At 41.5% G+C, this 105,807-nt stretch overlaps 2 protein-coding genes, 1 long non-coding RNA gene and 5 other non-coding genes across 8 annotated transcripts; 2 read left to right on the top strand and 6 right to left on the bottom strand.

Annotated features, from left to right (window-relative positions):
• Positions 1–3,402: 3,402 nt before the first annotated feature.
• On the bottom strand, positions 3,403–51,260 carry znf608 (zinc finger protein 608). Its single transcript, XM_041937866.1, has 9 exons — positions 50,298–51,260; positions 27,992–28,262; positions 16,556–16,643; positions 10,751–13,220; positions 9,230–9,707; positions 7,205–7,374; positions 5,708–5,855; positions 5,254–5,310; positions 3,403–3,422 (listed from the first exon to the last, which is right to left on the bottom strand). Exons 1-9 carry the CDS (start codon positions 51,258–51,260, stop codon positions 3,403–3,405), a joined length of 4,665 nt encoding a protein of 1,554 aa, XP_041793800.1.
• Positions 51,261–54,539: 3,279 nt separating this feature from the next.
• Positions 54,540–73,255, top strand: LOC121606171 (GRAM domain-containing protein 2B). Its single transcript, XM_041936361.1, has 15 exons — positions 54,540–54,643; positions 60,575–60,730; positions 61,731–61,850; positions 62,508–62,595; positions 64,073–64,142; positions 64,537–64,640; positions 66,089–66,184; positions 66,464–66,532; positions 67,197–67,286; positions 68,055–68,166; positions 69,182–69,325; positions 69,673–69,748; positions 70,172–70,276; positions 70,448–70,529; positions 73,132–73,255. Exons 1-15 carry the CDS (start codon positions 54,540–54,542, stop codon positions 73,171–73,173), a joined length of 1,458 nt encoding a protein of 485 aa, XP_041792295.1. The 3' UTR covers positions 73,174–73,255.
• Positions 73,256–81,953: 8,698 nt separating this feature from the next.
• On the bottom strand, positions 81,954–82,329 carry LOC121606090. The gene is made up of 3 exons (XR_006006835.1): positions 82,271–82,329; positions 82,133–82,198; positions 81,954–82,008 (listed from the first exon to the last, which is right to left on the bottom strand). It is a non-coding gene; the product is annotated as an uncharacterized LOC121606090 (long non-coding RNA).
• A 1,174-nt stretch (positions 82,330–83,503) lies between these two features.
• trnaq-cug lies at positions 83,504–83,575 on the bottom strand. Its single transcript has one exon. It is a non-coding gene; the product is annotated as a tRNA-Gln (tRNA).
• A 1,060-nt stretch (positions 83,576–84,635) lies between these two features.
• trnal-cag lies at positions 84,636–84,718 on the bottom strand. Its single transcript has one exon. It is a non-coding gene; the product is annotated as a tRNA-Leu (tRNA).
• Positions 84,719–86,563: 1,845 nt separating this feature from the next.
• trnar-ucu lies at positions 86,564–86,633 on the bottom strand. Its single transcript has one exon. It is a non-coding gene; the product is annotated as a tRNA-Arg (tRNA).
• An 8,742-nt stretch (positions 86,634–95,375) lies between these two features.
• trnaq-uug lies at positions 95,376–95,447 on the top strand. Its single transcript has one exon. It is a non-coding gene; the product is annotated as a tRNA-Gln (tRNA).
• Positions 95,448–96,655: 1,208 nt separating this feature from the next.
• On the bottom strand, positions 96,656–96,738 carry trnal-cag. The gene has a single exon. It is a non-coding gene; the product is annotated as a tRNA-Leu (tRNA).
• Between the last annotated feature and the right edge of the window lie 9,069 nt (positions 96,739–105,807).

Here is a 105,807-nt window from a genome sequence, read left to right as displayed (position 1 = left end):
CAAATGTCAGCTGTACACCACAAGTAACAGTGTCAGCGCCAGCTGGAGGGGGCTCAGATTTACAGTGGGAGAGAAGGACAGAATCAGAAAGATATCAACCACAAGCCAGTCACAGGCAGCCAGAAGCACTTGACCCCACTTGTTGCTGGATCCACAATGAATGATGCACCAGAATCAGCCTAATTCTTGTTGCTAACACTGGGTACTTTTTGTTTTTTTCAAGAGATGTGGCAGTTGCTTGGCACCAATGGTGAAACCTGACAATACGGTCTATCAGAGGCTCTGCAGTGAGCTAGTTAGCTTGTAGGAGGCATGGGAGCAGGGGCAGGGCAAAGGATTGTAGGACTCCTGACAAGGGTGCTTCCACACCGACACCACTAACAGTAAAAATGTATTTTACTTAATGGACAATTCCAGTGTGATTTACTGAATTCCTGCACCACCGTGTTGTTTTCTATTGCTGTACTGTAGGTCTTCCAGCTACTGCTGAGTTATATTTTCTATTTCTCTTGCCCTGGTTATTGTTCAAAATAAATATTTGGAAAGAAACACTGTCTTACATATGCTATTACTTGATACCAGTGAAGAAGAAAGCATCAATTTGGAGTTGTTATATACTCAAGGCTATACTCAAAACTAAACTGAATTAAGCATGTTCTCAAACTGCTGTTGAATATGGCGCTGCAAGCAAATGCTTTCATACACAAATTGTAAGTTCCTAAAAATAAGACACAAATTTACGAAAGCTGGTGTAATTCTCTCAACTGAAATCTTATGGCCAGTATGAAAAGTTTGACAAGTTTGACTGACAAACGATGAAGCTTCTTTTTGGTCACAAACTCACTACTGTACCTGAGCAAAACACCAAATTCCATTTAGTTTGAGTATAGTGCTGACTGCAGAGGTAATAATAAAGAAAGAAATGTTGGAAATGAGCAAAAACTCATGTAAACACTGGAATTGTCCTTCAGACAAGCTGTGACTAAAAGTATAACTGGCCCATGTGTCTTTCATGTTCAAACAAATGCCTTCAGCTGGCATCCATCATTCACCTAGCCCCAGGTTGCACCTCTCATTTAAGCATTTTTCCATTAGAAATCTCTGCAGATGTGATTCAAAAGATAAAAAAAATAAGTCACAGTTATAGTGACAACCTGGTGGGTCATTTATCAACCCTTAGCACTTTTTGAAGTTATATCCAAAATCCTTGCACACGCTTTCATTCTACATTTTCTCTGGTGTGCACTGAGGTTGCACTTAACAAAGATGACAACTGGAAGTGATAGCTGGTTCCAGTTCCGGTCCAGCTGTCAAGTTTGTGGGCCGGCTGTGGCTCGGGAGGTAGAGGGGTCAGAAGGTCAGAAGATCGTGAGTTAGATCCCTGGGGTAAGATAATGAGCCAAAAATTTCTCTGGATGCTGTGCCATTGATGTGTGAGTGTGTGTGAGCGGTTAATGCTCATAATGAGGCCTAGCCATCACTGTACGAATGTGTGTGTGAATGGGTGAGTGCAGACTTGTGTTGTAAACTTTGACCCTTTCATACTGTATGCTAAAGACCCTGCCTGTCATGTTGTTTTGGGTTGAGCACAATCGTCTGACTTACTATCCTGCTCCTTGTAATTCTGTACTTGTCTTTTGTTTTGGATGTATGTATGTTCAGTTTATGAATAATGAGTTTTGTTGACTATTTGCAAATTGAGCTTTGTGGTCATGTGAAAAATCAATAAACAAAGTTACTCTTACTTTGTTAGTGTTGGGAAAGATCGAGGGTTGGGTGAATATGAACTACTTGGTTAGTGTTAAGGAACTTAGTTTTCATTTGGCATAACAATCTCACCATGAGGCTGATTTAGCAACTGTCCTGGAGCTTTCAATCATATCACACAACTGTTATAGCTCAAACATAACCCAAATGCAGGAAACCAGGCAGAAACAGAAGAGGGCAGGAACAAAAACTGAGGAACAGGCTGAGGAGTTACCCAAAAAACACAGGAGACATACGGATTACTACAATAATAACTGAGCGGGGTGACACAAGGAAACCAGACAGGAAAACTGACAAAACACAGACTCTGCAAAATCCCAAAACCATAACACGATCACCCACCCGGACGAAACAGTCCATTCAAAAAATCAACTTTCAAACTTCCAAACTATAATGCAAACATGGACAAGGAGTCCTTGAAGTGCTCAGAGGAATGGAAATGTGAATATCCACAATTATGGCAACCGGGCTGCTGAGGAAGATGGTGCGATACAACTGAAAGCTCCAGATTAGCTACTGAATGGACCTTATGATGAGAGTGTTTTGCCAACTGCTGTCATTAGCTGTTGGTAGCACACAGGAAAGAAACAGCAGCCTCCCGGGTCACAGCAGCATGCTACATTGAACTGGACTGTTGTTATTTTTTGTATTATTGGAAGCTGGGTTTCCAAAAGCTCGAGAGGCACAAACTGGGACTAAACATTCAAAAAATGACATACATAACCTAAGCTCTACTGAAATGGGATATGAGCAACATCATATGTGCAACACACTGTGAATTACATCACAGGAACATGTGCCTTAAGTACAAACTGCTACAGATTAACTGGAGTCAGTTAAAGAAACAGTGTCACATGAACGGTTCTGTTCCCGCGGGTGGTCCCGCTCTGCCCGCTGCTCCCCTGCATGGCTGATGGAGATCAACATAGACTACAATAAAGCATGTTAGTGCTCTGCCATGAATCTGTACAGAATATATACACCACTGGGTTCCTACATGGCACTGGGCAGGTCGATGTGAAGGTTTACTCTCACATAAAGACAATACAATCAACATGGTTACGCTCAAGTACAGGTTAGTAATACAAATGTAGCGTCAGCACTATGGAGGGAGGAGGACCACTTCAATAATCATAATGAGAATAATAAGGATAATAATAGACTTTTTAGCTTCCTAATGCTGTATCCCAATAGGAGTTTAAAAAAACCATCAACACTATTGGGATAATGTAAGTCGTCATCAGTACATTCAGTCATATCATCATCATAATACACTAGAATAAATGTGCATTTTATAAAGCCGCGGCTGGGCTGAGTGCACTGGGTTGTTTCATTTTATACATGCCGCCTGCTTCTGTCAAAATCCTGCAAAACTGAAAGCTTCAAAAGTCAGTGATCTGGAATCGTACAGATAGTTCCTCCTTCAAAAAGGTCCCGATCCCGCTTTCTGTCCCTCTATCGGCCCGTCCGCTCAATGATGACGTGTTATAAAACAGGTGGCTGTCGTTAGTAAGAAATGAAAGAGGTTTTTAAACGTTTGTTCTCTGCCTCTCAGCGAGGCGAAGCTTATTCAACACCATGGAATTGATGTCTGATAAATCTGCCGTTCTTCATGTGAGACGTGGTCACATGGTCCTACTTCTTCCCATCGCTCTCTGCGGAGGCAAGAGGACAAAACACAGGCGCTCAGTCACATATTTGCCCTGCAGCTCAGGAGTAGAGTCAATACTTTAGGTGTATTCAGACTGGAAGTGGTGTGATTGCTTACAAAATCTAACAAAAGAGAGACAGTTTTGCTTTAAGCAGGGCACACTGGAGGAGAAAAGCATCCATACAAGCTGAAAATGGCTGAACTTGGGCAGTCTGAACACACCTTTATGCATCATTCCTGACAGATTATACAGCTGAGTTTCACTACTGACAACTGAGTCACAGTTCCAACATGTAGGAAGAGCTTCAAGATTAACGTAGATAATAAATAAATAAAAAATAAATGTAGGAAAAATGAATTGCTTTGTGTGATGAAAGGTTGAACACCAGACATGACAAGATGCCATTCATTGGGAATTGATACTCGCACAGCGTGGCGACCATAAGTCAAAGACTCAACAGGCAAGTAAATTTTCTCTGAGAAGCAGGGACGGCAACAAATCAGCTTGTTAACAACACACCAAACTGTTTCCTTTTGATCACAAAAAATGTCCCTTAAGCCTTCAGATAAACTGATATGTCCAGAGGACAGCACCCCGGAATGCCAGATGATAACAAACACAAGTCTATACACGCCACTATAACCATTATGTTATTTTGAGATAATGACATAATTAAGCTGTGATTGTAAGAGAACGGTTTGTTCACAAGATAAGAAGATAATTAATTAGAGATCTTCAGATATCAGGCCTACACATCGGAAAGCACCGCTGCTTTTAGCTTCTGCAGAAAACTCCTGGTATCCTTCTTCATTTCTCGGCCGTTGTGTGAATCCACTGTTAGCATCACTGCTGTTAATCTCCTCTATTTCACAGCAATTACCATTTATAGATAACTGCAGTCTTTGCAACAGCAAGGCAATCTTCACATTATGCTGTTTAACTGCCTGGCAGGTTCCCTCTGCATTATTTCACACTTTCAAACAAAGGCAGTGATTTATGGCTCCTGAAACTATATGGAAAACACTGCAAAGCGGATAATGATCTACTGGATGGCAATTTAGGCAACAAGACGCGAGCTTCAGCTGTGAGCTGCTCTACCCAGAAGAGAGGGCTTAGATATTTGATTTATTGACCCACCAGAGAGGACGAGACAATTCTCCAGCTTATTCTGTTCCCAGTTTGTATTTTATGGGTTTTTTTAAGCAACTCACTGCATAAGATCCAAACTCAGCGGTTCATTTATGAGTCTGTGATCCACACTTGATCCACACCTGAGCTGAAGAAGAAGATACTGTGCTGAAAGCACAGAAACTCACAGATCATGGTTTGAGCATGATGCTATGCATGTTAGGGAATCACAGCATGCTGCATTTGCATGCAAGCTAACTATTTAATCATAACTTGACTGAGTGAGTATGATTAAAACCCACATTTTAGAAAATGCATTTATTTTGTAATCATATGTAAATTGACAAAAGCTGCATTTATTCTGAATTTTTCCAATCAGCGCATGACAGTTATACAGATAATAACATAAACCCAGATTCTAAATTTACCAAGATCCAAACATGCAGGAGCATGGAATAAATGAATTAATGTAAACCAGTACTATTTAACAGGTTGAACACATAAATCCCATCACTAAAGCTATCTAAACATAATTACAATCTTGCCTAGAGGCACAGACACTCCCTGGCGTCCTAAAATATCTTTCAGGAGCAACAGGAAATCGGAGGAGTTGATGAATGTGCTTGAATGCAGCCGGGTGGTTGGCCGGGTCCTGACTGTCACAGTCTGGTATTAACAGCAGAAGGCTTCTGCGTTTCAAACTTACCAGTAGAGGAGTGTCCTGACACCTGCTGACTGGAGACCAGCGACCTGGAGCTCAACCCTTCAACACAGTGAGAAAAGCAGCTGTGAAACATCACATTTCAATGGGAAAAATGTCCTGTAATGTTACAAATGCACAGACAGTGAGACAGTCCAGCTGCTATTCACCCATCTCCGAGTAAAACGCTGACAGTAGCAGATGAGCTGTTGCTGCTGGGTTAAAGAGAGCTTAAACAAACAATCTGTTGAAAATGTAAGCTGACTGATGTGGTGGTTGTCCATAGTAACTACATTGGAATTATAAAATGCATTTAAAAAAATAATTTTATTAGCATTCAACAACAGCAAAAACACCCTCAAAGCCTCATAGGAGGAAAATGAAAGAACAACAGCTGGGCAAAAAAGAGCCGCTGCCAGTCACTTCCAGTTTGACCCACTCTGGGCTCAGCTCGTCGTACCTTGGTAGATGTCGTACTGTCCTGACATCAGGTTGTAGCTCATACCCAGGTGTGTGTGATGGTGTGTGTGGAGGTGGCGGGCGAATGACACGTGGTTCCTCTCTCGCTCCGTCTCTCTCTCTCCCTCAGGGGAACCCTTCTCGCCGGGCTGTACCAACACACACATCTGGAATTACACTGTTTCTCAACTTTTCCTTTCTCCAACCCCACCAACAGAGACTGTAACTACCACATCATCTTACAGTAAAAAAAAAACAAAAAAACAGAGCATCTCATACTGGGGAAGAATGGGATTTTTTGAGCTGCACTTCCTCTGATGTCCATTAGATACCGCTCAAAGAAAGTCTGACTGTATTGAAGTGATGATGAAACCCCAAATTTGCTCTACAGGTTCAAAGTCAAGACATTTCTTTTGAGATGAAGTTGGCAACATTTATGTCAGTTTGAGTGTTGGTTTTTAGTGCGCTTTTTTTCCCCTAAATTTGTGTTTTCTGGCTCCAGTTGCTAGACAGAAAAAAACAGCTCTGTATGATACAATTTGAAGCCACAGGAGTAATATGACTTAAGTTGTAGCATCATATCATTATCAAGTGGTAGTATAGTACAGCACAACATGTACACAAGTAACCAGTTACTTAAAAACAGGTATTTTCATCACCTGTTGAAAACACACAATCAGTGAGCTGCAGTGTGTCAGATCTTTTAAAATGTCTTTCCTTCCAGGCAGCAATCAGTTTTGATCTGTTTCGCTACACTTTGAAATTCAACTTGAAGACATCTGAAGCATACTTGATATGGTCTGCTGTCTCAACAAATGCCACGCCTGCCATATCAGCATTGCATGGTGCTGCAGAGAGCGCACTGTCTGCACTGCACTACGGCACAAGGAGCACGTACATTTACTTTGAAAGGACAGAAGAAGAGTAAGAGTTTCATTATTTATCTCAAGCAGTTCTCAGCTTTCTGCAAGTTGAATTTTATTCTGTCGTTAAACTAACTGAATGCAACAGCTGCCTGTAAAGCAGAACGCTAAAGGGCTTGGCACACTGCAGTGTGTCTTGTAAAACGGTCAACAGTGATGTTAAGCATTTTTAATTGGTCTTAAATGGGCTAATATGGACCAAAACTCTGGCCGGTCCTGTAAATATTAATTTATAGGAAACACATACAATTTCTATATATTCTGCTAATAACTCTGCAGTTTTTTACAAGTATGTGAGTCTCACACTGGTGTATGTGATATATGTTCTGAACTAAATCAATCATTTTTTTATAGAAATATACTTGTCATAAGAGTGCAACTATAACAGCTATGTCTCAAGCATTTAGCCCTCAACAGTTTCCCGTGTTTGTCTTTCATCTTCTTTTTACTCTTCACTTTTGTGTGTGTGTTCATCAGGAAACATCAGATCTGTGCCGTGTGAATAAAAAACAAACGTCAGAGGAGTGACGCTGTGCTGCAGTGTGCATGTGGCAGTAAAGTGAGCGGTGTCTCACAGCAGGTGATTTTCCGTGGTACTGATGGCTCTGCTGCTGCAGCAGCTCCATGGCCGAGGACGATGACGAGTCGCTGCTCTGCTTGCTGCTCACCACTCCTCCTCTGCTGGCTGTAGTCACCTCCGACTCCTCCCTGCCCGCCGTCTTGCCGTACAGAGGGTAGTGGAAACCTGATGGACACAAACACAGACACACACAGAGAGCCACAGAAATACACACACACACACTATTACTTTATCTATCCAGCAAAAACGAGTTGTCCATATAGAGGCCTTTATTTGCTATATATGAAGGAACAGTTCCCGAATGAGGCTAGACGTGGCCCCTATAAGACACTATGACACTATGAGTCCTAACCCTCTGGGCTATCAACACCAGGCTGTGTATCTTGGATTATCAGCAACTTGTATTGTTTTTAAATGTACTTTACATGAGTAAACAAACTGATTTGCTGTACTTACTTCTCAGCACCTTCTGTTCTCATTGGCTTTATAATTTATGCATTTCAATTTGTTTTCTTCACTGTGTCTTTAATGTTTTAAAATTGCTGATTAAAAATGCTTATGAAAAACATATGGACTCAGACCACTGACCATGACAATTGAGAATTTGTCTCTTTATAGGTCCCCTTATTTTTCATTAAAGGTGCAATTTCAGCTCAGATATTCACAAAGCTTTTTTAGGTTCATCCCACATTTGGGGTTGACTAATACATACACTCTGCTTTATATGATATTGAGGAATTAACTTTTCTTGTGAATAAATTAGCAGATTAAGGGGTTAAAACCCCTGCATTTTCGGAGTAATTACGTTTTAAGGTAAACTTGAGTGATGGCTTTGATGCAATTTGGTACATTTGAAGCAATTCTTGCCCCTAAAAATCATTTGAACAAAACAGAAAAACCAATAAAATACCATAATACAAATGGTTTCCCTCAAGGTTAATGAGCAAACTATTTTAAGGTCAAATATAGACAGCAGATTGTGTTCGTGGCTGTGTAATACTGTATGAGCACAGGCTCTTTTAAATTGTGACTCCTCCAGCAACACCACCCCTTTGTTTAATAATCACAGCATGTTTGCAGCTAACTTCACTGTCTTGTTAACAAATCTGCTTTGCAAATAGCAAATGTGTGGCTAATAGCTAGCTAGCTAGCTAAAAGTTCAGGCTAACAGATGCCTATTTACACACCCAGCAGACACTGAGTGACACAGTCCCAATCCCACTGGACTGGGCCACCTGATGAATATCAATCCAACATTGTTCTTTTGAGAAACAAATTCGGCTCGTTAGGTGCTAAATGTTCATCGTCAGTCATGTCTCTGTGTCTGTCTGCTGTTTAGTGCAAGGCAGGAAGTGTGCAGTGGGTTTAGCTTGTTTGAAGAAAACAAGGGCCTTACAAGGGGGTTAAAGGGGATGAGCAGCTGCGTAGGGCTTCAGAGCTGATGACAGTTCATCTGCTTTCATCTCCCACTCAAACTTTACACTCAGACTGACGGGACTTTTGACTTGACTGCTTTTGACTGCTTTCTCTATTTAAACATAATTCGACATTTCAATTGCTTAATCTCTCAGTCTTCAAGTGTTAGGTCAGATACTCTAAGCACTTACAAACAAGGTGAAAATTCATCTGTCCACAAGGCTTAACCAAGCAACTCAAAGTGCTTTCAGTATTTATACTTCATACAAATAGAGTAAAATGCACTTCAACTGACATTTCAGACCCTTTCAGTGCTTCTACTTTGACTGACACTTCAGTTCTGTTAATTCAGTCGCTCATAATGTAGCAACAATATTGCAAGATTATGAAATAATATTTTAAGACATTTAAACATTTGTCATTGTTTGTGCAAAGCTACACTAACTGGCTGCTGAATGTGGCTTCATATTTATCATGCAGGCATGGTGTCAGCTACGAGAGTAATCTTCTCATCTAACTCATGGTCAAACAGCGAATAAGCACATTTCCCAAAATGGCGAATTATTCCTTTAAAGCATACAAAAACATTTACTCTGATTCCTACCTGGGTAATTATGGACCAGGGTTGGGGACACCCCTCTATAGGAGCCCCCGCCGCTCTCACACATTGCTAGGTAGGGTGGGTAGGAGGAGTGCTGGTACTGGATGTAAGGCTGCTGGGGGGTCATGGGAGGAGACACTGCGGCCCGGGCACTCTGGGACTCCTCAGACAGCCCTCCCATTGGCTCCTGGCCTTGATCATCTAGCCCCTCCAGCCGGTCTGAATCCTCCATGTCGATGCTGGGCAGGAGATCGTGGGACCCATGGACCCTGGCTTTTTTAGCATCTCCACACACACCTCCTCCCCTCTCTCCTCCACTTCCTCCTCCTGAGGTCATCTTGGCTCCGGCAGGCTCCACGGTAGCTCCCCATTCCTTTCCCCTGTCTGCTTCACCCTCCTCGGCCTCCTCCCCATGTTGACTCTGTAGCTCTGAGTATTTGCTGTGAACCAGGCAGTGAGCCCAGGCCGGGCCGTCTGAGGGCTAGATCGATGGGGACAAGTGTTGGTGCTAGTTGCAGTGTTTCCCCTATAATTCTTTGTTAACAGTGGTGGGTGGGAGTCATTTTGGGGTCATTTCAACTTCGGTCCTCGTCTTTGTCCCAGTTTTTGTTTATATGGCCAGTTGCAGAGCTAAAACTAAATACCTATTTCATACATTAGCACATATGTTAGCCCCTTAGCAATTTGTCTCTTGTGGGGTTTTTGGAGGGAAAGGAAGGCTAATTCACGACTTTCATTTGTGCATTTTCTTTTTAGCAGGGTTGGAGAATTTCTTTCTGCGGTGGCCCACCGCTGCTGAATGACTATAGAGGAAACACTGTGTACTTGAGTGAACAGAACCATAGACAGACCATCTATCACTGGCTCTGGGTGTGATGTTGATGAAGGATGACGACGTTTCAACAGCAGGCGGCCATTCACAGGTGGGATGTAAGGAGAGTGGCGTCCCTCTCAATGACACGAATCAAGACACGTCTCACACACGATCAACTGCAGAATTTAGGCCAAACTGAGGGTAAAAACAAGCTACCCTCCCAAGCACGGCTTTCATTCAATTCATACAACCTTTTTACATGACCCAGCATGGCTAGAATTAGCAGTTAACTGCATCATGAGATGACATGGTTAAAAATCTGTCCAAGCTTTCTGAAAAAGCAGCTCATATCAAAACCAACACTTATGTCTTAGAAATGTTTCTTTTGTTTCTTTATGTGTTTATGTTTTACATTTACAGCTGAAGCGAATTATACATTTCCCCCATTAATTCTATTTTTAAACATAAAAACATTTGCATCCATCAAATCAAACCAAATGATTCTGATTTCAACCAAAATGACTAAAATAGTAAGTCAAATTTGAGCTACAGCACCACAGAAGCCACATGGTCTTTGTTATTAGCACCTATCGGTTTGGCTGTACACAATTTGTGATTAATCTCTTTGTGACACTCAACAACAGTCATTAAAGCACACCAACAACACCATCAGCGGCGGCGGCAGGTTATAGACAGAGGGAGAAACTTACACTGGAAAAGGAAACATTTGAGTCCAGATCTGTCTGACTGTTTGGGTTGTGGAGTGATGAAGAAGAGGAAGAGGACGGTGACTTGATGTCATCACAGTCTTTCATCAAGACCTGGTGCTGGTCCACCATGCCACCATGCACAGCCTTTATGCCCAGACTTTGTCCCCTTTCTCCCCTCTCACTCATCTCCACGTAGGAAAGGACGGGTTTGGGACAGCAACCTTTAGCACCATCCGGACCTTTACCTAGCATGGGTCCACCGGCTGGACCCCCAACCATATGTTTATCGTCCTCACTGTCTCTCACCCCCTGTCCCCGCTCACCCCTCTGCTTGGCACCGTGGGTCTGGTCACAGCATTTGGAGGCCAGTAAAAGTTTCTGGTCCATGTACAGTCCTCTGGAGTACTGGCCATAGTACAGTGACTGAGCCAAGGCGGTCTGGGTCTGACTCATAGCCAGCTGGAGCTGAGACTGAGGTGGCCCGTCACCTTTCTTTGAGTCTAAGAACTCATGGGAGGAGCTTTTGTCATCCTCTTTCACTTCTTCTTTTCTGTCTTTCCCTTTCCCATCAAGGGCAGAGCTTTTGTGGAAAGCAACATTGCTGCTGCCTTGTCTGTCTGACTGCATGTACCCCTGCAGGTAGTACGGCTCGTAGCTGTGGTAGTATGGGGATTGGGGGTCTTTTGATGATGGGGCAGATGCTGTGGGAGGGGTTTTACCAGAGCTACCATGGTTACTGTTAGAGCTCACCTCTGAAGAGGTAGAGGAGCTAGACTTGGATCTGATTCCATCTGAGCGACATTCGGAAGATCCCCCATCGTCTCCGGCATCTGAGATGTCAGAGTAGGCCGGGCTGTTGGTCTTGCTGTTGCTGTCTGCTGCTGCCAGGCAACTTCCACTGGGGTCGAGTCGCGATGAACCACCGATGGAGGGACTCGGGGCGTTGTCGGTGAAGGTGTAGACCTTGTCAGCTTCAGCTCGGATACTAGCCATCCTGCTCTCCTGGCTCTCCGTGAGCCCGTTCATTACATCCTGCTTACTGAGGTGCTCCTTTAGAAGGCTTCCAGAAATTTCTTTGACACCCATTTTACCACTGCCACCATCTTCCATTTTGATTCCACTGCTATCACCATTAGGCGTCCTGGTTGGTGCATCTTTGTTGTGTTTATCCTTCAGCCTCCGTTTCTCTTTCTTCCTGGTCTCTTTGCTGCATGTAACCAGGGTGGCTTTGACCAGGCTCGGTTCCACAACAATGCTCAGCTTTGGTTTGATGGGTTTCAGAGGAAGATTTTTACTGGTGAGGCCTACAGCTGCCATGGGTGAGGGCTGCTGTGAGGTGGCAGTATCTGCCTGACCAGTCGGATATGCTGTATTGGGTATGGCAATGAGCTTGGGGGGAGCAGGGGCCGGAGCGATCGGGCGGTTGGTACGTGACTTGGACAGCTTCTCTACCTTCCCATTGGCCTTCTTGCCCTTGTCACATGCGCCTCCTTTTTTGTCGATCAAACCCTCTGCTTCCAGTTTTGGCATCTCAACTGTGGAGTTCCTGTCTGGTACCATGCAGTTCTCCAAAACCACAGTCATGTTGGAGATGATGGGCAGATTGCTGAGGTCATCAATCAGCCCATCTTTCAGCAATGAGGTTCTTCTGGTCTTGGAGTTAGCTGTGGGCGTGTGGTCAGTACTGAGGAGTAACCTTCTGTTCTTAGGAGATCCAACCGTGGTCACCTTATATAGAGGAGCAGGTTTCTTAGAGGAGCTGTTGGCATTAGTGCTGTTGTTTGTCTCTGAGAGGTCATATGTCATGTTGCTGATGGTGTCCTCACAGTCTGATAGTCGTTCCTCACTCTCCCCATCTTTCATGGGCTCCAGCTCAGGCTTCCTCTGTTCCTCGGCTTCCAGGTGTGCATGCGTCTGGTGGTAGCGCAGGCCGTTGATGTGCTTGTAGCGTTTAGTGCAGTTGGGGTGGGGGCAGTCAATGAGGATGGGTGGTGGAGGTGGTGAGGAGGCACAACCCCCTCCAGGGTCCATGAACGAGGGGTCAGATTTGCCCTGTGGTGTGGAGGGGGCGCTGCGGGATTTGGCTCGGATCCTCTTCCCATTGCCGTTTTTAATATCGTCAGTAGAGACCAGGCTCAGGTCCAGGTCAGCCGGAGGTTTGTTCTTTCGCTTTCCAGAGGAGAGAGAGGAGGTGCTATTGGCAGGTTTCACCTCCTCCACAGTGAAGAAAGAAGGAGGCGTTCGGCAGTTGCTGTTGATGAGGTTCAGGCTTCCTCTCCGTCCCTTGCTGTGGATGGGTGCAGTGGTTCCAGCCACACCACCTCCACGACTCCTGTGCTGTGACAGACCCCTGACTTTGGCAGCAGGGGTTGGCTCAATGCAGGGTCGCTCGGCCATGGCCATTCTCATCCGTTTCCCCCGGCCACGCCCACCTGGTAACTCAGGGTCACTGGAGGGAGACTCACAAAACCTGGACAGAGGAAGAGGAAAAACAAGGGATTTAGAAGAAATTCCACTTAATAATCACATACTTACAGCTTGGAAATGCTTGAAGATGAGACAGAAGTGGCATGTTGTGTTGTAGGGCGAATATTAGAAATTCAAATATGTAATTTAATTATAAGAAAATTCTCTTAATTGTAAAAATATTCAATCATAGAAAACAAAAAAAAGCAGTAAAGCCACAGCAGCTGCACTGAATGCACTGCATGACTGACAGGAGTCACAAAACCAGAGTTGCCGTCCAGTAATTACTGTTTATTTTGGCGGGAAGTCTGTTGAGTTCTGACAAATTTAAAAATAATTCCAGTGTGAAAATATTCTGGCGCTGTTTACTAAATTAGGCTTTATATTCGTGTCATCAGTATGCATATATGAAACATAATATTCATTAAAACATTATTAGCCATTGCTAGCTCCAGCTAAAAAGAAGCTGTCAATAGCAAGATGGTATGATATGGTAACTGTAGACTTATGCACTATTGCATATTTGCTTTTCTGTATCTAAGTGCCACAGAAACAGTAGATGTTTAAATACTAAGTAGAAAAGTAGAAAACGACAACCAAGTCAAGACAATATTTTAGAATGTTAATGAAAATTAGCAATTAATGAGCATTAATGTTGATTTAAATGTTTAAATTTAAATGAAGTCTTTTTTTTCTAAGGCCAAGCTTTTTTTTTTCCAGAAGATCCTTCTGAGACAGATTAAGTTAACATAACATAACATTATTGTATTCCATGTATTGTATTGTAACCAAAGGTAAGGTAACATCACGTAGCATTTTATTATTATGAATACATTGTATTGTATCACATCATGGTGAACCGTATCACATCTTACTGTTTCAAACTGCATTATTTTACATCGTATTGTATCATATCTTCTACTTTCACATCTCATAACATTGATCCATCACATTGCAATGTATTGTATACCGTCATTTCATATTGCCTTGTTTCACATCATTTAACATTATATTGTATAGTGTCCTGTCGTTCACTGCAGCTTTTTAAGTCCTGATACATAAACTGAAAAACACATCAAACCATCAAGCGGAAAAGAAGGCCGTTTTCCTTGTTGATGCTGTTGTTCTTGAAAGGTTTTAACCCAAGAACAACTTGTTCATATCATCACCCAAATTGAATTCTTGTACCATCAGACAGAAACCTTGGAAGATAACAGATTATCATTCAAGGCTCATGTGGACCACTTTACCGAGACATCAAGGATAAAAATTGATTTTTTTCTGCACAAAGCCTGCTTCTCTTTTGATAACATTAAAAAAAACCTGTACAATCCACAGTTATCTCTGTGTTTGATATTAGGGCATTTTGTATTCACATACCGTCCGTTCTGCTTTGAAGTCTTTTGATGCTGTTTACCAGAGTGCCTCACATCTTAACACTGGAGATGCTTTTTCACACTTACAAATTGTTATTTATATCAAAAACCTGTCTGCTGTGATGGGGGATGCATTGCTTTATATTTATCTACAGAGTAAGCCTCTATTTTCAAAGCTGGACCCTGAACCTTGCATCTGTGCTGGCCTTTTAATGCATTAATTATGACACTACATCTCAGGACTGGTTGGTGTTAAATACTCAGTGAATAAATTCTGACCTTTTGAAGACTGTTTTGGGTGTTAATGACCTTATTAATGGAACAGACTGCAAAGCACGTTGAGACTAGACTTTCTTGTCCCCCTCTGTGATTTTAAAATGATGATATCTCACATTTCCTGTGATGTTTGTAATTGCTTTTCTACATCAGTGTGTCCCTGAATGCCACTAAAGCTGCTGCAACGTCCAACTGAAATTTTATGTATTTTCTTCAGCATTTCAAGGGTATTTGTTGGTCTTGTGCCCCTAATTGGTTTTGCTTTTAATCTCAAACTTGTTTCCCATTTGTGTTTGTTATATTTTGTGCAACTGATTCAATCATTGCATCTTTTATCTTTGGGTTACAGGTTCATCCAACGACAGATAATGACTCATCGAAGAGGGAACATATTATTCCACTGCATTACTGTATATAATAAAACATCCGCAGTGACAAGAGCCCGCATGAAAAAAGCAATTTAGTCCCTGGTTTCTGAGATTAAGCTGTAATTGCCATAACAACAATCATTTACATACAGGAGCAATAATTGAGAGGTTTCAGCGCTGCGAGGAGGGACTGTCACATTTCCACTCAGCAATTACAAAAACCACTCTCCATTTGTAAAACAGTTGGGATGCAGAGTGGAGAGTGTTTTTGTTAAAGCTCATCATGGAACAACAGCTGACAGCCCCAGAGCCAATTTAGCCCTTTTTTTTAATAATAATTTTAGCAACATTAAAGCACTTTAAAAAAAATAAGTGCTCCTTTCAGCTAATCAAATAAACAATCAGCAGCAAATAAAAGTCAATAAAAAAAACAATAAAATGTTTAAACATGATGGATCAAACAGGGTAATATGCCGAGCAGAAGTGAGTCAGAATAATTAAATGAGGCCTGTCCTTAAATGTGTTTACAATTCAAATAAAAATTGATTTCAAATATAATTTTAGGTGTCTGACAGTTGTGATGGGCAGAAACACAGCTGCTGTACATACAGACGTTTACGTTGGAAACACACTGCAGAGCATCAACTCGTCATGCAGCTTTATTGCTTGTGGTCAAAAAATAGAACAGTGTTCTCAATGTGTGCTTCTGTGATGACCTGCGGCGATGTGACGAGTCAGTCACAGTCAAATATGAGGACAATTTAGGGCTGAAATCAACAGGCAGTGGCAGCTGCGACGTCTGTCCATGGAAACAAATATCCTACGTGAACAAACGTCATGGAAACTGTGTGACAGTAGCAAGAGTAAGGCAGACTCATCACAGCAGTGAATGGACTCAATAACATAATTTAGACAGCATCTATTTGAAGTTAGTTAACATTAGACACCATTAGCTACCAATCGTACCAGATCAAGGGGCCTACAACTGTAGCAAAACCCCAGAGAGCAATGAGGTGATTAACAGTGCAGTTTTTTGCTTATGAATTCAACTTTTTATTAGCAGGGTGAAGAATATGTTTTTGTCTGGCTGTGATTTTTCACAGCGATCAATGAATCCAACCAAACATCCCAGCTCGCTGTTTCTCATAACTCTTCTCATCTCGAGTCTCAGCAGTGAGCTGAGGGGGAGTTTGTACATTTTTGAGAATGCTATCAAAAATATTATAGTATGTCTTGTTTGGTGTGCCTTTAAAGTTCCCAGCAGAGACGCACAGAGGCAGAGAAAGACAAGAAAAAACACAAACAGAGTGGAGGATTACCGTGGAGGAGCCCAGTCGTGTTTGGTGCAGTCTAACAGAGTTCCCACGTAGGTTCTCTTCCTCCACGTCACATTCACCACCAGCACACCTGTCAATCACACAGGAGAGAGACACCATTACAGGCTTCTATATCAGTGTCAGGTCGAAAAGGTCACAGAGTGCAAAGACTGTTTTGTGGTGTGATTCGTGGTGACACAATTTACAACTGCATAGAAGTACAATTACACACAACAGAAAACAAGGTCTTAAAATGCATTTTTAAATCATATTATTTTAGAATGCATCCAACCCTGTCTGACTGTCTGAAAGGAGCTTTCCACCTTTGCCTTTTTCATACTTTCTGAGCAGCACTTCCTTTCTTGCATATATCACCACCCTCTTTAGTTCTGCAGACGTTCTCATTTCTTTGTTCTCACTTGTGTCTAATGAGGAATCAAATGAAACACTGATGAAAGACAAATGCACAGAAATCAAAGGAGCATGCTGCACCTAAGAAGAAAGGAAAATCTGATGAGCAGCAGTCGGCGGTCAGGAAATGAAAAACTTGAAGGACGGAGTTCACGGTTTTAAGAGGCTCAAATTGTCTTCAAAATGGTTCAGATTTTTAGTTACAGCCTGTAAAATTGCTCAAGCTGATATTAGTCAGCAACATCTGCGGAGGAAAATACAGTCTTCCGTTCCTCTGGGCAGGTTTTGGTTGGAAGGAAAGCTTAGTCTTCATGGTTTAAGCTCTAATCTAAGTGTTGACGACCCTTCAGCTGTCTAAAATAAGTGTCTCTCTCGTCCTCTTTCTCTCTCTCACACTCTCAGGCTGACATTTGAAAACCATTAACCTCCGTTATGTGATGCGCCAGCGGCAACGCCGAACAAATCAAATTTTGGATGCATTACAGCCTCTGAATGAGGTTTGACTGCAACACACGACTTCTTGCTCTTCAATTAAGCCTGATGGTCGCCACCATCACAAAACACTCTCACAGATAAATGAGAGCCGGGAAACACTGCCGAGTGTGTCGATCATTTTAACAAGAGGTGCACGGTGATCGGGAAGGTTTTTGTTTTTCGTCACAAGGAACTAAAATCTCCAAAGAGTAACTGGATTTGAACAGTAAACAGCTTAATAGTCCCAGTGCTCTCTTTAAACACCATTTTAAGCAGACTTTGAAGTCCCCTAAAATCTATTTTCTACATCGTACGACAACCTCACAATTATTTTGTGTATCACTATATTCACTGTAGCCACAATGACGAAAAATTTACGATTTATTTCCTTTTGATGTTTACGCCTGCAACATCAAAAGGAAATATTCTGTCAAGTTAACGCATGTCAACATCATTTCTTGGACAACTATGCTTGTTGGAGTATTCCACAGCAGCATGGATTTTGCCCAATGTCTGCCATCTGCACAAATGGCACTAAACTGAGCTGGCCACTGAGTCTGAATGAATGCAAGTCATAGCAGAAACGTTATATTTTATGATGACACTGACAAAGAAACAATATTTCGGCTCATCCTTCAACCAAACTGGGTTCATTCTCAACCACTGTACTGAAATGACAGAGTGACTGGTTGCTGAGTCATCCAATAGCACATCTGCACTGACTCAAATTCATCAGAAACCATAATTTTAGAATTACACAGAAAGCTATAAAACCAGGTTTCTCATGTCTCAAACATCATACCCTAAATATGATCACAACCAGTAGTGCACATGTAAAAACACTCAGTTTGTTCTTCAGTGTTTTCTAAGAAAGTGCAAGTAGAACCAAACTAAAAAGTTCAAGTCAGTCTTTTAGCATTTGGCCCCGTGTCTTCAGAGTCTGTTCAGCTGGACTGAGCGGATGTCAGGTCGGTTTGGTTTTTACAGCCTCTTGGGTTCTGTTAAGACAGATGAAGGTCTTTTATGGGTCACGCATAGTTAAATTCCTGCAGTGCAGCTGTGCGCAAAGCCTCGAGTGTGGTCTACACTCCACATGATGATCTTATCAGTTACTCCAAAAATATGTAGGTTTGACTAAGTTGCCAAATAAAACACATCATGACCAATAGTGGTGGAGGAAGTATACAGATGCTTTATCTAAGTAAATGTACTAAAATATTCTGTTACAGGTATTGAAGGTATTGTATTGAAAATGCAGGATTTTACTGTTGTATTTGGTTGATTTGGAGCTCATTTTATTATTTTGTGAAGAACTAACTAAGAAATGCTGTAACAGAGCTTTTAGATGAAATATGACTGAAACTATTACCCAAATATTTGCCTCTGAAATGTAGCTGGGTAGAAGTATACAGTGGCAAGTAAAGCAACTCGCATTTGTACTGATTTACATTCCTCCAATGCTGAGCGACAGCAGAACGTTCATCACAGTGCAGTTACTGGAGCTCACAGTGCACATACAGCACACACAGCTTGGCTTTTGTTAACCTGAATTTTGTGGACAGATGTCTTTAAATATTTACGTCCCTCTCGTACATGTCCACGACGCTCAGACAGTGATCCTGCAGCACATCAGAGCTGTTTGCCTTCCAGTGGTAGATGCTTCGGTCAAATGAATGAAGTTCAATTCATGATTTATAGTCATTGAGAGTATAGTCATAGAGCAATGAATGACTGTAAGGTGCAGTCCCGCATATATGGATGTGTACTGGTTTCATTGTGTACAAAACATCCCTAAGTAGGCCAAATCTGTAAGAATACATAGAAAAATGTGTCCTGGTCAGGTTGGTTTATGTTCTGTGTTCACCCACTATCATTCATTATTGAAATCACTCACTTTATTTTTGCCTTTCAAGATCGTTTTAGTTCATTTCAGTGAATGTGCTGCAACTGCTGTCCCAGTTCAGGATCAGCAGCCTACAGAGGAGGTTCTCCTCTCCGCTCTCGTGTCCCCTCAAGCCTTGTTGGGCCTGAAACGTGACAGCATTTCTATTTTTAGTCGGCGTGACTCTGTCTCTTCTTGGGAAGATGCCAAAACACTGAGAGTTCATCAGTTTTTTTTTCTAAATATGCCAATATGCTGTACTTCAGAACTTGTGCGACATTCAAAATCCTTCAAAGCCTGTTTTCATTCTTCATGAAGTGAAGGTCCTGCCTGAGTTTTGCTTCGCAGTGTGTGTAGAAACAAACAGCTCTTTTGCGTGAAGGAGAGCGGCGATCAGAAAGTCCTCGAGCCAGCTGTCCCTGAATCTGAGCATCGCTGACTTCAGGGTTTGTTTGCTATCACTCCGTGAAGAAGAAAATGTTCTCTCTCTGCGTTCTTGCTCCAGCTATCTTGTCTGCCTTTTCTGCCTGCTCACCCACTGCACATATGTTGTAATATCAAACACACTGAATGAAAACATTCAAAATGAATTAATCCCTTTCTGCAAGCCTCTCTTTTGTCTAGTCTGTTGACCTTCAGCTGATTCTGCTGAAAAAGAAAACGCTATCACAAATGGACAAAGCCCTGTGTGAGCCTGTGAGTTCAGGCAGTTGCTGCTAAATTGACACGTGACATGCCGCACTCTCCAGCACACTCTCTATTTAAGCTCAGAGTCCATCTTTCCCTCTGCTCTGTTATGTTACCGCTGCGTCTTTGCTCTACAAGTATTTCCACAGTCGTATTTTCTGCTGCTGCTGCTTTAAGCTCTCAGCGCACTCTCCCCTACTCAACCCCACCATGGCTCCTAGAAATTACATTTCTATAGCACTGAATTGTTTTTCCAATTCTTTTGTGCTGCCAAATACAATCACCCCTGGATTTTGGATCACAGGAGTCTCATGGAGGTGGTGTGAAGGACTGTGAAACCGAGGATCGTATTCTGACCCCCCTCTGTAGTCATGTCAAAGACTGTATAAAAGAAGTGGATGTAGCCTCCGGATCTGAAAAGTACCTTGACCCGGCATTCTTTCTAATGACCAGCATAGGGCAACAATACCGGTTGCAAAAAGACATCTGATTGTATAGAAGTCTATGAGAAAATTACTACTTCTCACTTGATTTATTAGCTCAGCAAAGATTTCCGCTAGTTTCAAGTCTTCTTCAATACAGATATGGTCAAATTTAGAGTAAAATAGATGATAAAGCAGGGCATGCTTTAGGGTGTGGCTGCCTTGTGATTAAAGTCACTACCACTACTAAGCATAATTAATCACCATGTTATCATTATTATTTCTTTTAGTTCAAACTTTTTTCAGTGGCTGTATGTCGCTGTCGTGCAGCATGTCTGCTCTGCTCGTCTTTATGAATCATTTTGTGATCTGTTTGCCGCTGTGTTTGGGAAGGAGGCAGAAAAGGAAGGGATTGGGTTGGTGATACCGCAGATCAATGAGCCAATCATCAAGACAGAGCTGCGAACATGCTCTGCTGGTTGCCTGGCAACTGCTCAGAGCGAAAAAATAAGCCAACGAAAATCTGAGATTTCTCATTATTGCACTTTGGTTTTTGTACATTAATTAGTGAGCTTTAAAGGTGCTGGTTGGTAAATATGGCTACCACTGGAAAGAGTCAGATTAGCTGTTTAGCCCTGTTTCCAGTCGTTATGCGAGGATAAGATAACAGGCTATTGGATGTAGCCTGATACTATGTTCACCACACAGATACGACAGTGATGGTGATCTCTTCATCTAACTCTCTGCAAAAAAGCTAATCAGCAAATTTCCCAAAACAAGGCATTTAATGGCAGCTAACATAAAATAGCAAAGTATGCAACTACTGCTGACACGTGGTCAAGTCGTACCATGGACATTAGTCTGACTGTACACTTCATCTGCGATGAGTGGGAGCACTGTCAAAGCAGTGGGCAGGACTGCAGAGCTTCAGCCACAGACCACCATCCAGGGGTCAAAATAACAGTGAAAGTACCTTTACTGAATACAATTTTGAGGTACCTGTACTTTATTTATTTTCATTTTAGTTACTTTGCAGATTGAAATTATTAATATGAAATATAAATCAGTAAATAAATTGTGATGCATAATTATATATTAAACTCTCCAGCAGTATGCAAAGTAATTAAAATGAGCTCCAACTCTAACAGCTGCAACATTAAAGGGATGTTGAAAAGTACATTAATAACTATTATCCTATCATACCTTTTAATCTGAAATGGACCACTCTGCACAATGAGTACTTTTACTTGTCACATTTTATGTATATTTTGATGGTAACATGAACACTGAGATGCTGCAAGGAGAAGCTGACTATAAAGAAGCTAATTCCCGCCAATTCCTGCAGTTCTGGAACTGAAATAGCTCCTTAGTTTGAGCTTTTTTCCATTGTCTTTGAGTTGGTTGTTGGAAAGAACAAGTTATTATTGCACAATAATATAAAATAATTATTAAAATATTATTGGCACAATAAATGTTCTTAAAATACCTCCGTACTGTGTGAAAAATGTCCTAGTAATACAGTCAAGAGTGCAGTGATAGAAATTGTTATAAACATGAATATACTGCGATATATACCATTACCGTCCACGCTTCAAATTAAACTGTGACAAAAATCTTAGGTCATACCACCCAGACCTGCTTTTGACTAAGCACTCCCAGTCCTTGTAATTAATTCATCTCTGGCAACCAGTCAGACAGACAGTCAGACAGACAGACAGAGCATCTTGAAGTCAGACAGTCAGTGGCGCTCAGCTAAGAGTCGAGCCAATCACCATCTGATTAGCGCTCATCAGACTCTGGCCTCCTGCGGAGAGGAGGAGGGAGGAGAAGAGGGGCGTCTGAAGCTGAAATGGTGGTCTCGTCTTCTTCTTCTCCTCTCTGTCTTTCCAATTAGTATTCTGCTTAATTAACATGCAACCAGCATCCCCCCCTCGTATCCCTCCGCCGTCACGAGGAGGGGGCTCCAGTTATCCCTCTGCCTCCTGAGCGACAGTCCCTGAGCAGCAGGGAGGACTCCTCGGGATGAAAAACACTCTCTCCCGTCTCTTTCTGTCTTTGTTGTTCTTCCTCTCTCTTTGACGCCGACATTGCCCAACGAAATCATCCTTCTTCATCTGTTTCTGTCTGCCTCCATCTTCACATTCCTCTCCATCTCTGGTCGTCCCCCTGGTGGTTTCGAAATATAGACAAAACCTCTGTTGCCACTCTGTCCATCTCCCCGCCTCTGTCTCCCTCTTTCATCTTGTCAGCCTGTTCAGACACAGGCCGAACCCATTTTCTCATGCTTATCTCTCCTTCATCCCTCCATCTTTCTCCTTGCTCTCCAGACTCTCCCTGTTCGTATATTCAACAAAACACAGACTGTGTGTTTGAATGTTAGTGCAGTATCTGGTATTACATTACAGTGCATTTCTCTACATCTGTGTCAGATATATTTGCTAATGGCATTGCATACAGTATGCATACCTGCAGGTTTATCTATCCGATTTCTGTATCCTGTTCCTCTGTTTCACTCCACTAATGTTGCTGCTCTTTGTTTATTCACACAAACCTGGAAACACGATGCTTGGATGTTTTCTCTGTGCATTTATTTTCTCTGCTGAGATGATGTGTTCAGTGCTGCTTGTTGTTTTTTTTTTTGTTTTGTTTTTTTGTCTGTTTGTTTCTCAGCAAGAAATCTCAAAAATATGTGAGCAGGTTTGGGTGAGGTTTGGTGGAAAGTTCTGCCATGAGCTGCAGAATTCGTGTTTCTTCTGAATCCAGGAATTTTTCAAAGGTCTTCTTTCCATTGTGAGATGCATGAGGGTGCTATTCCACTATTTTCTCACAAACTACTGAACCTCTGAAACTTGAACAAGAAGGAATTCAATTAAAATAATTCTGACGTGATGAACAAATGGCAATGCCAGCAGCCTTCCACTCCCTTATGCCCACATCTACAGACAGTAATTCAAAGGATTACAGGCACTGGAAAGGAATGTTGGCTAAAGAAAACTGAATATTCTTCATAGTCTTATTATGAATCAGAATTTACCACTTTCTAAACCTGATAACAGTCCCTGTTTACTAATCTATGTTCAATAAAAACTAAATATTATATTATAACATGATCACAAAAAAACTGATGATCCATCTTGAACTCAGGGGTGTGAACATAAATGTATCAAACCAGGCCTGATAAGGGAGTTTGGATCTCAGTCCTCATAAACAAAGTCATGCAGCTGCGGTCTAATTGATTAATCTCTCCCTCCTGACGGAATAATGCAGGTGAAGGAGGTGTAAACAGTTGTCTAATGCTCTGGATCCTGCTGTATCTGCTAAACAACAACCACTTTTCCAGCATTTCAATCGAATTTGAAGGATCTGATTTAAATCCCTCCCAAACATGAACTTGAAAACATGTCACATTAGATTAAAAAAGTGTCTCATGATTGTCGGTCATGGTGTGTATTTTGGTGGAAATGAAATATTCTAATATTGTCTTAAAAACGTAACTTTTATTTACGACCCATCCTTAGATTATTTCTACAATTAATGAATGAATCCTCTTTTATAAAATGTCATTAGAGAGTAAAGAAAATCGCGAGCTCCCAGAGCCTCAGGTGACGCCATCAGATGTCTTGTGTTGTCAGCACAGAAATTACAGTTTGCCGTGATGGAACACTGAAACTTTATATGGAGGAAATTTCTGAATTTCAGGTGTTTTCGCTGTGGTGACTCTGTGCGGCCTGCCGGGAGAAGTTTTATCCGCCGTCTGCTTACCTCTCACTTCTGAAGTCTGCAGCAGAAAATTCCTCATTGTCTGTCTGTCCTTCTCTCTTCTCTCCATCTCTCTGGCCCGTTTAGGAGCACTCTTCGGTCCACGAATATTCCCCTGTGTTGTGTTTGTTTTTTCTTCTTCTTCTCCTGTTTTATTTTTGCCCGGGCAGAGTGAGTAGCTCCAGTTAATTAATACTGGGCCGGGAAACAAACGCCTCCCCGCCAAACTCGACACTCCACTTCAGAGGCCCTGCGGCTGGCAGAGCGAGATGGGCACTGAGAGATGGGATTTATTCATTAGCAGCCTGCAGTAAGGTATTACACCTCCGCTGAGAGGCCGCAGTGCTGAGCGCTGTCCTCGTTAACGGCCTATCAAAGTGCAGTGGCGTTGAAATCGGCGTATGGATCATCAGGACATCTGATCCATCGCCCAGTACTCCCATGGTATCATTTTGCAGGGTTGGACGGGTTTCTGGTTCTGCTTCTCTTCTTGTGTTGGACTCGTGATTATGTGCTGCTGAGCGCCAAAACTGTTCTTATGAGGATATCCAGTTATGTTTAAAAATAAACTAGATTTTGGTTATTTTTGTTTGGAAAGCACAAAGCGTCTGGAATGATAAATATGAGAACCATACTTTTTCTTGTGGCATATGTTTTTCAAGCCTGCACAAGCTGTAACAACTGCCAATTTTACTTGGCCAAGCGCGGTGAATCTTTTTACAGGCCAAACTGTGTGGAAACACACTTTTTAAATCTGCATTTTCTCTACAAAGAGGTAATAGTGAAAGGTGATATTCTACCTGTGGTGGCTGAATGAAGAAGTAGATGAAACACAATGTCAAAATACATCATAGTACATTTAGTGATCTGAAATAGTTCATGTGACTGTTTCCCATCTGCCACATCAGTGGCTGAGTTAGGTCCAATAGCTCCTTGGTGACGCTCAGGGAAAGATAGTTGGTACATGGGTAAAAGTCACCAACACAAAATGTTGGGGAAGAAGATCTGACTGAGATGACATGCCATGGTAACGACCTGTCAATCACAAGGTAGCCACACCCTAAAGCATATCCTGTGTTATGGTCTATTTTAGTCTAAATGGGACCATAATTTACAAAATGAGCATCACGCTGCATTGAAGAAGATGTGAAGCTCATTAGGAAATGTTTTCTGAGGTAATAAATCAAGTGAGAAGAAGGCTTATTTTCTCATTAGCTTACATATAACTTCTTTTTGGAGCAAGTGGAATCGCCGCCCTGCTGGCCACGAGAGAGAATGCAGGTTAAAGCACTTTTGCATTGGCTTCACTTTTCCGACCTGGAAGCTGCATCCACTGTTTAGACAAGCTATGGTCACAGAGCATTAACTGATGCTCAAACACACACGGCACAGCATGCCAGGCAAAAAAAGTATTAATCAAGACATTTAGTATTAGCACATAGGTATCTATGTATCTATGTATTTTACTATAGAAATGCCTGAAAGGTCTCCGAATCTCACAGCTGAGAAAATACAGCCAACATCATTCACAGGGATAAAAATGAGAAAGCAGCAGCTTAACTTTTCAAACATGTCATCAGTTTGCTTTAAAGTGAGACGAACAGATGACGAAAAGCACAGCACTCTGCATCAGTAACAAACTCTCAGAGGCCCATCTCCAAATCTTCAGCAGTGTTGTCCTATAAACTTGCCACCCACAACACAGCTGGGACTCGGCGGTGTCTCCTCATCTGTCTATGTGTGAGCGGAAAGCAGTTTTACTGCATCTGCTGGCTACCGTTGCATCAGACGCCAGAATGTGCAAATGTGATAGAATCGCTCCGAGCTGATGTGAGACAGGGCAGCAGCGTATTCTTAAGCTTTGACGGGCCTACACAGAAAAGAATGGGTGCAGGGACTTCTGGGGGAACGTCACATACCGCTGGAGTGGTGCAACAGTGCTATAATGTTGTAAACTACTTCCTCAAGAGTCATTATTTGCAACAGATGACTAGAAAACACCAGAGCAAAACCACTCGCAGCACCGACTGGATTCAAAGTAATCAAGCAGCAGTTAGATTCTAACCCAGGTGGTTATTATGTTCCTTTACACCCTGCTGTTTTCAGAAATTCCATATTAAGTTCACGTGATAACAACTGAACCAACTCTGTCCACTGATTCAGAGTTTGAGTGGACAAAAACTCTGGAAATATAGTAGTTAAGGTGTTTTCGTCAAACAACCAACGCTGACAGTCAGTCTGATTTTGGAAAAACAGTTAACCTGAAAAGCCACTTGCAAGGAGGCAGAAATATTTGCTCGGCTTTCAGCCGTCTGAAATTTGGATGGTGTCCCTCTACGGCTTCTAAATAAAGAGTCTCCAATTACAGCCTCTCCTGCAAACAACACTGCCTTTAGCTTTAATGAGAGGGACCCAAACAAAGCATGTGCTAGAAACTTGCAATTGAATGTTCACACCTTGTGGAGCTTTTGGAGAAACGGTGCACGAAAGTGCAGCTTTCAATCAGGCTGCGTTCAGTAAAAATAGTTTCATCTGTTGTGATTTTCAGTCTCTTCGTCTGTTTGGAGTCACAGATCAAATGGGCAGGCCGGCCACGATTCCTCAAATGAGAAACAATAAAAAACAGTGGTGCACCTGACAGAGTGCAGTGAAGGGTGCGTTTTCAGTGCTTTTCAGCGCTTCAAGGCAAAAAAAAAAGTCTTGTCAAAGTCAAGTCGAGCTTGCAGATCAGAAAAGCTGCTGATGCGTTTCCACCATCTTGGCCGTCGCTGAGGCATGACAAAAGTATCTTATTTACCCATGTCTGACACATCACAGGCCGTTTTTTGGAAACACTCCTCTTCTGTTTCAAGACTTTCAATTTGTTGTTGTTCTCCTTATTTCAGCACACATGCACACAAACTGCTTTGACATATTAAAGGAAATGAACAGTGGTTTGGCCACAAGGTACAAATAAATGTCGACTGCTGTCACCAGAACATCTTAAATTTCTAAATCTATTTTTGTACTATCAAGACCGTCATTGGTCCACTGACATCTTTAAATTACAAAGTTACTTCCACAAAAAAGAACAACAGCTGTTAAACTTGAAGATTTTGAGAATGAAAATCCACTTCCCTGAGTGGGGACCATGTCTGCTTTTATTTTTGTCACATTTCTGTCATTAAAGTTTTTTACATGGACATTGAAGGTAGTCACCCAAGCCGAGCTGATTCCAGATTGGGGTTGTGGATTTAGGCTGATTTGAACAGTTTCCCTTAAAAGCAGCAGGCAGTACCTAAGACTGGACTGTATCTGAGCTGGCTTGGCCATCCAGCGTGCCAGATTCACCACACTTTCAAGCTTTTTATTGCCATAGTAAGGGAATGAATGGAAGCCAGTGGCTATCTGGAGGCTTGGCAAACATACTTATGTTTGGAAAATCATAGTTCTCAAAAGTTTTTTTGTCCTTTAAGTCCTTGGCACTTTAAAATGAAAAGGTATGAACCATGAACAGGTCAGTTTGCTTAAAGATGGCTAATTTTGGACAGTTCTGGTGTTATCTTGAAATACTGGTGAACAGCGGAGGAGGAGAGGATTTTGGTTGTGCTATTACAAGCATTAAATATGTGGTAAATAAAGTATGTTAAAAATGTTAGTGTTAAAGGAACACAAAGAATATTCCATTCACCTCCACTGTATCGGCATGGTGGCAGAAATTTCAGTCCGTGTCCATATATTGAGAATTTGGGTGAACTGGCCCCTTAAATGTAGAGTGCACATTATACAATATGATATAATATAATGTAATGTAATACATCTTACCTTCCTCAGTCTCATGCCAGACGATGCCCTCCAGGTTGACGCTGGTCCCGGGCTGGCAGGGCCCCAGACAGGCTGGATCGCCCTCCAGTGGTCCTGAGACGCCGCCATCCTGGGTGTTTGTACCTATAGATCTCGTCCGCACCGCCAGCTGCTTGGGGTTAGAGGTGGGCAGGGCCGGAGGGGAGAAGGAGGGGGCCGAGGGCAGAGAGGATCCAGGGGCCCCAGGGTGGCCTGGAGCAGGGGGAGCTGGCACAGTGAACATGGGGTCCACCTGGAGAGAAAAGGAGGGGATTCATTAAATATCAGAGAAAGACACTGCCATGCATGGTGAGATGTCATTTTGCTACAGTTCTACTTTCGATTTGGTATTTAATCTTTCAGCTCAATTCAGCTGAGTTTCATTAGATTTAATGAAATTTTGCTCAATGTCTGTGCTGAAGACTTGTGCTGAAGAAGTGGAGAGAGCGAGAGAGTGAGAGAGAGGATCCAAAATATGAGTAAAATGCTTATTAATGTCATTTTAATATTACTGATGTGAGTCTCTAACTCTGATTATGTGAATGTTGGATCCCACTGTATAATGGAAGGACATTTTAGAAGAGGAGACATTTTCTCCAAATGTCACATCATTCATTATTCTATCCGCAGTCTGCACTTAGCAACTTCCTAATGCTGAGTGGCAGCTAATCAACTCTCAACTAGAAAAGCCTTTTTTTCACCCCGTCTATTTCGATTCTTCCACACGTCTCTATCACGAGTCCATGAGAGGCAACGATTCCACCCTCGTTCATTCGCTATGAGAGGAGAAACTATGTTTCCTACCCACACAGACATACAGAAGCTGCACATTATAATTAGCTGCCACTTTTGCACAGAGCGGCTTGGCAAAAATCTGCAACAGTATAATCAGGCAACATTACTGGAGCTCATCCAGTGTGACTATAACAACGAGAATGGTTTCTCTGTTGACACGGAAAATGAGATTTGTATGCTGCTTAAGTCTTCTGTGAGGATCAGCTTCTCTAAACTGGGGTTCAGCAATATGCAGATTATTTATTGACTTTTGTGGTCTATGGAGAGCTATTGTCTGATTTTTGTCCTTGGAATCAGTTGTTCATTGGACATTTTATGAACCACCTCTGTTTGGGAAACACAGACTCAAGCAAGACTGATGATTTTGGGAGAGAAGCCTCCTCCGACTTTTCAGAAAACTTCAATCTCATACAAGGATTTCCAGTGTTCACTGAAGGTTTTCAGAAAGCTGCAGGAAGCTTGCGCTTGTGTTCAATAATGTCACTTTTATTGAGCTCTGCCCTCTGCGTCAACAAGTCAAAATTATGCTAACATTAGCCATCATAAGCTACCGGTCATGCAGAACTAGTTAGGCTGAATCAGCAAAAAAAAAAAAAAAAAAAAAAACCCTGAGTGTACCGAACAGTGCATTTTGTTGCTTAAGCACTTCTTGGTTGAGAGGATATGACATTTCTTCCTTCACAATTCTACCATCAAAGCCACATTCTGTGATGTAAATGCAAAAAACATTTGGCTCACTGCAAAAACACCCAAAAAACTGCAGTCGTCCCAGAGGCCATGAAAAGCCTGACTTCAGTTAACATAAATAACTGACTCGGGTCTGGTCCACATGTAGACTTCCTGCCCTGTTGGAAGCTGGAGCATTGAAGCTGATAAATGACGTCTGCTTTCAGTGAAAACTCAAACTCAAAGCAGCTTTCATTTATCAAAGAATATAAAAGAAATAACGGACAAATTAAATGGCTCATTGTCTCGTCACCATCTTAGTATAAACATTTTGCTTTGTCTGTAATCTCTGCCGTGTGTAGTTCAGCATTAGTGCTGACAGCGACTGAAACTATATGCGAACTGCAGTGATCAATAACTGACTTAGTACACTCATGGTGGAGGTCTTCTGAAAGGGAACCAGGGGCAGTCAGGGCTTGTTGGTATACAGCTGAAGAACTGAGACCTGCGTCAACTCATATTTCCACCGTTTCTAGACTATCCTCAACGTTTCATAAGACCAAGAATCATTTTTCAGTTTTCAAAGCATGTCAGTGATCTGAACCACTGTAATCACCATGGTTACATGTAATGAAATACTAAGTCATTGGTGCCTATAAGAGCCTCGCTCTTATCTTCACCACTTATTATGGTCCCAATTACAACAGCTCTGGGAAATAATTCTGCTGAGAGAGCAGCAGCAATCAGCGATGAAGGATTTTTTTCGCCATTATGACTCCATAAAGACTACAGGCTTGACAGATAACTCACTGCACGATATTCTTGAGCGATTTCCTGGTTCGAAAAGAAAAAAAAAACGCTCTCGCCAAGCTGAGTCTGTAAATACTCGAGAAAACAGCGGCGCTTTGTCATGTCCAACACAGAGCTCTTCTGTGGCGTTTGGTGTCCCAGATAAAGGAGCTGCTCTTCTGTTGTGTTATTATGAAGATCAATGAGTTACTCACACAAGTCGCTCTCAAACCTCACCACGAAATACTTCTTTTCTTTCTTCTTTGGAGAGAAAAACAAAAGACTCAGAGGTGCTCTGTTGCTTTTATTTAAAATCCCTCAGCCATTTCTCTTCTACGGCAACTTAAACAGCTGAGGTCACTGCCAAGGTTACACGTGCAGCTGCAGCGCTGTGGACTGGACATCAGCAGAATCGGAGCTAGAAAAACTTCGAAATGTGCGTCAAACCTGTGAGTGTCTCAGTGAAATTAGGGGGACAAATGCTTTGAGTGAAAATATTTGGGGCGTGGTTTCCCTATAAAGGAACTCGCAACTCGCAAAACAATTACTTTTCCTTGCTCTGGTCCCGTGTGGTATGTAGAGGGAGCTCACCAGTACTTCAGTGCTCTGGGTTTAGTTTCTATTGTACGGTGTCCCATGCTAACAGTGTCTGTACGCCAGGTATTATGAGGAGCTTTATTTCAGCTGTTTGTTGCACTGCATTTATGTTAAAACCCTGATAAACAATGCAAATTTATCATGCAAAATAGTAATAAAACAAAAGACAGATGATCCCTTGTGCTTCATGAAACCGTCTGTTAACTCCCACGCAGCTGCTGACAAAGACCACCCAGGACTTCTTCTACAAAATCACAAAGCAAATTAACTATAAAAGAAGAATCATTATCCCCGGTGATTTCTGTTCTGCCGTTAACGCCTTTTCCTCCCTCATACACCCAGAATAACAACGCTCAATCGCAATTCACACAGCAGCTAGGCCATTCAGCCCGGACGCAGAGTCACGCCGCAAAATAACAATAAAAACACAAGCTGGCTCCCTTGTGTGTTAAATGCTTCAAACAAATCATCCTTTCTTGCACTGTTTCTTAATTAAAAAACCCTACAATACACACTGAGAAATCACAGCAACATAGCAGAACTGGAGGAAGGTTTAGCATTAAAGAAGCGGGCCTGAAGACGTGGGAGCACAGTACAACCCGGTCTGACCCTGCCGCTGAGCTAGCCAGTCAAAACAGCCATCAGTGGATATTTTTCTTTGGATTTCTGTCATAGGAACAAACATTTTGATTCTCTGTGTCTGACTGTAGGGCCGCACGACTAACCCTCATTGAAAGAGACATTTCCCAGTGTTAATGTGCACCAACTCTCTACAAAAGCAGCAGTTTTGTCCAATTCCTGCTACCATGCTTTGGCTATGTATGTATGGCGCATCTGTTGTCTGTGACACTGCTGATGTGTGTTGTGCAAGAGTCGACAGGCTGATGCCTGAGTTTGGTAGCTTCACAGTTTCTTGGGAAATACACTTTCCTGGAGAGAGTCAGATGAGGATATCAATATCAGTTTCATGTCCGTACAGTAAATATGAAGCTGGCTAACTTAGCTTAGCATGAAGACTGGACCATGGTACCATGGTCGCTCTCTTTGTTTGACGTGTTAGTGCTGAAATATGTTAATAATAAATCACAAAGTAGTTGTTGTCAGGTGAGGCTGATGGGTTTAGGTAATAATAATAATGACAATGTGTCGGACAAAGTGAGTGCTGAAATATGTTAATAATAAATCACAAAGTAGTTGGGGTCAGGTGAGGCTGATGGGTTTAGGTAATAATAATAATGACAATGTGTCGGACAAAGTGAAATGTTGATCTGTTGGAGATCACCAGGACAGTAATATATATGAGCCAAACCTTATGGCAATCCATCCAGCTGTCGATATATGTCACTCAGATCCGAAAATGTCAACTTATGGTGGCATTAGAGGAAAAGTCAGGGGATCACCAAAGTCAGTAGGATTGATACTCTGGGGGCCGGGAAGGTCTGTACAAAAATGTCATGACGATCCATCCAAGAGGTGTGGAGATATTTCAGTCTGGAGCAAACAGCCGCCAAAATTGCCATCCCATTAACCATGTCGTGGCTAAGATATTACATGATCCAGGTAAGTATCATGTTTATATAGCTACTGTATGTAATATTTACGCCTTCAAATGGTAGTTTCTTTGAACCAGGAAGATGATCTTTTCCAAACAGTAACCAGTATTTGTCTGAACTTCGATAGACCTTAACCATAGATAGAAGATGTCCATGTGAGAAACTCTGAGCAACAACAACTTTTTTTTTTTTTTTGAGCTATTGGTCATGTTTACAGTTTTTCTCTCCTAGTCATTCTCTCCTCCCAGGAACTCACGCTGATTAAAACTCTGCATCACCATTCTCGCCTCAAGCGTCTGCGATCATCGATTTCGACTGTTGTATTTTTTCCCAGAGTCTCCAGCATCTTGTTTTCTGAGCCCTTCAGTTTTTCTGAAAAAGAGAGCAACTCAAGTATTACTGCTTTAACTAAACCACACAGGAGAACGAAACACACAAAGACCCAAATAACACTGAAATATGCATGGACCCTGGAGCTGTGCACAAACACAGAGACTGTCTTCCTCACTTTCTTTCAGACAAAATCCAGCCATCCTTCCTCACAGAGGAAGCTGCAGAATCACAAACAAAGGACCAAATCTTTGTGTTCCACAAAAAAAGAGAAATGTTTTAGTGGGCTTCTTATTTTCAGACATAATGCTCCAAAACAAAATTTAAAAAAGGTGATAATGGCAATTTATCACGATAACAAAAAAACAAATGTTAAACAATACGACCTTTTGTTTTTTGCACCAGATGACCAGTTCATCCTCGTCTTCAAAACTAAAGAATGTCATCATAACTTCATATCCCCGAAATCCACAGATTTTCTCCCCCAGTGTCGCCTTTATCTGCTGCCTAATCTCTAAAAACACCATTCAGTCCTCTCGGTCCTGCTGTTATTACAAACATGTCTGAATTCCCCACAATCTCTTGTCCCATTCACCAACCTCTCTCTTTGGCTGAGCTGTGACATTTAAGCCATGATGAGCTGGTAAATAATGTTCGTTAAAGGTCGTTAAAGCAGAAATATGAAGTAAAAAAAAAACATTTGATGACTTTTGAAAAATGACGCGCGCCACCGTACACGCTGCTGAGTAATGCGGCGTTCAGACCACACGATCTTTCTGTCTGTCAACACGAACAGTGCGTCAGAGTGGGTGCTTCTAGAGGCATGAGCTCTTGCTGTGACGTGCAGTCATAACTTCCTGTCTTTCACGAGCCATGTGATGTCATCCGGATGGACGTGCTGGTGAACGACTTTCGGGAACAATCGGAATGTAAACAACTATGGCGTCTGAAGTGTATCATGGAGTATGATGAGATTTTAGTTATTTAAGTTATTACAAATATAAGTGTGAGTTTGAATAATTTCCTTCCTTCTGAATAGAGAACCGTAGCTTCCAGATTCACTTTGGCCAGCTGATAAAATCTAAATGGTCAACCGTCTCCAGGTAAAAACAAGAAGCTGCCCTTGCATGTGAGGGACAAAAGCACCTTCTATCTGAGGTAATGGACTCATTGCTTCAAAAAGCACCTCGAAGGTGCAGCGCTACATTAGAAAGACTGACAGGTGTAGCAACAGCAATTCAGGTTCACGGTAAGTGCAGTGTAAATTCAATCGCAACCATGGCAACCACTCTCAGGTTCAAGGCTATGTTAGACATAAAACTAAAAAAAAAATGAAAATGGAAAATCTGTTGTCACAATAATTAAGAAGCTGTGTGTTGAATGGATTCCCCGTTAAATCCATTTCTGTGTTTAAAGGCAGAGGATGCAGCGGGTGGAGGCAAACAGATCCACAGCTTTGTGTGGAGGCTGCATCACCAACAGCTGCACTAACCTGCATACAGAGCTGGATTTATCCAAATGAATCAGGAGAGGGAGGGGTGGCGGGGGGGGTGTCAGGGGAGCCAGCTGAGTTTTCCATTAATTCTGCCTCTAAAATCTATAATTAAACAAAGAGACTTTTTTTATCTGTGGTTTTCATGTTTGTTTTTTTTTAAATCTTCAGTCACATTTGTATGCACCTCAGACTACAGAGGGATCATGTTGTATATGTTAGAAAAGAGTTTTAATCAATCTGCTGATCCAGTCATCCATCCATCTTTTCATGTATTCATCCATCCATCCATCCATCCCTCCGCCCCCTCACCCTGCACTGTTAATGGAAGGAGTGTTTAGAGGAGCTGCCTGAACTGTATTAATCCTCTTCTCCAACTCGTCCTGTCCATCATCTCTGATCGACCTCTGACATTCCTTCACTCCTTCACTGCTCTGCTTCTCTTTCGTTCTCATCCCACTTCCTGTCCTCTTCTTCCCATTGCTCTGTCTCTTCTCCTCTACTGCTTTTCTTTTGTTCTTGCTTGCCTCTTTCCTTTCCCTTTTTTCTCCACCTCCTCTCCTGCCCTTATATCCTCTCATCCTTTCATCCCTCTCTTTTTTCATTCCTTTTTTCCACGTTTCTTCTCAATCCACCTGCTTGGACACTTTTCCCTCAGCCTCCATTCCTCATCGTTTTCCTTCACCCTCTCCCTTTCTTGCCTCTTGTCCACCTCCCTTTCTCTGCTTTTCCCTTTTCTTTCCTTTCCTTCCATCCTCTCTTCCTCCCCTTTTCTGTTAACCCCCCCCCCCTTCCTTTCTGCCTTCTCCTCTCATCTTTTTGTCTTTCTCTTCTGCTCTCCTCCTCCTCTCCTCTGCAAAGCCCTCCTTCCCTCATGGTATCCCCCTCTACCCCCTTTTCCTTTCCTTTAATCCTTAATTTTTTCTTCCTTCTCACTGTTTCATCTCCTCTCCTGCATTATTCCCACTAGCATCTTTCTTCTTCCTCCTCTTTCCTCTCTTCTGCTGTCCTTGCCTCACATTCTCCTTTCCTTTCTTCCTTTTTTTCTCCCTATTTCTTGTGTGTTCCTTCTTTGCTCCTCACTTCCTTTTCTTCCTCCCCTTCCTCTTTAATGCCTCTCATTCCCCTTACATCCTTCTTATCATCTCCTTTTAAGCTTCATTTCTTTCTCCTTTTCCTCCCTCTTTTTTCCCTTGTCCTCCCTTTCCCCCTTCTTGTCCTTATGTTCTCCTCCTCTCTCTCCTCTCCCTCCTCCCCTCCTATTATATCCCCCATTGAGCAGCCACACTGGCACTTTTTTCCCAGACAGAAATCATCCCTGTCTTTATTGTCAGGCTGCTGAAAGAGGAGGCATTGTGTGTGTGTTGGTGTGTGAATGTGCAGACAATCTGTGGTTTGTCGAGTGTGTGTTTGTGTCACACGTGTGTTTTTTGTGTGTGTTTTTGCGAATGGTAGCCATCTTTCTTTCCCCATTTTCTCTCTCCAGCCTCTCTAATCTCTCTGCTCTCTCTTTTTCACTCCCTACAGTATCACCATAAGAGCGCGCCTGCACACACACACACACACACACACACACACACACACACCACTTACCTTCCTATTGAATGACAAGCTCTAATGGCATGACATTACTCACTGCCATAATAACTCCTGCTGCTGCTACAAAACATTTGAAAACTAACAACCTCTTTCTTTCCTTCAACAACACCACTGCTGCACAATCAACCATTAACAATAATTATGTTAGCCCAATTCTGCATAAATTAATCTCCCAGAGCTGCAGTGTTTGCAAGCAGCGTTTTCATAATGATATAATTATAAAGCATCCGAACTGAGAGAGACGTCCAGGGCTTTAAATCTGGCATCTGATGTAATGCCAGAGACAGTTTTAATATACAGGAGAAGCAATCAGGTCACTGCAGGGAGATCTGAAACCTTTAAGATGGCAGAGCTGACTGGACAAAAACCTGCCACAGAAATACAAAACACTGCACGATTCGAGTGAACAGCACATGCCTGGGAGCCATTTTCTTCCCAAAATGACATTTTAATGACACGATAACCCAAGATGTGACTGTTAGCTCCCAGATGTGGACTGATAATCCCGACCCCTAGATATTCTGTTTATATACAACTAATTTGCAACTGCAAATATGTTTTAAAGGAAATGTAATAGCTCCCAGATTAAGTTCTCTATTAACATAATGAGGACGTGTTAATTAGCATGTTTGCCAAGTTCCAAAATGCTGATACTGAACAAATCAGTAAGATGTTGAATGACAGTTAATTTTTCTACAATAAAATAACTACAACATGAATAAAATAGTATTAGTATATTATGTTTATTAGTGTATATATAAAAATATATATATTTATATATATACATACAGAGGTTAAGGTTAGCAAAACACTGTCTTGGTTAAATTTGGAAAAATCCAAAAGTAACCTGAAACATGAGAGAGGAAGAGACTATTTTGTTAATCAGTCTTTTCTTCACAATCTCGTCCTCACCTTCATCAAAGTGCTTTTGTTTCCTAAACATAACTACAGGCTGGACGCCAAGTGTAGCACTTCCCACACGAAAAAAAAAATGACCAACATAAACCGGACAGCAATTATGTTTCTCCTACAATAAAACAGGAGCATATATAGACGTCATTTCTCTGAGATTTTGTTGGGACTGCAACATGGTTGAGATATTGACACTGGGCGAGACTGTCCTCACCGGAAAAGTAGCTGCATGATTCATTTGGTCAAACTCATGACCTCATGTCTGCAAATGACTGTCCTCTTTCAAAACATGGTAAAAAGAACATTTAAACCAAGTAGTTCTTCTTTTTACCATGACTGAGATCGTTGCTCTACCAAGTCTTTGTACCTGAACCTGAACATATCTGATGACAGATGAGAAAACAGAGGCATCATGTCAGAAAATACACATAGTCGTTTAGAAGGTAATGACAAATGCCCGGTTTGACCAAAAAACGTTGAGAACAGGGACACCAGGTGAAAAACTTCATCTTGTTTTCTTACAAATTCCACAATCGGATTCAAATGACGTCCAGAAAGGCTCCAGTGGTAGAGCCACTCTGCAGCTTTCATCTTTTAGCCTCTTTTAGCTCACTCGTTTGATTCTCTGGCTGTTTTGACCTCTGCAGTTGGTTCATTGGCTGTTTGGGATGCAGATGGTCCAGTGGTCAAATTTCAGCTAATGATGTAGCTACATTAAAGTTTCCTCATAAATACAGACCTTTGGTTTAACTGCAATTACACAGAAAACTGAAACTGCGCTCAAACCATTTATGGCAACAACTACAATTCTGAGTTGGTGTATAAGAAACATTGTAGAAGCCGGAGAAAATAAAGGTTTTGTGTACAAAATCTCTTCCATGCCGTGAAGAACACTTTAACAGGCCATAAAATGTTCCAAACCAATAGCTTTTAACCACAACTGCAAAACATTTTTGATTTGGATAAAATTTCCCCATTCATTTATGTCCCATTCATTTTCCACCGTACTGATTGATTCAGATGAAAGAATCTTCCACTCAATTTTAGATGAGACACTCGCTCCCTGAGCACAGCTAGAAGCCCCCTGTATATGAGAGGGAACGAGAAGTTGGGAAAAGCTGCAGCTAAATAAAATGTGAAAGGCAAGAACGAGGAAGATATGATTCTTAGAAGATAATGACAGATGCTGGGCAGTGATATTATGATGCATTTTCTTTATTTCAGTGTGCTTCCTTCAGCAATGGAGGCTGTGGTGAATGAATGCAGCCTGCAGAGCAGAGTGCGTGGGCGTACCCTGGTACCATGAAGCCCTTTCACACTGGTTGGCATTGATACTTTGATACCTAATGGACTCGCAGTCCAGCAGCGTCCACGTGAGCTGTTGTGCTGCTCTGAAAACCCTCTTCTGTGCCTGGAGTTGGGAATAATGTGAAAAAAAACAGCTGTCAGCGGCACCATTTATTTTACAAGCACTCATTCTTCTTCTCTTGTAGTTGAGCTTCTGTCTAATCATCAAGTCAAATGAGAATTATTGTTTCTACTTCTACAGTTACGCCAATTAATCAAAATGTCAAGATATTGAGGGAATATTGGCAGCTCTGCTGATGCAGATGATTAATCACATCACATATTCATTATGGAACTAATCCACTTAGCACTGCTTCAACTACACCTTGTTATGAACCTTTTCTAATAACTCAGCTACCATTTCTGACATTCATTTCCAGTATATCTGTGTATTTATTACAACACAGTCTCTCACAGTCTATTTTCCCCCCTGTCCCTATTCCATATTTTTTCCCTGTCTAAAGAGTTTTCTACATCCTCTAGAGAGTCTCTCAGAAAATAGTTCATATTTTGGATTTGTTTTCAGCATCAACCCATCACTTTAGAATAATAATAAAAAAAATTCAAAGATGTGTGAAATCAAAGCGAGGAATTAGATTCATCAAATGATCATTTGTCTCATTTGTGTCGACAGCAATTTCAAAGGAAGACAGAACTGCCATGAGCCACCAAAAATATATACATGGAAGCATTTGTCTCAAGCACAGTTAAAGTTTTAATTAAAAGTGCTTATAGCAGTAAATATTAACACTGCAGTAACAGAAGCTCTTGCGTGCGGTGGTCCACAAAGCCATGCTGGGAGTGGTGATCCTGATGTGGTGCTATGAATGTTCCGCACACAGCGTTCAGGTTTCATTAGTGATTTAGCACCTGTGACAGACAACTGGGGGACAAATCTCTGCTCCATTATCTACAGAGACTCTGGACAAGACACACACTGACAGTCTAAAAGTGTGTTCAGATAGAAGGCAATACAAAGTTTGCTTAAGCTGCACACAAAGTCAATGGAAAGACATAAATTGGCACAAATAGGTGTAAATTTGACCAGGACAGTGCTAGTCACGGGGCTTCATGAATCGATTTTATAAATGTACAGAGATGAGGGGGAAAAGGAGAGAGACACGACTAATGTAACAGAAAGGACTGACGTTTCTGGTGAGTTCTGAGATCAGCCAGAAGCTGAGCTGAACACAGGCACACACGACACTTTTCCATCCAAATGTTGTGCCAATATTATGTGAATTTTCATAAAAACTGCAAAAGACAATTACTACCATAATATGAAAAAAGCATTACTAACTGTCTGCAGCTATAACAGGACATTACTATAGACGGGGTGCACACAACCTTTTATTGTCAGGTACTCAGGTGAGAAGATGATTTTTGGTACTCACCCTGTACATAGTGTGGTCTTACTAGACACAGTCTCCCCCACTGTCCTCCTCTGTGTCCCCCTCCCTGTCCTCCTCTGTGTCTCCCTCACTGTCCTCCTCTATGTCTCCCTGACTGTCCTCCTCTGTATCTCCCCCACTGTCCCCTCTGTGTCTCCCTCACTGTCCTCTTCTGTGTCTCCCTCACTGTCCACCTCCTTGTCTCCCTCACTGCCCCCCTCTGTGTCTCCCCCACTGTCCTCCCCTGTGTCTCCCTCACTGTCTCCTCTGTGTCTCCCTCACTGTGTTCCTCTGTGTCTCCCTCACTGTCCCCTCTGTGTCTCCCTCACTGTCCTCCCCTGTGTCTCCCTCACTGTCCCCTCTGTGTCTCCCTCACTGTCCACCTCTGTGTCTCCCCCACTGCCCCCTCTGTGTCTCCCTCACTGTGTTCCTCTGTGTCTCCCTCACTGTCCCCTCTGTGTCTCCCTCACTGTCCACCTCTGTGTCTCCCTCACTGTGTTCCTCTGTGTCTCCCTCACTGTCCACCTCTGTGTCTCCCTCACTGTCCCCTCTGTGTCTCCCTCACTGTCCTCTTCTGTGTCTCCCTCACTGTCCTCCTCTGGGTCTCCCTCATTGTCCTCTGCTTTAGCTTCCAATATGGTAGATGATGAAGATGCACCTCCCAGTCCCTGGCTGAGCCTCTGATTGGCTGTCTCACCCGCAGGTCAACAGCTGGCTTTGGCTCAAATGTCTCTGTGGTCGTATTTGACAGGTGAATGTGCACCAGGGCTGAGAGACGAGTGTGACAGACGAGATCTGTATTTGGTTTTTATCATGTTGAGATGTGAGAATCCTCTCTGACATGCTGCACAAGGCAGTGCAAGAGACAATTTAACCACCTTGTTGATGTTGGGGTAACAATCTGGACTGCTTATATTCACTATTTGGACCAAGTCATACTCAGAGACACTGCCAAGCGTTTTCCTGCTTGCTTTAAGCTCATCCGTACTCTCACAGAGGAGTCTCTGTTAAGTTACAAGGTGGCCTCACACCTCTGAAGAATGGTGCACACTGTTGTGTTGCTAAAACAGTGGAGCTCTTGCATTTCCTGAGGCCGAAGTTGAAGGATCAAAAACTAAAAAATGATCACATGACTTGTGGGAGTCACATCTGATTTCAAACTCTTCAGTTAAACAACTGAGTAATGTGTCTTGTCCCTGTCAGCATCAGCCATGGAAACAGTATGTGTCCTGTAGCCTCACCATCAGTAGCGAAGTGTGAACTGTCCGGTGGCCAAAATGATCATCATCTTTACATTCTCTAATGGTCAACTTCTTCTTCTGAAACATGCTTCAAAATGTTGCCAGTATCAAGCATGTTGGACAGAAAAGACTGAAAACACTCTGTGCTGATATGCAGCAGGTACTGTTATTGTCACTCCCAGTCTGTTGCATCTGAATTGCTGACAAAAGTCTTGATACTGTCAACAGTGTTTCATGCCTCCGTACAGACCATTTGATATTGTAAAACTTCGAAAAGGTGATTCAATTCTATTCACACAACTTCTTCTGGATGGTAGTATTTTTTTGCTGCACCTTTTTGTAAATTTAACCCAAGTAGCTTAACAACAGAGCAATTAAATTTTTCACAGGCATGAACTTTGCCATCAGCTGATTTCATGCAGTTCTTGACTAACACTGTAGTCCAGGAATTGGAGCTTCACAAGTCCATCCACTATGGCCTAGCTCGGTCAGCACCCAACTCAATCAGTCAAAAGAGTCTGAGGTAAACTCTCTGTTGTTGGACAAAGACACGCTGTAAACAATCTCAGGCAGGCACGGCACGCTTTGAAACAACTGACATTGCACATTTATGATTTCTGTCGTGCATGTGTACCTGCCTATGTCACATGAGACTTAGTAAAACTATAGGCCTTAGCAGTGAAACAGTGAAAGGAAAGGATCCACACTAAAAGTGCATGTGTGAATAAAAGCTGAAAATGGCGTGCATGGATCAGCCTCATATCCCGCCACATCCAACCATAAATGGTCAGTGCAGAGCAACACACAGACATTTATGCATATACATGAGCCTGCTGATGAATGGCACGTTATGGTGAATCATAGCAACAACTGAGAGGAGGACCAAGAAAAGGAATTTTTCCAACACCGAGATCAAGGTGCTTGCGGGTGAGGCGGCAGTCAGACAGCTCATATTGTTTGGTGGCCACAGCGACGAGGAAGACAAGATCCTACAGTCACAGCATGTCTGCCACTGGTGGGAGGGAAAAGGCACACCTGAACTCACACCGCTGGAAACACAAACAGACTCAATATTTGGAGAAGCATGTGTGTGTGGCAGCCAGCGCGGCGTCTGCAGTGACTCTGTGTGTCTGACTGCACAGTCGTGTTCACTGCAGCGATTTTACACCCAAAACTATATAACAACTAAAATCATACTTGGTGATAAGACATAGTATTATCAGACGGTCTGTTCTGCTGTTCTTCAGTGTTACACATTTAATGTAATCTTGAATTTGTACAACTGATAATGATAATTTCATCAGTTAGTTTTAGTCAGATTTTGATTTAAAAACATTTTGTCTCTTATAACTTGTCATATTTAAAAAGTGCTTATGGAGTAGTTGTGGCTCACTGCAAGTGCAAGTAAAGGTAGCACTGCTGGAGGCAACATGATAAAGTCACTTCACCACCTCACCAGCTGCGCTGCCATAATGTCGCTACACATAGGTCACAGTTTACGTACAGGTGGCAAGGCTCACCTGTCAAGTCTGTTTTTACAAATCACCACTTTCATGTGAGAAGTGGCGTCTGCCTCTTTTAGGCCCCATTTTACACATATGCAACAGTTATAAACCCCTGGACACCAAACTTTTCCACTGCCTCTGACATGCCTGCCTGCCTTTGTCTTGTCGAAATGCAGCAGATCAACGTCGCCATGTTTTTGGGACGAAACACGAATTTGTTCGGGACTAGAAGAATTAAAACTCTTTGTTTAACACCTGCAGATCTCATCACAAAGTTTCCCTCAGGATAGCGACATGAACTGAGGCATACTGATGAAGTTAGTTGTTAAAGAAAATAAAAGGAGCTTCAAGGTCACTGATTCATTTGAAAAACTTATTAAGCTTCAGGTTTTTCTCAAATTCACCAGGGGGGATACTTTCGCTTTCTGCCTGTCTGATTTCCATGTTTTCAACCAATAATCTCCTGTCAATCACAGCCCAGTGGAGCCGAGAGACGAGACAAAAGCAAAACTCAGTCTGTACTTTTGCACTTTCGCACAGTTTACACTTGGCGTTTAATTGACGATTGTTCTTCTTTAGCAAGAGGAACAACGAACAAAATGAAGGCAAAAATTAAGATATTTCAACCAAAGTCAAATATCTGAAAATTGTAATCTGGGATGGAAAATGAGGAATAAGGAATGAGCATGACCCTGAACACATCGTGAGGGCCCATTTCTGAGTTGTTGACTGTGAAAGGACGCCTCTCACTGTAGTGCAGGATCTCATGTTGCACCTGCAGATCAGAAGAAATAAAAGAAGGAATAAATCTAGTGGACGCTGGGCAGAGCAGAGGTCTGCACACCAGGATGCAAAAATCACTTTAATAACTGAAAATCTTCAAGTCCGGATGAGAAATACGATGAAGTGATAGGATGCAGCATTTTTCATGCAAATCTGGAAAAAACGGTGTGGTTGCAGCTTCTCAAATTTAAGACTAGCTGCTCTTTTTTTGCCATTGTTAATGAAATATTTTGGCGTTTTGGACCTCTGGCTGGACAAACAGATGTCACCTTATTGTACTTGGACTTTTTGACTTTTTTTCTGACATTTTACAGTCCAAATGATCAATTGATTAATTGAGAAAATAATTAGCAGATTAATCAATAATAAAAATTATTCTTTTTCACTGTCCAAAAAACAGCGAAATGTCCACAGATTGTGTGTGTGTGTGTGTGTTTTTTTTTTTGGGGGGGGGGGGGGGGCTGTGAAGTACAGAAAGGAAGTGGTGAAAGTGGGACATCAAGCAGCTGAGAAGCCAGATTTTTCTCTCAGGAGTTGGTGGAGACCAAACCAGAGCTAGGGAGTGGACACAAATACAACTCCAACTGAACGATTGTGTTGAATGTGTAAAGAGGCACTTGTTTCTCCATGCTATGAAGTGATGTCAGTGTTTTCTTTACAGTTTGTTCCACTGCTTTCGAGTGGTCAGAAAAGGCACTGATACTGCTTTAAAACTGTGCTTTAGTTACACCAATCACACCTTAATCACAGTTTTTTAACCATAGTCTTTATAAAAAAGAATAAATTAATAATTGCTGTTACTGGAAGGCAAATATCAGTTATCTAGTCTGGCACGGTCACATATTCACACTACAAAGTTGGGCCAGGTTGAACTTCTTTCTTGCTCCACTGCTCTGGATGTCGAGATCTGTCATTGTTTTTTCGACGTGCAGACCTTTTAAAATCATTGCTCACTCCTTGTAAAATTGCGGATGTGACTCAGTTCAACAGCTGTAAATGTTTTCAAGTCTTTGCACATGTCAGATCTGACATCTCAGCAGACATGAGTCAAATCCCCGGCGGTTTGTGACTGTTTAGAAATCCACATCAAGAGTTAGGAGTCAGCCATTTCGTGCCTTTAGAAAAACTGTTCAGTGTTTTGGAAAGACATCCGACTGGCTGGCTGTTAGATAACGTCTGACAGAGGTTTGATCCAGCCAATATTCTTTGAAAATGAAAGCCTAAACAACATCAAAGTGCTGATGATTATCAGGCTCAGGTGCGGACTGGACACATGTGACGTGGGTTTGAATCCTGCTGAGGACCGGTGACCTTTCTCTGATGATAACACACTAAATAAAAAAGACGGTCCACTATTAACTCCTGTCAGCAGAAGCAAATGAAGGATATAAAACTGCTAACAGTGACATTATGATTACATTTTATTCTTATTTAAAATTAGCAATTAACTACATTTAAATCATTAAAATGTGTTCAGTGCTACTTTAATTTCTGGCAAAAAAAAAACAACAAAAACACGTCAAACTGATTTTAATTCACAACATCTCTGCCTAAGTCGCTCTGTAATAATCCATGTTGAATTGAGACGCATCATTAACACAGTTGTAAGCATCATGTGGCGAACATCAGCAAGGTGCACTAAACCTGCACTGCTGCTCTGCAGTTTCATCATTTACAGGCTGATGGTTTGAGGCAAAATACTCCAAGTAACAAAATGCAAACTGTGTTGAAAGTATTACCTGAAAGCTCTGGTGAGGCTGGATTTGAATTTCAAATCAACACATAAAAAAACCAACCTAAAGCTAAAAACACTGAAATACAGTAATAACATATTTACTGCATAAAGACTTAATCTGTGTTACAGAGCAATAATTGTCTTTTCTTTAATCTTCATATGTTCACTCATACGAATCTAATATTTCAACTAAAGAGAGATGCAGTGATTAAAGTGTTTTTTTTTTCTCAGCTGTGAAATTGGGAGACGCTTTGGCCCGTTGGCTCTAAATCCTCAAAACGCTTAGTGAAAAAACTGTTACATCACTGCTCAGGAAGCTTCGCTCCAGGCTGTTGTTCGCTGACATGATTGTAAGCTCAGTGATGCAAAGACAAAAAAAAAGATCTTTCTCATAACCTCATATGCATTGTCTTATATTATATTGCATACATTTACAGATAGTGAGGCCACAGTGGACGCACCTGTCTCACCTGACTATGCAATAAATACCAAGCCTGAATGGATACAATCAATATGATAGTATTGCATTTTTAAATACTGATTATAAGCCCTGAATAAACCAAACACTGTCAACGTCGCCATTGGAAACCGGGCCTATGTAAACCTGTTGAAACTCACCAGGTAAATGGGAGGATGGTTTCACAACATCTCAGCCCTGCGGTTCCAGTAAACGGAATATGATGTTTCCGTACGGGAAAATAAAACTGCTCAAGAGTCCCGAGGAATAACCGGATATTGACAGGCATGTTAGCACTCCTGTGGGGTGATCAGAATTCAAGATAAACCAATACAATCCAACGGGAGCAGAGCGTGTTTGTTGTCTCAGCTTCATCCAGCCGCAGGGATCCAGACTGACAGGCAGAAAGTGAGAGCAGAGCAGCCGCTGTCATTCACAGAAAAGCTCAAGTGCATCTTATTGTCATGCAGATGACAGTCTGAGCTTCGGCAGCCGCAGAACTGCTTTTATTTCTGTCAACGCGGCTGAATCAGAATGGTCGCTTGATTAATTCAGCTGTTATTTACCATTTTTTACATGTGACCCTTTCTGTGTGTGGCTTCTTTCATGATAGTGGGATGGCTTCAGAGATGGCCCTGTTGCTCAGTAGGTCTGATTTCGGTCCAGACTGAAATATCTCAGAATGCCGTGTAATTTGGCTGAGAGATGTTCAATTTAGGTGATCATTTGACTTTTCATATTTACCTGCAAAACTATGGTACGTTTAAGTATGAGGAGTGATGACTGGTTAGGGTTAGGGGTAAGAATGTCAGGGTAAGCCAATCAGAGTAGAGGTGGGCAGGTCATGTCTTACCTGCCCTGTTGGTTCACCTCAAATAATAACACAACAAAATATGGCCTTTGGAATATTTCACTAATGAAATGAAAAGGAACAAAGCAAAAATGAATTCACTTTCAGGTATACAATCAACCCCAGAGAGGACGCCGACAGTGACAGAGGTGCTGCCTTTTCAACTTCAATTTCGAATGAAGACATCAACCATGGTGAGCACCTTTTAGTAGCAGGATTTTGTAAATTGTGTTAATAACATATGTCAGGGCTCAACATTACCATTTGCCCATTACTGTATGCCATGGGAGAAACAGTCAGTCGCACATTTAGGGGGACCAGTTTGGCAGCAGGGGGGTTTGGGGTGGGGTGTCTGGCTCTGAAAAAGGCTACAGACAGTGCAGGCACACAGCCACAGATACACAGCCACATGGCGTGTAACTGACTGTTTAGGGGAAAAATTGAGAATCAAATAAAATGGATCAGTGGGGTGACAAATTTCCACTTTTGAGTACTGGGGTAGGATATGCCTCCCCCTCGGTAATTACGCCAAGGCCGCTGGTGTAAAGTATGTTATTGTCACTGTTTGTAAATCAGTTAAACCACTCAGTGACCACTTGTGCCCCATTCTTGGAAGGGGGCATTTTCACGCTGAGAGGTAAAGTCGAACACTTAAAATGTGTTTTGTTATGTGTACCTGGCCCAAATAAACATATCCCACACCAAAAGAGGGCTTGCTTTCAACATAATAAGACAATAAAATTGCTTTCAATTACTGGAATCCTTCCATTGTATTGGCAGCTACCTGTACGCTCCAGTTCTAACTTACGTACGGTAATTTTATAATGATCATTGCTCATCGACGTCAAGCAGCAGAAGTTAAGAGACAGTGTGCAAATGCTACAAGCCATTTCAGGGTGAACTAAATAAGAGTGCATTGGTTATACCTGCTCCTTCAGACACCACTAGACCACTACATATCTGATCCATCATCATGTCTGTGAGACAGCTGAAACACCTGCTGTGTAGACACACTGATCTAAGACCACAGTCCTACAACAGGCTCATAACCTGAGCACACAAGGACCTCTGCCTTCTCTGTGAAGTATATTCAATATATGTATCTGTGTAGTAATCTCCTTTAATTAGACTGTTATTTCTGAGCTTTGTGTACTCTATATATATATCCAGGCTTCATACAACTACTCCAAGGAGCCTATTCAGTGTTTCCACAGTTGTTCCTGTCAGCAGGGGTGTAACGATTTAATCCGATTTTGATTCAATCTACATCAAATGCATCATAAAATCTCGCATTCTGCTCGTGATTCGAGTTAATTCAGTTCAGTCTGCCAACAACACTAAAACTGTAAAATTGAGACAGCAATTGATTCACTAATTAAACACATCCAGCCTCACACCAAGGTGCAAAACGAGGAGTGACATTAACGGCATTCTGAAAGCTGACAGCACCTCCGTCTGTTCATGGCGAAAGGAGGACGAGAGGCAGGAACGTGTCGGAGCAGGTGGACCGCAGCCTGGACCGGATGGAAGATATGGGAAGAAATGTGATGTTTCAGCCGTCACACTTCTTACTGTTTTAAAATCAGAAGCGAAAGACCATGATGACAGCGTGGTGAGTGGTGCGTTCAACCAATCAGGTGCCGGAAGGATTCATGTCTGGGTGAAGGAGCGAACTGTCAATCACTGATCATCCAGTTGACATAAATAGGCTCCTCTCCCAAGCAAGCATCATTTAAGCCTCTCCTGTTCACAACAAGCGTTAGCAGACATTTTAGCTACTTAAACACAGGTGTAACTAATAAGATCACGAATGCCTGCATTACATTTACATCCATCACTACTGTAATTAGTTGAATCTGAGCTGTTCCTGCAGACATTTCCATGACAAGTGGAAATCAGATGAGTCTATAAGAAGAGAAAAATTGTGGCCAGGCTTTATATACACTCTCTTTAACAAAATGACTGCATATTCAAGTAGTCAGTCTTTTATAAAACCTCAAATCCATTTTACAGGTTTGGGTTGGTTTCATTTTTCCAAAAAACAATGCAAATTAACCGGGGAAGAATTTTTTCTTCCTTGCTGCCGGTGTTTATTGCGGGTGTGATATCAGCATTATATTTTGTTCAGCATCTTATTTCGAGGAATATAAACACATACAGAAAAGTGAAAGGTAAGTGCAGCAGTGTTTGGTATCGGCTCAGCACAAGCAGCTGTCAAAGAACTCGTCCCAAATAAAACACAAATTAAATGAGTCCATCTGAGTTTTTCACACATCCTGGTCGAAACAAGTCCTCAAACAAAACAGGATGTTTGTCAGTGCCTACTGCAGGTAGAATTACTGGGTTAAGATTAAAGATGGCGGTCATGGTTAAAAGACACCAATGACTGTCGGTAGACAAGAGAATGCAGACGGTGGTCTCAGGGGTCCAAGTCAGACACTTTGTACAACCAAACCATGCAGCCAGACCTGCTCCTCGAGAGGTTTCACAATACCGCAACAACGTCACACTGACAGACAGGAGTTATTACTCACATGACCACAAGAAGCTCTCGCCACATGTGAGCTTTAGGTCAATGGTAGAACAAATGACTGACACCAGCATTAGTCTGTTGAGGACATAGTCAGCCTACTGTTCAAGATATAAGAATCGGACCAAAAGTATTCAAAGCCAAGTTTGGTTCCTGACGGTGCTTGATACTTTACAAATTTATCCCCAGCTTCGAAACCACCCCTGCAGACACAGGTAAGCATCCCGCTGTCAACACGAGGTTTCACAATGAATGCAAAATGGATTATTATTGATCGTGTCTCCAGATAACCACTGTTTGTGCCAACACTCAGTCGGTTATATTTAAATCTGCACATCTTAATGTCAAAGTGAATCGCAGTTTTTGGTGTTTTAGGGCGTGAAAGCCTCTCGAGCTGCACTACAACCATCGCAGGACTGGAAAACTCTTCAGCGGAGCCCGGATTACTGTTGTCAGGGAATGAATTACAGTCACCACAGAGCTGAGGGTGAGTGTGTGTGTGTGTGTGTGTGTGTTAGTGTGTGTTTCACCGCCGAATGGGAATCCTTCAGATCAACAAATAAACAAAGCAGCCGGGGCAGGCCAGCGTTCCTCCTGTCAGCAGCATCTGCCAGCAGCAGGGAGGACGGTTTTTCCTGCCTCCTCTAATCCTGCATCCTCAAAAAAAAAAACTCCTTCTAGACATCCTCCATCTGTTTCTTTTTTTTCTGTGTCTGTCAGACTCTTTCAGCTTGTGTCCTCTGCTGTCACGTCCAATTTCACCCTCTCTATCAAACATCTCTTTCCCCACTTCACCTCTCCACCCATCCCTCCATTATCCTCCATCTTTGTCTCTCCTGCGGATGACTTATTTAAAGCCCAAAATGATTTCACGAGTGGCAACATCCCTGCTGCACCCTTAAACGACTAGAAAATGGACCTCAGAGTGGCTCGTTAAACCTCAGCGGTCCAGCCTGTCAGGCTGCAGCATTTATGTCTTATTTAAAAGGATTGTGACCCACACTCTCATACCTGATCAATCCTGACATGATGGGTATTTTCCCAAAATGACAAAAACAAAGCCTGTGCAGATGCAACAAAAAGGTGGATTTACAGAAGAGGTTCATTCTTCGTCCCTCTCACCTTCGCTGAGTTGATGCTGCACATGTAAATAGTTGCTTTCTCCTTTTATCTCCAGCAAACACAAGGAGGCCTGGATTAAATGGTTCCGAAAGGAGGAGGAGGATGGAGATGGAGGACACACTGCTGCTGCTGCTGCTGCCTCCCTCCTCCTCCTCCTCCTCCTTCTCTCTTCATCTCCCCTCAAAAAAAAAAATCTCATCTCTGTACATCAGCATGGTAAATATCAACAGACAGACAGTGAGACTGGGAACAATGACTCCAGCTGGGCAACAACAATAGGAAATAAATATCATGTGTCAGGCAGGCGGTCATCCAAGCATCCATTTAAACATCCCTGCTCCGTGTCTGCTGCTGTACAGGCTTCTTTGTGGCCTTCACACCTGCATCTGTCTGACAGTGTGTGCTCTGAATATCAAAAATACCTCATTTCTCTCCTTTTCTTCCAACGTCTCCGTCCTCTACATGAAAGACCTCCGCCTGAAAACATCGCACAGAGGGATGAGGCACGGCTGCAGGTGTGAGGTGATGGCCGCTGTGCCTGTCTCCAGGTTCATGTGTTTTATTATTGGCCTCCAGACAATAAAAGCTGCTTACCTTCTCGGCTCCTCTGTGTTTCTTGGCCGCCGGCGTGTCGTCATGCTGCCGCCTGACAACAATAGCACCGCCGCCGCTTTTAACTCCACAGTCGAGCGCGGCTTTGCTGGCAGCGCCGCCGCCGTTACTCCCGCAATTATTGTTATTGTTTACGTTGTTGGTGTTGCCGTTATCCCCCATGATCCTGGAGTCCGGCGCGGCGCAGTGGCAGTGTCCGGGGCCGTCGCGGCACAGATGATGCTCGGGCAGGGCGGACGGCGGGAGGAAGACGGAGGGAGGAGGAGACGAGCCATCGCCGGGCTTCTCCTTCCTCGTCCGGACTGAAGGAGCTGGAGGAGCGGCGGCGTCCCTGTCCCTCTCCCTGTCCCTCTCCCTCTTCCAGCCCCGGATCACGTTTTTCCCCTTCCTCTCCTCCTTGCCTTTGGCGCAACTCGCAGGAGAGGCCGTGCTCACTTCGGAGACGCCGTTGTTGTTGTTGTTGTTGTTGCCGCCGCCGCAGCCGTCCGCGTCCCTGCTGACCGCTGAAATCATCTCCAGACCGTCTCCACCGCCGCCGCGTCCTTGAGCCTCCCGACGCTGCTGCTGCTGCTGCTGCTGCTGCTTTCCGACCCCGACGCACAACTCGCCGCCGCCGCGCACCGCGACGGCAGCCGCCGATCGATCCGCCGCCTCCGCTTCCTCTCGTCCCTCCCGGCCGGCTCGGCTGCGTTTAAGCGCAGATCTCCTCGGCTCCGACCCGCCGCTGCCGCCGCCGACAGGTCCCCGGGTCTGGAGCGAGGGCAGGGCCGCGTGTCTGTCGGCTGAGCCAGCGGCGCTGGAAGAGGAGGAGGAGGAGGAGGTGATGGAGATGGAGGAGGAGGAGGAGGAGGAGGAGGAAGAGGTGGAGGCGGTGTGAATTGGTGACAGCTCCCTGCAGTCCGTCAGCATCCCTCCATTCTCCCCAGCTCTCAGGAAGCGGTTCATCTCCTCCTTTCCTTGTGTCCTTTGTCGATCTTCACAATAATCAGCATTCAAGTCATTGTCAGCCCGCCGCAGTGTGGCAGGGAGCACCGAGCTATAGGTGGACACATACAGGTCTGTTATAGGCTGCTGGATCAGGCCTGCTCCATCACAAACTACAACAGGCTGAGTGACAGCTGTGAGGCAGAGGTGCTCATTAGGATATTATGTAGTCAAGGTCCCATTTCTAGGAACAACAAAGAAGTAGAAAGGATACAAGCATACCCTTTATTTAAACATGTTGATAAAACACCAAAACAAAATGCACACATTTCTGTTTTCACATGAGATAATATAGTTAAAAAACAGTAAAATAAAATTCTAGTAATCTAGTGTACCTTATTGTTTGTTTTCTGTAATGATGATATTCTACAGAGTGAATGAAGTGCTTTATTATTTTTTTCTCTCCCATCGTGAATAATATATTTGACAAATATCAAAAGCCACAAATTTGATTTAGCAAAGAAAAAAAACCTGACTCCTGTCAGCAGATGACGCTGCTTGGCCGCAGGGGGGCGGTGCAGCGTTTGCTCTATTGTTTAAACGTCTACTCAGGTGTAGCTGATTGGATGTCGGCGGAATTTCATGGGCTGGCGCATCTCATCAGCGGCCCCTCTCTGGATCCTTAAAATCGCACTGATTGGTCACAGGGGGCGCTATAACATCTCCCTGTTTATATTTTTCAGCACCTTATAGTGAGGGCATTTTTAGTTGTCTCCAAATGTGATATAATCATACCATTCTAGTAATAGTAACGACATTTACTGTGGTCAGTAATGACATCTCAGTATTCTTAATGGTATTTTATATCATACTATATCACATCAGCACATTGTCTAACTTCTGCTGCAACACTCTCACAGCTGTCATGAGCTTGATGAAGCACTGAGTAAAACACGTCCCGTCCATGTTGATAAAAGATCCTCAAATTCCCTTTGACAGCTGAGTGTACAGACCCAAACATTTCCATTTCACTTTCTCTGAGGATATTGGGCTGTTATTTTGAAATTCACTGTCAAAAGTATAAAGTAAAAATATAGATGTGTAATGTCGGAGGTAGAAATACATACAACAGCAAAAGTCAAAGTGTGTTCTCCAAAGCAGGTGTGAGACACAATCTTTATTTACACTTTGCACATAAAAATCTAACGGCAGCATTTGGCAGTTAAAACTACATAAAACTGTAGAATACTTATTTATAAGGATAATTAAAGTCATCACAAAAAATTGATTTGTATAACACAACTTCCTACAAAAGCAGTTGAACTTTACTGATAATAAAACTGCTGGGAAGTTGAAGAATGGCAATTAAACACACACACACGCACGCAAACACACACACACACACAGAGATGATGACATTTATTTCCTAAAGGGAAAAGTGACTGAATTTACCTGTTGAGCTGCACCTGCTCCTACTGCTGTCTCATTATTCCAACAATTTGTCCATTTTGTTTCAGTTATTTTATTTTTATTTTCTTTTTCTCTTCAGATTGACAATTTCCTTTTAGTTTCTGTGGTCGTCCTTTTCAGGAGTAAAGTCCCATGTGCATGAATATACACATACACATCTATGCTTGCAGTTTAAGTAATTCACTAGAGAAATTTTCTTTACATTTGAAACACAAATAAGCATCCTTTCAGAATACAGTGTGTAAAATATAATGTGATTAATGTGCTTTGAGCTTCACAATAGCTATAGAAACTAGAAACCTTCTCAGCCAGATAGATTAGAATAAACAGGAATAAACTGACATGAATGAAACTTGTATAAAGCCTTACATTATTGCCACTCATCTTTCTGCTGTCGGTGTGTGACGGAGTAATACTCAGAGAGATCCTGTCTCTCTGTGGTTGTGCGGCTGCAGTGAAGAAATAGCGTTTTGCAAACCTGAACAGTCAACACATAAAGGGATTCATTACCAGAGTCACTAAAGGGACAAGAGGAATAAATGTAGATAAATGACAATTTAGAGTAACACAATAAATACACCAGGAGGCCACAGAGTGCATCAAAGCATTTGATGACAGAATATGAAACTTTTATCATCCTCGAGAAGGCGAGTAAATTAAAAAGACATTAGACTGCTCTTACAGTAAAGCGCTTGGCTGTGTGTCTCTGAGCAGCGATACTGGAGCTGTAGAGGGAAGCAGAGTCAGTCCTCCCGCTCTGTGAAGACATTTGTTCTGAAAGAATTAGATGCAGGAATTTATTGGAAGCTATTGGTTTTACAGAAGCTCTCGACAGAATGGAAATTATGCCCAGTGTGGGTTTGTGAAGACAGAGACTGATACATCAATATTTTTAGTCTGAGAGTCAGTATTTGTGCCAGTAGTCATAACTCTTTTGGCTCGGACCTCATTTATTCTCTCTCCCAAAAGACACATAACTCTGTCGTGTAGTCTCATTAGAATTTATTCTTTATTACACTAAGAAAAGTGTATTTTGAGCCCAAATGGTTACTTTGTCAGGTACAGATAGATCAAACAGACTAAGGTCTGTGTCACTGGAAAAATTGTTTTAGTATCCTTACCCTAACACTGTAACCCTAACACCATAACCCTAATCACTAAAGCTAAGGCTAACACCATAACCACTAACCCAGCCAACTGAATGTGTGTGCATCTTCAAGCAGATAATAAGTATAGCACAACACAAACCAGCATCAAACCTACAGGGAATCATCAGAAGCAGAAACATGTCCTGGATCTGTCTGTATTGTGGAAGCAAAGAGGTCAGTGTCCCTCCCAGAAATTTGGACGGCTCCATTAAAATTTAGAGAAATGTTTTGCAGTGAAAGTACAAAACACAGTCAGCTTGTCTATTATTGACCAGAGTCACTGATAAGAGATTTGGGGCAAGAGGAGGAAGAGGGTTCAGTGAAATGTCTACAGTAAACGGCTGTTGCACACTGTACTGTCATCAAAACCAAACAAACAGAGCCACTGTACAGCCAGTCACGCACAGTGAGATCATGTTTATTTTGCATGGGTCGAGGAGGTGTGTCGTCTATAAAATGCGACATGTCCTGCAACACGTTGAAGGAAAAAAGTGTCGGACTGGCAAATACGAACAAACTAATCTAAAGCAATGTGACCTGGTCTGCTGAACTGCCTAGAAAGGGTAGAAGGTGGGTTTATCCATATCCCAGTGTACCACATGGCACAGAAATTAGGCTGATGCACAGTATATTAGCTCGGTAAATCTGTGTCAAAGTGTCAGCCAGCCATTCAGCCGCTGCAATGGAGAAGTACAGCGCAGACGACTTGTTTTTATTTAAAAGGAAGCCCACAATGTCCAAACCTTGCTGTGCTCCGTCCAACACAACCAGACATCATCACCACCGGTAAGGAAACCTTCTGTTAAACTCTTAATTCGCAGTGTTCAACAAACCTATTTTGAATAGTGCAAGGAGTGCTGAATTTTGCATTGTTTGCAACATTAATCAGTTACTCCACTGTTTTAGCATCTCACTCCTCAAAATTGATCAAAATCAATGCAGCAGAACTGGACATATCATCTTTTTTTATTCCACACCTTCTTCTAGAGAAAAGCTGGTGCCTACATCACCCACAGTGCAACAGTTCTGTACAACTAGCCTAATATGTTAGTCCTGAGTGCGGCTCATGTAGCCTGGAGCCTCTAGGCTGCAGCAGAGATGAGGAGTGGGCTCACTTCTTTCTAACTCCACACGCCCAGATTTTTTTTCATTTTCAAACTTGCAGTCTTGCAGTCACCAATTGATTTAAGTGACACCACTTGAGGACAATTATCAGACTTCGCTCAGCCTCCTCTGGAGCCACAAACTTTTTCACATATGCAATATTTCCCCCAAACACGTGGAGACACACTCTGATCACTGAAGTTCTCTTTTATATTGTGAGTCGGAAAGAATGAAATTTAAAACATTGTCCGCACTCCAGGCATATAGTATTGCATTTCTATCTCCAACTTGGGGGACAGATTTAAAGGAAGTGGTCAAAATAGAGTCTGAGACGAACGTGTTGATATTTGATGTTTGTAGCAGCAGCTCCTGAGCTGCACTTCATACTGGTTGTGTTTGTGTTTCAAAGGGCGTCTTGTCTCTGTTTACTCTGCACAGCACGCAGGAGACTCAGCCTGCAGGAATGATTGTGTCTCACTGTATTTCACTACATCTTAATATGAATCAATCAAGCAAGCAGCTAAAGTGAATTATATTTCACAACTTTATTTCCAGAGCAGGTAGAATTACTGTCCAGCACTGGCTGTTGTAGTATTCAATAGTATTTATTAAAGAAACATTGACACCCATAGAGCCACGAGGGATCCTAACACGACAACAACAGATTGATTTGTATTTCATTAGAATTTGAAATAAGTAACAAATGAGATTTGACAGAGACAAACGAGAGTACATGCAATACATGCAGAATGACAATAAATGATTGTGTAGCAATATAATACTCATCTGATCTATAAACTAAAACTATACATTTTAAGATTATGTAGAGAATGAGAAACAAGACGAGAGTTGAATGTAGAATCAAATGAAAGACCTCTGGAAAAAAAAATGGCAAACAGCTCAACACTGTATTTCAAAGTGCAGCATGTTTAGTGTGTGTGTGTGTGTGTGTGTGTGTGTGTGTGTGTGTGTGTGTGTGTGTGTGTAATCAGTCTGTGAAGAGACTGACGCGTCAGCAGAACGAGTATATATAAAAAATGCAACAGTAAGAAACACTGATACAGTTCAGTCTGGTCCTCTTCTTTCAAGGACTATTCAAGGGTTCAGACTTGGTCTAAAGGTTAAAGTTAGAATTAGGTTTAGGTTAGACGACTCATTCAAAATTGATATCATTGCGATGACAATACTTCAGGAAGTTGAAGCTTCCCAAGTATAGAAGCGTGTGATTTATGTGTGTGTTTGTGTTCATCGGTGTAATCTATTTATATATCTGTATATGTGTGTGTTCGTGTTTATGTGGCTGTTGAATGCTTGAAGCTGAAACAGAACGAGACACTGACATACAAACACTGAGAAACTTCATAACATGTTTGTTGACTGTCATTGTGGTCCAGTGACCTACAGCTGATATCAGTCAGCCCAGATTACACACACACACACACGCGCGCGCCTGTACTTCTATCCTTGTGAGGACACTCACTGACGAAACTGTATACCTTAGCCCCGTACCCTAACCTTAAAGGGCCAGTGTGAAGGTTTAGGAGGATCTATTGCAGGGGTGGGCAAACTTTTTGACTTGTGGGCCACAAAGGGTTCTAAACTTTGATAGGGGGGCCGGACCAGGAGCAGATGGATGGAGTGTTTTGGTAATCTACCTCATAAGAGAAAATAAAGTCTCATGGGATATGTAGAAAACATGTGCTTTAATTTCAATTGAAAATGAACAAAAGCATTACAACAAAATATCTGTCTTTGAAGTTCCACAGAATTTAGCTATTTATTGAAATGACTCTTAAAACACTAAAAAATTAAATGAATAAAATATTTTTTTCATTACTAAAAGTTGTTATTTTAAAGCACTGAAAGTTCTGTTATCCTTCAGGTTATTTTCATCATCACTCTCCTCCTGACTGTCTTTTATTTAAAAAAAACGGTAGGAGATGCAGGTCTACTCGTCCTGCTCCTTCTATTCAATCATCCCTAAAGCCAAAACTCAACAATGACCAGCACAAGGATGGAACAGTGACAACGCGCTTTCCGAGCCCAGGCTTATTGAACAAATTATTTTCAAATGCATTTTTTACATAACACAACAGAGAAACTTCTTTTTAATTTCAGTGGGAACATGGTTGTTGGTCTCCCTCTTTAGCCAGTGCATCAAAGAGTTAGTTTTGTTGTTGCATCATATTCATATCATATTCTCTATTCAAACACCGCCACAGTCTCTTGGCATATCAGACATACAGCAGTTGATCAGTGTTCGGTAAAAAAATATTTAGTTGTCCACCCCTTATTAAAAACTGGACATTCTCTGTCCACTTTTCTTTTCTTAGCTCCGCTCATCTTTACAGAAGGGATGAGGCCCGAAGAGTAAAGCGCAAACGTGGAGTAATACAGTGCACCTCAACAAAGCTCAATGTATCTAGAGTGCGCCATCTATTGGGAAAAAGACAGAATTGCAGGGAAAATAAAACATACAAGGTTTATTAATATAATTTCTTCAAGTTCTGCGGGCCGGATCAAAAAGCTCAACAGGCCGCATATGGCCCCCGGGCCATACTTTGCCCATGCCTGATCTATTGGCAGAAATGTAATCTAATCGCTATTATGTTTTCACGTATAATAACATATATAATCATCTGAAAATAAGAATAGTTGTGTTCTCATTACCTCAGAATGTGCTGTTTTCACAGAGGAAGCACGTCCTTCTTCACAGAGTCTGCCATGTTGCACCACCTCATGTTTCTACAGTAGCCCAGAATGGACAGACTAAACGCTGGCACATGGGAGAACCCTTCACGTTTTAGCAGTAGTGAGTCAAAGGATAGGGAGGGCTAATATTTGACCAGCTATCATATCCTACTTGTTTCACCGACCATGCACAACGTAATAATTTATTTTAATAATAATGTTTGTAATTCGCATTTCTATGCAGAGATCAAAAATGAGAAAAGACAGTCCCGATCGCAAATAACACACAGCACTGACGGCCAAAAAGACACACCAGTCAAAACTACACAACCCATCTGACCGTGTCCAAAGTTACAACAAAAAACACAAGGTTTCCAAAAAGGAATTTAAAAAAGACACAAGGTTTCCAAAATATACAAAACTAAGGATGCAAGAATAATCAAGGAACTTAACGAGATGACAAGGTTTTTAGCAAGGCTAGAACTGGCATGGACGTTTCATAGGGTACACAAGACACTCTGGCACTGGACAACAGGAGACGCAGGCTATATATACATGAGGTTACAATGAACAGGTGGAAACAACCAGGGCGGGGCAGACAATCAGGAAACACACCAGGAAGTCAAGGGTCTGAAGAGAGAAGAGTTAGAGTTTCACAATAAAACAGGAAGTGCATCACAAAGCTAGACACCAGTGAACATACAAATGAACAGATCCGAGACAATAACACACTGCACAAACACAACGACCACACAACACAACACAACACAACGACCTCTTTGCGCACACCAACATGCCACTAATAAGGCGACGCAATAAGTCAGAAGTAGGCAGAGTGCTAAATATGATGCAACCACAATATATGACAGCCTTATAATTTTATTACTACGTTATAATCAATGTAGTATTATGAAATGTTTCACCCTCTCATCATATGCGTCAATGATCTCATCTGCCTGTACTAACGAGCTGACGTTAACATTACCTCTTGTTCCTGGTGGCTCATCTCTCCCTACTGCAGCAGGTGTGCTGGTGCTGCTGGCGGATGCTGCATCACTAAAGTTAGTGGGTTTTTCTTTTGTCTTGAAAAATGCCCGTATGTCCATTTTGTCAGCAAAAGCTAACTAGGCTAGTTATAGGCAGGAAATAATGAAGTAATGCTTTGCAGCCAGAAAGGAGTGTGATAGCCTAGCTACTTGAAGAGCCTGGCCAAGTATTTGAAAGTAAAAATTAAAAACTTATATAGAGGTAAAAATTACAAATGTTAATTTCAGCAATATTTATTATCTACCTACATTTTGTGTTTTAGCATGTCATTTTTATGAGTTTATTGTTTTTCCAAAAGTCTCTGATTGGCTAAGGCATTTCAGCCCCTCCCTGATCTGACCAAAGAAATGCTGCAATAGTCAATAATCTAATAACTTCAGCAAGACAGGGACTACACAGATTTTTTATTAATTAAACCAAACCAGTATGCAGTCTCGGCCGCACAAAAAAATATACAGCAGTGAATTTTAGGGCCAGCTTAGCCTTCTCTAACCTACACTACCCACTGCCCCTGGGTGAGAAGAGGGGCATTCTGTTTTGCAACCCCACCGCAAGATACCACTAAATCCCACACGCTGGACTTTTAACCATCATAACTAAATGCCTAACCGCAACCCTTACCTTAATCCTGACCTAAACCTAAACCTAATTCTAATTTAACCCTTAAAACCAAGTCTGAAGCCTCACACAGCCCTTTGAAGGTCTGTCAGAAAGTGAGGACCGGCCAAAATGTCCTCAGTTTCCAAAAGTATTCTTACTCTTGAGGTATAAAACTCAAAGTGATTCTCACAAAGAAAGCTACACACACACACACACACGCACACACACACGTTAGGTTGCCATCAATTTTGGGGACATTTCATAGACTTACATTAATTTCCTGGAGACACTAATCCATTTTGTCCCCACAAGTAAGGTAAGTCTGTGTAAACAGATTTATGTCTCCAAAACATGAGGCCACACACACGCATAGTTTATTTTCTATTGTGCTCGCGTGACACATTTCTCTAAATGAGGTAGTGTTTTTTGAGATAACTGAAACTTGATGCATTATGAACCTATTAGAAATAATCAATAATTAAGAATTGGTTCTACAGTTTTGACAAAAAATATAACATCTGCCTCGAGCAGGGCAAACTTAAATTGCCAGATTTGTAAAGGAAGGCTGGTGACTTCCTCCCTGTAACACAAACTTCAGACACACTATATTCTGTACTTGCCTGGTGAAAACTCAAACTCACAACTTCCATGTGAAGAAAACATTAGTTCACTGAACTGTTATTGTAGAGGACTGCAGACAGTGTAAAGTGATACAACAGGTGTTTTCTTGTCCCTCCTGTTGTGCATTGATACATATAGTAAAATTGAATTAATTCTATATTTTATATCAGCAAAGCGAAACTGGTCAGATTTCATCCTCTCGTCTGTGCAGCCATGAGAGGTAAAAAAGTGGGAAAAAAAAGGAGAAGAAAGTGTTGTTCCTATGTAAACTGAGCCGGACAGAGCTGCCTGGGAAATCACCGTGTTCCCACTGTCACCACATATCTCCAGTTTCTCTGCCGGCCGAGATTTTATGTGAATGGAACAAAACAGAACAAAATAAGACACAATTTGTGAGCAGTGTGCAGCAACGTAGAAGAGTGCAAAAAAACTTTACTCTCCAAACAAAGCTGGGCAAAATGTCACGGATCAAAGGTTTAAATGCTCACACATACACACACACACACACACATACAAACACACACACACACACCAGCCAGTCCTGCCATCTGATTGGCTGTGACACGTGAGACCAGGAGGCCCAGCAGACACTCCCACAGACAGGTGAAGCAGGGGAGCAGACTGCAGTGTCAGTTTGCGTCTCAGCTCTCACAGCAGCAGAGAGACGGACAGGACAGCACGACAGACGGCCGTTTGGTTGATGAAGCTGTTGAGCGTGATGACAGAACAGTGTGTGAACCAGCAGACGTCGCAGGAAGATGCCAGGAAGTGTAACAGAGGAACCGCAAAGCATGAGGAAAGGGATTATTAGTGAGTTTTGGACTGCAAACAGAAGATGTCTACATTGTAAAGCAATGTCCTGGAGATGTTGGGATTATTTGTTGTAGTAGTGGTCGTGATAGTGGTGTTGTTATGAGTAGCAGTATTGGTGTGCTGGTATTGGATAGAAAATGAATCACACTGCACAGCTGTAGAGTGCCTGTACCTCTATAAGTGCTGAAACAGATAAATCAGCCGACAGGCTATTAGCTTATCAAAGATAATATGAATCCTTATCTGTGTATACACACTGTTGACTGATAAGTAAAGAAATGTAAAAGATATGTTTAAGGTCATTTAGAAACAGCGTCTCCACTGGATAGTTTGTTCAACAGAGAGCACTGACAAGGTATTTTGTGTAAAAAGTCAGACTCAGTGAATATTTTGGTCAGTTTTTTTTAATATTCTAATTTAAAGGATTCTTAGCAGAAATGTTTGTTTTCTTTGTTTAAGTTGTACATTTATGTTAAAAGTGAATATCAGCTGATTCTAATATTGGATTAGATTTTCAAATGTCTATATTGATATCACTCCAAAGTCTAGGGTAGGTCTGACTCTAATAAGGACCCTCTATATTTAGCATTACTGTATGTCTCTATGTTTCTCAACACGTCGGGGTGGCAGGAGATCTCTCACACTAATATTTGTTTGATATGTTTTTAATTAAGGCTAAGACTAGAATTAAGACAAATCAAAAACAAAAAATGTTTTATTTGTTGTTAGGTGATGATGATGTAAAAGCTTTAGTTTGGTTCATAAGGCTTTGATTTTGTCTGATATGTCATTAAGTTTAGAATGGATTTAAACCCAGACTTAAACTCAATTATTCACTATTCTTGCAGTATGTTGAAGGGAACATTTATTCCACTGATAATTCAAATGCTACTAATCCCTACGTTTCCTTCCTTCTTAATCTACTCTCTCCATGTAGCTGCTGTATTTTGTATAATTTTGCTGCGTTGTCTGAATGTTGTTTTCTTGCTGTCTGTAGCTCAGATGCAGAAAATGTGGAGGAGCAACAGAGATATGAGAAGCCAATCAATGAGTCTCTCCAGGCCATTGATCTGGAGCAACAGGAGCTCTCAGGCAGGAGGAAACCAGCATTAGTCAGGTAAACAGCTGTGTCACGACAGGTCCAAACTAAATGCAAAAAAGCAACTTTTGTGGCTTTAAAATCGCTTGAATCAGATATTGTTACTGTAGGCTACTTATTTTTAATTTAAATTTTCATTCATGGCAACTGGGTGAACAAATTAATAAATATCCAGCAAAATTACCTACAGCATGTGAGCTAATACAAACAGATGGTTTGGTCTCTTCTAACGATAAGTGACGTGAAAATGTATCAGTGGATTTACTGCAAGCATCCTTCACACTGGTGACAGTCCTTAGTCTTCTTCCTTGCTGTCACAACAACACAGGCATTGGTGGAGACCAAACCAGAGCAGAGAATAATAGAGAGAGAATATAGTCTGACGTTGGTGAATATTCTGGATGTGTAAATAGTATCTGTCAGCTTGTTTTGATGTTTTTCTGCCCCCTATTGGTCACAAACTGATGTGCTGTGCAGCTTTAAATATCTCTTAATCTCAATTTGTAACTAATTATATACAAATTTGAAATATTATGTAAATATATTTTGAATTAGAGTACTAAGGGTCACAGACAAACAAGATTTAAGGTATAATATAACAGTATATTGGATGTTGTGTCAGTTGTGTAATAAGTTAATTCTTCTCTGTCTGCACTGATTTTTATTTGTATGCAGGTCAAAGACCTTCGACCACTCCCTGCTCACTCAGGTTCAGACAGACTCAGATCCCAAGTTAGAGAGGAAGAAGTCTCACTACAGCCAGGTAAGCATTCATTAAGTAAACCCTGCTGCATCTTTTATTACACCATAAACATTACAGCATGGGTTATAGCAGGCAGTTGTTTTTCCAGCTGAGTGATATCAGATATCATGTTGCTGACTGGCTGTTTGAAATTTGATATAAAAGGTACAATGTGTAAGATATGTCAAAGGGGCAGCCAGATAAACCACTGGCTGCTGATCACTGTACTCTTTGCTGTAGCTATCTTTGGCTGTAGCTACTGGCTGCCATTAGCTGGTTAGCTCAGTTAGCTGTGCAGCTAGTGGCTGACTGAGTCTGCCTGGAAGCTCAGAGCACCAGAGGATTGTTGGTGTTGACACCGCAGACTCTATAGCCTCCCAGCGAACACGGCTGGACCCGGCCGAACACAGCTTCTGAGGCCGAAGGAGGCCAGTGTGACCACAGGGATTACAGTACTGATGTAATTTGACAGCATTTGGCACTAGGACCACCCTTACCATTGTCCACATCCCCCTTACATTCAGACAAGGCTGCACTGTGCATCCTAAAATCACCACTTGACAACCACTTGCTTTAAAATATCAGAGCAAAGAATTGAGTTGACTACTTCCTACGTGAAGTGACGACAGAATCAGACGCCTGGTTGAAAGTGAAATGCTGTCAGCATCCCTGCATTATATCAATGAAAACACATATAAAGTCAGCTCTTAGTTTATCTGTGTAGGACATGTACTCAGAGCTCACACATTATGGTTCAGGTGTGAATTTTGGGGGGCTGCTGTCAAGAGAGATGATTGGTGGACGGGGGTTATTAAAATGGATGTTAGAGATTATATATATAAATACAGTCATTGGTGGAGCATGTTTCTGAGCCTCTTGGGTGCTCCTCATTCAGTTCGGGTCAGCCTCCTCCCATTTGGTGAGATTCTTCCGCAAACTTTTAACTTTTGTGGCAAGTACTCCATCACTCTCACAGACATCTTTCTCCTTCTTCTTCTTCTTGTGGATGTGTGAGTGAACGACTTCTCGTCAATAGATGTTACAGCGAATGTTCAACATACTGCCACCTGCTGTACCGGAGCAGAATGCTGCAGACACATCAAACAGGCGGCTATGCCACCCATCCACATTACTGCGAGCCTTCTTTTCTTTTCTTTTCTTTTTTAGATATGGGTTTGCAGGAAAATGTTTAAACACACATCTTACACCTTGGACCTTTGAGTTGGTGATGCTTAAAACTTTCAACAATATTTTAAGAATGAAAAAAACTCATATCTAAACTATCAACAGCTTCAGTCTAAAAAGGGCAGTCAAAACCTCATATCTGCCAAGTCTGAGTAGTTTTTACAGCTCCTGAAATATAAGTAATAGTCACACTGTGCAGTTTCATTTGTTTCTCAAGCACATTCAAGTATCACTTAGCATCATGCACAAATGTCAGTGTGAGTATGTTAGTAGTGCATTTTATCTGTGTGTGTGTGTGTGTGTTGTGTTTCAGCTTTCGAAGAGCAACTGCCAGTACCATAAAATATTTAAGGAAATCAGCAAAGAGGAACAGCTCAGACAGAGTAAGTCTTTAATGATCACAATGATCACCCTCCACCTTAAATACTGAATGAGGGATTCGATCATAGTTAACATGGTACCTTAAACACTAGATGAATTTCAAGGAGGTTCACATTTTTTAAAATCTGTACATTGTACAATCTGTAAATATGTCTAGATTAAAATAGTTTTTGGTTGCTGTAACTATTCCTACTTTCCATCAAGCACAAGTAAATAATTTAACTTCATGTAACCTGTTAGAAAAAAGAAGTCTTTTTTAAATAAAAAGGTAGATATGGCAGATCCCTTTTTTGTTTTGGAGTCCAGCACTGTATTTGTCTTTTCTATCATTTTTCCACTGAATTTGTATTTTGCAGATTCCCCTCAGTAACCTGATGCTATTTACCTGTTTGTCAGGTTACACCTGTGCTCTGCAGAAAGACATCCTCTACCAGGGACGAATGTTTGTCTCTGATCACTGGATCTGCTTCCACTCCAAGGTGTTTGGCAAAGACACAAAGGTACCGTGAACTGCTGCAGGACTTACTGGTAGTGGCACTGGTACTGGCTTACTGGTGGTGTGAACATCCAGCTGCAATATTGCTGTTGAAAAATGTTCTGTCCCAAAGGTCTTTGGCGCAGAGCCCTCAGACCCTCTGACTTACATCTCTTGTTTCTATGTCCCAGTGATGCAGACTGTGTTTTCTGATGAAGGCTGTGTTAGCACCTCTTACTGGTGAATGCAGTGAGGTCTGATTTGATGGGAGATGTTGGTCTAAATTATTGACATTCACCAGGAGTCACTTCACAGAAGGCTGTCAGTGCAGAGCACAGATAACAAATAGTATTCATTTTTATCAAAATTTTTATTGAAGACAAGTAAACATGAAGTTGTAGAATTTTTTACTTCAGATTATTTTATTTAACTTTTTATTTTAGCACTATAGCCAGTGGCCTAATAATGTGGCCTTGGCCCCCCTTGGAGGCATCCCTGACCATACTACATTATTGAACACATATATCACACTACCTTCTGCAGTGACTGGATTTGCTTCTCTTAGGCGTGGCCTCTAATAATCAGATCGTAGCAATGATGAGAATAATGATGAAGAAGCTACTCACAGCTGGTTCTCTAGGTTTGGATGAGCTGGTCTTGAGCAGAACTGAGTCTTTGTAGGTCAGTTTCGTGCAGAGCTGCTCTCAGTAGCAGGTTGTTGCCCTGCAGCTCAATGATTTCAAGCTGTAGGCTGTCAGGACCGCGTGGAAAAAGAGCTAACCAGCTAAATTTACATTTTTTTTTCTATGAGTTTGGCATGGCTGATCGATCTCAACACTACAATACATACTGTTGATTTTGCATTCATCCGAATCTGACTCAGAAACTCAAAGTGAATTATTTAAGGTGCAGACAGTTTACAACAACTTTACTTGGCCGTCATAGTTCACTTTGCCCCTGAAGTTTTTAGGTCCACAGCTTGTACCTTTGACTTTTCAAGAACTAGATATTTTCTAACACAGTAGTTCACCTTTTATACTAATAATTCAACCATGAGTGTTTCATGTCAATCCAAGCTGCGTAAGAGCTCCCACTTGATGTCACCTAGCCTTGTCTATGGACATAATGACCTGGAACCAGGGCAAATACAACTCTGTGGTGGGGACCTGTGTCAAAGTTCAACAAAGTTTAGCTCTGCACAAAAACTACACACGAGAGTATATTTACTCACTTACTACTAACTTTACATACTCTACCTGCTGGTGTGATTAGGCCTTTAATCATAAACTGGCTGCTGAAACAGGCCTCTATCCAGATCACCTGATTGGATTTCATTTATTTGACTGATGAGGTCTCAGAGTGTCTGTGACAGTGAGACCACTGCCTCCCACAGGCTGAGTGATACTGTACCAACAGAGAGTAAACTAGTCCCTGCAGGGCACAACTGTTCATCCTGGTGTTTGTCCGTCCCAGATCGCCATTCCAGTGATGTCCGTCACTTACATCAAGAAGACCAAAACTGCCATCCTGGTGCCAAACGCTTTGGTGATCGCCACCGCTAACGACAGGGTGAGAAAGACGACTCATAGTTTCATCTCACTTTCACTCACTCATCACTTCTCTGAAATGTTGTCATGAATTCCTTCTTTAAAACATAACAACACAACAAACCTGCCAGGGCTCGTCTGATTTTCTCTGTGTAAAAAATTTACTTGTGTTTCTGTCTGCTTTGCCACACACACACACACACACACACACACACACACACACACACACACACACATACACGCACATACACACAGAAAAACCTGCAAACTTAACAAAATAACTGTTGTGCTTTTGTTGCAGTATGTGTTTGTGTCCTTCCTGTCCAGAGACAACACCTACAAGATCTTGATGTCCATCTGTCTTCATCTGGTAGGACAGACTTCCCACATGCAGCCACGTCTCTCTCATTAGTCACCGTTAGAAGGTCACTGGCAGAAAACCTATTGAATGCAATTTTGAAACTACTTTCATTGTTTCATTGTTCTCAAAATGAAATTTGACCTTTTTGTCTCATCAAACACAAGTAAAAGGGCTCACAGATGCATGACAATGACCTAAAAAACTAAGGTGCTTTTCTTAGTTCGTTAATAGTTGAAGTTTTTGTTTAAAAAGCTATATTGCATTGCCACATAGTGTCACACCCACACATGTAATGTGTAACTAATTATTTGTGCAAAAGGAGAAACTTGATGTTTGAAAACTGACATTTTCTTAAAAAAGAAAACATGTTTTAAATGAATGTAAAATTTACTGTTAGTAGTTCTGCAAATGTTGCATTCAAGGACTCAAGAACAGAACCGTTGTATCAGACTGCATTAGTTTTAGCTAGATGTGCCTAATAAACCAGCAACTAAGTGTAGATGTAGTAGTGACATTTAAATGAGGTTGTATTCATTTGTAGACTTCTCTTACATTTGTTCAGCTTGGTTAGTGTTCATCTGTGGATGATGAAACATGCTATCATGACCATTATTGAGATTAATCACTTCTGATGCGAGTAAAACTTTATTTTACATCATGTGTATCTGTACAGGAGAAGAGTCCATGCAGCAGTCCCATCCCCTCCTCCGCTGAGAACAGCTTCAGAGGTCAGAGGTCAGCTCTGTCGCCTCGCTTTCCTCTGGTAGGTCAGACACATACTCACCAAAACCACTGAAACACCACAACATTGTGCAACGTCAGTTAGAACATGATAGACGTACTAATGCTGATCATTTGTACAGCTGAGCCAATCACATCACTTGGTTTTATCACTTTTACAATGTTCCTCCCAACGAGTTTGAACTTTGTAAACACATCATGTTTTAAATGATAGCCAAGTCAAAGGTGAAATCACTGCCATGGAGGGATGGTGGTGGTTTAACACCAAACTAATGTGAATTGTTTTTTTCTGCTCCACCGCATTCAGCTTTCATGAGGCTTGAAGCATGAGGCCGATCAATGGCTGAGGCTCATGGGAGCTGCAGTTGTGAAATGCTAACAAAATACTTGATTATATTTATCTTGAAATATGGACAGAAAGAATCCACTGAGGCTAGCAGGCAGGCGGAGCAGATGGAGCAGAATAATAACACTCCAACAGCTAAATGCAAACTAATCATATGTGCCAAATTGTTGTATGATTGGATTTTGGGAGGTTTTTTTGTTTTACACACCAAACAAAATTGTCTCCAAGACCTTGAGTCCTGACTCCATTGTGCTTAGCTCAGATTTTCAAGCATCAGTCATATTTTGCTCAGACATCCTTGTGGCCCATGTTGTTGTTTTTTTCTTTAGATGATTAAGTTATCCTTCCACCCCACAGACATGAAAGAGGACTAAAAATTGCTCAGTGCTCAGTAAACTAAGTGACCCGTCAACTAGCCAACACATTGCCTGTGTGTCTGTGAAGAGTTTTCCAGGTGATTTCAGTGACCTGGATGGAGCAGTGAGACAGAGGAGGCAGGAGATGGAGGAGAGCAGCAGCTCCGACTCCCAAACCCACGACTACGAGAAGATAGCAGGTATCAACCGACCAATAAGCAGCAGCGTGGCAGCCACATGCTACAAATGACTAGCTCATAATTTTGAGAATCCACAAATGTGCATCAACAGACTCCTGCTGTTAACAGACTCAAACAGCTTTTACTAAATTAGCAAACAAATGTCACAAGGCTGAAAAAATCAGCTGCAGAAAGAGGGTTTTTCTACTTTTTCTGCATCAGATTCTGCTCTAATTTACCTTCTGCATTTTTTTTATTCTATATTTAATTCAGTTTGATTTACTATTTAGTTTTCTTTCTACTTTTTCACTATTCTCGTAGTTCTTAAGCTGAAAAAATGATTGAAAATCACAAAGCTGAAAGCAGGGCTGGTTTTCTGAGCTCATGAAAACAGTGACAGATGATCTCATAGAAGATGACACAGTCCTGTGGATTAAACTACCCGACAGCATATAAAGTAGTTGAAATGAGCCCAACCTTAAAAATCTGCAGCATTAAAATGCAACATACACATTAATGCAGCAGTAATATTAATCCAAAAACATCAGATATGTGATAAGTAATGCACATGTGAGATATGTTACATATATGTTATGTTATTTACATATATGTAATGTATATAATAGTAAAACACTGAAACAGTGAGTGCTTTCACTTTTAATGCTTACTTAGTTAAGTAAGGTTTTGAATGGAGGACTTCAGATGTGAATACTTCTTCCCGTGAGAAAAGCTCCAGAGAAAAGATGAACAGTAGAGTATGCAATCTAACACCTGAACACGATCCACGGTTAAACAACATGGAGACAAAAGAAAAGATGGCTGCCGTGTCTTATTCCTCTGTGGAGTTCATTTACTAGCAGCCCCTTGTAGGTTTTCCAGAGCCTGCCCAGACTGAGGATAACACATTAGGTGACAGTACCAAAACAAAACCTCCAAATACCCGCTCAGGGTCCGGTTGAGCCTTGGTTTTCATGTTAAAAGTCTTCCCATTCACACCGCTCTGCTTCCCCTGCTTCTCGTCTCTCGAATGCTGCAGAGTTCCCCGTTCCTCCGTTTCTGGATGTGTTGAAGCACACAGACGGTGCAGCTCCACCTGAACGGCCAAACCATCAGCACAAAGTGAAGAGCCAGCACCAGAACCAGCAGAGCTCCGACAAGCAGCACGACACACACCACGCTGGTACGAATACTGGCCTGCATGAAGGCCGCGCCGAGCAGAACTGAGAGGTTTTCATCCAGCCTGTGACTTTTACTAATACAATCTGGACTTTTAAGTGTTTACTCAATATTACTTCAAACGGTCCAATATTTCCTGATTTTACAGTCCATCTTTATGGTTATTATTTTATGATTATTATTGTGATGAGATGATTTTGAGTCAGTATTCCTCCCTGATGGGACTGTTGCTGTTGATCTTATAAAAACCCAGTTTTTTACTGCTTCACAAATCAATAAAGGACCAATAATAATAATAATAGTAATAGTGAGTATTCAGTCTTAGATCAATAAACAAATTTATGTTTCCAGGATCAGAGCTGGTGATTGACAGCAAGACTCAGAAACCAGTTTCTCTCAACACTGTGCTGTTTGTCTACCTGTGTCTGTGAGTTTACTCCCATCCATTCATTCAATCACTCATTCATTCATTCGTTCGTTCATTCGCTCATTTGTTCAGGTCTTCTCTGAGTCTTCCATTCAGTTATTCAGTCTCTTACTTCATCTGTCTGTAAAATCAGCCAATTATTAATATGATACCCATTCATTCATCCATTCAATTCTATATTGTTATTTTTATTCATTCACCTACATTTCAGTATTCATCACTCATTTATTCACTGTGATTCATCATGTAGTTATTCATCTGTCATACAACTGCGTGTTCATTATTATTCATTAAAGACTTTGCACTCACTAATTCAGCTATTTATTAATCTAATTATGGATCCATTCATTCATTCATTAACACACTCCACTTGTCATCCGTCCATCAATCCCTTCTCAACTGATTGTACATGTGTTTCCTCAGAGTGTGTGTCCTGGTCTTCTCTTCCTGTTACCTGGCCTTTAAGATCGTCTCATTGGAGCAGAGACTGACGACGCTGGGCTCCGTCAGCGAGTTCACCCACCAGGAGTGAGTTCAGAGACCACTGGACCACACCGAGACACAGAATCAATATTATAAATCATATCCTGCTGACTCTCGCCCTCTATATTCTGTTCATCCTGGATGTTTGTGGATACGTCCGAATCTTTTCTGAGGATGTTTAAAAATGTATGTCCTCCATTGTGCGGCTTTTCCTAGAAATGACTTTCTGCGGGGGAGTGACGTGAACACAGAGCTTTTCTCTGAACTCCTCACCATCAACCTGATGAAGCTGGAGAAGGTCAGTCTGCATCTTCCAGGTTAGACTGAATAAGACTAAAATATCCTGGAACTTCTCAGCTTCATCTCCATGTCAGGGATGGGGTTTTAAGGAAGCTATGGGTTGAACCCAGATGCAGACACGAGGGGGCACTGGTTTGATTTAACAAAAAGGTAACCAAAATCCAAAACTCAAGAGATTATGAAAAACATTCATGGGTCGATTGGCAGAAGACAAAACAGGGAAACACTGAACAAACACTTGCAAGAGACGTAGCATGGCTCAGACAAAAGCACTAGACAAACATGGCTAACATGGCATGGTTAAATACTAAGACAGCTCACAAAAAAAAAAACATGGAGGATGGCATGGGAACAGACTACACCAGAGGACGCAGGACGAACATTTACATGATTCGTGACAAGACTAGAGAAAACTGACTAGGAAAACACACAAGGAACGTGGCTTGATTAGAGATGTAGACACACTGAAGAAACAATATCATGAACTGGACATGGCTTTGGAACAAGGACAATTCTAACACACTTTCAAGAGTCATAGCATGGCTAACAATCACTAAAGACACTGGACAAACATTTACCAGAAACGTGGCATGACTAAAGACAAAGACAACATTAGAAACACACTTACATGGAACGTGGTATTGACATGAACAAAGAAAAACACTCACTTGTGACATAGGGCTATGGCATGGATTCTCTGACAGCAGGGTAACACAGACAACACTTAATGACACTGGACAAACACTTACATGAAACATGACATGACAAGGAAACATAGACAAAAACAAGACTGGAAAACACTTACATGAACATGGCCTGGACATGAACAAAGACAATACAAAGGAATACTCTTACTAACAGGCACATGGCAAAGACAAGGTTTCTAACCCAGACAACGACCTGACAAAGACTAAGAGGAAGACACGGACTTAAATAGACAAGGGAGGACAACTAATGACACACAGGTGAAACATATCAATCACAAAGGCGGGAAAACACAGGAAGTAAAGCAAACAAAGAAACATAACTTGAACCTTCAAAATAAAACAGGATGTGAAGAAAACCCGACTATGATAACACACAAGAGGAATCTTTACCAAAAAACAAGCGTGCAATGCACAAAAGAAAACCTTCAACATATATCAGACGTGGCAGACACGGATCATGACACTCCACTGCTAAAGAAACGTTGGTGTTGACCACAGTTCCATTGTTTTTTTCATTTGTTCGTATATAAGTCTCTTTTTCAGCCCAATCCAATTCTTAGATGGAGTTTTGATCTGATGCAGCCACAGTAAACTCTGGGAGACAGTGGGTAAACTTGCGTTATGGATGTTTTCCCCCTTCCACAACATCCCCTCATCAACATGTGAAACCACACATGTCAGCAACAGTGTAACCAGACGCTTGTGGCCGTTAATCAAACATTTATAGTCAGTGATCTGTTTATAGGGAAGCGTGGACGTCATCTGTAAGAAGAGCTTGTTTCTCATCCATCAGTCGGCACTTAGTGAGTCTGAGCGACATTAACATTTCAGGCCGACACACAAACAGCAGCGGTAGACAGCCACGATCATGCCAAAACACTGTGAAAATAAAGTTCAGTCTCAAAAATATATCGAGAATCAAAATTGGGCCAGATTGGAAATGCTGCTCATTTCTAGCTGATGACTATGGATTTTCAGTCAGTGAAAATCAGTCGCTAATGTAAGCCAATGCTAATGCAGCTGAGACATCTATAATTTTTAAAGGAAAACCCAGTAAAAGGGTTGTAAATGTGTACTTGATGGCTGTGTATTTAATATAAGGCTAAAAGACTGAGGCTACAGCAACGTGATCCAGGCAAGACAGCATCTTCACCAGCTGTTAACCCATATAATGTAAACAATGAAGCAGCATTGCTTTGTTTTTCAGTGTAGAGACAATTCTAACCTATAAAATACTAAAAATGTAGGCTGATTAAAATGTTCGTCGCTCTAACATAACCCTTGAATCGTTTGGCTGCTTACTATAGAATAAGAACGTACTTGGATTTAGGTCTTGCTTTATTGTTCTTATTTTCAAACAATGTGCTTCATGTTTACATGAGATAATGATTTGAGGATACGAGGAACAAGCCGTGACTGCAGATGTAGTGGTATCCAACACTGCTTTAGCTGGAGTTGCTGAAGTGTGAACTTCCCCAAGTCAACTTTTTGAAAGAGAGCAAAAAAAAACACCACCCTCCAAATTTTGAGGTCGTGAGTGCTGCTTATCTTATCGTTTCATTGCCCCCAAGTATTTTGATAACTTACATGGGAGCAGCTCTGACAATCCATGCGATATTTTATACATACAGTATAATGTATATATTTATATTATATTACATATGTTTAGATTTTGTTTGTGGACAAATTAAGTAAGATTCAACATGTTCATCTGGGAGTGTTGTGGTAGGAGTCAGGCTAGCTGTTCCCCCCTGCTGTCTTAATGCTAAGCTATGCTATTCGCCTCCCAGCTCCAGTGCTCAAATCTCCCTTAGTGAGATTGTTATTGATCCTTTCCTCTCATTCACAAAAAGGAAGAAAATAACAGTATTTGTACCATGTCTGTTGTTCCAGGTACAGAAGAACCTGCAGAGGCTGCTGGACGAAGCTGCTTGAATGTACTGGAAACCAGTGTACGAAGATGAAAGTGCTGTAAATAAACTGGAAATACACATAGTTTATCATAGTGAATGTTACAACCTGACAATACTGAGACGTATTGGACTAACATAAAGGGCTTGAAAATGATGATACGCGCAATCTCTTTAAAAGCTGTTGAAAAGCAACCTAACACTAGGTTGGGAGTGTTTCACTCTGTGCTGGAAAGTTTCCCCTGTAGCCACACCTAACAGTGATGCCATTGGACACTGGCACACCATGGAGTGGACTTTAGATCACTGCAGCAAGGCGAGAAGTTAAACCACTGGAGGTCAGCAAAAACAAGACTTTGAGCTGCTGTTTAGGAGCTTGACCAGCTGCAATTGCAGGCCAACCTGTGATTAACAGTTCACCGGCTGATCAGAAATCAGACCTTCCAGTAGATTTTAAATATAATAGTTTTGCATCTGCTTGATGTAAATGTGGAAACAGTAGTATTCTAAAGGCTCTCACATTTCAAGTGATCAGTTTTGGACGGCAGTAATATTACTTATTTTATTTTTTTTCTCTGTGGCAGAAAATCTACTTTCTCAGCTGCTGTTGCTGTATCTACTTTTCAAGCAGTGAAACTTGAGGGTTTTTTTGTCACAGAGAAATCACAGAGCATCTGAGGAGATCGAGGTTGTGCTCTCAGGTCTGGATTCATCTTCTGACTTTCGTTGTGATCACATTGATGTTCTTGGTCAACTGAAACAGCAAACACAGAAATGTGTTTACATGATGGCATTTCTGACTTGGGCCCACGCCGACTTGGCTGGAACCACTTCTATAGATACTGTGACACTTCACAACCCCTGACTGGGTCTTCTTCATGTTTACCTCATGCTGCCACAGAGCTGGACACACTGTCTGATGTGGAATAGAAATGCATAAAACCTACAGTGCAATGCAGGTAGTACAGGTAGTTAGCTGCTGCCTCTGCCTGGAGACCCTAACAGCCTTTTTCCACCTCAGGGATTTAACAACCCCAGAACCTGGGGCTGCTCGTAATGTGTACTATATGAATTTGTTAGCCTTTGGTAAAAACTTCTTGACTGTGTTTGACAAACTGTAAACAGATATACACCATTAAAAGGCATTTAAAAGGCAGGGCTGTGGCGCTGATTCTGATTTCAATAGAACATGAGATGCATGTTTATCCCCTAACTGCAGCTGTCCACCATGTTGAAGCGTTGCTCTGCTGTAAGCATCGTGATCCTTTATTCTTGCATAATCTCCACTGATCTTTGTCATTTTTCCCTTGAACTGTTCGGTTGTGTTTTGATCCCCATTTCTTGAAGATGTCGAACCATGATGTGACCTCACATCTCTTTGACCAATCAACTTCTGCAACTACCTCGGCCTTGCCTTTAGTGCCGTCACCTCATGAGCAGGCCCCAAATTTATTTCTATGAACTGCAGCAGAGAACAGGGCCACACTGTCATTCTTAATATGACCACCAGATGGTGCTCTCAAATCTTACATAGTTAAAAGGTCCATGGTGATATTGTTCGCACAGAACTTGTGTATGGATGCATCAACCTTGTGAATCTAATTCTGATTCATTTACCGCCTATCTGAGGTCCATACAGCAGACTGTTACAGGGGTAAAGATGACTGTAAATATAAGAAGGTCTATAAACAGACTTAATGATGTGATTTTATTTAGTCTTTTGAGGAATAAAGTTTTATCTTTGCTGTTACATTTTTGCCTCTTCTTTTCTCTCACTTCTATTTTATGTGCTGTCACTTGTCAGTCTTGGTTGAATTTAATTATTGTTTTTATTTTACTGTTTATTTTTTGCCGAATTCGGGTCACATGGCGGTTACTTAGCCCAAGTTTGTACCTGTCATGGATCAACATTTTGGTCACAGAGGTAACCGTCAATATCTCTGAAAGATGATTCTTGATGTTTGAAAAACCCAGACGGTCATTTAAAAACACTTCCTGTTGTTCTGATGATATTTTCACACTCCACAAAGACTCTTTTAACTGCCCAGGTGAAAAAATATGACGTCCGCTGCATGTTAAAAACCCTTTTGTTAAGTTGTGACTCCTATCCAGGTAGCCTGCAGGCTACAGAGGCAAGACTTAGGAAACATACTGGGCCTATAGGGAGCTACTCTGCTTACTTACTGCTCTTTCAGACATGTGAGACTTCATGGCAACATTTCACGATTACACCTGGGAAACTGGACTGGATGACATGTCAGTTCACATGAGCCTTTTGTTTTCTCAAAGTCGCCAGATAACAAATGGCAAAACTGAACCCTAACGTTTACATGAGTCCAACAGCAAAGCTGCAGATGGACGAGGTGACTCTTTCTTTCGTGCCCCTCCCTTATCAGCACCCTGCTGTAACTTTCATGTTCCACTTTCTGTGCAGGATGCAACAGAAATGACATGAGGAAAAAGGAAACATACCTATTTAAAGAGCCAGTCATGTCCAGCAGAATCTAAATTAGACCTCATTCAGTTTTAAGCAACACTTCGCTGATTCATTCCCAAAGTCTCTCCTTGTAATCCGACCCACTACCCACCATGCACTGGGAGGTTTCTAAGGCGACCCTCGGAGTCAACAGACATGAGCGCTGCCGCAGAGAGCTCTCGCCAACATGAGTGAGTAATGTTTTGGATTTTATCGATGTTGCTGGTCTTATTTTATCTTATCTTTATACCGAACACACTGAAATTTTTAAGTCAAACCACATTAAAATTTAATTCAGATGTGATGTGAACATTTTCACTGGAGTTTAAACAACTCAGCAGTTTTGGCTCGACAGAAAAGATTGCGAACTGACCTTTAACTAAATGTAAATGTTCGATTACTAACACTGCAGTGAAATCTCAGTTTCTAATTTTGAGAAAACACACGCAACAAGGTGCAGTGTGAGCTTCCATCAGAGCAAATGAGCCACACGACTCCTCTCCTGCATTATTTCTATTGATGCTTTTTGCTTATGTTGGTCATGTGATCTTACAAGAGAAATATAAATCACCATAAATACAAGATAAACATAGCATAATGCTTACAAGAAAAATACAAACATACAAAATAGCATCAAAAATGCTACATTCATTCATGCATGAATGAGAAAAAGAAATAAAAGCATCATCAAGTTAGTTTATCTTTCAACCTCATTATTCACAAATGACTCCTGTATTTAAGAGAGGGTTTTGTTTTTTCAATTAAAAAATGTCTGCAAATGTAAGTCGTCGTCTAGTCCTCTTTGGTGTAGAGCGACCAGTTTAGACGTCTCAGACACCTTCTGTTCATGGAGCAAACCTAAGAGCTGAAACTGTTGAGGGAATAAACTGTGACATGTTGGAGAAGAGCTGAGCGGCTTGTTTACTTTTAATGGATAACACCTGTCACTTCTATATGTCCATCATTTCCCTCACAACAGTTTTTTTTTTCATTCTGTTTGTTTGGCTTTGAACTGCTCTGTAATATTTGCAATGAAAGCTTAAAGAAATAAAAATCAAAAAGCCAAGAAACCTGAAATTATTTCGAGAAAAGAGAGAGAGGAGACACTAGACATGAGCAGAGATTTGTTGGACGTTTCTAATCATTCGGGTTGGTTTACTTTGTTTGTAGTTTAACTTAGAGGTAAACTTTGGTCCTCAGTGCCTCAAAAGTAAACTGTCTCCTCATTTTCACTCTGAGGAGATCTTCTCATATCCCGACGTTCTCAGGACGACATCCCATGATACCCAAACTTTATGTGATGCCATGGAAACAGGACATGAAAAACCAAAAGCTCCTGCTGAAGGTAGATACCTGGGCAGGAAACAAACGCACCTCATTGCAAACTGTTCAGTCAGAGTCATTGTTTGTGTGTGTGTGTGTGTGTGTCAGAACGCAGCTCTGGCAGGGATCCCTGTGGTTCCCCTCGAGGAGTCTTTGTGTTTTTGTGGTCGGGAGCGTATCTGCCACACTCAGGACTCCACCTCTTCATCCTCCTCCTCCTCCTCCTCCTCCTCTTGTTCCTCGGCTCCTCTCATCCAGACGGGACTGACAGCTCATCACTCCTCCCACTTCTCCAGGTAAAACACCTCAGAGACTGCTGCTGCATTCAGGTCATGTCAGGAAAAAACGAAAGCACAGGAATCAAGAAAAGTCAAGTTTGCAGGCTTTCAACAGACATTTCGGATGATTTTCTGAATGTTGTGGGGACAAAACAAATCAGTCATGAATAAAATGAAATATTTGTCACCTCTCTTCGCTCTTTCTGTTTCCCTGCAGGTACAACAGCTCTGTGGTAACAACCAGGCATCTCTACCGAACCTGAACACATCAGAGAAATACTTACAAACCTGCCTGCCTGTGGGTTTCATCACAGCTGCACATTTAATACTGTTTATGCAAACACAGTCACAGTAGGAAATTGCTTCTTGAGTTCAGTTTGTAAAAGATTAATCAGTACCATTTTGGATAAAAAGGACAACCAGCAAAGTACACAAAATTGTGTCAACAAAATGTCAAAATTAAGATGTTAAAAGCTGCACAATACAGATGAGGAAGTAAGAACGAAGCAGAAAAACTACAGAGAAGATATGTGTAATACAGCGGCCATGGGAAAACGTATACAGTATGTGGTATACATATGTCTATATACAAAGTATCGGAGACATATTTGGAAAAAACAAAACAACCAACAACAGACGTAGCTTAAAGAGCAGATTAGAGAGACATAACACAAAAGTATGTGAATGAGGATTTATGAAGACATATGTGCAACAGCATGAGATAAATGTATGAATGTATATGCAGATGCAGAAGTGATGTGCAGTGACTCTAAAATGTGTACAAAAAGCACAAGACAATTCAGTAAGACATTTAAGACAAACACAAACAACGGAACTATGTACAAGCCTTAATAGGCTATCAAGGCTGCAGAAAATGCTCATTTCTGATTGGCCGGCATGTATCTTTTCAAATAATATCGGTGTCAGAGTCACTGCATGTCCCTTTTCTACCTGCATATCTGGTTTTATCTCATTTTTATCCTTTCACCTACATGTATTAGCTCTTTGTGTTTCTGTGAAGGGATAAAAAATACATCCATGTTCCTTCTCTAGTTAATTATTATTCTTATTTATTCACTCAGTTTTTCTTGCAGTACTCCTTTAAAATCAACAGGGCTATTGTCTGTATAAGAGAGTCTGGTCCTGCAGTTCTCATGCTGACCACAGGATGTCAGTGTTTGTACATGTAAGCCATCACAGGAGCCTCAGCACCACAGACAGAGCAGCTGGTGTGTCACAGTATCAGTTTTAACCATCTCTAACCTCAGAATTATTTTGACAATGTGATAGACGACATTTCCACAATTGTCTTTAATATGAATTGTTTGCCAACTTAATGTAATCAAGTGTCCCATAAGAAAATAAGAGGAAAATACCATTTAAGCATTTTGACACAAGGTCAATCAAGTGACTGAATTTTTACAATTAATTCATTAACGTTTTATTCTTTGAAACGATTGATTTTTTAAGTGACTACATTAAATGCTGAAAACGTTTGTAATTTCTCAAGTGGCACACTCAGGACTGTAGCAGCGTCGAATGGACAGAGCAGTGACATCATGATAAATGTCATCTTAACTTGTAAAGTTAAACTGATTAAATGGGTCTAACTGGTTCCTGTCATGCCATGTATGTTTTGTCCAGTGTTTGGCTTCAGCATCAAGCACTTTGACACACACACGCACACACACACCATTTGCCTCCATGCGTGCGAGTAGAGGCCTGTGTGAATGTCTCAGTGTGTCACCAGCAGAGATGACAAATGCCACCACACACCCAGCAGGTTTGGTTCACTTTGTTTAATGCTACCTTATATATACGTATATGTGTGTGTGTGTGTGTGTGACAGCTATGGAGGAAATATTCCTGAAGCTCTGAAGCTCAAACAAAGAATACAAGAAAAAACAGGAAATACAAGTCAGAAGGAAAAGCACTTGGTGAAGTCAGAATCAGCAAGCGAGTGGGTGTAATCTGTGGGTGGAGGGCATGTCCATGAGAGCGCCATCATCAAACCAGGAAGTGGATCTTGGAGGAAAAGAAAGCAAACAAACAACATTGTGTGCAGCCAGAAACATGTTGAAAATGAGTCTAATGGACATGAAGTCTGTGTGGCAGAGCTTCAACTCCACCCTGTGACTCCACTGCTGAACTATGGTTAGAAAAATACAGCATGGTGGACATTTCCAGAGCTTCTGGCCAGCGGAAACATTATAAGGATGCTTGTAGTTGTGTGTGAGGGGATATCTTTGGATTTGACCACACTTGAATAATATTACAGCATTTCAAGGAGCTGCCGGTGGAAGATCTGAGAGCAAAAGGAGCTGAAGACGAACTTTTGCTGAGCTGCTTCACAAACAATGGAGAGATCTGACACTGGTGAGCTTCTGTCACCTCTCAACACGCTGCTGAGATCTGGGTCGTGGAAAAAATGTGAATGATGTTCCAGAGAACAACACCAGGGTCAACAGGTGAACTAAACACACACATTTATGTCAGTAACCACCTGATGCTCACTTTAAATTGTGACTAAATAAAACAGTCAATCCTCCAGTACTGCTCTTTATCTTAGATCTCAGATTTGCTGTTGATCCAGTGCTTCAAGTCGTGTTTTGTGTTTTACTGAAACAAAATCAAATGCAGCTGAAACTATGGAGGTTTTCTGGGTACAGCAGCAGCAGATCACTGCAAAAACAGCCCCACTAGAAATAAGCCAAATATTCTTAAATCTGGTCAAATTTTCTTGTTTTGAGTTTTCTGTTTCACATAGGAAGGTAAGTCAAACCAGAGAAAGAGGGGTAACTCAAGCCTGTTTCACAGACAGGGGTAAGTTAAACTCTGGGTCAGTTACCGCAGTAACTGACTCTATGAACCTAACCTGGTCGGGACCAGGTTTTACTCAGTGAACCTCGAGTTTCTCTGTGTCTCCGCCCTCTTTCAACCACACACCGTATTTCACCTCTTCATTCATTCATTGAGTCGGCAGACGAGTTTTGCCACAGTTCTGCCGTCTGTTGTTAAAAAAAATCATTAAAAATATCAGTCAGTGGAAGTCCATTAGGCACAGTAGGTGGTGACTTTTTTTCGTTAACATGGCATGTCCTTTTGATCATGATCCTGTGGATGAAGGTGCAGCAATACTGTGCAGAGAATGGAATATTCGTCGGGAGATAGTTACCAGACCACGCATAGATGTTCTTGCTTTTCCAGACAGTTATCTTTTTGCGCAGTACCGTTTCACGGCAAGTCCATCATCTACATACATAATCTAATCCGTCCTTACATTTACAACGTTACCAGCCGTAGTCATGCCCTGACATCTCAGCAGATATTGTGTGTTGCGCTGCGTTTTTTTGCAAATGGGAGTTTTCTTTACAATGTCGGAGATGCAGAGCACTTGAGCAAGGCGACTGTATGCAGGCCGGTGAGAAAAGTGTGCCTGGCCCTGAAACGGCTTTTACCAATCTTTGTCGTTTTGCCTGGACATAAACCCGTCAGTCATCAAGGGGGGGTTCCACAGGATTGCAGGTGAATGATGTAGAGATCCGTTAAATAAATTTTAAATTATATTTGGTTAGTGACGTGCTGCAACCTCAGACTGGGATTAGTCATTTTAATGTCTTCCCAGTGTGATTGGCTGCATAGATGGCACACATATCTCCATCACAGCTCCTTCACATAATGAAGCAGACTATGTGAATAGGAAGTCCATTCACAGCATAAATGTGCAGGTACATGTAGACTGACTACTGTTTCAAAATGTTAAAGACTGCATCATAGTTAAACATCTGTCATTCTCTGCACTGTCAAGATCATATGTGATGCCGGATACATTATTTCCAATGTGGAGGGTCTGTTCATGACTCAAGGATTTATCGTGAGTCTAACCTGAGCAACAGACTGCAACGTGGTAAGCAGCCTAAAGATTTGCACAATTCACTTGTCTCCCCCCTTTAATATACTCCAACTATACATTACAGGAGAGTTTGACGGCCTTCTGCTGGGTGACAGGGGTTACCCATGCCAACCCAGGCTGCTGACCCCTTACCCTGACCCTGAACCAGGCCCCCAACAGAACTTCAATCGGGCTCACTGCAGGACGAGAGCCCGGGTGGAGATGACCATAGGCCTGCTGAAAGCCCGTTTCCAGTGCCTACGTCACCTGAGGGTGACCCCTGCGAGGGCCTGTGATATTATTGAGGCTTGTGTTGTTCTTCATAATATTGCTACTATTAGAGGAGAGCAACAACCTGCCCTACAAATGGACGACCCTGATGATGACGACCCCTTCCACCTGCCAGCTATGCAGGATGGCAGAGCAGTCAGAGACACCATATGCCATAATCATTTCCGAGATTAAGTCACCATCACCACCACCACCACCACAGCAGTCAAATAAATCAATAATACACATTTCATTTGGTCTTCTTTATTTCCTACAAATAAAAGAGCTCGTTTAGTTAATGTTCCAATAGTCAATATCATTAACATAGTTCACCATGCACCCACCTATAACTTGCTCCAGTATTGCAGTTTCTAGGTCTGCAATTTTTATCTTGCGGTCCAGGTATTGCATGTCTTTTTCAGTTTTTTCAATTTTTTTCAGGAGATAGATTTTGTAGATTTCTTTTACAGGTAACTGGGAATACATAAGGAGGACATTAAATGATACAGTTGCACACAAATTCCACAGACTGAACCTCTGGTGTTCACTGAATATTCATCTCACTGTGTCAATCTGTGCAGTGGAAGTTGAGGGACCTTCCTGCTGCTGCCCAGCCATGCCCTGTTAAAAAGGATGAGAATGTGTTAATACTTCAGTGTAGGCTAAATGTCACACTCTATATTCCACCAGAATGTCAATAAATGTAAATGGGAAGGCAACTATCAGCAACATATGAAGATGTTACCTCTATAGGCCTTTCTGGATCCCCCTCTGTGAAGGCAGCAGTCAGAGTTTCGTTGTAGTCTTCATCCTAGATGAGTGATATGTTTCAGTATACTTAAATGGACCATTTTGCAAAATCTTTGGAGTATTGCGTACTTACAGTTACAAGCTCTGTTGTGGCTTGACGTGGCTCCACCAGGCAGACAGTACCATCAGAATCTGTTGGGACAAACGGAGAAAAAAAAAAGACATGAAAGGAAAATAACTATTTTTATGAATAGGCTTTAAAATATATACATATAGGCCAAGGCATATTACATTTTATGAAGGCACTTCTGTCTTGGGTGGTGGTCTCAGAGGATGAACTCCCTCCAGGGATTCCCTCAGCCACTGGCCTTCCTACATTCTGGCTTAGGGCCAGCTCCTCTGCCTCAGTTAGAGGTGGTGGTGCTGGGCCACCCCCCGTTCTTTGTGCATCTGCCTTCTTTCTGTTGGCTGAGTAAAAGTCTGTGTTAGTTTAAATACAGGCTTAATTATTTAACATAACATGATATAGATGAGAACACTTTTTTTTCATTTTTCAATTTTATTTCATTTGTTAACAAAAAACAAAACATTATATGAACACAATATACCCAATTTTACAATGAAAGGTAGCAGAAAGAAGAAAAAAACTTATATTTATGTGTGTGAAAACAGCATTATGTTGGGGATAAAACAACTGCACAAACAGCCACTTAATATTGACTTTACAATGTGAAACATGATAAAAATGAGGTAGCTACCTCCATGAGATCATGCCGAGGTCTGACTTGTTTGAGCAATGTTTTTATATTTCATTTTAAGCTGCTGCCAAGTGCGCTTCTCCCCCGTGGGATTGCCCCTAAATGAAATAAATTAATAGGCGACCATTCAAGCAGTTTTGCCCAGTAATATTATTGTGATTTCAAAGGACTACATTTATACTCACGCATTGACCCGAGCAGCAATGTTCTCGCCGTCTCCCTCTCCTTCGCAGCTGCAGCAGTGTTGGACTTCCGTCTAAAAACGTGTTCATACTCGCTGTATGAGCACATTAAAATGTCTAATTCCAGTGGCGTGAAGTACGCAGCATTCCGCTTCCCTGTTGCCATGGTGACTCCTCAAATCGGGGTTCCATTGATGCTGTCTTTTTATAGTTGTGGTGCACGCGCTTAAGTCGAGGTGAACCTGCTCTGAGTTAATCAAACTAACTCAAATCTGCTGTTGTGGAATCGAAAACTCAGAGTTTCCTATCTCAGAGTAGATCAACTCAGAGTTTGTTGAACCTGCTTTGTGAAACGGACCCAAGAACACAATGTAAGCCCGTCACACAGGTCTGATCACTTCGCTTTGACAACTTGTTTTTAAAATCAGGTTCCACCGAGATTTGAACTCAGATCGCTGGATTCAGAGTCCAGAGTGCTAACCATTACACCATGGAACCACTATGCAGCACCTGGCAACTTCACTGGAACACCCGTACATGATATCACCATGTATGGACAAGTATGTTGATGCAGAGAAAAAGCAATCCTGTACTGGCTCACCCACTTCAGGAAGTGAGCTAATCTTCCACAGACAAGAGGTGATGCAGGAAATCGCAACTCAAGCCATCGTTCTGAAAGACTTCCTACAAACAATTAATCCAGAAACAAATAATCAAGAAACAAATAAGACCACTGTAAAATTAAACATGATACATTGCACAAACACGTCATCATTTATTCCATTATATACAAAATGCAAGAATATATCGTGGCTCGTCTTTTGCCACAACGCAACATCATCATGTCAGGAGCTGTGTTAGCCATACATGCAAGTGCAACATTAACGCTGGACCTCTACTGTGTACCTCCCGACTGCCGTGATGAAAACCACAATAGTTGATAATCGTTCACGTCTCAGAATTATGAAATTTGTTTCATCTTTGTTATGTCATGTACGGATTGTGCTGACAGCTGCTCAAGATCAGATGAAAGCCAGACTACCTCGACATGGGGTCACGCAGGTTTGATCACATTGCTTTCACTCATTTTTAAAATCAGCAGATTTGAACTCAGATCCCTGGATTCAGACTCCAGAGAGCTAATCATTCCACCATGCAAGCACTGCACAGCTGAAAGGCACTCCTGTGGAGCTCTCTGCTACAAACAATTATTGTAGAAAAACACACACACTGTATAAAACACATTGTATCATGCTAAGTCTTCACAGGTAGAGACTCTAGAGACTCACATACTCAAGAAACAAGCTGTGCAACAGGAAACGTACTACGTCATGCACACTACAGAGCATATATTAGAAAACCACAGTGAGAACAGAGTATGTAAATTATGTGGCGACACATGCACAGAGATACAGGTTGACGAGATGTCAGAGACTGCCAACCCATTCGGGATGAGGATGCAGTAGAAGTGCATTCTGTCATTGACACCAAACACAAATATCTGCTGACAGTCCTCAGGGTCATGTCATAGGCAGCAGCTGCAGTGAAAAACAGCAAGTGTCAGAAGTGGGATTCAAACCCACGCCTCCAGGGGAGACTGCGACCTGAACGCAGTGCCTTAGACTGCTCGGCCATCCTGACTATGAAGGTATAAATGTAGTGGACATTTTCAATATGCAATTACATATCACAGCTCATCCTTCTTCAATGAGGAGCTGTGTTTGCCGAACATGCAAGCGCACAGTCCTGACTGGTTACTTTGGAACATTAGCGCTGCATCTCGACTGTGTACCTGGTGACTGCTGTGATGAAACAGACAATCCTGGAAGACATGGCGGGAAATCTGGAGCTTGAGCTGAAGAACAATGTCATGTACGGATTGCGTTGACGGCTACTCGAGATCAGAACACAATGCAAGCCAGGGCTTTAGGGCATTCAATCGTTCGCAACTGGACCTCGTCAGTTTGTCTTAGAAGACGTTTCGCCTCTCATCTGAGCAGGCTTCATCAGTTCGTACGCAACCAGACTAGATAGGACAGCTCTAGTCCAATGCAATGATGTTAGGTTCAAGTATTTATCCCCTGAGTGAGACCAACCCACAAAAAACAAGAATGGTATCACTCTATTGTGAGGCAAACGATCCCCCCATTAAGGCGGGGTGGGGTGCAACCCTTTGGTGTCAACGACAGTCGTTAGCCTCGTTAGTGTCCCATTGTTGTCATTGGGAGGCTCCTTGAGCCATGTGTGAATGGCTTTGTTGTTTGTTTTCAGAGGCTAAATCTTTGAATCTCTTAGGGAGAGATGAAAGGACAGCATTGTATGTGGGAGATAGGTGGTGTCTAAGACCTCCCCCTCTGTTCAGAGATGGTTTTTCAACCTTGACATAGATAGCTTCTCTTACCCCTCTTTCAAACCATCTGTCTTCTCTGTCCAGAATATGCACATTTTTATCCTCAAAGGAGTGTGCTTTCTCCTTGAGATGCAGGAGTCTCAAGGAGAAAGCACACTCCTTTGAGGATAAAAATGTGCATATTCTGGACAGAGAAGACAGATGGATCCTCAAAGGAGTGTGCTTTCTCCTTGAGATGCAGGAGTCTCAAGGAGAAAGCACACTCCTTTGAGGATAAAAATGTGCATATTCTGGACAGAGAAGACAGATGGTTTGAAAGAGGGGTAAGAGAAGCTATCTATGTCAAGGTTCAACCATCTCTGAACAGAGGGGGAGGTCTTAGACACCACCTATCTCCCACATACAATGCTGTCCTTTCATCTCTCCCTAAGAGATTCAAAGATTTAGCCTCTGAAAACAAACAACAAAGCCATTCACACATGGCTCAAGGAGCCTCCCAATGACAACAATGGGACACTAACGAGGCTAACGACTGTCGTTGACACCAAAGGGTTGCACCCCACCCCACCTTAATGGGGGGATCGTTTGCCTCACAATAGAGTGATACCATTCTTGTTTTTTGTGGGTTGGTCTCACTCAGGGGATAAATACTTGAACCTAACATCATTGCATTGGACTAGAGCTGTCCTATCTAGTCTGGTTGCGTACGAACTGATGAAGCCTGCTCGGATGAGAGGCGAAACGTCTTCTAAGACAAACTGACGAGGTCCAGTTGCGAACGATTGAATGCCCTAAAGCTTACAATGACCTGGATGAATGAGAATATTCACAGGCAATGCAAGCCAGAGATGCGGTCAAGTGGGTCTGATCACTTTGCTTTCACAACTCGTTTAAAAAACAGGTCCCACTGAGGTTTGAACTTGGATCGCTAATTTTGTTTGTTTTTTTTTATTTTCTATTGCCTTTGCTATTGCTGTTAAATAAAGTTCATCTTATCTGAACAACGCTGCATCTCGACTGTGTACCTGGTGACTGCCATGATGAAAAACACAGCAACACAACAGCAGTTGCTGCCGTCATACAGGTCACGCAGGTCCGATCACATTGCTTTTACAAATCTCATTTGTAAAAAAAACAGGTCCCACCGAGATTTGAACTCGGATCGCTGGATAGAGTCCAGAGTGCTAACCATTACACCATGGAACCAATAGTTTTTTTTATTATTTCTTTTTAATGTTGCTTTATATTTGAACTCCACTACATTTCAAGGAACTCTTGTACTTGCCACTTGACTACAATTAAGCATAAAAACACAGTGATGAGATTTCTGTATTAAATATGGTGAAATTTATAGGTTTAACTAGCCAGCAGTATACAATGTCAATGCTTGCTCATCCTATCCAGTCCAATATCAACGATATATTACTGATCATAGGGGTTTGACACTTTAGGTACATTTTCATACATCTATAACTGCTTGTCATTGATTCTTGGGAATTTGGATAAAACATGTTGTAATTTTGAAAATAAAAAGTTAGTTAAATTACAAAAGCTTAAGGTATATCATTATAGACCAAGGTCTTGGCTGTTCAGCAATGTACTGCAACCTCCTCATTTTGTATTTTTTTTATAAAATAGGCGTTTTCAAGTTATTGCTACGGTAGTGACACTAATCTGACGGTGGTGACAATTACAATAACAATAACAATCCTGAACACTGTGATAAACATTTTCAAGCAATATAAGGTACAACTAAGCAATATCATTAAAAGTACCCCATCCCCATATAATCAAATATCAAATCATCATAAAAAATAGTCATCACCAGTAGGAATAATGTACAATGCATCACTGACATCATCTAGTGCCCCCTACTCATAAAATAATACATTATATTATTCTGTAAACTGGACTGTAAACTGTATATTGGGTGTGAAGAACAGATAAGAATTGGCTATTATTAATACAAGCACCCCATAAGTAAAAAGAAATCAGTACCAACAGCAATAAAATTCATCTTGTTAAATTCATCTCTGACCTCATATTTAACTGACATGTAGTGCCCCCCCCCCAACTAATATAGATCATATTTCTATAAACTAGACTGTAAACTAGACTATAAACTGTGTATTGGACATGAAGAAAAGGTAAATGAATAACTACATCTTACAGTCTTTTTCCATTCACTGAAATGTTTCAGAATACAGAACGCATTCTGTGTAAATACCACAAAACACACACATTCATATTTGAACTCCCGTGAGTATTCCCTGACTTTTTTACATCACTCCACCACTCATTTAGCTTTATCGGGAAGTATACGGTGTATATGTTTCTCCTCTATGAAGTCCATGACTTCAGCAGACAGGTCGTATATCTCCCTCGTCCTGCTCACACGACCTGGTGATGACGGTTCCACAAGTTTGACCAGAATATGGTCAAATGGTATGAAGCACATTTCCAGATGCTTTTGGATAGAATCGTGTGTTGGGCCCATGAGGGTGGAAGAACTCCACTTCCACATCTTGCTGATGAGCATACACAGTGACAGCCTTTGCTAACCACCAGGTCTGGTCATAAATGACCGCAAGCCAATCTCCACAATGAACTAAATCAGCAGATAGCTCTGTCACAGTCCCATCAGGACCACTCTTGGTCAGTGGTTCTTGCTCCATTGGCTCTTGCTCACCTTCCTCCCATTCCATTTCCTCCTGCGTTTCTGGGTGATCTGAGCCCTTTCTCTTACGTTCTCTTGATACTTTTTGCCTACGTTTCCAAGCCTTTCTCTGACTTCTCTTTTCCCTTTCATTCAAGTCATTGATATTTTCTTCCCTTTCTTTACCCTCTTCTTCCATCTTTGCCTTTCCATTCTGAGGTATTCCTCCTTCAACTCTGCATCACTCTGAATTTTCTCTATCCGTTTCTTTTGATATTCCCTGTTTCTTCTCCTTCTTTCCTCCACAGATAGCTGCTGCCTAGCCATAACTTCCTAAAATACATAAAGTCAAACTTGAGTGTAATGACTATGAAATTGAGGGGAATTACAGTGAATGCTAGATTTGGTTAAATGTTGTCATGCCATTTTTATTTGGCTTTAGTCATTGGAGATGTAATGACACAAGCCAAATGAACATGGCATAATAGTGACTCGAGAGAGGGGAAGACACATCCCATCCCCTAGGGTTGGACGATATGGAAGAAATATAGGGGGAATTACAAAAAAAAAGGGATTAATGAAACATTACAGGTCATATTGGTATTTATTGTGAACAACAATTTTATTCTAGCCTCCATTAAGGACCTTTTGGAGGTTTTTGTCAGCACCGTCAGACAGAAAACCTGACGGTGGTGACAAAAACCTACTCTTTCACATGATATGCATGAGTTGTTATCATTAGCCATCTTGCTTCCCCTCTGTTGCTAGCTACTTCATACCTCTTCTTAAAAAGTATACATTTATGTCAAAATCTAATGTAATATTTTTATACAAAAGAGATGGTGTTGACATGTTATGGTTGCGACAGTAGCAGTTTCCAAAAATATGAACCATTTTAAGAGAAAATTGCTAACTTACAGGAGCTTGAGCGATCTTGAAGCGTGCAGTGGAGCTGAAGGTTTGAAAATGGGGTCCTCAGGAATGTAGCTGACCTTGTAGGTGCCTGATTTTATTGCTTTTTAGAAATATCTGACGGTGGTGACAAAATGTGGGACACATTTTGAGCAACCACAAAATAATAGTAAATATTGTTCAAACCGCCCAGTTTGTAGTTTTTATACATATTGTAATGACTCTTTCATGTGGTAAATATATTATTCAAGTCAATAATTACTTTTTGTTTTTTTAATCAAGTTGAAATTATTATCTCCTACCTGAGGATAACTGATTTTGTAGGCCATAGGCCAGCATATAATCATTAAATTAATAAAAAATAAAAATAAACCTATAAAAGAACCTTACATATGTGCAAAGGACCCCCTGATTATAACCTTGATTCTTTTTTTCATGAAAATGTTAATTATTTCCAACAGAATTAGCACTTTTCTTAGTGGGACATGATTTTGCCAAAGTTTCAAGAACCAGTGTTGTAATAGAGTTTTTTTTAGATTGGGCTATTACTACATGTACTTCACTGAAGGATCTGAAAACTTCCACCTCTGTATATGTGTCTTTTTTGGGTTGTTCGTTTGCTTGTGAACAACCATGTTTGGTTGATGGTGTTCGTTATTACTGAAGACAAAAACACCATCCTCTGTCAACACTGATGCATTACAAGCCAGACATGCCGGCACTGTGTGCTTCTGTGTACATATTCTACCACAACATACACATCATACATATCCTGTAAGAGCATAAAGCTTTTCTGTGTATTGACTGGATTCAGTTTTGTAATCCTGTCAGATGAAGCTGGATCTGATGCACAAAATAATCAAACAGCGTCACCTGCTGGATTCTTGCTGTATGTACACAACAAGAGGCAAAACATTTCAGACACAGTGTGGATGATGTGCACGCTGAAATATATTTTACTGACTCTGTACCTGATATACTTCCCTTCGTATATGTTGACCTCCATCTGGTTGCAATGAGAGCAACTCATTCACGTAGATTTGGTTGTTGAAGACTGTGATCTCTCCTCTAAAATGTCCACACAGCCAATCACACAGATGCTGTCATTAACCTGCACTCGTGCTGATTTGGTCAGCCGAGCTGTCAATCACCACTGTTCTCAACACACCAAAACAACCACTGGAATATAAAGTGGTCACATCTGTAACCTTTTTCTTCCTGTTTACAATTATAAGACACACTTTTTTTTTTTTTTTTTTTGCTAAAAAATCCAATAACTTAATTTAAGGCTGTAAACAATGCTATCTAAACACACAAGACACTTTAGCCACCACATAATTCCATAAAGTCAAATACAGTTGTTGGGTTTAGTTTAATTTGTTTATTTTTCAGAATTATTCATTCTTTGACTCGTCGTGTTGTGTGACCGAGTCTTGGACAAGTTTACAAAAAATAAATATACATAGAAAATTAATGCACTGACACAAGTTAGATTCAAACATTTCTATGTAAACAAAGTGAAAAAGTGCTTTCCTCAATGACAATAAAAATAATGCGCAGTGCATAATGTACTGACACAAGTTAGACTAAGTAAGTAAACAAAGTGTAAAAGTGCAGTCCATAGTAATGTCATCATGTCCATGATTTAATCTTCAATAACCTTAGCCCGTGGGTCATATTTGGCAAATCTCTTGGGTTTCTGAAAGCCTCGCTGATGTGTGTCAGTCCTGGTGGTTTCTTTGCGGCTGGCTTGCTAACGTTAGCGTCTTTAGCAGCCCTGGCGTCCTCATACGCTTTCCAGACTCCGTCAAAGAGATGGTTATGAGTCAGATGGCGGATCAGGTTTGAAGTATTACAGCTCGTGCTATTTCTCCCTCCTCGTGGAACTCGCTTGGAACATTTGTTACGAATAACCAGCGAACTGTCTCCTTCAGAAACTCTGAAGAAGTCTCACTGTTTTCTGTTTTCAGAAGCACATGTGCTGTGCCGCATGCTGCATTCAGGGTGTAATGTAAATTCCCCCGTTCCCTCGTTTGCTCGTCGTTCTTTCGGCCACTTTAAGCTCATGTTTTGTATATTTTTGTTGGGTTTAAGTTTAATTTGTTTATTTTTCAGAATTATTCGTTCTTTGACTCGTCACGTTGTGTGACCGAGTCTTCATTTCATTTTGATTTCAGAGTTTTTCCATTATCCACTTTTCTAGAAATATTCCTGATTAGCCAATTTTTTTCAAAAAGTCTTTCAAATTATTTATCTATGCACCGAATCTTGTCGCTCTGCTGCTGTGACACAAAAGTTTATCTCATTTTATCTTGTGTCTGCAGGTAGATGTATCAATGTTTTTGGAAATCAAATTGAACTGAAATCAAAAAGTAATTTAGGAAGGGGAGGGTCATCAAATTTTAAAAAGTGACCTCCAGAAGCTCTTGTTCTTCTTCTTCTTGGTTGTGAGCTGGACGTTTTCTTGCGTGAGGCGTTGGATGTCATCTTTCATTGCTGCCTCTTTGAGCGCCCATGTTTTCTCTTTGAGCAGCAGCGTCTTTTCCAGCTCTTTCTTTTCTCTTTCCCACCGCTCTGCTCTTCTGGCCCAACTCTCTGAGAGTCTGGAGAGCACCTCTTTGGACCTGTCTCTTCCAGCTGAGAGCTCCTTTCTAAAGCTCTCCTCTCTGTCAGAGAGCTCCTTCTTGAAGCTCTCCTTGGTCTCTGAGAGCTCCTTCTTGAAGCTCTCCTCTCTCTCAGAGAGCCTCTTCTGGAAGCTCTCCTCTCTCTCAGAGACCTCCTTCTGGTGGCTTTGGTCTCTCGCTGCCAGCTGCTCTCGGAGTTTCTCCTTAAGAGCTTCACACGTGGCTTTGCTCCGTTTTAGAGCCGACTCTGTGTCATTCAGCAGGGCCATGGTGTCCACGTGAGCATCGGTCTCAGCTCGTCTATTTTTGTGGGCCAAGCTGACCTCTGATACTTTCTCTACGAGGACCTCTTTCAGCTGGCTCACTTCTGCCTGCCACCTCTCTTTCAGGGCCCCCAATCCATCGGAGGCTCCAAGTTCATCTAAAGAGGCTCTCATCCTCTCAGATTCCTCTTTCTGAGCGAGGAGGCTCTGATTAAGAGAGACCATCTTCTCATCTCTCTTTTCCAGCTCCTCCTTTACCATCGTGCGCTCGTGGTACCAGGCATCGATGGTTTCCTGATGTCTGAGCTGCATAACAGAGAAAACTTGTTGGAAATAGGCGACCCATTCTTCCTTGTTACCCATCTCCTCGTTGGCGTTCTGGAGGTCGGTCTTTAACTTCTTGTTCTCCTCCTCTGCGCTGGAGAGTTTCTCCAGCAAGGTCCTTCTCTCTTCCAGATGCGACTCCTGTGCAGAATGAGCAAAAGGATGCCGCTGTCTCTGGTTGGAGGTATTTACCCCTCTGCCTCTATACTCTCTTCTTTCCATTGCGATTAATGTTGTCAAACAGGATCTACGATGAAATGACTGAATACAAATGTTCTCAAAAAAAAGCTAAACTGTCTCTTAATTCAACTAGTTAACACTGGCTTCTTGGCTCTGGGTCACCTATCTATATAGACAGTGAACATCAAAGGACAGAAAGGGCTTTGATCTATGATGATGTATGCCCATATATGGAAGTTGACTCCGCCTTCAAAAATTCACTTTTGAAAAAATACAAAAGGCTGATCAACAAGTTAAATAGTGCATAAACATAAAAATTAACGATATATACAAAGAATGGTGAGGCAAATAACAACATTTACAATGAAATTTACTGTTCACAGTGAGTGATAAATGTACATGTTAAACTGCTCATTAATGGATGAGAAATGGCCAATCAGTGGATGTTTTGGTGTCAGAGGGTTAGTGACACTGCATGACTGCTAACTGTTCATCAGGGTGACGGCTTGTGGGGAGAAAGTCACAGTGATATGTGCATATAAAAAAAGTTTCTTAATCACAAGCATTAGGGTGATTCTGTATTCATATTAATTATTACACCTTGCAGTCTGGTGTATCCAGAAGCTTCCATTAGTGATAATTAGGGATGCACGATAACTGTTTTTTAACAACCAATACCGATAACTGATAACTTTCAGCTCCTAAAGGCCGATAAAACAACCGATAACACACGTGACTAATATCATGACATCAATATTACGAACAAAACCAAAAACAGTTTTGACTCTTTAAATGAAGAGATATTTATTTTTTCCAATGAAAAACTACCGCAAGCCTCTCAAGCATTTTCTTAAAGCTATCAAACAAACCTATTTGATATCTCACATCAATTTAAATAAGGTGCATTAAGGCCCTTAAACTGATGCAAATACATGCATCAGCATTACAAACTGAAAAAGTGCATTCCACAAGTTTACAAAAAATTAAATATACATAGAAAATTAATGCACTGACACAAGTTAGATTCAAACATTTCTATGTAAACAAAGTGAAAAGGTGCTTTCCTCAATGACAATAAAAATAATGCGCAGTGCATAATGTACTGACACAAGTTAGACTTGTCAAAGTAAACAAAGTGTAAAAGTGCAGTCCATAGTAATGTCATCATGTCCATGATTTAATCTTCAATAACCTTAGCCCGTGGGTCATATTTGGCAAATTTCTTGGGTTTCTGAAAGCCTCGCTGATGTGTGTCAGTCCGGGTGGCTTCTTTGCGTCTGGCTTGCTAACGTTAGCGTCTTTAGCAGCCCTGGCATCCTCATACGCTTTCCAGACTCCGTCAAAGAGATGGTTATGAGTCAGGTGGCTGAGCATTGACTGCAGGCCATTCGGGTCTGAAAGCACCGCCATGCTGATAAAAATATGAATGGGTACTGTAACCCAGCCTTAATTTCAGCCAGTTCAGGCTGTTATAATGTTTGTTGAATATGTAATGTCCCTTTAATTTTTTACGACAACACCGTAATACGGCTGTTTTACGACCGCCACTGTGTTTGTGACAATGTGCGGGCTCAGACAGTCATTGCTGCAGCAGGATACAGATGTGCTCTACACCTCCTTGCCTCGTATTGCATGCTGATATGAGACTTTCTCACGAGGTGAGCGTTAATACTCACTGTGTAATGTTGTCTGCCTTTGTTTAAGATGTTGCGTTTATGACGGTCAAGTTTTAATAACTTTGTTGAGGTTATTAGCATGTTAGCCGCGATTTTAGCTAATCGTTAATCAGCCGCCATGCTAGGCAGATGTTGAAGTAATATCTATTCAAATTGTGTTGGTTGAAAAGCAAACATTTCATGGTGATTTAAGCCAAGTTATAAGACAGCGTGTTGTTTTGTATGGTGGGGTTTTGATCATTATTTCATGAGGTAATGTGTGTTTTTGTGTCACATACATTAGATAACACTGTTTGTGACAATGTTACTGGTGGGATCGCGGGCTCAGACAGTCATTGCTGCAGCAGGATACAGATGTGCTCTACACCTCCTTGCCTCCTATTGCATGCTGATATGAGACTTTCTCACTAGACTGATCCTGTTCCCCTGGGGCTATTGAGGAGAAGAACTTCTGGCTTCTGTCACGCCACCTCCTGGACTTCTTTCAGAGTTGCAGGCATTTTGTTTTGTTTCTTTGCTGGCCAGCGCTCTTTTTTGTTAAAGACTCTTAAAGTACACCTTTGGATTTAAAGAGACTCCTGATTGAAGACCATCCATTTTTTTTTTGTTTTTTTTTGGACTGAGATAACTGCACAATTGTATTAATAATTAAGTTTCCTTTAAGGTTCAGATTTAAAGCATTTTCTTTAAAGTGTGATGAGGTTAGATGAACTTCAGTCCTGTAATTTTTGTAAATAAACTGGATCGATAGTAAACTGCTATCAGACTCTGAGTACACTCTGTTTATTGGTTACAGTACCAGTGCATTTTTCTGTGTTTGTGGCATCCATGTACCTTTACCTGTCGTGTGTTGTATTTTTTGGATGAGCAAAAAACAGACATGGTCATTTGATCACGACAACATTTACTCATCATATATTACATTTTAATATGTAAGAGCTCGGAGTGTGCAGGCCGCTGCTCAGGACTTTTTCTGACTCTGTGGCAGCCTCTGCTATCCTCTACGCTGTCGTCTGCTGGGCCCCGGGCAGCACAGAGCGGGACAGGAAGAGACTGAACGAGCTGGTCAGGAGGGCCAGCTCTGTCCTGGGCTGCACACTGGACTCTGTGGAGGAGGTGGGTGAGAGGAGGCTGTTGGCCATGTTATCGAGACTATTCGTCATGATATCGGACTTATCGGAATGACCTCATAATTTTCCTGTTCTCCCCTAATTTGTGTGCTTTGAAAACTGTTTATACGCAAGTCAGTTTAGTTACATTGTACCAGTGATATGTCAGAAATTGTTCTCCAGCTGTCTGTATAGTCTTCTTGTGGTTCCATGGTGTAATGGTGAGCACTCTGGACTTTGAATCCAGTGATCCGAGTTCAAGTCTCGGTGGAACCTGATTTGACAGCAGCAGACAAATACAGTGCTGGTGCCTTCTGCCTGTCTGTATCTTACCATGCTTCAAGCAGAGGCTGTGTTGTTTCATAGTCTAACTGTGTGTTGACCAGTTTGTTTTGGGGTTCTTCTGCACTCAACTAGTTTATCTTTCTGAGACAAACTGAACTAAATACTTTAATTTGTTAGTCCATTTTTCTGTGTTTGTGGCATCCATGTATCTTGACCTGTCGTGTGTTGTATTTTTTGGATGAGCAACAAACAAACGTGGTCATTTGATCACGACAACATTTACTCATGTCTTGATTGTATTTTCAGAAAATGCACAATATCATGAAAAACATCATGATATACTAAATTATTCTGTGATCTCGCCGTACAGTACAGTAGCATGATCGATTATGAGACCACACACACTCAAACTGAGAAACTCCCTCCTGTACAATATGTGCACAGAGCACCAGGTTGCCTTGAGACCAAACACTACCTGAGGATGTCAGAAAGCAGCTGTAGCTGCAAGAAAACTGTGTTTTCTCATTTCTCATTGTCTCTGAACATGCAAATAATTGCTGACACGTCTTCCTTGGCGTCAAGTCATTGGCAGCAGTTCCACTTAAAAACAGCAGCTGTAAGAAGTGGGATTCAAACCCACACCTCCAGGGGAGACTGCGACCTGAACGCAGCACCTTAGATATACGGTATATTACAATATAATACACGATGGAATAATGTATCACAACTCATGTTTTGCCACAACGCAACAACATGTAAGGTCACACAGGTCTTATCACTTTACTTTTACAACTGTCACTGACCCTCCTGTGGAACACTCTCATACATGATACAATACAATATGCAAGAATATATCGTGGCTCGTCTTTTGCCACAACGCAACATCATCATGTCAGGAGCTGTGTTAGCCATACATGCAAGTGCAACATTAACACTGGACCTCTACTGTGTACCTCCCGACTGCCGTGATGAAAGCACAACAAACAGCTTTTATTAGAAAACCACAGTGAGAACAGAGTATGTAAATTATGTGGCGACACACGCACAGAGATACAGGTTGACGAGATGTCAGAGGCTGCCAACCCATTCAGGATGAGGATGCAGTAGAAGTGCATTCTGTCATTGACACCAAACACAAATAACTGCTGACAGTCTTCAGGGTCATGTCATAGGCAGCAGCTGCAGTGAAAAACAGCAGCTGTCAGAAGTGGGATTCGAACCCACGCCTCCAGGGGAGACTGCGACCTGAACGCAGCGCCTTAGACCACTCGGCCATCCTGACCAGAATGATAAAAACTTAGTGGACATTTTCTCGAATACCAGGATACAGTGTACTGAACATGTCATCATATATGACTGATCAATACAATATGCAATTACATATCACAGCTCATCCTTCTTCAATGAGGAGCTGTGTTTGCCGACCATGCAAGCGCACAGTCCTGACTGGTTACTTTGGAACATTAGCGCTGCATCTTGACTGTGGACCTGGTGACTGCTGTGATGAAACAGACAATCCTGGAAGACATGGCGGGAAATCTGGAGCTTGAGCTGAAGAACAATGTCATGTACGGATTGCGTTGACGGCTACTCGAGATGAGAACACAATGCAAGCCAGTCACACAGGTGTGATCACTTTGCTTAGACAACTCTTGTTTTTAAAATCAGGTCCCACCGAGATTTGAACTCCTGTCGCTGGATTCAGCGATTATACCCCATCCCCATATAATCAAATATCAAATCATCATAAAAAATAGTCATCACCAGTAGGAATAATGTACAATGCATCACTGACATCATCTAGTGCCCCCTACTCATAAAATAATACATTATATTATTCTGTAAACTGGACTGTAAACTGTATATTGGGCGTGAAGAACAGATAAGAATTGGCTATTATTAATACAAGCACCCCATAAGTAAAAAGAAATCAGTACCAACAGCAATAAAATTCATCTTATTAAATTCATCTCTGTAAATGCATTCATGTGTGGAGGGGGATCAATATGTGGCCAGTGGTGTCACGCAAAATTGAGAATAAGTACAGCCTGATAATGGCTTGGGATTGAGCCCATTAGAGAGGGAGGGCATGGGACGTGTTTCCTGTATGCATCATGATGCGGATGGTTTCATAGTCAAAACCTGTGATGTCTCCTCCAGGGAATTTAAGCCTGTGACTGCAGCTGGTAAGATGCCAAGATTTTACTTTGAAAAGGTGGTTGAAACATCAGCAAGTGAGCACAAACTGATATTACTGATTATAATCAATCTAAAGGTGTGCCTGGTGGAGTTGCCGCTTCTAAACACTGCAGCATGGAGCATTAATGACTTGAACTCTTCACATTTTAAAACCTGAAGACTTTCTATTTTGGACACTGTTTCTCTTCAAACACCTTTGGCTCCAGAGCTCCCTCTGGTGGAGCTAAGCGGACAGGTCACACACTGCAAATCCTCCAAAGCCCACTCAAGATTTGTCATTTTCAGTCATCCAGAAAGGTTTCTTCAATTTATAAATCGACTGTTTGTTTGTTGTTGTTTTTTTCTTCAAACCATATCTTTATTTGAATTGCTAATTATTTAATTACTTCAATTAACTTCATCTTTAAACATACCACACCATTCTGTTTTTAGAGAAAGCATTCAAACATGCAGTTATTCTTATAATTCTTTATCAAAGGTGTTGTACAATAGGAATGCACAACGAAATGCAGTTGGAGCTTCCTCCATGCTACACACACACACAGAAAATGTCTGAAAAGATACACAAATCTTTAATTTAGAGCATAATTCAACAATAAAAGAAAAGACAATAAGTTGTATTATTTAGGTTAAGTTCAGCACACCATTATCTAAGTGTCTCTCACAGGAGATGGACCCTGCACAATGGTCTTTCCTGCCCTCTGGTTGATTTTCTTCGGAAGGGATTGTTTTAACAGTCAAACCGAGCAAAACAAAAGTCACTTCATTAAAGACTGCTTGAGTTTCTTGTCTGTTACTACACCTCACCTCAACCCGACACTAAAGTGCAGTCACTGCCCCGGTCACTGGATTGAGAGTCCAGACTGCTAACCAGAACCACAGATGTGGCTTCACGATGCATGAAAACTTCATTTACTCAACGATTGTCTTTTTCATCACAGCAGTCAATGCTCCAAAGTAACCAGTCAGGACTGTGCGCTTGCATGTTGGCAAACACAGCTCCTCATTGAAGAAAGATGAGCTGTGATATATGATTGCATATTGTATTGTATTGTATTGTATTGTATTGTATTGTATTGCTGCTGTTCTCGTGCATCCTCAGTCAAATTGGTTGGTAACCTCTGACATCAAGTCAACCTGTAGCTCATCATTTACATACTCTGTTCTGATTCTAACATGCACTGATATAACCTCAGTATGAGCTATTCCAACACGTGTGCTTGTTTCTGTCTAAGACAAACTGCAACAATGACTGTCCAGCATCCACTAGAGACTCAGATATTCAAATGAAGACCTCAGTATTAATTTGTGGACAGAGGTGAGCCTAAATTAGAGTTGTTCCACTGAAGATGTGATTTTTTTTTTAATGTCTCCGTGTGTTAAAACCAAACAGACAGTACTGGCACCAGCTGTAAGACAATAATAAAGTTCATGAGTTATAAAGTTTTACTCAGTAACTCTGGGGTTTATAAGAGGAAGCTCCCTCCTGACAGGGAGTTTGCTCTTCTTGGAGCCTCAGAGGACTCATCAGTGCTCCCTGCAAACATACAAGCAGCTCTCCTAATGGGCATGGTATCAGCAAAAAAACATTCTAAAAAATTGGAAAACACCAACTCCACCATGCTTCAAAAACTGGTTGCATGAATTGGTTTCAGCCATTCACTTAGAAAAACTGCGAAATATTAATTTTAAATGCCAACTCACATTAGAGAAAACATGGGGTCCCGTTCTGCAACATTTGGAATCATCCTAATCACATTTGTATTCATTGTTATATCTTTTTTATTGCCTGCTGTTACTCTCTGTACAAAGATGTTTAAGGATTATCATGGAAGTCTTAAGGTACACTTTTTGTGCCCTTTGGCAAGTGTCATCATGGCTTTTTGTTGTTGTTGTTGTTAATCTGTACCCCTCTCCATCAGTCAGAAGTGCGTGTGTGGGTGTGTGTGTATAAGTGACGGTGTTGGTTTTATTTGTTTGCTTGTTTGTTTGGTTTGTGTGTGTGTGTGTGTGGGCGGGGGGATTTGGGGGTATGACTGTTTTCTTTTTTGTTATGATAAATTCGTTAATAAAAATAATAATAAAAAAAATGAAAAAGTATTGCACAAAAAAAATATCTACAGCAAATGGCAAATGGCAGTGTGTAGAAAATAAAGTGTACCGTGACTGTAGGCATGACACAGTGAAAAAAGTGAACATTTGTGAAATAGGACTATAAAGAACAAACTAGACAGAATAAAATATCAAAATAGCAAGCAGTAAAAAATTATATACATAATAATAAAATATCAAAAGTAGCAAACAGTAGTAATAAGAAATATTGTATATATATATATTTTAGCTGTTATTGTACAGTATAATGGCATGTGGCAGGAAAGATTTCCTGTGTCTGTCCCTTCGACAGCGGAGCTGTAGCAGCCTGTGGGAGAAGGTGCTCCGCTGTCTGTCCACTGTGTGATGGAGAGGGTGCTGATCATTGTCCATGATGGATAACAGTTTATTCAGCGTCCTCCTCTCCACCACAGTCTGAAAAGACTCAAGTCTGAGTCCGAGTACAGAGCCAGCCTTCTTGATGATCTTATCAAGTCTGTTGGTGTCGCTGGCTCTGATGCTGCTGCCCCAACATACAACAGCAAAGAAGATGGCGCTGGCAACCACAGACTGGTAGAAGATCTTCAACATTTTGCTGCACACGTTGAAGGATCTCAGTTTCCTCAGGAAGTAGAGTCTGCTCATCCCCTTCTTGTACACAGTCTCTGTGTTGGATTTCCAGTCCAGTTTGTTGTCGATCACCACTCCAAGGCTTTTGTTGTCCTCCACCTCCTCCACCACCTCCCTTCTGATCCGTAGTGGCTGTGAAGGTGTCTTCTTCCTCCTGAAGTCCATCACCATCTCTCTGGTCTTGCTGATGTTCAGCCTCAGGTGGTTTCGGACCACTCAACAAAGTTGTCTATCAGTGTCCTGTACTCCCCCTCCTCTCCCTCTCTTATACACCCGACAACAGCTGAGTCATCAGAGAACTTCTGCAGGTGACATGACTCAGAGTTGTACTTGAAGTCAGTGGTGTATAAGGTGAAGAGGAAGAGAGAAAGCACAGTCCCCTGTGGAGCTCCTGTATCACTGACCACCACATCAGACAGCCCGCTGCCCAGACGGACAAACTGTGGCCGGCCTGTCAAGTAGTCAGCAATCCAGGAGATCACTGCGTCGTTAACGTCCAGCTTCTCACCCAATAGCAGAGGTTGAATGGTGTTGAAAGCACTGGAGAAATCAAAGAATGTGGTCCTTAGAGCGCCTCCTCCACCATCAAGATGCATATGGGCTCGTTGCAGCAGGTAAATGACAGCGTCATCGACTCCTAAATGGGGCTGATAGGCAAACTGCAGGGGGTCCAGGAATGTCTTCACCTGTGGACTCAGCTGGGCTAGGACCAATCTCTCCAGGACTTTCATCTCATGGGATGTGAGGGCGACTGGGTCAGATGGCCTCGGCTTCTTGGGGACTGGAACCAGGCAGGACGTCTTCCACAGCTTCGGGACTTTCTCCTGACTCAGGCTCAGGTTGAACAGATGTTCCAGTACAGGAGACAGCTGGCGAGCACAGGTCTTCAGGATCCTAGGTGTGATGCCATGACTGCAACACATGTCTCCCTCTATATGTATATGAAACCAAAATCATCATTCGTATCCGGCCTGTGACAATTCTGTTTTCAGTTCACTTTGTGTGTTTTTGTTTGGTCGGACTAATCATGAAAACGATTAAATGATAATTTAAAAGAAGTGCTTCAAATTTAGTACAATGAAAGCAAAACCCACAAATATTGTGTCATAATCTTTGAATTGTGTGAGGTAAAGTAAATGTACATTGCTCTGTAATGCCACTAAATCCATATTCTATCCTCATTTCCCCATGCTCACATTAAGTTTGTATGAATGAAAAGCTTGATCAACTTAAAAACTGAATTGTTTAATTGAGTAGTAATTTAGCTAAATTAGAATTTATCTGGAGAAATCAACAATGCTACCAAGATATATTAAAGCTCGTGACTCAGAGGTTTAGAAACTGTAAAATGTATTAAATTACGTTTTTGGGAAATAGCTTGAAAAATGAATCATTCTAAACTTTACAGGTCCTGTCCTTGCATGAGCAGGCAGGCCATCATGACCAATCTCATGCTCATATTGAAGCACAGGAGGGGGCTGTACTATAAAATAGGTGATAAGAGATTAATGCAGGCCAGACTCTAACTATCCTATAACGAGTTCTCAATGCCTGTGGGAACATTATGATGATGCAAACAGAGGTGATGTCATCTCCTCTCCAGAGAGACCTACTCTTTTTAAACTCCTTTTAAAAATAGTTCACAAAACTGTCACTGGGTTTAATGACTATTTAGTCAATAAATAAAGGTAAACTATACGCACTAAACATACAGTGCTGTTATCAAATACTGTTCCCTCTTTGTGGTCAGAAAGGAGAGACGATAAGATGTTCATGGAACAAATAGAAAATGAAGGACTGACAAACTTCTCAGACGTGTTGTGATGACGCTCCCTCCTGCTGCAGGTATTTGAACGGCCTCTGGCAGCAGAAAGAAGTCTGTTCTGTGTTTATGTCCCTCAAAAATGAAAAATGAGGCGAGTGGGTGCAGAGAGCAGGGGCAGCCACTGGGGGGCGACACATACTGACAGGCTTCCACCCGAGAGGCGCTTTTACACCGACACACTCCACTGTCAAGTTTCAATGATGAAATAAATCACATTTAACTCAGTTTTGTCTCAGTTTTGCAACATGATTAGCTGCCCTTTGTCAGTAAGCTAACGCCATACTGCCACTCAATTAGACGGGACAAAATAATCAGCAGAAAAGGAGACATCGGGAAAAACGATCATAATACGCTGAAAAGAAATCTGATTTCTGGTTTGAAGCCTTGGCTGAATGAATTTAAGTTTGAAAAAACGAGGTTACTGGTGAATAGCGTGTGTATCATTTTCTAGCTCTATGAATGCATCACGGTCACGTTGGCAGAGAACTGCGCATGCGCAATTAATTGACACAGTCGTGGGGTCGAAGCCGTAGACCAGGGGTCGGCAACCTTTACCACTCCCGTTTCCCACAGTAAAGAAAACACGGAGCCACAAAACCCTTTGACATTTAAAATGAAAAAACACTGCATGTAACGTTTCTTTGCCTTTATGCTATGAATAAACATTTATGTTGCATTTATGAAATCAATGAACGACTGCAGAGAAAATGAAATGACATTTCTTCATGCAACAAAAACATTTTGAACTCAGAATTAAAGACGTTGGGTTGAAGGTTACTTTCAAGTAAAATACTCAATGTCTATTTGAGTCCTTGTATTTATGAAAAAAACTCTCCACTGGCCACAAACCAAAAATGCCGTCCACTCTCTGCGTGCCGTCATCCTTTCACTGGCGCGTGCAGTCAGCTGTCAACCTGAATAATAAAAGGACTATTTCACTGAACAATGAAAAAAAAATCTGAATATATGTTTAACAATAGGCAATTAAAATATTAATCAAACGCGGTTAATGTGATTTCTGCTCCTGAACCTCAGCGCAGAGCGTCTGCAGCTCAGGGCTGTGCGCCGTCACCTGCATCTGCACAGAGGATCATAAACTGTCATCTGTGAGGCGTGCACGATGTTTGTTTCAAAATGAACGAACTAAAATAAAATACATTTTAATTAAATGCTCATTAATTATTTTCAGGAGCCAGGAGTCACCATGAGGTTGACATGTGTGGTTTTGAGAGAAGTAGCTCAACAGCTCCTTATGGATGAAATTGAATAACTCTGGTGATCCCTTTTGTTGTACTGTCATATATCTGACAGATATGATTAAATATGAGGTCTTTTTAAGTGTCTATGAATGTAGCTGTCAACAACTTAAACTTCTCTTGTGAAGTATCTGTAACTGAATGCTGGTGCATAAACAGATAATGACTGGCATCAAAACACAGCTGTGTGTTCATAGAAAATACTGTACATCAATAAGAACATATATTAAAATATGTTATACACACTTGTATTATTTATTGTGATAACTGAAGTCAATGATGATGATTATAATAGTTCAGCATTTTTGGTTAAAGAACAATGATATTGTATCATCCTGTGCCTTAACCAGCCATGTTTTGTGAATTATTTACACCAGATATCTTGACTTGTACTTGAAATGATCAGCCTGTGAAGCCCCCGGTCACTGCACCATGTAATGAATAATAGGAAAGGTCACAGTCTGCTTTATTACAATGTTTATTACCAGACAAAACAGACTTTTTATATATTAGTATATGTGCCGAGAGCAGCAGTCAGTGCAGCTGACAGTAACTCACCTCTCGTGAAAACCAGGGATTCCCACAAGAGCAAAGGCGTGATCAGATGTCACCTTCTTTTGATGGACACACTTCAGAGATGTGTAGTGCTGAGGACAATCTCAAGACCACTGACGTGGAGGAGTTGCCCCTTTGTAAGGAAGAGCACACCTCCAAAAGCCAATACCCATGTGCTGACACTGTGTTTGATCCCTGCTGTCTTCTGATGCAGGAAAGAGGATGGGATGTTCCTAGAGATGCATTTTCTGCTGCTGAACTGTACACCTTATTGAGATCTGAAGTCCTGCTGAATGTCTGAGGGTGGACAATTCTCTCTGCACTAAGGAGGATCATTGGTGTAGTCTTCAAGGGCTTATTTTTGATGCAGTGATAAACATGCAAGGCATATAATGCTATCAATCCAGTGAAATTGGTGTGTATAACAATGGACTACACGTGCTGCAGCATTAAAGACTGTTTTATGCGCGATACAATGTGCACTTAATTTCTCACCAAATTAATCAGGCGTTGGATTCGCTCGAGCATTAACCTGTTCAACCAAAACTGTTCCTTAGAAAATATCTTAACTCACTGCATATTATTTGTAGTATTGGCTTGCAGGTAAACAACTTCATGAACAGTTAAATCGACCATGCACAAATGAAATTGAAGCACTTTTTTAATATCAAATGATGAACATGTCTTGGTCCATTTGTAATGAAAACTGCACAGATGAGTGATTTCCTTTTTTTTGTAAGTAAACTCAGATGTGTTTTTTCTCTACTTTCTTGTGGGATGTCTGGTGTCTCACCCTGTAATAAATTGAGACAAATTACATTACACCTTATTAATAGACCATCTGAGGTGTAGTCAAACAAGCATAGCCAACCTGCCACGTGCTACATATACCGTGTCTGTGGTGCTTTTATGAAATAAACTGGTATGAAATTACAAAAAAAGAAAAACATTTCCAAATGGCAAAAAAAAAAAAAAAAAAAAAAAATTTGCACAAAGGTTAAAGGTCCGTTCTGTAGCTGCGGCGTGACTGTGGAAGGCCTGTGTGCACTTGAAGAAGTGCAACCACAAAAGGCTTTTTTAAGGCACCAAACAAACATGCAGCAATTCAATTAATCTGAGTGAATGTGTGGAGACACAAGTTTTACACAACTGTGAACATACTTAGAAATCTAAAACTGAACTTGCATTTACATTAAAATGTATATGTACAATCACAAATATTGATTGGCCTGTCCAACCCCCCCACCCCCCCAGGAATTGAACATGAAATAGTAAGTTGTAATTATGTTCTAATACTCAGGGGCAGGTCCAGAGAATTTTCTGGTGGGGGGCACAGGGCCCACTTCAATATTCCATTGCTGTTTTGTGCATGTTTTCATCTTGCTTTTCTTGGCCACATTAAATCTGCTAGGTATACTTTTACCAAGTGGCTAACACACAGAACACTGTGATGTTTGCTGTAGCCTACAGTTAGTCAGAAGTTGGTGCTTTTTTTGGGGGGGGGATTACATTTATTTAATTTTTATTGTGTGTCATCTTCATTTACTATTCACCACTAACACATACACTAATAATTACCCATCTCAACAAATCCTCAAAGTGTTCCCTATGACACCAAAATTATTCAAACAGACCTTGTGGTTCCAGATGTACTCATTTTATTAATTATATGCAATTTTCAAGCAGAGGAAAAAAGGCTCAGCAAAGAACAGTACAGAAAAGCCAGTAGCTGAGGTGAACGTTGTCTCTGGAACACAGGGCAGTGAAAAATGCCTACATGCAAAACAAAAAGCAC

The sequence above is a fragment of the Chelmon rostratus genome, chromosome 5, assembly GCF_017976325.1.
Source record: "Chelmon rostratus isolate fCheRos1 chromosome 5, fCheRos1.pri, whole genome shotgun sequence".
Lineage (NCBI taxonomy): Eukaryota > Metazoa > Chordata > Actinopteri > Chaetodontiformes > Chaetodontidae > Chelmon > Chelmon rostratus.
Note: the sequence above shows the minus strand (reverse complement) of the source record. Positions and strands in the feature narration are given on the sequence as shown.

Bases quoted from the DNA above. Each gene is read 5' to 3' on its own strand.
- znf608 (XM_041937866.1), bottom strand. From the start codon at position 51,260: ATGAACCGCTTCCTGAGAGCTGGGGAGAATGGAGGGATGCTGACGGAC. The intron at 7,375-9,229 runs GTAGGAATCAGA...TGTGTCCATCAG, and splicing joins CCTGGTCCATAATTACCCAG to GTTTCCACTACCCTCTGTAC. The intron at 3,423-5,253 runs GTAAGTTTGAAA...TTGCCTCCGCAG, and splicing joins GTCAGGACACTCCTCTACTG to AGAGCGATGGGAAGAAGTAG.
- LOC121606171 (XM_041936361.1), top strand. From the start codon at position 54,540: ATGGAGAAGTACAGCGCAGACGACTTGTTTTTATTTAAAAGGAAGCCC. The intron at 62,596-64,072 runs GTAAGCATTCAT...GTTGTGTTTCAG, and splicing joins AGAAGTCTCACTACAGCCAG to CTTTCGAAGAGCAACTGCCA. The intron at 64,143-64,536 runs GTAAGTCTTTAA...CCTGTTTGTCAG, and splicing joins AGAGGAACAGCTCAGACAGA to GTTACACCTGTGCTCTGCAG.